Source organism: Bufo gargarizans, chromosome 2 (genome assembly GCF_014858855.1).
Source record: "Bufo gargarizans isolate SCDJY-AF-19 chromosome 2, ASM1485885v1, whole genome shotgun sequence".
In the NCBI taxonomy this organism is placed as follows: domain Eukaryota; kingdom Metazoa; phylum Chordata; class Amphibia; order Anura; family Bufonidae; genus Bufo; species Bufo gargarizans.
In genome coordinates, this window is record NC_058081.1 from 54503851 (window position 1) to 54627478 (window position 123628).

General features: G+C 47.3%; 3 protein-coding genes and 2 non-coding genes across 7 annotated transcripts; 1 reads left to right on the top strand and 4 right to left on the bottom strand.

Moving 5' to 3' along the window:
* Positions 1 to 18161: 18161 nt before the first annotated feature.
* On the bottom strand, positions 18162 to 48506 carry FBXW9 (F-box and WD repeat domain containing 9). Of its 3 annotated transcripts, none has more exons than XM_044278941.1 (11): positions 48459 to 48506; positions 35944 to 36403; positions 30917 to 31053; positions 30707 to 30835; positions 29902 to 30014; positions 29352 to 29443; positions 28979 to 29127; positions 20086 to 20199; positions 19659 to 19748; positions 19324 to 19389; positions 18162 to 18515 (listed from the first exon to the last, which is right to left on the bottom strand). In XM_044278941.1, exons 2-11 carry the CDS (start codon positions 36362 to 36364, stop codon positions 18441 to 18443), a joined length of 1386 nt encoding a protein of 461 aa, XP_044134876.1. In that variant the 5' UTR covers positions 36365 to 36403; positions 48459 to 48506; the 3' UTR covers positions 18162 to 18440. The 3 variants fall into 3 exon arrangements, with proteins under 3 accessions (XP_044134876.1, XP_044134875.1, XP_044134874.1); XM_044278940.1 differs by lacking the exon at positions 48459 to 48506 and adding an exon at positions 46573 to 46607; XM_044278939.1 differs by lacking the exons at positions 18162 to 18515; positions 19324 to 19389; positions 19659 to 19748; ... (6 more) ...; positions 35944 to 36403; positions 48459 to 48506 and adding exons at positions 38859 to 41886; positions 46573 to 46607.
* A 2828-nt stretch (positions 48507 to 51334) lies between these two features.
* On the bottom strand, positions 51335 to 82753 carry TNPO2 (transportin 2). The gene is made up of 25 exons (XM_044278942.1): positions 82632 to 82753; positions 81005 to 81118; positions 80681 to 80756; positions 77521 to 77670; positions 77223 to 77329; positions 76780 to 76913; positions 76622 to 76703; positions 76418 to 76540; positions 76220 to 76338; positions 75991 to 76051; positions 72681 to 72849; positions 72340 to 72492; positions 72029 to 72254; positions 71422 to 71593; positions 71097 to 71183; positions 70893 to 71000; positions 63581 to 63739; positions 63415 to 63502; positions 63153 to 63251; positions 62972 to 63067; positions 56528 to 56603; positions 56347 to 56446; positions 56198 to 56272; positions 53055 to 53201; positions 51335 to 52972 (listed from the first exon to the last, which is right to left on the bottom strand). Exons 2-24 carry the CDS (start codon positions 81101 to 81103, stop codon positions 53094 to 53096), a joined length of 2667 nt encoding a protein of 888 aa, XP_044134877.1. The 5' UTR covers positions 81104 to 81118; positions 82632 to 82753; the 3' UTR covers positions 51335 to 52972; positions 53055 to 53093.
* LOC122929871 lies at positions 71271 to 71338 on the bottom strand. Its single transcript, XR_006388085.1, has one exon. It is a non-coding gene; the product is annotated as a small nucleolar RNA SNORD41 (small nucleolar RNA).
* Positions 77416 to 77485, bottom strand: LOC122929872. The gene has a single exon (XR_006388086.1). It is a non-coding gene; the product is annotated as a small nucleolar RNA SNORD41 (small nucleolar RNA).
* Positions 82754 to 95085: 12332 nt separating the features above from the next.
* Positions 95086 to 97646, top strand: LOC122929368 (RING finger protein 11-like). Its single transcript, XM_044282912.1, has 3 exons — positions 95086 to 95315; positions 95907 to 96076; positions 97383 to 97646. The coding sequence occupies exons 1-3, from the start codon at positions 95217 to 95219 to the stop codon at positions 97552 to 97554; spliced, it is 441 nt and encodes a 146-aa protein (XP_044138847.1). The 5' UTR covers positions 95086 to 95216; the 3' UTR covers positions 97555 to 97646.
* Positions 97647 to 123628: the final 25982 nt, after the last annotated feature.

Below are 123628 nucleotides of genomic sequence, written 5' to 3' on the forward strand. Positions count from 1 at the left end.
CAGGAGGCGCATGAGGAGGGAGCTGCAGCAGGCGCTGCGCCGTCTTAATGTTATACCTCCGGTACTACAGTAAGTACCGTACAGCGCGTCTACAATTAGATATAGAGATCAAATTGAATGTTTAACAGTTGCGGGGCCCGGTGTATTAGAGTAGAGTCACTGCACCGGGCCCCGCCATAAGTGTCCCCGCCTCCTCCCTTCACACTGATACTTCGCTGGCCGCGCTGTGCAGCATAGCGGCCAGCGAAGTATTCGCTTTATAAGACGCACGGCCATTTTCCCCCCACTTTTGGGGGGGGGAAAGTGCGTCTTATAAAGCGAAAAATACGGTACATATTAGGTATCGCCGCATCCGTGACAACCTGCTCTATAAAAATACCACCTGTCAGATGAATGTTGTAAATAAACAAAAAAACTGTGCCAAAACAGCTATTTCTTGTTACCTTGCCTCACAAAAAGTGTAATATAGAGCAACCAAAAATCATGTGTACCCTAAACTAGTACCAACAAAACTTCCACACTACCCCGTAGTTTCTAAAATGGGGTCACTTTTTGGGGGAGTTTTTACTCTAGGGGTGCATCAGGGGGGCTTCAAATGGGACATGGTGTAAAAAAAAACAGTCCAGCAAAATCTGCCAAAAAACGTATGGCAATCCTTTCCTCCTGCGCCCTGCCGTGTGCCCGTACAGCAGTTTACGACCACATATGGGATGTTTCTGTAAACTACAGAATCAGGGCCATAAATATTGAGTTTTGTTTGGCTGTTAACCCTTGCTTTGTAACAGGAAAAAAAACTATAAAATGGAAAATCTGCCCAAAATGTGAAATTTTTAAATTGTATCTCTATTTTCCATTAATTCTTGTGGAACACCTAAAGGGTTAACGACATTTGTAAAATCAGTTTTGAATACCTTGAGGGGTGTAGTTTCTTAGATGGGGTCACTTTTATGGAGTTTCTACTCTAGGGGTGCATCAGGGGGGCTTCAAATGGGACATGGTGTCCAAAAAAAACTGTCTAGCAAAATCTGCCTTCCAAAAACCGTATGGCATTCCTTTTCTTCTGCGCCCTGCCGTGTGCCCGTACAGCAGTTTATGACCACATATGGGGTGTTTCTGTAAACTACAGAATCAGGGCCATAGATATTGAGTTTTGTTTAGGCTGTTAACCCTTGCTTTGTAACTGGAAAAAAAATATTAAAATGGAAAATCTGCCAAAAAAGTGAAATTTGAAATTGTATCTCTATTTTCCATTAATTCTTGTGGAACACCTAAAGGGTTAACGACATTTGTAAAATCAGTTTTGAATACCTTGAGGGGTGTAGTTTCTAGAATGGGGTCATTTTTGGGTGGTTTGTATTATGTAAGCCTCACAAAGTGACTTCAGACCTGAACTGGTCCTTAAAAAGTTGGTTTTTGAAAATTTCTGAGAAATTTCAAGATTTACTTCTAAACTTCTAAGCCTTGTAACGTCCCCCAAAAATAAAATGTCATTCCCAAAATGATCAAAACATGAAGAAGACATATGGAGAATGTAAAGTAATAACTATTTTTGTAGGTATTGATATGTATTATAGAAGCAGAGAACTTGAAACTTGTAAATTTGCAAATCTTTCAAAAATTTGGGCAAATTTTGTATTTTTTGTATAAATAGAAATGTATTATTTTGACTCCATTTTACCAGTGTCATGAAGTACAATATGTGTCGAAAGAACAATCTCAGAATGTCCTGGATTAGTCAAAGCGTTTTAAAGTTATCACCACATAAAGTGACTGGTCAGATTTGCAAATGTTAAAATTAATAATTCTATAGTGAGGGGTTACAGGAAACAGATAAAGGAGTTCCTTTGTTCCTTAGCTCCTCACTTCTATTTCAGTGTCATGAGTGAGGAGACGTTCAGTAGTGATGAGCGGCATAGGCAATATTTGAATTTGCGATATTTCGCAAATTTTGGGCTGAATATTTGCCATAAATTTGCAAATTTGAGAATTCGTAATTTCCAGTCATTGTTTACTTGATTGGAAAAATTTGCAATGTAATATATTTGCGATAAATTCGCGATTAGAATATTCAACACTATTCACGAATACATAGCACTATATTCTAAATATTTGCGAATTCTCTAAGTGGCAATATTCGCGAATAAAATTAGCGATTCGAATATTTGCGCTCAACACTACCGTTCAGTAGGATATAGAGCCATGGACTCAGACAGAGAGAGGGAGAGGATTTTCATGGCTGAAGAATTGCAAGAACCTCAGAAAATAAGGAAAATTTAAGAACCTTTTATGAATGACAAAATATGGTCAGGGATTGTGATTAGTATTATTAATCGGAATGTACCATTAATTCCATGGCGCTGTACATCAAGAGGGGGTTACACCTACATAAAAAATACAAACCAGGCCCGCAAGAGCTTACAATCTCCTGGGAAGGGGGAAGGACCCAGTAGGTGAGGGTAAAAGCTGCTCCTCTGGCTGTGTGGTGGCAGCATGCTCCTTGCAGGTGGTAGGCTTTCCTGAAGAGGTGGGTTTTCTGGTTACTCCTGAAGGTTTAGATGTTGTGGTAGAGTCTGATGTTCTGGGATAGTGAGTTCCAGAATAGGGGAGAGGCACGTGAGAAATCCTGTAGACGACTGTGTGAAGAACAGAGGAGGAGATCCTGTGAGGAACTGAGATTACGTGTGGGGATGTATTGAGAAAGCAGGTCAGAGATGTAAGGAGAGGACAGGTTGCAGGTGGCCTTATATGTATTTTAAACTGAATTTGGTGGGCAATGGGGAGTCAGGGACTTGGCAGAGGGGAAACCGGGCAGCACAGTTGCGGATGGATTGGAGGGGAGGAGAGTGGTGGAATTGGAGGCCACACAGGAGGATGTTGCAGTAGTCCAGGCGGGAGATGACAAGGGCATGAACTAGCATTTTAGTTGACTCAGGGGTGAGGAAGGAACAAATACAAGAGATGTTTTTGAGTTGAAAGTGGCAGGTAAAGGTGAGGGTTTGGATGAGTCTTGAAGTGAAGAATCAAATGTTATCCCCAGGCAGTGGGCCTGCGAGACTGGAGAAAGTGTTGTGTTATTAACAGTAATGGTCAGGTAGGGGAGATGTGGAGTGACAGGTGATGAATTCTATTTTCTCTATTTTTCAGTTTTAAACAGTGGGTGCAAAAGAATGAAGATGCTGGGGTTCTTGATAGCAGGGAAGGGACATCTGGGCTGGAGAGGTAGATTTGAGTGTCTTTAGCATTGAGGTGGTATTGGAAGCCTTCGGACTCTATGAGCTGTCCCACGCCAAATGTATAAATGGAGAAAAGTAGAGGGCCCAGGACAGAGCTTGAGGGACACCAACATAGAGACGGCGTGATAAGGGTGTATATGTAATAGTTTGTTACTATTGTTACTTGTTTTAACAACTATGCAGGATGTCTGTCCTATTTTTAATCAGATATATATGGGGTTAGTTTAAACCCTAACGCTCCTGGTTATATATGTATGGGGTTAGTTTGGGTTCAGGACTCTGGTGATGAAAATGCTACATTTATTCAGATGACAGGAAGATATTTACAGATGAATTGTCACGAGGGTGTCAAGAGCCACGTCTGACTCCGTTATACCCGGGGTCAGGAAGTCGCAGCGGGTGGCTGCGCGCTCTATGTCTAGAGATCATATTGTTTCTTAGTGATTGTTTTCTGTGTTTGCCTTGCAATCCTTTTTGTCTCACTCAGGGACCCTTGCTTCTATAGCTTCTCCTCCTCAGCTGTTTCTTGTCTGCCACTCCCAACCTCCTTATATTCTCCTCTCACACTTCTCTAGTTGCCAGTTATAGAGCTTCCTGCCTGGACTTCTATACTGACCCACTGGAGCTGTGAATCCTGGTTGTTGTTCCAGAGTGCTACCCTCTGGATCCCTGTTGGGCTTTTTGTTGTCTCCTGTTGTCGCCCACCTGGGATTATATGTTGAGTCTGTATTGTCTGTCCTCCCCTTGGTGTTTTCCTTTAGAGCTAGTGGTGCGGACTAGTGATCCCACCGCCCTGTTCACTATCTAGGGCTCATCCTAGGGAAAGCCAGGGTTTTAGGCACGTGATCGGCGTACGGGTGAGGAACCCGTCTAGGGACGTCAGGGCAGCCAGGTGCCAGCCGCAAGGTGAGTCAGGGGTCACCACCTTCCCTCTCACTTGGGCAGGGCCTTCATCTTCCCTCCCTCTGTGTCACGTATGTGATAGTCACGCCGATCGTGATATTATAACTGGCCCTTATTTTTTTGGGGGAAAAAAATAAAAAAATAAAAAATAAAATAAAAAATTCTCTCTACTTAGAATCCAATATGGATCCTATTGCTGCTTTGGCAAAACAGCTTTAAGGCCTGTCTTTGGAGGTGGCAGGATTGAAGGCGTCTGTCCTCCAACAACAGCAGCAAATGCAGCAGACCGCAAGCCCAGCGGTTGTTATGGGTAACCAGGTTGGTACAGAACCCAAGGTTGTTCTTCCTGACAGATTTTCTGGGGGAAGGGACAAATTTGTGACGTTCCGTGAGGCCTGCAAATTATATTTTAAGCTGCGCCCTTACTCCTCAGGTAATGAAGAACAGCGGGTGGGGATTGTTATTTCCCTGCTTCAGGGGGATCCGCAATCCTGGGCGTTCTCGTTACCCCCTGGTTCCCAGGCTCTCCGGTCAGTGGAGGGATTTTTTGGGGCTTTGGGTCTCATATATGATGACCCTGACCGAGTCGCCCTGGCTGAGTCGAAGTTACGGAGACTCCTACAGGGAGATCGGCCAGCAGAGGAATATTGCTCAGAGTTCCGTAGGTGAGCTACGGATACTCAGTGGAACGACCCGGCTCTCAGGAGTCAGTTCTGCTCTGGGTTATCTGAAAGGGTTAAGGATGCGCTGGCGCTGTATGAGACCCCCCTTTCCCTTGATGCTGTTATGTCCCTCTCTATCAGAATAGATAGACGTCTTAGGGAGAGATCGAAAATTCCTGAGCAATTGGTAACCTCTCCCAAGCAGCAGTTAGTCTGTACTGACTTAGATGAGCCTATGCAGCTAGGAGGAACTTCTCGTCAGGTCCGTCCTCCTGAGGTTCGCCGTAGCTGGGGGGCTTGTTTTTTCTGTGGGGGGAGGGGTCATTTCATTAATGTCTGTCCCTCCTTTCTCAAAAACAAAAGACCGTCGGAAAACTACTAACCCCAGGCTGTGCGGAGGATGTCAGCCGGGGGGTATACGTTTCCTCCATACGAACATCTCAATTTGTGTTGCCAGCGGTTATTGTTTTTGGTGTTAAGACGGAGTCTATTTCTTTTTTTTCTAGACAGTGGAGCAGGGGTAAATTTGATAGATGCCCATTTTGCCCGCACTATGGGTTTGTCTCTCTGTACGCTGCAGAGACCTATTCCCATATTCGCTATTGATTCTGCTCCTCTGTCTCAGAGAAACCTCACTCACATTGTCCATAACTTACACCTTCGGGTAGGGGACCACCATAATGAGTGTCTTTCATGTTATGTTCTGGAGGGGCTTCCCACTCCGGTGGTGCTGGGTCTTCCCTGGTTGGTAGCGCACAATCCAGTGGTGGATTGGCAGGCCAGGGAGATATTGGAGTGGAGTGAGCATTGCAGAGAGAATTGCTTAAATAACAATTGCTTAATCGCCTCCATAGCTTCCCTACCTACATTTATTTCGGACTTTGAGGAAGTTTTTTCTGAAAAGGGTTGTCAGAAGCTACCACCTCATTGTCCTTATGATTGCCCGGTTAACCTGATTCCCGGTGCAAAATTACCCAAGTCCAGGTTGTATAATCTTTCGGGTCCCGAGAGACAAGCCATGAAAGATTATATCTCCGAGAGTCTGGCTAAGGGACACATCAGACCCTCTTCTTCACCCGTGGCTGCAGGGTTTTTCTTTGTTAAAAAGAAAGATGGGGGCCTGCGTCCTTGCCTAGATTTCCGTGAGCTAAACCGGATAACCATCCGAGACCCATACCCTCTTCCTCTCATTCCTGACCTTTTTAACCAGATTGCGGGTGCTAGGTGGTTCTCCAAACTTGATCTTAGGGGGGCCTACAATCTGATTCGTATCAAGGAAGGGGATGAGTGGAAGACAGCTTTTAACACCCCTGAGGGGCATTATGAAAATTTAGTCATGCCTTTCGGTCTGACCAATGCCCCTGCTGTCTTCCAACATTTCGTTAATGATATTTTTAGTCATCTCATTGGCAGGTTTGTAGTCATATACCTAGATGATATCTTAATTTATTCGTCTGATCTGAGAACACATGAGGAGCATGTCAGGACAGGTACTGCAGGTCCTACGGACGAATAAATTATATGCGAAAATTAAAAAATGTGTCTTCGCCGTTCAGGAAATACAGTTCCTGGGATATCTATTATCTGCTTCAGGTTTCCGTATGGATCCTAGGAAGGTCCAGGCAATTTTAGATTGGGATCTTCCTGAGAACCTTAAAGCTCTTCAACGGTTTTTGGGTTTCGCAAATTTCTATAGAAAGTTCATTAAAAATTATTCAGTGATCGTTAAACCCCTTACTGACATGACTAGGAAGGTGACTGATTTTTCTAAATGGTCTGACGCCGCTAAAATTGCATTTTCCTCTCTAAAAGAGAGGTTTACCTCAGCACCTGTACTAGTCCAACCTGATGTCTCCCAGCCTTTTATTGTTGAAGTAGATGCGTCAGAGGTGGGAGTGGGGGCTGTATTGTCTCAGGGTCCGTCTCCTGGCAAATGGCGTCCTTGCGCTTTCTTTTCTAAAAAGTTATCTACAGCAGAAAAGAACTATGATATTGGAAATAGGGAACTGTTGGCGATTAAACTGGTGTTTGAAGAGTGGCGTCACTTCTTAGAGGGGGCAGTCCACCCCGTCACGGTGATTACGGATCACAAAAACCTTCTGTACCTAGAATCGGCTAAGTGTCTCACCCCTAGACAAGCTAGGTGGTCGCTATTCTTTACCAGATTTAACTTTGTAATCACCTATCGTCCTGGGGCAAAAAATACCAAGGCAGACGCATTATCTCGTAGTTTTCCTGGAGGGGGTAATGTTAGTGATCCGGTACCTATTTTACAAAGAGGAGTGGTTGTCTCTGCTGTACACTCTGTTCTAGAGGGAAAGGTGTTAGAGGCCCAGGGGGACGCCCCGGCCTCTTGCCCCTCAGAGAAATTGTTTGTACCGTTAAACCTGCGTCTTGAATTTTTGAAGGAACATCATAATTCGGCACTTGCTGGGCACCCGGGTAGTAAAGCAACCTTGGAGCTATTGTCTCGTCGTTTTTGGTCAGCCAAGGTTGCGTCAGGATGTAATGGATTTCGTGTCTACTTGTTCTACTTGTGCACGCGCGAAAGTCTCTCATACACGTCCAGCAGGGTCTTTATTGCCACTTTTCATCCCCAATAGGCCATGGACACATCTATCAATGGATTTCATCACTGACTTACCGTTGTCTGCGGGTAAAACAGTTATCTTGGTAGTAGTAGACAGGTTTAGCAAAATGGTACACTTCATTGCGTTACCCGCACTACCTAATGCTAAGACTCTTGCTCAGGTGTTTATCAGTGAAATCGTGAAGCTTCACGGGGTCCCTTCCGATGTGGTTTCAGATCGGGGAACCCAGTTTATTTCTAAGTTTTGGAAAGCTTTTTGTTCCCGTTTGGGGGTACACTTGTCCTTTTCCTCAGCTTTCCATCCTCAGTCGAATGGACAGACTGAGCGTACCAACCAAAACCTAGAAACATATTTAAGGTGTTTTGTGTCTGAAAACCAAGAGGTGTGGTCATCATATTTACCGTTAGCCGAGTTTGCCATAAATAATCGCTGAAAACCACAGAAACAAGATAATAATGCACTTATTAAAGCAGATGCAAGCACTATATATGGACTAAGTCCTCATCCTGATATGATGATGTCTGAGACACTTAGTCGATATATTTTGATCAAAACACATCTAAGCCCGCCACCAAGCGTCAAGGTGGTCTCAGGTCAGGCGGGTCCTACGCTAAACCTACCTAAGCCGTTGGGCTTCTATGTTCAGGAGCGCAGACCCCGCACATATGGTGTGCTGCTCCTAGTAACCTCCATGTGCATCAAGCAACCAATGGGAGGAGGAGCAAGCACAGCCATATGTACCACCTAATTAAGGCGCTCATTGGATAGAGGAGGGGGGCAAAAGTGCAGAGGAATGCTACTCCCAAGATACTAGGTGCGCATTCACACTTGAAGGTGCCACTCCCTCAAGCAAACACTACATAAACAAAAAAATCACAGAAAAAACTAAGATAAAAACATCCTGCACGATATGATACAAATTTGCGGATGTCCCTGGCCATATTATTGAAGAAAACCACAGAAACAAGATAATAATGCACTTATTAAAGCAGATGCAAGCACTATATATGGACTAAGTGCATTATTATCTTGTTTCTGTGGTTTTCTTCAATAATATGGCCAGGGACATCCGCAAATTTGTATCATATCGTGCAGGATGTTTTTATCTTAGTTTTTTCTGTGATTTTTTTGCATAAATAATCGCTGTCAGGAATCCACTGGCAAGTCACCATTTCTTGGTGCATACGGTTTTCATCCCCAATTTTGTACTTTCAAAGAGGGGGGGTCTTCTGGGGTTCCCGAAGAGGAACGGTTTTCTTCATCTCTTTCATCGGTATGGCAGAAGGTGCAAGCTAACTTGAAAAATATGAGTGGTAAATATAAATGCATGGCCGATAAGAAACGGTCGCCAGGTCCGGACCTAGGAGTGAATGACTATGTGTGGTTGTCTACTAGGAATATTAAGTTGAAGGTTCCCTCTTGGAAACTGGGCCCTAGGTTCATTGGTCCTTATAAAATAGTAGCCGTCATTAACCCTGTGGCTTTTCGCCTGGAGTTACCTCAGACTTTTAAGATCCATAACGTCTTCCATAAGTCGTTACTCAAGAAGTATGTCCCACCTCTAGAACCATCACCGCTGCCACCTCCTCCTGTTATTGTGGATGGTAATCTGGAGTTTCAAATATCCAGAATTGTTGATTCTCGTTGGGTCCGCCGCTCTCTTCAGTATCTGGTGCATTGGAGAGGTTACGGTCCCGAGGAAAGAATGTGGGTTCCAGCGTCAGAGGTAAACGCCAACAGGTTAATTCAGGCTTTCCATGCCTCTCATCCTAAGAGACCTGGTCCTGAGTGTCCGGAGGCCCCTCGTGAAAGGGGGGGTACTGTCACGAGGGTGTCAAAAGCCACGTCTGACTCCGTTATACCCGGGGTCAGGAAGTCGCAGCGGGTGGCTGCGCGCTCTATGTCTAGAGATCACGTTGTTTTTTAGTGATTGTTTTCTGTGTTTGCCTTGCTATCCTTTTTGTCTCACTCAGGGATCCGTAGCTTCTCCTCCTCAGCTGTTTCTTGTCTGCCACTCCCAACCTCCTTATATTCTCCTCTCACACTTCTCTAGTTGCCAGTTATAGAGCTTCCTGCCTGGACTTCTATACTGACCCACTGGAGCTGTGAATCCTGGTTGTTGTTCCAGAGTGCTACCCTCCGGATCCCTGTTGGGCTTTTTGTTGTCTCCTGTTGTCGCCCACCTGAGATTATATGTTGAGTCTGTATTGTCTGTCCTCCCCTTGGTGTTTTCCTTTAGAGCTAGTGGTGCGGACTAGTGTTCCCACCGCCCTGTTCACTATCTAGGGCTCATCTTAGGGAAAGCCAGGGTTTTAGGCACGTGATCGGCGTACGGGTGAGGAAACCGGCTAGGGACGTCAGGGCAGCCAGGTGCCAGCCGCAAGGTGAGTCAGGGGTCACCACCTTCCCTCTCACTTGGGCAGGGCCTTCCTCTTTCCCTCCCTCTGTGTCACGTATGTGATAGTCACGCCGATCGTGATATGAATGTGGTAAGGAACCATTTATATGTCCCTGTGGTATAGCCAAGTACCTTTCTGATGCAACTTCTCAGCCAATTACAGTGCCTTGAAAAACTATTCATACCACTCGAACTTTTCCACTTGCGTGAAGTGAAAAAAAAAATGATACATGGTTCTCAAAATGTTTAATAAATAAAAATTTGGAAAGTGCGGTGTGCATTTGTATTCAGCCCATGTACTTTGATACCCCTAAACAAAATCCACTGAAACCAATTGCCTTCAGAAGTCACCTAATTAGTAAATAGAGCCCACTGTGTGTAATGTATCCTCAGTATAACTACAGCTGTTCTGTGAAGGCGTCAAAGGTTTGAGAACATTAGTGATCAAACAGCATTATGAAAACCAAGGAACACACCAGACAGGTCAGGGATAAAGTTGTGGAGAAGTATAAAAAAATATAATATCCCAAGCTCTGAATATATCAAAGAGCACTGTTTTATCTATCATCTGAAAATGGAAGTAGTATGGCACAACTGCAAACCCACCAAGACATGGCCGTCCATCTAAACTGACAGCCCAGACAAGGAGAGCACTAATTAGTTAGAGCACTCTGGAGATCCACAGCTCAGGTGGGAGAATCTGTCCACAGGACAACTATTAGTCCTGTACTCCACAAATCTGGTCTTTATAAACTCTTCCTCACAACTCACATGGGATCCTCTCTTCTTTGGAGCGTTGCCAGTAGATCCCGCCTTTTCTTCCTGGTACACCTCCACTGACAAGCAGGAAACTATCACTAAGGAATGGTACTGTCTCGATTACTGTCTGCTCAGTCTGTGCATGTAAATACACCTTTACATTGATAGAACGTAAAATATATTTATGATGAACATTTCTAAACTTTTCTAAATTCCTAGAACAATTATTAATTACATAATATTAATAGACAATTTTTTTAAGCTACTTTTCTAACGACTCGAACTCTACCCAAAACTAGATTCAACTCTACAGCCCTGGGGCTAAGGGCGGCGGTATTTCTGAAACTGGAGTGGATAATCGGCACCAATGTGATTAAGTGACGTGGAAACTGCGCAGCACCACATGTGAATGTGGGCTATGAAGGTGCACAAGAGCGGACTGACACGCTGCAGTGGAGCAGCTCACCGCCAAAATGAACCAGGGGCTACCAGACGTGTGTCTAAGGGTCCATTCACACATCCGCAAATGGGTCCGCATCCGTTCCGAAATATCGGGAACGGGTGCGGACCCATTCATTCTCAATGTGGCAGGAATGGATGCAGAGAACACACTATGTGGTCTCCGCATTTCTGTAGCACGGCCACGACTCCGCAAAAAAATAGAACATGTCCTATTCTTGTCCGCAATTGTGGACAAGAATAGGCAGTTCTATGGGGGGTGCCGGCCGGGTGTATTGCGGATCCGGACGTGTGAATGGACCCTAAAACAACAGTTCAGTGAACCCTACTGCGTACAGGGCTCTGAAGCTCGGGTGGTCAGTGCACCTCTGCTAACAAAGCTGCATCGGCAGAAAAAGCTTCAGTTTTCGTGGCAGTATTGGAATTGGAACTCCACTTATTGGTAAAGGGTTGTCTTCTCTGATAAGTCACATTTTCTGCTTCATGGAACGGGTGGACGTTGGTGTGTCAGGCAAGAAACATCAGAGAACAAACTCCCTGCAGCCACTGCTGGAAGACCACAAGCTGGTGGTGGCAGCGTTATGGTCTGGGGAATGTTTTCGTGGCATTCTCCGGACCACTCATCCATGTGAAAGGCGCTCTCAACCGATTTGGGTATGAATGCATCCTTGCACATCACGTACACCCGACTGTATGTCCACATTTGTATACCTGTAGCCTCACCATTCTTATCCAGCCTGAAAATCTAAGCAAGGATGGGGCCAGCTCAAGGTGTGATGGAAGACTTGCTAAGAACTCGAGATGCTGCATGTTTTTTTAAGGATTGTGAATCAGGTTTCTTTTAAAATAATTTGTTTTAATTGCTGAATATGCCAACATTCGTGAATAAATAGGGGTGACATGGTTTTACTAGTCACCCCTAGATGAAGGCCAGTTGGCAAAATGTGAACGGGTTTCCACAGTGAGATGGGACTACGTGCTGGCCCATGTGGCCAGGCCTGCGTCAACAGCCAAGCGGGGAGGCGCTCCGCTGTTTCTGTAACTCCAATTGTAGTGAACTGAAGGTACACAAATAGTGGAGCAGATAATTTGGGAGTTACAGATGCAGCGTAGCTCGTTCTCCTACTTCAGTAGCTTCAGTTCACTACAATGGAAGTTACAGAAACAGCAGAGCGCCACCCCGCCATTGCTTAGTCTCATCTCACTGTGGAAACGCCAAGATAAGATGAACCCTTTAAGGCTGCTTAGATAAGATGAACCCTTTAAGGCTGCTTAGATAAGATGAACCCTTTAAGGCTGCTTTCGCACTGTCAGTGTTTGATCAGTGATTTCCATCCGTGATTTGTGAGTCAAAACCTGGTGCGGGTCTAAGCACAGGGGGCAGATCTTCCCATTAGACTTCATCTCTGTGGAGGCGCCACCACTGCTGTTGGCTCACAATCACTGATGGAAACTACTGACCAAATCACCGACTGTGTGAAAGTAGCCTTGGGCCTCGTTCAGTTTGGCGATAGAGCACGTCAGTGAAAAATGGAAATGCGAACGAGGAATTAGACAGATTGTAACCTTTACAACGTTGTGAGTAGGAATAAATCTCTGCAGCAAACCTTGGGGGGCATATATCATCTCGTGTTTGTGACTTTTTAAACACCACTTGGGACACAGTTTGTGGTAAGCGGCATTTCTGTGCCGCCCTCACCACTTTATGACTAGGGAGGCCGGGCTGCCGTCGATTTCATTATCGCGTACAGAAAGCCGCAGGATGCGCCTTGTCACAAATTAGTTGCATTCTCCGGCAGTGGTGTAAAAAAGCCGGTCTTTGATAAAACTCCCCGTTGGCGTCTGACGGTATTTCACTATTTGGGGCTGTGTGCCCCTTTCCCTTAGAGACTCCAGGAGGCTATGCTGACACTGGCGTGTATTTCCCTTCAGCTGGATTGACTAGCGCTGCACATTGTGGTTCCACACTGCAAGTTCTCTCATCTATTGCCTTTGCCTTTAGCACAGAAAGCTGTGCAGATCCCTTTCAGATATTGGTGGAAATCGACTAAACTGCTGAGGATCTGGACGAACACAGATAAATATTTGAATTATTTTTTACAATCGGTTGAGTTGAACACCTGTTACCTGCACCTCAAATCCCCAGAGTGCCAACTTTTCCTACAGATCCAACTCGTCGGAGGCTCAAGCTGCGACCTCTTCCTTTGTCATACTTTATCCTAAAGCTCTGCTAGGTCAGACATGCACACAAATGTATTTTCTTTCCGTGTAACGTATACGGAAGAATTCATTTTAATGGATCCGCAAAAAAAATGGAAGTTACTCCGTGTGCAGTCCGTTTCCGTATGTCTGTTCCGCAAAAAAATAGAACATGTCCTATTATTGTCGGCATTACAGACAAGGATAGGACTGTTCTATTAGGGGCCGGCTGTCCTGTTACGCTGCCCGTTACCCCTGAGGAAGCCAGAGATACTGGCGAAACATGGCGGGGGGCAGATTTAGGTTTTAACTAGCAGCCATGTTTCCCACTGTTAGGCCCCTTTCACACGGGCGAGTTTTCCGTGCGGGTGCGATGCGTGCGGTGAACGTATTGCACCCGCACTGAATCCTGACCCATTCATTTCTATGGGGCTGTGCACATGAGCGGTGATTTTCACGCATCACTTGTGCGTTGAGTGAAAATCGCAGCATGCTCTATATTGTCTGATTTTCACGCGACGCAGGCCCCATAGAAGTGAATGGGAAGCGTGAAAATCGCAAGCATCCGCAAGCAAGTACGGAAGCGGTGCGATTTTCACGCACGGTTGCTAGGAGACGATCGGGATGGAGACCCGATCATTATTATTTTCCCTTATAACATGGTTATAAGGGAAAATAATAGCATTCTGAATACAGAATGCATAGTAAAACAGCGCTAGAGGGGTTAAAAAATAATTTTTAACTCACCTTAGTCCACTTGATCGCGAAGCCGGCATCTCCTTGTGTCTCCTCTGCGCTGAACAGGACCTGGGGTGAGCTGCTGCATTAAATACTGGTTAAGGACCTTTGATGACGTCACTCCGGTCATCACATGGTCTTTTACCATGGTGAATCACCATGGTAAAAGATCATGTGACGTATCATGTGATGACCGGAGTGACGTCATCAAAGGTCCTTTACCTGTATTTAATGCTCACCCCAGGTCCTGTTCAGCAGAGGAGACACAAGGAGATGCCGGCTTCGCGATCAAGTGGACTAAGGTGAGTTAAAAAAAAAAAAAAAAAAAAAGAAAATTTATTTTTTAACCCCTCTAGCGCTGTTTTACTATGCATTCTGTATTCAGAATGCTATTATTTTCCCTTATAACCATGTTATAAGGGAAAATAATACAATCTTCAGAACATCAATCCCAAGCCCGAACTTGTTTGGGTACCAAACATGCGCGATTTTTCTCACGCGAGTGCAACGCATGACAATGTTTTGCACTCACGCGGAAAAATCGCGCATTTTCCCTCAACGCTCCCGGCTCTTATCCGGGCAAAAAAACTGACGCCCGTGTGAAAGAGGCCTTAGAGAGAGACAGTAGCCCGGTTGATATACTGTGACCTGTCCACCAGCAGGTCGCTCACTTAGGAGGACAGCAGTGTTACCAGTCCCGCTTGTACCACCCGTACCTGCCTGGCACCACAAGCAGGCTGTACCTTTAGGAGGTTAGCAGTGTTGCCAGCCCTGAATGCACCACCACATTCAGGTGGATAACAGTGCAGCCATCGTCTGTATCCAAGTGCTAGTTGCTAAATAGCATTCCCAGTTGTGTAGAGGGGTGATGCAACAAATCCCCCCCCCCCCCTTTTACAAATAAAAGGCAACAACCTGTAAATCAGTTTTTTGCTGATGACCAGCTTGAGTAGGCACTAGTAGTTACAAACGTGGCAATATACCCTGGTAGTAATAAACAGGGGTTGGGCTGTTTCACTGTTACCTGACTGGTACTATCAATAGTCCACACACTCCAGTCTGCTGCACACTTGGCAAGTGCATGTTGTGTTGGAAATGGAAAACTGTAGGCTGTGAAACTGTTTTTCAATCCATATAGTGGGATGAAGGTATCAGTCTCCCACTTTTGATATTGGATAATAAAATTGACAATTCCAGCTGAAATTAGTTGGAACAACACTTGCGGGACGTGGCAGCACAATTTGCTGTTCTCACGTCTATTGGAGTAAGCGATTAAGCACATTGCCTCCAAACGGTTATATCCGCCATCTCGCACAGTGGGCCGTAGACTGTGTTTTTAACTCCTTAGAAGGTTATTCTGTTTGTTTGTCTGTGTCCCATCACATGTGAATCACACCCACCAGTGACACTTTTTAATAAATAATATAATAAAAGTGAAGTATTATTTTGCACTTGGGCCAAGATAGGTTTCTATTGCCCTTATAGGCATTTGTAAATACAGGCCTTATAAACATAAGCCCATCCCGAGCTCAGCAGGGTGTCAGGCAACAATGGTAAGTTGTACACAGTACCACCAAACAGCCCTTTCCTGTCGAGGCTCTGAAGTCTCCTGTGGCACCTGGGACCAAGACATTTGCAGCAGATCCTGAAAGTTGCTTGTGCGGCCTCCGTGGCTCGGACTTGCTATTCGAGCACATCCCGCAGATGACGATCAGATTGCGATCTGGGGAATTCGGAAACAAGTCATCACCTTGATCTCATTGGGTGCTGCCACATGTTCAGGTTTTTTTATGCAGTTTTTGAAGTCCAAACCAGGAGTGGATTGAAAAAAAGTGGAACAGTATCTGCCAGCAGTACTGTCCTGTTATGATCCAGACCTGATTTTGGCTTTAAAAACTGCATGAAAAAACCTGTGGCAGCACCCTCAGCCACGTTCCTCCTTTCTAAGCAATGGTTGGCGTGTGGTCAGGAGCATTGTCCTGCTGAAAGAGACCACTGCCATTAGGGAATCCATTAGCACTTGTCTGGTACATGATGTCAGGACCTAAGGTTTCCCAACAGAAAATTACCCAGAGCAATACACTGCCTCCGCCGGCTTGTCTTCATCCATAGTGCATCCTGGTGCCGTCCATATGATGCCTTCTTCCATTGCTCCATGGTCCACTTCTGATGCTCACGTATAGGGGTCAGCACAGGCACTGCGACCGCTCTGTCACTACACAGCCCCATATCCTCTGAACAGGTCATCAGTATCTGATCTGTGGGGGGGTGACAACCAAACCCCCCACCGATCAGCTGTTTTAGAAGGCTCCTGTGAGCACTGCGGACTTCTCTCTGCTTTCACTAGGCCATGTGACGACACGTTCATCGGTGGTCACGTGGTCTAGGAGCAGCTCAGCCCCATTCAGGTGACTGGGGCCGAGCTGCGATACCGAGCACAACCACTATACAATGGTAAGCACTGCTACCCTCTTAAAACAGATGATCGGTGGGGGTCCCAGGTGTCAGACCCTTACTGATCAGATACTGATGACCTATCCTCTTGGAAAACCCTTTTAAGTAAAGCAAGGTGGGTTTTAAAGGGGTATTCCGTTTTCATTTTATTTATAATAGAAAATTACTAATTTTTTAAAAACATATATTGAAATTATCCTTAAATGGGTTGTCGAGGTTCAGCGTTCTGAACCTGGACATACTCTTATTTTCACCCCGGCAGCCCCCCTGATGTTGGCATCGGAGCATCTCATGCTCCGATGCGCTCCCTTACACTGCGCTAAATCGCGCAGGGCACGGGCTCTTTTGTTTTCAATAACACACTGCCGGGCGGAAACTTCAGCCCGGCAGTGTGTTCGGTGATGTCACCAGCTCTGATAGGCGGGCTTTAGGGCTGCCCCTGTCGTTTTACTGCACCGGAGTTCCTGGCAGCCCCATGGAGAGCCCCAGTACGTCACCGGATCTCCAAAAAATGCCTTTGCCCTGCGCGATTTAGTGCAGGGCAAAGGAGAGCATCGGAGCATGAACTGCTCCGATGCTCATGTCAGGGGGCTGCCGGGGTTAAAAACCCCTTTAACTACCTATCTTATATCAGGTTGGTGACCCCTATCTGCACAGTAGAATGGTTGAGCCCATGAATCAGTCAGTCCTGTGCAATGCATCCCCAGCCTAAACGAAACACGGCATCAGTCATTAGACACCCGCTCACTTTCAGTAAGCAACAGTGTTAGGCCTTATGCACATGGCCGTTGACAGTAGTGCTTCGGTGGGGTTTCTGTCCGTGCCTCCGCACCACAAAAAGGTAGTGCATGCACAGTTTTTTTGCGGTGTGGACGAATCACGGACCCATTCAAGTTGAATAGGGTGGATCTGTCTGCGGAATCCGCACAGATGTTGCCCATGCATTGGGGACCGCAAATTGTGGTCTCCAATGTATGGAACGGCCCGATCAACGGCCGTGTGCATGAAGCCTTACGTGACATATATGTGCTGGGTCAACACACAGAACAATTTCATGGGAAAACTACATAGGAGCAATGGAGGAAACATGACTGCCTGTTTCCAGGTGATTTACACAATGGCTGCCAGTCTCTAGGTGATGTTGTCACATCCAGGGGAGACAGTGAAAACAATGTCAGATGTGCCTCTGTACAGACACACATGATGAAGTGCTGCAGGCACTAATACGTTATATACTGTATAGTCACCTGTTAGATATCTGGACTGAATGACAGGACTGAGGGTCACATGACCAACGCCTATCCAGATCTCCTACAGATGCATTTTTCAGGACTAAAATGTGCGGTACCATTTATTTTCTCTTTAGTGAGAGGCTATTGTGCAGATATAACAAAGGTTTGTGGGCAAAATGTTAAATACATGTCTATTAGAACATTGTATAACTGCCTATTCTCTAAACGAATAAATGTAATCATTTAACCCTTTAACTGCCGGGTTTTCTTTCGACCAATGAAGCTCTCTTCATCGTTATAGAGTAGTAAGTCTCAGTATAAGTTACAGGGTCAGGAGACCCAAGTAATTCTATGTTTAAGGCCTCCAGCACTCCCTTATCGGGATAGGAGCTATTGTAGAATATAACGCTAGAGCTACAGTGTAGACTGACACACAAGTAGAATAGTAGGAGAAAGGGGGCAGCAGAGGAATGTAACTGCATGCCAATACAGACATCTATAAGAAACACCCCAGAAGATGTTGCCCCCAAGGACACTTTCTATGTTTTTTATTTTTATTTTGAAGCATTTAAAATGGTGACTAAAAAACGGAGTATGGAGCCCAATATACAGACAAGACCAGTGCTGCTGATGGCCACGCATCATGTGTTCGTACACGTGGCCACCGACATATGACATCATGGAGACCCAAGTGAGCAAAAAAAAAAAAAAGACGCCAGCCCCGGTACAATTTAACGGTTTCCACGCCGGTCACCTCATGTGATTCCATATTTCTCTTTTGTGTTTGCATGGTAGTCCAGAGACGTCCACCACTAGTCTGGAAATCTCCAGATCTCCACCGTCTGGCCACCAGAGGCTGCAGCCACCGTGCGCCCAGCCGCACTGACCTGGGAAAAGATGACTTCACTGGTAAAAGGATCACCACCGGCCAATCTAGATATAATATAATGTGGACGAGACGTGCACATACATCATCTAACCAAGGAAAGTCAGGATCCAAGAGCCGGGGCCCCCACCCATCCTCAGAATGAAGAAGTGGGGCTCTTCCTGCACACCGGCACTTCTTGCCACCTGACGTGTAAGCTAATACAGCACAGGCCGAATGGAGCGCCGACGTGCACGGAAAAAGCTGGAGACCTTAGTCCTTTCACATTATAATACCCCTTTTTAAAGGGGTTGTTCATCCCCGGGGACCTCTTCAGCAGCCGCCCCAGCATAGTCAGACCCGAGCTGGTAATCATACATGCCTGATCCCTGCTGTTGGGTTCCAGCTCTAAAGGTCCCGGGTCTTGCATCACGTGACTTCCGTTTTTCACGCGGACATGGGTGACCTCTCAACGCTGCATCATTGGCTGCAGTGGTCTTGTGACCTGCATCAAACCGGATATTATGCAGGGAGACCCAGGACCGACAGAGCCAGTGGGGCAGCAATGGGGCCAGAACTCAGCAGCGCACGTATGATTAGCACCGCGGCTCCGGCCACACTGGTGGGCCTGTTGAAAAAATGCCAGGCCTTAGCTCACCTGGCAGCACTATTGGCCTTAGGCATGACTTCATTGTCTCCTGGAGGAGAAACTCGATAACTTCAAGAACATTCCCCATAGAGACAGGTGAGACAACACATGAGCTGTGGTGATGTACTGTGATCCCCCGGCCATTTTTACCCCTCCCGTCCTCATCGCGTGACATTCTTACCCCATTGACTACGCTGCTCTGCGTCTGTGTGTTGAGCATCTTGGGCGGATCAGTAGGAATGTGAACCTGGAAACAGAAAGGATCTATTAAACTGGAGCAAAAAAACGAAATATCAAAGCCGGTTTTCTGACTTTGAGCAAACATTTTGCTAAAAAGAAGTGCAACTTTTTTCATTTTTTGCCCCGGACTGCCAGAAGATGCACCTCTTTGGCGCACCTCATTTCAGCACGTTTTTTTTTTTCTTTTATGAATACTGAAGTACGCAAGGCCGGTCTTAATAAATTGCGCCCCCCCACCCCCCCCATTATGTAATATAGAACACACCTCACACCTACCTTCATAGTCTTATCAGTGGACGTCGTGTACAGCGCACCTGCCGAATGCCATATACCAGTGACCTGGGATGCATGTCCTACATCATAGCACTGCGTGGACGGTGGGGATCACACAGAGGACGGAGGGGGGGGGAAAATGTGACAGCAAAAACAAAAGGCATCAGAACTCAGCATCCCCCCTGCAGGAGAATCCTATATACACACACACAAGCAATGGAATACATGCAATACATACCACCCCACCTGTCATATACAGATATTAGGGTATTAGCTGTATATAGACCAGTTTATCAGGTACGTCTGCCCGGCCCCAAATATTACACTGAACTGATCCACCAGCAGGTACAATCTGACCACTGGTAGGTATTACCTGGATATGCAGATCTGCAATCAAAATGTACCGATAGCAAACTGGAATTTCCAGTACCTGCAGCTGCTTGAATGTCCCTCCGTGGCTCCCATACACGTGGATCAGGCCTTGGTTGTCTCCAGCCCATAGCTGTGGAGCTTCATAGGACATGCAGAAGAGGTAGTTATCCAGCTGAGGGCGATAAACCAGAAATAAGGACGATATAACACTGAGAAGAACACCTCAAAAAATTATTACAATTAGGAACTGATTTTCTCCTGCAGTTTCCCTTTAAACAGCCCTGATCCCATCGCTGCCGGCCCTGGGTCTCCCTCTGTCAATACCCGTTTGATGTGGGTCACGTGACTGCTGCAGCAGTGAAGCGTCACCCATGCATCATGTGACCGCTGCAGCCAGTTAATGGCTGCAGTGGTCACATGAGCTACGTCAAATAGGATAGAGACCAGGGACCTACACAGCTGGTGAGGCCACGAAGGAGCTGGGATCAGGTAAGTATGACTACCACCGTGGGTCCGGCCACTAGTTCATTCTGTTCCAGCTCGTCTCCAAGACGAAATGATCAGAAAGGCTTTACTATCTTCTGGATGAATGATAGCTTTATTATGTTTGATGCAATGGCGGATACAATGCAGAGGACAATATCTGTAACTCTTACCACTACGGTTATACGTCACTGCCATATCATATTGTAGAATAGAGGAAAACCTGGGACACAGAAGACCCTGGAGGGTGATACCAGCAGTGTGAATAGGAACAAGCAGCTGATACTGGGTGGAGTGAACAGGTCCCCACTAGACCCTATGGCCTGCCCGGCAGGATGACTGGGAATGGATCCGATGACCTGTCAACTACTGAACTAATCTGCTCCGAGAGAATCCTGACCGAGCGGTTCAATGAGACTGAGCGCAGCAGCGCCACCTACAGCAGTTCAGAGGTACTGACTCATGGCGACTATGACAGCGGGTATAGTAAGCACAGGGTAGGGGTACACGCAGGCGGCAAGACTGGAGCTCTGGATTAACAAAAACAGGTAAGATGCATGAAGCTACACACAGACACACATCAGGGGTCATTTACTATGTGCCCCACGTCACTTTTTGGTGTATAAAAAGTTGCAAGGCGCCGTTTTGCGACTTTTTAGACGCACCTGTGATTATATTTTGTCGCACGTGCATATTTGTGCCATGCTTGCCACTTGGGAGTGGCCGAGGCTGGGACTATGGCCCCAAAAAATTTACCACCGGGAGTAAAAAAGGAGCACTACTAGTGGCCTGACCCACGGTGGTAGTCACACTTACCCGATCCCCGCTCCATCGTGGCCTCCCCTGCTCTGTGGGTCCCGGGTTTCCCCGCGTTAACATCCGGTTTGACATAGGTCATGTGACCACTGCGGCCAATGACTGTTTGCAGCGGTCACATGATGAGTGGAGTAGTTCTCACGAGATGCACGCCTCATCGTAAAGTGGCCAAATCCTCTGGCATCGCCAAAAATCCCTTTAAGGAGAAACATTGTGCACAGCAGCCATTGTTTTTAAGTGGTAGATTTTCTATTCATGTTTGTAGTAAATATAGTTGGCGCACAACTCGGGGTGAAAAGGATTTTTTTTTTTTTTACCGTTTTATTGAAAAAAAAAAAAAACATCAAAGTAACAAAGCAGAACATGTCGTCCACTAAAATGTCTTCTAGATGCAGCTCTATAAGACAGTGCTAATAGGGAAATAACGGATGAACTGGAAGACATATAACGGTTAAAGGGGTTTTCTGAAATATTTAAACTGATGACCTATTTTCTGGATAAGTCATTAGTATCTGATTGGTGGTGGTCTGACCCCCGGGACCCCTGCTGATCAGCTCTTTGAGAAGGCAGCGGCGCTCCCAGTAGTGCAGTGGCTTTCTCCAGCTTTTCCTAGGTCAGTCACATGATCTAGGCGTAGCTCAGCCCCACTGAAGTGAATGGGGATGAGTGCGATACCAAGCACAGCCACTATACAATGTATGGCGCTGTGCTTTGCAAGCACAGAGAAGGACCTGCAATCCTTCTATCTTCATTCAGCAGGACCTGTGCTGACGTCACAGCGCTCACCACGATTACGTCATCAAAGGTCCTTTTTGCAGGTCCTTTTTGTAATTTTTTTTATTTTTAACCCCTCAATCCACATTTTACTTAGCATTCTGTATTCAGAATGCTATTATTTTCCCTTAAAACCATGTTATAAGGGAAAATAATAAAATGAATGGAACACCTAACCCAAACCCGAACTTCAGTGAAGAAGTCCAGGTTCGGGTCTGGGTACCCCATTCAGTTTTTTCTCACGTGCGTGCAAAACGCATTGCACTCGCGCGGAAAAAACTGAACATCAGAACGCAATCACAGACAAAACTGACTGCGATTGCGTGCCTACCCGCGCGGTTTTCCTGCAATGCACACGCGACGTATCCAGAACGCCCGTGTGAAAGAGGCCTTACTTGGTCCGTCCCCTCTGAATGTACAGATTCATGATCTAATATGGAGACTCCTGTACAGTTCGGCCTCTTTCAGACGAGCGCGTCCAGTGCAGATAACATTCTCCATGTGGGGGCGTAATTTCCCGTTATGGACAGCATGATATTATAATGATTTATAATGCTGTGCGTCTCACTGACCTTCCTTCTACGTAATTACACTGACAGGAATGCCCAGGAAAGGGAAAAGGGGGGGTCCTGGCTCAAGCAAAAACTCCTTGGGGAGAAATCTAGAGGAAGACCCTGAGGAATAGCCACCAAAGCTTAAAAGACTCCATGGCGCATGGATGGAAAGGAACCTTACTGGGAAGACGACCAGTCAAGGAAAAATCCATGAATTGTCCTAGACTAAGGCCCCTTGCAGACAAGCGTGTCCGGACGCGCTGCGGATGCGCTCAGTGAAAACTGCGCGATTTCGTAAACCAGTAGAGTGCAATGCAATCTACTGCGTTTTGCACGCACGTGATAAAAAACTGAATGTTTACAAACAACATCTCTTAGCAATCATCTGTGAAAATCGCATCGCACCCGCACTTTCTCGCGGATGCAATGCGATTTTTACGCAGCCCCATTCAATTCTATGGGGCCATCGTTGCGTGAAAATCGCAGAATATAGAACATGCTGTGATTTTCACGCAACGCAAAAGTGATGCGTGATAACCACCGCTCATGTACTCAGACCCATTTACATGAATGGGTCTGGATTCCGTGCGGGCGCATCACGCATTGCACCCGCGCGGAATTCTCGCTCGTGTGAAAGGGGCCTTAAGGACATACCCTGCCTGGGGCAAACACCATGTGAAGGCCCAGTAGTAGATGCCAGGGTAAGGGGAATCAAGGAAGCACTGGTGGGCTGGACGTATTGAGATATGGAGTAGAGAGGTGTCACCATGGGAAGGGAGCAGGACTCCCGCCTCTGCAAACCAGGTGGAAAAAGGCAAGGAGAAGGAAGAACCCCATCCTGCTGGGAATGCAGCCAACCTCTGGGTGCGAAATGGGCTTTGGCGATGGCTAGGAGGAGAGAACAAAAATACCGTGCATCCCATAAAAGGGGATAAGAATGAGCCCCAGGAAACTGGAATATGATATCACAGTTAATGTAAGGTAAGATAAAATCATTGGCAACTGGAAGTCTCAGGAAAAATGTCAGGCCCTGGAAATAAGAGAGGAGAAATGCTTGTCTGCGAGCCTCCGATCAAACTGAGGACCTGAAAATATCAGAGAGAAGGTTCTGGAGAGCCTAAGGAGAAGAAGGAAAGGGAAGAAAGAAAAGAGAGAAGAAAAAAACCCGGTATATATACTACAGAGGACAGTATACTGCCACAGAAGGATCTAGATAGACTGGAGGCTTGGGCAGAGAAGTGGCAGATGAGGTTTAACACTGACAAATGTAAGGTTATGCACATGGGAAGGAATAATGCAAGTCACCCGTACATACTAAATGGTAGAACACTGACATGGAATCTTAGTGAACAGCAAACAAAGCTGTATAAACCAGTGTCAGGCAGCTGCTGCCAAGGCCAATAAGATAATGGGTTGCATCAAAAGGGGCATAGATGCCCGTGATGAGAACATAGTCCTAACACTTTACACATCACTGGTCAGACCACACATGGAGGACTGTGTACAGTTCTGGGCTCCTGTGAACAAGGCAGACATAGCAGAGCTGGAGAGGGTCCAGAGGAGGGCAACTAAAGTAATAACTGGAATGGGTGGACTATAGGACCCAGAAAGATAATCAAAATTAGGGTTATTCACTGAGGGGAGATCTAATTACTATGTCTAAATATATCAGGGGTCAGTACAGAGATCTCTCCAATCATCTATTTATCCCCAGGACTGTGACTGTGACGAGGGGACATCCTCTGCGTCTGGAGGAAAGAAGGTTTGTACACAAACCTAGAAGAGGATTCTTTACGGTAAGAGCAGTGAGACTATGGAGCTCTCTGCCTGAGGAGGTGGTGATGGTGAGTACAATACAGGAATTCAGGAGGGGCCTGGATGTATTTCTGGAGTGTAATAATATTACAGGCTATAGCTACTAGAGAGGGGTCGCTGATCCAGGGAGTTATTCTGATGCCTGACTGGAGTCGGGAAGGAATTTTTTTCCCCTAAAGTCAGGAAAATTGGCTTCTACCTCTCAGTTTTTTCTTGCCTTCCTCTGGATCAACTTGCAGGATGACAGGCCGAACTGGATGGACGGACAACTTTTTTCAGCCTTATAGACTATGTTACTAGCCCCTGGATCAGAATATTTTTGTAATTGCATGCAATCAGAGGCATAACCAGAAGTCACTGGGCCCCACATCAAATTTTTGAACGGCCTCTACCCACCCTCCCTATTCCCAGCAACTCCCTCCTCCTGTACAACCCTCAGTCCTGCAGTTAGCCAAGATCGCTCTCTCAGACCAGGCCCGCCAGGCGATCTGTCCATTTCCTATACATACATACTGTACATAATGTCATTGTATAACACTGTTGAAGGGGCCCTGACAATAAAATCTTTTAGTCCTCCTTTTGGCCGGGCCCCTTCTTAGTTTGGGACCCATAGCAGCTGCTTCCACTATAGCTACACCCCTGCATTTGCTTGAAAAATTAGTATAGCCAGTGAGCAATTTAATAAATTGTATCTGTATAGCGTCACCTGCTGTTTGTTCTTTTCCTTATTTTTTATCCGTCTCACTGAGGTGGTCGCACATGCTCCGTTTAAATCTTCAACTGCAGCAGAAAGGACACGGCCCCTGAGCTGCCAGGTTAAAGATAATCTACTGTAGAAGAGCAATTGGAGCAGATAATGGGGAGATCTCTGGATCAATATGTGCTACAGCTCTGGATGTAGCTTTGTTAGAAAGAGAGTACTGTATGATTTTTATTTTTTACATCAATCATGGCAGAACCGCTTCAAGGACCAGTAACATTTATCACGTGTTCCAGGACTCCTAACTTTTTAGATTTTTTTTCTTTAATTTAGTTACTTGAGACCTTGAATGCTGCCGGACAAATTGCAGAGTTTTTTTTAGGAAACATTTTGGGTTACATACAGTGTATTAAATAACTTTTATTATTCAATTTTTAGGGGAAAAATAAAAAAAAAACTGCAATTTTAACATTATTTGGGGGGACTTTTTTTTTTACAACATACACTGTGTCGTGTAACTAACATGATAACGTCATTCTGTGAGTCATAAAATTATGATGTTGCCAAATTTCAATTTTTTTTTCTTTTCTCTTTTTTCGCAACCTTATTGAAGTAAAAATAGGCAACCATCTAATTTTCATACAAAATTACAATTTAACATTATTATTTTTTACCTTAATCATAACCACCCATCACACAACCCTCCCTACCCAAAATTTCAATTTTTTAGAGAAATAGTTTCTCTCTCCAATACTGCAGGTTGTCAGCTCCCCCACTGCCCTCCACCCAGGGCCGGCGCCACCCATAAGCAAGGTACGCCACCGCTTAGAGTGCACTTACTGGAGGCACCGCTCCCTGGCCCCCTCTCAGCGCCGCCTCCTAGCTAATTTATTCACTTCACTTGCCTCATTGTAATCTCGCACAGGCGCACTGGCATCGTCGAGCAAAGTGCACATGCACCGTCTTCCAGCGCACCTCGCTCGACGATGCCTCTGCCTGTGCGAGATTAAGGCGCCTCTACGCAATTACACAGAGGCAAGTGAATTGAATAAATTAGTGTCACCGCCAGTTTTGTGAGAAGATCTGGCAGACGTTCTTCTCTACCTCTTGTATGATGTTCTTTTTTTTTGGTTTCACTTTCCCATCTCCATTCCTTCTGCCAGGTGTCACTTATTTCGACTAATCGTCTTCCTTTATAATCCCTCCCATACTGCCTCACTTTGCGGTTTATACTACTTCCTGGATGAGGTGTTCACTGCTGGAGGCTGCTTCTGCTGTTTGTTCAGATAAGTCTTTTACTTTATTGTGTTTCCTTACTGGCTTGATTCTAGGTGACCCTGACTCCATCCGTATTAAGTTCAGGAAGCCGGTGGTCGTGTCCCCTCACTATTCAGGTGTCACACAGGATTAGGTACGCGGGCATGCAATAGTCTACCATACAGACCCTTGCATGTGCATAGCAGTCAAGGAGAGCTCTTAGGGTTTTTTAGGGCTCACCTATAAGCTCCTTAGTTTGGGATCAAGCCAGTTGCTTGTTTATTTATATGTTCTAGTTATCTGCTAACTTCATCCGTGACAATTAGCTAGGAGGCGGCGCTGGGCGGGGATCTGTGGAGGACGACACTTATGGGGTATCTGTGGAGGACGACACTTATGGGGTATCTGTGGAGGACGACACTTATGGGGTATCTGTGGAGGACGACACTTATGGGGTATCTGTGGAGGACGACACTTATGGGGTATCTGTGGAGGACGACACTTATGGGGTATCTGTGGAGGACGACACTTATGGGGTATCTGTGGAGGACGACACTTATGGGGTATCTGTGGAGGACGACACTTATGGGGTATCTGTGGAGGACGACACTAATGGGGTATCTGTGGAGGACGACACTAATGGGGTATCTGTGGAGGACGACACTAATGGGGTATCTGTGGAGGACGACACTAATGGGGTATCTGTGGAGGACGACACTAATGGGGTATCTGTGGAGGACGACACTAATGGGGATCTGTGGATGACACTGATGGGGATCTGTGGATGACACTGATGGGGATCTGTGGATCACCTGGTATGTAGCTGGAGGGAGAGAACGTGACCTTACCACAATGAAGGGTACAGTCTGTATAGGTGGCCGACAAAAAAGAGCGGGTCAAAGGGCGTGGTCAATAGGCGGAGTCAAGGGGGTGGCAAAATTAGCTTTTGACTACGGTGGCAAAAATCCTTGCACCAGTCCTGCCTCCACCCCCAACCTCCTTCAGGCTGGCTGAGATCACAGCCTGCTGAAGGGGGGAGGGCTGCTTTATCACTTCATATCTCAGGCTTGGCAGCAGCCAGAGATATGGGCCTAACATGCTGTGATTATGGTCTTGTTTTAGAGCTTAGACTGTCAGCTTTCATACAAGACCACAGCTCTAGCTTCTATCCAACCTGAGGTATGAGGAGTTTAAGCAGATCTCTGCACAACCCCTACCCTGCTGCCAGGGCTCTCGGGCAGAACTGTATTTTCTCAAAGCCCAAGCAGAGCTCGGGAAAAACTGTTAAGTGGTTAATCTCCATGAAAAGCTGTGCTGAAATGGAGGCAACTCATCCATTTATTATACCTGTTTTATTACAGGGCAAGGTGCAGTTTCTACAGGTATGAGTTGTGCATATTCATGGCAGTATAATGTGGCTTTGCACAGAAACAGTCATGTCACTAGTATAAGACCACATCGTTACACGGCACCGCAATCAGGCTCCATCACAGCCCTGAAAGGGTTAACTGCCAGGGCTGGAGTTTTCTCTGAGTCTGGCAATTGCGATGGGAGTACGGCTGTATATTACCTCCCACCAGTGATAGCATGAGAGAAGAAGCAGTACCTGCAGAATCATCTTGATGTAGTTGTAAATCATAGGCCACTAATTAATTGACGTACTGAAGGACCGGTAACATTCTCCTCCTCTGTGTTCCAGCAGTCATAACTTTCACATTTTTTCCTTCAAAAAATGTTCTTGATTTTCAGAGAGGAGTTGTTCTTTTAGGGACCATTTTGTTGTACATACAGTATATTCACTTTTATTTTATTTATAAGGGGAAAGATAAAAAACTGCAATTTTAAAATTATTTTGTGTGCAATTTTTTTTACGGCATCCACTGTGTGCTATAAGTAACACGATAACTTTATTCTGTGGGTCTTTCCTCCTCCAGACTGCAGAGGGGAGGCTGCTTTAGCTGCCTATATCATGGGATTGGTAGTAGCTAGAGATATCGGCCTGGTCTTCCCAGCTTTCAAACAAGACCAGAATCACAGTCTTATCTCCACTACATCGGGAGATATACCTTATAGAAATCCAGTTGGCAGCGAATACAGCTGAAAGTGAAATTAAAAGCAGGTTTCACTGTTTTCACTCCCGATCCGATTTCTAACAGCTATATCTCCCGAAGAAGTGGAGATAATACTGTGATTCTGGTCTTGTTTGAAAGCTTGGGAGACCATGCCCATACCTCTAGATACTACAAATCCTGAGATATGGGCAGATTAAGCAGACCCCCCCACCGGCCCCCCGGGGTCTGAGGCTGAACTGTTAAGTCCTTTTCTCAAAAGACAGAGCAGAGCTCTGGCAAAACTGTTAAGTGGTTAAGGAATGAAGCATTGTCACAGCAGTAACCGATCATCCAGCACCATCGACACTTCTAGACTTTCAGGTGCCAGATGACTGGAATTACTTTCTACCAAGCAGAGAGGGCACATAAATATATAAATATGTCGAGAGGACAAAACATGAAGGAGGATCTGCCTGTAGTTTGTACAACTATAATCCCCACCTGTATTCTCTGTAAGACGGCATTAACCCTGCGGTCAAACACAACCAAGGTTCTGTCCTCGCTTCCAGACACAATGTGACGGTCGTCGGCTACAAGAGATAACACTGGACTGGAATGTATCTTGCGGGACTTTATCAATGGTGAAGAAGCTGAAAATAGGATTAGTAAAATAGTCATTGTACCATAAATTAGTAAAATCGCTGTATGATGCAAGGACTTCAATGAGGGACACTAAACGGGTAACGCTCTTGTATTAGTGCCTATGGAAAGTAATAGCAAACGATAGTGGTGGAAAGTGGCACCGCAGGCAATAGACAACAAGGTACCACACTGTGTGCATGGTCCCGGCTGATTCCCCAGTGCTGTATCTCACCTCTTGGGTCATACACACTCACTCTCTTGTCGTAGGATCCTGCCACCAGGATGTCTGGCAGGTAGGACAGGCAAAGGATCGCAGCTCGCCCCCTGCATAGAGATTAAGGGGAGATTATGATTCTGTCATTGGGGGTGGCATATTATCTCTAGGGGTGCTAAATGGAAAGCTATAGGTTGCCTCAATTGGTTGCACAGCCATATGCAGCTTACTGTTCCTGGTGATCAGCAATTTTAGGCTGGGGTGATAAGTCCTCAATGGAAATGACCTGCAAAGAGTCTCGGGTAGGACATTACAAGCCACCTACAGCCGCGAGGTGCTCCCTTTAATGCTGGGATGTGACCGACAGGTGCTGCTCCTCTAACTTCCATTCTCAATATAGAAAGTATATGACCCCTTAAGGGCGGTCCCACAGTTAATTATGATATGTAGCTTCAATAGATAGGAGCGGGGGGAGACGGTTCGTGACATCTGCTAAAAATGTAGCTCCAATAAAAATCATGATTCAAAAAATAAAGGAGAGTGAACGTCCTATGGGCAGTCATCTTACTTCATGTCCTGAACCAGCTGTCCTTCAGCTCCAATGTCCCAGATCTTCATGGTGCTGTCCCAGGACCCGGAGCACACCCGATTCCCACAGGCAGCCAGTGACCAGGCCCAGCCCTGTGGGGAAAGGGAGACGTTCCTAGCAACAAATGCAGCTTTATGTGTGTGTGGAGTCGTAACCAGTAACCATGGGCCCCAAATGGCCCAGTTCAGGACACGCAATGTTATCATACATCTTTTAAGCTTCATGCACATGACCGTATGTGTTTTACGGTCCACAAACCGTGGACTCTGGCTGTGATTGGCGATAACATGTACATGCCGCCATTATTTTCATTTTTTTTTTTTTTTTTTTTAATGCTGTAGAAATTTCCTATCCTTGTCCGCAAACTAGACAGGAATAGGACAAGTTCTAATTTTCTGCAGGTCGTGGAGAGGATTTACAGATGCGGACGGCACGCGGTGTGCTGTCTGCATTCTTTGCAGTCCTGTTAAAATGAATGGGTCCGCATCTGATCCGCAAAAAAACGCGGATCGGTTTTGGACCAAAAATACGGTTGTGTGCGCGGAGCCTTTCGTTGCAGTGGCTCCATAGTGGCTGCTATGCCTGCTAAGGATCAAAAACCTCCAGCTGTGGTGAAACCATGACTCCCAGCAGGCACACTTGACTCCCACAGAAGTGAATGGAGCATGCTGGGAGTTGCAGTTTGACAACAGCTGGAGTGCTGAAGGTTACTGACCCCTGACTCCATCAACTTACATGTATTGTTGGCGCTGATGCAGCGCCCTCTAGCGTACAGCGTCAATACCTTATGGGTTCCAGTTTTGTTCGTCCCCAAGGGCTTCACTATGACTTTCTCTTGGTCTTTTCCCAGGTTTTGTAGGTTCCAGAGGCAGACATTTCTGTCCCGTGACCCAGACACACACAAAGATCCGCCCTGGGGAGAGATATGTAACGATCATATGATCCCATTCCGTGTACTCAGCACTGGATGGAAGGATAGACATATATAACACACCTGTAACAGGAGGACGGCGTCTACAGGGGCGTAATGCCCATCAGCCAATGAGAAATGTTCTATCTTCCCATGATCCGACCAATGAGAGAGCTGCTCTTCCAATTCTATACAGGCAGACAGCCAATCAAAGTTTTCCTCTGTAAAGAGAATGAAAGAAGGGCGGGATCAAACATGTCCTGATGTCTGTGTATTAGGAGGAGGAGAGGTCTGTGTGTCCTGATGTCTGTGTATTAGGAGGAGGAGAGGTCTGTGTGTCCTGATGTCTGTGTATTAGGAGGAGGAGAGGTCTGTGTGTCCTGATGTCTGTGTATTAGGAGGAGGAGAGGTCTGTGTGTCCTGATGTCTGTGTATTAGGAGGAGGAGAGGTCTGTGTGTCCTGATGTCTGTGTATTAGGAGGAGGAGAGGTCTGTGTGTCCTGATGTCTGTGTATTAGGAGGAGGAGAGGTCTGTGTATCCTGATGTCTGTGTATTAGGAGGAGGAGAGGTCTGTGTGTCCTGATGTCTGTGTATTAGGAGGAGGAGAGGTCTGTGTGTCCTGATGTCTGTGTATTAGGATGAGGAGAGGTCTGTGTGTCCTGATGTCTGTGTATTAGGAGGAGGGGAGGTCTGTGTGTCCTGATGTCTGTGTATTAGGAGGAGGAGAGGTCTGTGTGTCCTGATGTCTGTGTATTAGGAGGAGGAGAGGTCTGTGTGTCCTGATGTCTGTGTATTAGGAGGAGGAGAGGTCTGTGTGTCCTGATGTCTGTGTATTAGGAGGAGGAGAGGTCTGTGTGTCCTGATGTCTGTGTATTAGGAGGAGGAGAGGTCTGTGTATCCTGATGTCTGTGTATTAGGAGGAGGAGAGGTCTGTGTGTCCTGATGTCTGTGTATTAGGAGGAGGAGAGGTCTGTGTGTACTGATGTCTGTGTATTAGGAGGAGGAGAGGTCTGTGTGTACTGATGTCTGTGTATTAGGAGGAGGAGAGGTCTGTGTGTACTGATGTCTGTGTATTAGGAGGAGGAGAGGTCTGTGTGTCCTGATGTCTGTGTATTAGGAGGAGGAGAGGTCTGTGTATCCTGATGTCTGTGTATTAGGAGGAGGAGAGGTCTGTGTGTCCTGATGTCTGTGTATTAGGAGGAGGAGAGGTCTGTTTGTCCTGATGTCTGTGTATTAGGAGGAGGAGAGGTCTGTGTGTCCTGATGTCTGTGTATTAGGAGGAGGAGAGGTCTGTGTGTACTGATGTCTGTGTATTAGGAGGAGGAGAGGTCTGTGTGTCCTGATGTCTGTGTATTAGGAGGAGGAGAGGTCTGTGTGTCCTGATGTCTGTGTATTAGGAGGAGGAGAGGTCTGTGTGTCCTCATGTCTGTGTATTAGGAGGAGGAGAGGTCTGTGTGTACTGATGTCTGTGTATACTGATGTCTAGGGACTGGGGGGGAGGGTAATTACATTATAGGACGGGAAGATAGAGACCGGGGGCAAGGTAGTGGGACTGGGGGAGGAATGGAAGGAGGGACTAGAATAGCTCAGAAGGATGGGTGTAGGGTAAAAAATATACATAAACCTCTTAATTGTATGTATACTAATGCCAGAAGCCTGACTAATAAAACTGGTGAACTGGAATTAGTGATGTGTGAGGAGAACTATGACATAGTGGGAATAACTGAGACACGGCTGGATGATAGCTATGACTGTGGGAATAACTGAGACACAGCTGGATGATAGCTATGACTGTGGGAATAACTGAGACATGGCTGGATGATAGCTATGACTGGGCAGTTAATGTACAGGGTTACAGTCTGTTTAGAAAGGATCGCCAAAACCGGAGAGGGGGAGGGGGAGGGGTCTGCCTTTATGTAAAGTCCGGTCTAAAGCCCACAGTCCGAGAAGATATAAGTGAGGGACATGAACATGTGGAGTCACTGTGGGTAGAGATACATGGAGCTAAAAACAATAATAAATTACTAATAGGAGTTTACTATAAACCACCTAATATACCAGAGTCCACAGAAAATCTACTACTAAACGAGATAGACGAGGCGGCAAATCATAATGAGGTGGTTATTATGGGGGACTTCAACTACCCAGATATAGACTGGGAAACTGAGACTTGTACATCTCATAAAGGAAACAGGTTCTTGGCAATAACCAAAGACAATTACCTCTCCCAACTGGTTCAGGACCCGACTAGAGGGACGGCCATACTGGACTTAGTATTAACCAATAGGCCTGACAGAACAACAGACGTGCAGGTTGGGGGACACCTGGGAAATAGTGACCACAAAGTAATAACCTTCCAATTATCATTTAAAAGAGCGTTTCTACAGGGAGGAACAAAAATACCAAACTTCAAAAAAGCTAAATTTAGCCAACTAAGAGAGGCCATAGGCCTAACTAAATGGGATAAAGTCCTCACAAATAAAAATACAGCCACAAAATGGGATATCTTTAAAAACATCCTAAAATCTCATTGTGAGAGGTACATACCGTATGGGAATAAAAGGTTAAGGAACAAAAAGAAACCAATGTGGATAAACAGAACTGTAAAGAAAGCAATAAATGACAAAAAGAAAGCATATCATTCACTGAAACAGGAGGGGAGCACGGAAGCACTGAAAAACTATAAGGAAAAAAATAGAACATGTAAAAAACAAATAAAAGCGGCCAAACTAGAGACCGAGAGATTAATTGCCAAAGAGAGTAAAACTAACCCTAAAATGTTCTTCAATTATATAAATGTTAAAAAGTATAAATCTGAAGGTGTCGGCCCTTTAAAGAGTAATGAGGGGGGAGTCGCAGAGAGCGATGAGGAGAAAGCAAAGCTGTTAAATATTTTTTTCTCCAATGTATTCACTGAGGAAAATAAACTGTCAGATGACATGCCGAATGTAAAAGTAAATTCCCCATTAAAAGTGTCCTGTCTGACCCAGAAAGAAGTACATCAGCGACTTAAAAAGAATAAAATAGACAAATCGCCAGGACCGGATGGCATACACCCCCGTATCCTAAAGGAATTAAGTAATGTCATAGCCAGACCCTTATTTCTGATATTTGAGGACTCTATATTGACAGGGAATGTCCCACAGGATTGGCGCATGGCAAATGTGGTGCCAATATTCAAAAAGGGGCCAAAAACAGAGCCTGGAAACTATAGGCCGGTAAGTTTAACATCTGTTGTGGGTAAACTGTTTGAAGGTTTTCTGAGAGATGCTATATTAGAGCATCTCAACGGAAATAAGCAAATAACGCCATATCAGCATGGCTTCGTGAGGGATCGGTCATGTCAGACTAATTTAATCAGTTTCTATGAGGAGGTAAGTTCTAGACTTGACAGCGGCGAATCAATGGATGTCCTATATCTGGACTTCTCCAAAGCATTTGACACTGCACCACATAAAAGGTTAGTATATAAAATGAGAATGCTCGGACTGGGAGAAAATGTCTGTATGTGGGTAAGTAACTGTCTCAGTGATAGAAAACAGAGGGTGGTTATTAACGGTACACACTCAGATTGGGTCACTGTCACTAGTGGAGTACCTCAGGGGTCAGTATTGTGCCCTATTCTCTTCAATATATTTATTAATGATCTTGTAGAAGGCTTGCATAGTAAAAATATCAATTTTCGCAGATGACACTAAACTGTGTAAAGTAATTAACACTGATGAGGACAGTATACTACTACAGAGGGATCTGGATAGATTGGAGGCTTGGGCAGATGAGGTTTAACACTGATAAATGTAAAGTTATGCACATGGGAAGGAAAAATGCAAGTCACCTGTACATACTAAATGGTAAAACACTCGGTAACACTGACATGGAAAAGGATCTAGGAATTTTAATAAACAGCAAACTAAGCAGTAAAAACCAGTGTCAGGCAGCTGCTGCCAAGGCCAATAAGATAATGGGTTGCATCAGAAGGGGCATAGATGCCCGTGATGGGAACATAGTCCTACCACTTTACAAATCATTAGTCAGACCACACATGGAGGACTGTGTACAGTTCTGGGCTCCTGTAAACAAGGCAGACATAGCAGAGCTGGAGAGGGTCCAGAGGAGGGCAACTAAAGTAATAACTGGAATGGGGCAACTACAATACCCTGAAAGATTATCAAAATTAGGGTTATTCACTTTAGAAAAAAGACGACTGAGGGGAGATCTAATTAATATGTATAAATATATCAGGGGTCAGTACAGAGATCTATCCCATCAGCTATTTATCCCCAGGACGGTGACTGTGACGAGGGGACATCCTCTGCGTCTGGAGGAAAGAAGGTTTGTACACAAACATAGAAGAGGATTCTTTACGGTAAGAGCAGTGAGACTATGGAGCTCTCTGTCTGAGGAGGTGGTGATGGTGAGTACAATACAGGAATTCAGGAGGGGCCTGGATGTATTTCTGGAGCGTAATAATATTACAGGCTATAGCTACTAGAGAGGGGTCGCTGATCCAGGGAGTTATTCTGATGCCTGATTGGAGTCGGGAAGGAATTCTTTATTCCCCTAAAGTGGAGAAAATTGGCTTCTACCTCACAGGGTTTTTTCTTTTTTTTTGCCTTCCTCTGGATCAACTTGCAGGATAACAGGCCGAACTGGATGGACAGATGTCTTTTTTCGGCCTTATATACTATGTTACTATGTTATTAGGAGGAGGAGGAGAGGTCTGTGTGTCCTGATGTCTGTGTATTAGGAGGAGGAGAGGTCTGTGTGTCCTGATGTCTGTGTATTAGGAGGAGGAGAGGTCTGTGTGTCCTGATGTCTGTGTATTAGGAGGAGGAGAGGTCTGTGTGTCCTGATGTCTGTGTATTAGGAGGAGGAGAGGTCTGTGTGTCCTGATGTCTGTGTATTAGGAGGAGGAGGAGAGGTCTGTGTGTCCTGATGTCTGTGTATTAGGAGGAGGAGGAGAGGTCTGTGTGTCCTGATGTCTGTGTATTAGGAGGAGGAGAGGTCTGTGTGTCCTGATGTCTGTGTATTAGGAGGAGGAGAGGTCTGTGTGTCCTGGTGTCTATTAAGAGGAGAGGTGAATGCATTGCTGTATTTTTATACGACTTACGTTCTACCACTGGGAAGTTGGAGCGGACCCTCTTCTGAACCCTCACCCTCCAGGTCATCTTCTCTGACACAATGTCTCTGAGGGTGCGGCACACCAATGGCAGCACACCATGGATAAAACGTGCGTCCAGATATGATAGTATGTGCAAGATAAGTTCAAGGGGAAGAAGTAAGAGTAGCGATGTCACCTCTCCATCCTCCCCTGATACTGGAGACTTCTTCAGATCCAAGCCGCCATGCTGGATCCCCTCCTTAGCTTCCACAGGCAGAGTGTGGGGGGCCTGGATAACTCGGTCCTGCAGGGTCACGGTGTGAAGAACTCTTAACACATAATCCATTGCTTGTCTTTCTGGGTCTTCTGAGGTTTCCCCATCAGAGTCGTTACCAGACTCTGCCTCCCGAGTGCTTGCCATGTTGATCATGGGAGAGGGCAAAGAAACCTTCAGCAACTATCTCTACATCTACACCAAAGGAACAAACACAGTGAAGACAGGGGCTGGACAACCACTGTAACCCATAATGCAATGTTCTCCTAAGGTCCCCAGGTAGGTCATCAATATCAGATTGGTGGGGGCACCCCCACTAATTAGCTGTTTACAGCACCCACTGGCAGCAGAAGCGCATCAATGGACGGAGCTGGAAGCAGAAGGCTCCAGGTGGGGGGGGTCACAAACAGCTGATCATGAGGATGCCAAGTGTTGGACCCTCACCGATCTGATGCCCTTTCCATAGCTGAAATGTGGAAAAAAAGGAGATTTTTTGTGTAACTCACCTGTAAAATCTTTTTCTAGTCTTTTCCATTGGGGGACACAGACCATGGGTATAGCTTAGGCTACCACTAGGAGGAGACACTATGCAAATAAGAAAAACAGCTCCTCCTCCATGGGCTATACCCCCATGCTCCAACAGGAGGACCTCAGTGCGTGCAAAAGCAGTAGGAGAAGGAGACCAAAACCAAAAATTATTAAAGAAAACAGAACCAAGGAACACCGCCATCAGATAGAACCAACCCCTCCTGTAACAGACAAGAATGGGTGGGAGCTGTGTCCCCCAATGGAAAAGACGAGATAAGATTTTACAGGCGAGTTTCACAAAAAATCTCCTTTTCTCGCCCATTCCATTGGGGGACACAGACCATGGGACGTCCTAGAGCAGTCCATGGGGTGGGAGACCAACACCTCCAGAGGGAAACGTCCAACGGTTAAACAGGAACCACAGCCTGCAATACCTTGCGCCCTAGGGCAGCATCAGCCGACGCCAGAGAGTGGCAGAGCTTGGTAAAGGTATGTAAGGACGACCAGGTGGCCGCCTTACAAAGTTGTGATGTAGAGGCTCGATTGCGCTTAGCCCAGGAAGCCCCCACCGCCCTGGTGGAGTGCGGGGGAACCCTACCCTGGGACCGATAGGCCATGGCAATAGTCGACCGAATCCACTGAGCCACAGTGACCTTGGAGGCCGCAAGACCCTTAAGAGGCCCCTCGGGAATCACAAAAAGGGAGTCCGAGCGGCGAAATGGGGCAGTAACCAACAGGTACACCGGCAAAGCCCGGACAACATGGAGAGCGCGCTCCTTGGGGTTCACTGGAGCGGGGCAAAAAGAGGGCAGAATTATGTATTAAGGTGGAAGGCGGAGACCACCTTGGGAAAAAAAGAAGGGACTGGGCGCAGTACCACCTTATCCTTGTGGAAAACCAAAAAGGGTTCCTTGGAGGAAAGGGCGGGCAGCTCTGATACCCTCCTGATAGAGGTGATGGCCACCAAAAAGACCACCTTCCAGGTGAGAAGACTCAGGGAAATGTCCCTCAGGGGCTCAGAAGGAGCCGTCTGGAGAGAAGACAGAACCAGGTTCAGATCCAGATCCCAGGGGGGCAGGGGAGGGACCGAATGCGCCACCCCCTGTAGGAAGGTCCTCACCGGACCGAGCAGAGCTAGAGACCGCTGAAAGAAAATGGCCAGAGCAGAGACCTGACCCTTCAGAGAGCTCAGGGACATTCCCATCTCAAGACCCGACTGGAGAAAGGAGAGCACCACCGGAACGGAGAAGCGAAGGGGGAAAAACACCTAACTTCTCGCAAAAGGCAAGAAAGGCCTTCTAGGTACGATAGTATATCGGGAGGAAGCTGGTTTCCTGGCTCTTATCATGGTCCTCACGACAGAGTCTGAGAAGCCCCTCATCTTCAAGATGGAGGTCTCAACAGCCACACCGTTAAATGAAGCGGCTGTAAATTCTGGTGGAAGAGCGGTCCTTGAGACAGCAGGTCCTCCCTGAGAGGAAGAGGCCACGGAACGTCTGCCAGCATCCGAGTGACCTCCGAGAACCAGGCGGGGCGAGGCCAATGGGGGGCGATGAGTATGGTCGGGATCCCTTCCGCCGCGACCCTGCGAAGAACCTTTGGGAGTAGAGGCAGTGGTGGGAAGACATAGAGGAGCGCGAAGTCTTGCCACGGAGACACCAGAGCGTCCACCCCGTACGCCTCCGTATCCCGAGCTCGGGCCAGGAACGTGGGAACCTTGTTGTTGAGCCTGGACGCCATCAGGTCCACGTCCGGGCGGCCCCAACGGCGACAGACGTCCTCGAAGACGTCCGGATGCAGAGACCACTCTCCCGGATCCACCCTGTTGCGGCTGAGAAAGTCTGCCGTCCAGTTTCCGACCCCTGGGATGTACACTGCGGACAATATTGGAACATGAGTTTCCGCCCACTGGAGGATCCTTTTCACCTCTTGCATCACTGTCCGGCTGCGGGTTCAGCCCTGATGATTGATGTAGGCCACAGCTGTGGCATTGTCCGACTGGACCCTTACCGGGAGACCCGCTAGGAGGGGGGTCCAATGAGACAGAGAGAGGAAAATTGCTCTAAGATCCAGTATGTTGATGCCACCCCAACCCAGGAGACTGGCATCGGTGGTGACGACTGTCCATTAAATTGGGAGGAAGGATCTCCCTGAAGCCAGATTCTGAGGGGACAGCCACCACTGGAGTTCCATGCGAACCCGAGGAGGTAGGCGGATCTGAGAGTCCAGACCCCTCGATGTCATGTCCCAGAAGGGCAGGATCGCCTGTTGCAGAGGCCGAGTGTGAAACTGGGCAAAGAGGACAGCCTCGAAGGAGGCCACCATAAGCCCCAGAACCTGCATGCACTCCCTGATGGAGATACACAGGGAATGCAGAAGGCGAGACACTGACTCCTGTATCCGTGAGAACTTGCAATCCGGAAGGAATACCCGGGCTGCAGTGGTGTCCAGAATGATCCCCAGGAAGGTCACCCTCTGGGAAGGTTGGAGAGAGGACTTCGGGAAGTTGATCAGCCAGCCGAACTGTTGCAGAGACTGAACAGTGATCCTGACGCTGTCTTCGGCCTGGTGACAAGAGGGAGCCTTTATCAGTATGTCATCCGAGTAGAGCAACAGAGATATGCCCCTGGTGCGAAGAAGCGCCATGAGCGGCGCCAAGATTTTTGTGAATACCCGCGGGGCTGTCGCCAGCCCAAAGGGAAGGGCGACGAACTGATAATGACGGCCGCCAATGACTAAGCGCAGGAATCTGTGGTGAGATTCTGTGATAGGGACATGTAGATAGGCGCCCCGGATGTCCACTGACGCAAGGAACTCCCCTGGAAGAAGAGAAGCAATAACTGAGCGGAGGGATGCCACCCGGAACCTCCGCACCCGCAGGGACTTGTTTAAGAGCTTCAGGTCTAGGACCGGATGCACTGATCCCTCCTTCTTTGGCACTACAAAGAGATTTGAGTATGACCCTGTACCCTGTTCCTCCAGAGGAACTGGGGCAACTACTCCCCAGACCAGAAGGGAAGAGACCACTTGTAAAAGGGCCGAGGCTTGGGACGGATCCCCCGGAACCCGAGAAGGGAAGAAACGTTCCGGAGGTCTGGATTGTGCCTGCGAGCGCCAGGAAGGTTGAGGCTTAAAGGAAGGCTTCTTGCGGGAGTCCTGAGAGCCGCCGGAGGAGGGGGCTGTCGCAGACCTGGAGCAGGAGCGCCGAAAGGACTGGTTTCTAGAGCCAAAGGGGCGAGCTCTGAAGGCGTGCTTGGATCTAGATTGGGGCAGGTGTGTGCTCTTGCCCCCTGTAGCGTCAGAGATAATCTCGTCCAGCTTAGCATCGAAGATCCTGGAGCCCGCAAAGGGGAGGTTAGTGAGGGAGCACTTGGAGGAAGCGTCAGCGTCCCAGACCTTTAACCAGACCTCCTTGCGCTGAGTGACCGAGAGGGCTGAAACCCGCGCAAAAAGAGTGCCGACGTCCAATGAGGCCTCACAGAGGAATGTTGCCGCTTGGGACATCTGGAGGACGAAGTTCAGGGTGTCCGCAGAGGCACCCTGCTCCGCGAGGTCCTGATGATGGCGCTGCAACCACACCGAAAGCGGCCTGGCTACCCAGGCCGAGGCGATTGCGGGCTGCAGACCTGTGCCCGCCAGAGTAATGATGGCTTTGGAAAGAGAGTCCAAACGCCTGTCAACGGAGTTCTGTAGGGAGGACCCGTCCAGGACTGGTATTGCCGTATTCTTAGCCAATCTGGCCACCGGCGGGTCGACCTTAGGAGGAGAAGACCACTGCTGCACATTATCTGCCGGGAAAGGATACAGAGTATCCATGCGCCTTGTGGCAGAAAAACGGTGATTAGGGCGCTCCCAAGCCTTTGAAAGGACCTTGGCGAACGCGCCATGAATGGGGAATGTGACTGCCTCTGGTGCGCCACCCCTTCTGGAGTGGAAAAGAGGGAATTCCTGGCTACTAGCAGAAGGAGGTTCCCCCTGGATGTCAAAGGTATCTCGGACCACCGTGACCAAGTCTGCCACCATGGTGGAGAGCTTAGGCGAGGGTTCCGGTTCCGTGTCCTCATCCGAGCCGGACCTTACCCCTTCAGACCTGTAGTCCCTGCGAGGGGCAGAGGCTGAACACGCCTCCAGGCGAGGGGGAGAAGCAGAGTCATCCGAGGAGGGATGCTGCTGCGTACGCTGCCTCTTAACGGTTGAGTGTCCTCTGTGGGGGGCACCGGGAGGTGGAGCGGTGCTAACCACAGGCACCGCAAGCGGCGGATCCGAGGCCGCCATGCGCTCCATAAAGGCTGTGGCCACGCGCGAGACTTGGGCCAAGTCCGCGGCCGCCCTAGCTATGGCAGAGGCCCAGGAGGGTTCCGCTGGCTCCAAAGGGGCGGAGGAGGGACTGGGCTGGTTTGGTGGAGGGGGAGGAGGAGGTGGATGATCCTGTCCCGAAGCAAGGCAAGAGTCACAGGAGCCTGTAACCGATAATGGCAAGCAGCAAACCATACAGGATCCCAGTGGGAGGCCCCAGGTCTTGGCATGACGCCGGCAATCCCAGAGTCAGGGTCTCCTACAGTTTTGCGGAACACTATCTGTCCTACCGTGACCTATGAGGAGCTGGAGTAGCAGCCAAGCGTGGAGGAAGCGCTGAGGCAAAGCGGAAGCGCCGGAGCAGACGCGATAGGCTCCGCCCCCCAGTCCTTTTACAGAGCACGCGGGGAAAAAAGCAGACCCCGACTCCGAAAATGGCGCCCGCCGTGCCGGGGGCGCCCCGAATAGCCACTGCCCCAAGAAGGAACCTCCTCCCTCTCACCCAGCAGGCCCACCCAGATCCAAAGGTAAGCCCTAAAGAGCCGTGTCACAGTGTGAGCACAGGGGGAGAAGGAGTTTGCAGGAGAGCCGCTGTACTTATCTTAGTCCTGCAGTCTTCACCCTCTGTTCCGGACCAGCAGGGGGTCACCTCTTCAGTCATCTGGCACAAGGAGTGACAGTGCACTGGAAAGAGGGCAGAACTAGGTGACGGATCTGGTAGGCCACCGGAGCTGCAGGTCGAGCCTGGTTTCACTTATCTTCTGGGGGGAAAGGGAGGTAGCCTGGGACGCTCATTCGACCCCGCCGCTCGCTCCGCTGAGAGACCAGGGATGCACCATGCGACCCTGCGTCCTCTGATTAGAAAAACAACAAACAGGATAAGAAAAAACGACAGGGACAACCCTGCATGAGCAGGAGTGTCACCTCCTTATCCGACACTAAGCTAAAACGGAGGTCCTCGTGGAGGAGGAGCTGTTTTTCTTATTTGCATAGTGTCTCCTCCTAGTGGTAGCCTAAGCTATACCCATGGTCTGTGTCCCCCAATGGAATGGGCGAGAAACCCTACTGCAATTTTCTGTATTTGTGGTTTCGGTTTTCACAGAGCCATAACTTTTTTATTTTTCACATAGCCGTATGAGGGATTGTTTTTTGCAGGACAAGTTGTACTTTCTAATGGCACCATTTAATATTGCATACAATGTAGTGGGGAGCTGGAAAAAAAATCCAAGTAGGGTGGAATTGGAAAAAAAATAAAATGCAATTCCGCCATAGTTTTATGTGTTTTTGTTTTTACGGCATTCAGTATGCGGTAAAACTGACTGTTACTTTTATTCTCCGGGTCACTACGATTACGGTATATATAGTTTTTTTGTGTTTTAATACTGAAAAAAATAAAAACTGAAGAAAAAAAAGTTTTTCATTTCATCTTCATATTCTGTCAGGAGAGCTGTATGGGGGTCATTTTTTTGTGGGACCATCTGTAGTTTTAATTGTATTTTGGGGTGTGTGACTTTTTGATCGCTTTTTATTAAATTTTTTCGGGGGTGAAAAAACAAATGTCGAATCGGCCATTTAGATTTTTTTTGTTAAGCTGTTTGAGTATCGGAATAATATTTTTATATTTTAATAGTGAAGGCATTTACGGACGCGGTGACTCCCATGATGTTTAATTTTTTTATTGTTTATTTTTTTATTTTATATTTTAAAAACTTTTCTTTATAGATGCCTATAAGGAGCACTCTTTAGATTGCCACTTGTATTCTGTAATGAGTTTCCAATGTAGTGCTGCCACCTGCAGGTCAGCATTGGAATATACTTGTAATTGCCCTTGGTCTTGTACGGGCTCAGGCATATTACTAGTACGGATCCCGCCTTCCCCCATCTCAGTCAGAGGAAGGTGGCCTGGCTCGGGAAGTGCATGGCTTCTTGTCACATTTGACCACGGTTATCTGAGGGGTTAAATGTCCGCGATCGGCAGTATTACTGATCGCAGTCATTAAGCCCAGAACTTTGCTGTTTAAAACTGCAGAATCTCAGCGGTTATGGTGCTTGCAAGTGGGTGCCATCTTTAAAGACCAGGTCTGTCGGTCTTTAAAGATGGCATCCACTTGTAAGCACCATAACCGCTGAGATTCTGCTGGGTTTTTTTTTCCATAAAAGAAACCCCAAAATACCTCAAGCTTAGAGGGGCTGTGCAGATGTGTTGTGGAATTTACACGTTGCTGCTACAGTACAATGCTGTGCGTAGCAATCTGTCGGATCTGTGACCCACGTGGCTGTCCCCTAAAAGGGGTTGTCTTGTTTTTTAAAAGCCATTTTCAAATATGCATTTAAACTAAAGAGGTGATCCAGTCGTGAGATAGGTCCACCGCTGGGTCCCCGTACAGATCACAAGAATGGGGGTCCTGTATCCCCCTGTACGGATGCGATTAGCGGCTCATCTCCGGCAGTGTATACAAGCTTGACTGCTGCTCCATTCAAACAGGGGATATGGAACTAACCCCCTCCTCCCCAGCAGGTGGACCCCCAGTGATCTAATGTGGACAGCCGATAACCGAGCAGAGGGTGACAACAGAGTCTCACTCTCACAGGAGGACCTGCCATTTCTGTGATTTACATGGAAAACCCATCAACTTCAATGAGAACTGGGTAATGCAAGCCAGTGAATATCCCTGCAGCGCCCCCACAGGGGACATGAAGCATTACAGTGTAATGCATGTGTGCACCGAGGCGTTCTTTGTAAACGCTTTCCAGTCTAGACATCCTACGCTGGGCCCAGACATGTGACAGCACTGAGACCCGAGTTGTCACCCACCAGCCTGATCCGCTGAAAGTCCTAAGCAACAGCCCCAACATACGGAGCCGATGCTTAGCAACCAAGATATTGTTTTTTCAGAATAATTACAGCGGCAACATTTTAACGGAGCTCCCCCTTAAGACAGATTTCCGCGCTTTAACCCCTGAATGACCAGCCCTGAAAAGGCCTTAGGGTACTTTCACACTTGCGTTGTTTGATTCCGGCAGGCAGTTCCGTTGCCTGAACTGACTGCCTGATCAGGCAAATTGTATGCAAACGGATGTCATTTTTTCTGACTGATCAGGCATTTTTCTGACTGATCAGGATCCTGATCAGTCAGAAAAATGCCTGATCAGTCAGAAAAATGCATTGCAATACCGGATCCGTTTTTCCGGTGTCATCAGGCAAAACGGATCCATTTTTTATTTTATTTTTTTCATTTTTAAAGGTCTGCGCATGCGCAGACCGGAAGGACGGATCCGGCATTCCGGTATTTTGAATGCCGGATCCGGCACTAATACATTCCTATGGAAAAAAATGCCGGATCCGGCATTCAGGCAAGTCTTCAGTTTTTTTCGCCGGAGATAAAACCGTAGCATGCTACGGTTTTCTCTTTTGCCTGATCAGTCAAAACGACTGAACTGAAGACGTCTTACTCTCCATTCAGAATGCATGAGGATATGCCTGATCAGTTATTTTCCGGTATAGAGCCCCTGTGACGGAACTCTATGCCGGAAAAGAAAAACGCAAGTGTGAAAGTACCCTTAGACTAGGGCTAAACAGCAACTATTTGTTGCAATAATGTTGCGTGACATTTTTTTTTAAATGATAGTCTATAGCACTCCAGCAGTTGTGAAACTACAACTCCCAGCATCCATACTTCCTCATCTCAGAACCCTCAAAGAAATGAATGGAGCATGCTGGGAATTGTAGTTTCACAACAGCTGGAGTGCCCAAGGTTGCTGAGCAACGACCGTGTGCCCGCTATCTGCGGACGCGGACCCATTCACTTGAATGGGGTCTGCAATCCGCATCCGACAGTCCGCAGGGCAGAGGCACGGACAGAAAACCCATGGAAGCGCTCCGTAGTGCTTCCGTAGGCTTCTGATCCGTGCCTCCGTTCTGCACCGCACCGTACCTTCCGGATTGCGGACTCAAGTGAATGGATCCGCATCTGCTGTTTCCATTCCGCAATACGGCATGGACTTCCTACGGTCGTGCATGAGGCCTTAATGACCAGGAAAAGGTTTTCGCTATTGCCCCTTTCAGCAGCCGCAGCCATCTGTCATTGACCTGAGGCCTTGCTTCATGTGGGAGAAATATTATGGCTTTTTTTGTGTCACTTGTTTGGGGTACCTATAAAATAAATGGTGCAATATTTCATTTTATTTTTTGCTGCAGAACTAAGAGATTTTAGGAGTGTTTTGTTTATTTTTTACTCCATTCATGTTTCATGTGAAATAACCTCATAATTAAATTCTTCAGGTCATGACGGTCAAGCGGATACCTCACACGTGCACTTATTTAAAGGGGTTATCCCATATTAGACAATGGGCGCATATCTCTAGGATATGCCCCCATTGTCTGATAGGTGCGGGTGCCTACACCGGAAACGGAGCAGGAAAGGTGGTGGCTGGAGGACTCCGGTCCGGCCACCACCAAGCGCTCTCCCCATAGAAGGTAATGGGAGCGCACCGCCACTGCTCCCATTCATTTCTATGGGGCCGACAGAAATACCCCTTTTAGGCCTATTGCACACGACCGTCGGCGTCTCATGCTGCGGATCTGCACAGGCACCGTTCCGTCGGCATTCCACAACACAGAGGCGGACCTATTTACTTCAATGGGTCCGCAAATCCGGAGATGCAGAATGGAAGCACGGAACGGAACACTACGAAGTGCTTCCATGGGGTTTCGTCCCATACTTCCGTTCCGCTAAAAGATGGAACATGTCCTATCTTTTTGCGGAACGGCCGGATCACGGACCCATGATCCACTGTGGCTGCCCACGCCAAAAGCTGGAGGAAAAATACTTGTAAAATGACCCCCTGTGGCTGAGGTTAGGGGCAATACTAGTGTGCCCAGAGAGACCGCCTTGGGGTCCTTCGTAGGTCCTCACAGCCGACTGCAATGTCTCTCCCAGTCTCCGATCTGGTCGCCGATTGCAGGTGGGGGGGGGATACTGCGGTATGATCAAAGGGTTAACAGCTGGGATCAGAGCTTCCTGGTGCCGCTCTAAAACCCCTCAACTGCAGCAACGCCAAAATACCTAGGACCTGCACCACAAGAAAGGGACATAACCATGGCAATCACGGTCACGGTTGCTCATCGGCGGACAGATACCATTTTCGACAGACCTGGTGACACATACCAAGAGGTACCAGCTAAATGAATACAAAGCTGTCCAATCTATCCCCATTATATGAGGCTTAAAGGGCTTGTCCAGCCTTAGAAAAACATGGCCGCTTTCTTCCAGGAACAGCGCCACCCCTGTCCACAGGTTGTAGGTGGTATTGCTGCTCAGCTCTATTCACTTCAATGGAGCTTTAATACCATTACACAACCCATGTTCTTCTAGGCCAGGACATCCCCTTCACTGATACATATATACTACACTGGCAGACTGAGGGGGTCCCCACAGAATAGGGGCCGCTATGCCCAGTAATACAGGCACAGAGCGCCCGCTAATCACCACCATTTATCCATTTTCTGACGTCCCTCTCAATCTACCGATTCTACACACCTGTCTCCTAGGACACCGCCCATACTTCCGGCCCCTGTCAATGACGTCACCGCGACACAAATAAGCCGGTCCGGTAGCGACAGTGTAACCGTGGAAACAGTAAAAGGAGCCAATAAAGAAGCGAGAGGCGTGGCTAAGGCGGCCGTGCTTTTACTTCTTGTGAGGTGAGTGCGCACCCTGCTGGTGAAGAGGTTGGTACAGCACTCTAAGGAAAATGAAGTTTGTGGAAATTATTTATATATATTTTTATTTTGTGTGTAATTCACACAAGGCTGGTATATGTACCTTATACAGTGTTTAGGACCCAAACAGTGCCACACAGTATATATATATATATATATATATATATTGTGTATAAATAGTAAAAAAAAAAAAAACAGTCTGAAGGGTGCGCTACTCACCCAAATGTCGCTCATTTCTCACGCAGTGTAAATGAACTACCAATAATTGCACTTCACTTCCCGATGCTGTCCCTGTAAATCTATACAAACAGACCCACAGTACAGGGTATATATTGGGGGGGGGGGGGGGGGGACCCCCTAAAATCCAGGACTGCTCTGCTTTATAGGTTGTGCTCTTTTTTATGCTTTCTTTACTCCCTTCTGATTTCCCCCCATTACCACATGATCTGACTACATAGAGGCCATGTTTGTAGTCTGTTGTCATAGAGACGCTCAAGCCTGCAGAGGCGCTACATACACAGAGCAGGGATCAGCATCCTCCGCCACTCCAGCTGCGGTGAAACTACAACTCCCAGTATGTATACACTTTACTCGGCTGTTATTGTACCTCTCATAGAAGTGTACAGAGGATTCTGGGAGTTGTAGTTTCAAACCAGCTGGAGCGCCGGAGGTTGCTTATTCCTGCAGTAGAGGATTATTTTTTTCACTGCAAGCTCTCGCCCATCGGGCTCATGCACACGGACGTTGTTTGGGTCCGTATCCGAGCCGCATTTTTTATTTTTTTTGCAGCTCGGATGCGGACCCATTCACTTCTATGGGGCCACCACTCTGTGTGCTGTCCGCATCCGTTGCCCTGCAAAGAATAAAAAATGTCCTAGTCTTGCGGACAAAAATAGCCATTTCTATAATGGGCAAATTGCAGAACACACATGAACGGCATCCGTAATTTGCAGACCGCAAAACATGACGGGGTCGTGTGCATGAGACCCTAAGGGTACGGCAACACTGGTCCCGGCCAGGGTCGCAGCGATCCTATGGAAATGTATAGGATTGCAGTTTGAGTGACAAAAAAAACCCCAGCCGTGTTGGATTCATTTCTATAAGATCACCGCCACTCTGCGATCCTGGCCACGACCAGTGTTGCCGTACCCTTAAAGTCTATGTGGAGCAATCGTGGCGGCATTGTGTCTGGATACATGTTACGGACATGGATTCTGAGAGAGGCCATTAACACACCGAGGTGGAGCAATCACTTCAGACGTGGGAGGTCTGTGTTTCGCATGTAGTAAAGACAAATTCGTATTTTAGAATCCGTATTACAGCGGCTACACCCAGCCAGACCCCAGCTTTAAATCATCATATATATGCGTATCATGCCGTCAGGTCAGGAATTGTGGCCGTAAGATGGAGGATAAATATGGCTCAGTGGGTTGTCATTTCCTAGGGCAGTGGTCGGGAAGCGTGCCCCATTAAAACAGACCTGTCTGCACGCCGACCGCTACAGCTGGGGCCAATCACATCACCGCTAGAGACGTACCGGCTCATCTGACCTGAACTCGTAGAACACCGTGATGCCGGGCGTTTGGGTCACATAACCCATGGTCGCAACAGGAAATGTGTCCGTCGGACGGACCGCATTTCACAGACCAGACAGCACATTTTTGAAAGGGCCTTACCCCCCCAGACTGGGCTAAATATACTGACCTCTGTTCTCCTGCAGGCGCCTCCGCTGTTTGTGCAGCACTGTGTCCGGGCGCATCAGGTCATAGTGCACTCCCACGCACGCTACGTACCGCCCTGAAGTGGTGCGCTGCCAGGACTGAGTGCAGTGCAGGCACCTGGAGAAGAAGACCAGTGCTAGGACTAGGAGCACCACACTCGCCGCTGAAAATAAATCCTTTTGTCCTCTTCCTGGGCCCGTTCCTGAGTTCGGGCCCCGCAGCAGCAGCTCCCCCTGCATGCACAGCCATACAGAGCTGTCAACAAAGTACCTCACTAGACACAATGAAGCAGGATTAGGGAGGAGCGGCGGCTTGGCCGCACAATACAAGGTCTAGGAATTTTAAAAGGCAGAGTAAGGTCTCTTTCACACAAACGCGTGCGCTCCATGGCCGTATTGCTGATGCGGAAAATACGGGCGCCGTGCCGTGGGCATTCCGCATCACGGATGCGGACCCATTCACTTGAATGGGTCCGGAGATGTGGAATGGAACCCTACGCAAGCACTATGGAGTACTTCCGTTCCGCAAAAAGATAGAACGTGTTCTATCTTTTTGCGGAACAGGCGGATCGCAGACCAATTAAAGTGAATGGGTCCGCAATCCGCTGCCCCACGGTTGGTGCTCATGCATTGCTGCCCGCAGCACGGCCACAGGGCACACACATTCGTGTGCAAGAGGCCTAAGGCTGCGTTCACATCACGTTTTTTTTTCTCTTCAGAAGAACGGAAAATGAAACTGATCCTGTATTGTAAGCATCCGTTGTGCACATTTTGCTTCCGTTTTCGCCATTTCTATCCGAGATGCGTTCCCCCCCGTTTAATAAAAACGGATCTCAGGTGAAAAATGGCTAAAACGGATGCAAAATGTGAACAACGGATGCTCAGGATCCATTTTTTTTTCTGTTCTTCTGACAGATCAGAAAATAAAACGCTGATGTGAACTTAGCCTTAGGCCTCATGCACACAGCCGTTGTGCGGCGGCCGGGACAGATTGAGACCCATTCAACTTGCATGGGTCCACGATCCATCCACACCGCAAAAAAAATAGAACACATTCTATTTTTTGGGGGTGCGGAGGCACGGCCAGAAACACCACAGAAGCGCTCTGTAGTGCTTCCGTTCCGCATCTCCGTGATTATGGACCCACGGGCACACAACGGCCGTGTGCATGAGGCCTTGAAGGGATTGTCCAGGGATAGAAAAACATGGCTGTTTCCAAAAGCACCTCAGAAATTCTGAGTTAGGGCTCATGCATCCATATTTTTTGCGGATCCATTGTAACAATGCCTGTTCTTGACCACAAAAGGGGCAACAATAGGACATGTTCTATTTTTTTTCACGGACATACAGATACTGAATGCACAGGTTTTTTCCAAGCTCTATTGAAATGAATGGTTCCGTATACGGACCTGTAAAAAAAAAAAAAAAAAAAAAAGGGGGATTGTGCATGAGTCCAGGCATAGAAAAACATTGCCGCTTCCAAAATCGCCTCACTTGTTGATGGGTTGTATCTACTATTGCAACTCAGTTGTGTGGAAGAAAATGGGCCAGTACCACACACAACCTGGAGAAAGGTGCGGTGCCATTTTCAAAAGAAGGTAGCCATGACTTTGTAACCCAGGAAGCCACTGTTCAGGATCCTCATCATCTACCCAGAGTGGAGGACCATGGCCAGTTCTTTGACTTTTAAATCTGCAATGCCTCATTTCTTCAGTGGAGGCGCTGCAGGAGAACTCGGCACTTACCGCCCTCTCCACTACAAACAGGACAGTAGACGAGTCGAGTCACAAAAAAAAACTGCATTTTAGTTAACAAAAAAAAATAAAAAATATACATAAAATGAGAATATAATTCTCATCTGAGCAAAGGTGCAAGCAGACGGCTTTACACTAAATACACTGCAGTTTTACCATAGGAAACATTACATCACAAATACCAATATACAGTCCCAGAATTCACCTGGAGCCTAGTGGTGTGCCCTACTATGCAAAACAGGAAGGGAGGATGCTAAGGAAACCTCGGCCCAGGAGCTCACACTTCACCACACCTACCCGTACGCCGTCTAACCCTACGCTACCCATTAAAACTGCCAAACCTGCCCACCAGGGAGGGACGTGGCCGGCTTAACCCTTTCCTATACAACACTGAGCCTAAAGCCACGTCACACGCCCATCTCCCTTTTCACAGTGTCAGTGAAGTCTCAGACCCTTCTACTACTTTCTGGCTACAAATCTTCATTAGGAAAAAAATAAATAAAAAAATACATGTTTTCTATCAGGTAAGTACTGGAATGTTGGTCACGGGCCCCCGGACTCGTCACATCGCAACCAGACTCCGAGCTCCTTTGATCCTGCATCGGGTGGGCACGTTGTACTCTGGTTGCAATGGGCGAGCTCCCCCACTTTTTGTCCCCCCCGTCTGCCTTGTGGACAAGATGTAGAGCTGCCTATACTCTCTCATCTGGAATGTCTTCTAGACTGCTCATGGCCGTAATTGCCCAACTACATCATGGACACCTTGAAGAATTCATTGCCATTTTTCAAAGGGCATCTGTCAGCAGTTTTGTACCTGTTACATGTGCGCTCGGTAGCTGAAGGCAACTGTGTTGCTCCCATGTGCCGGCATTGCTGAGAAAAATGACGTTTTAATATATGCAAATGAGCCTCTAGGAGCAATTGGGCGTTGCCATTACACCTAGAGGCTCAGCTTCCCCTCCCTCGGCACTTTGACTGACAGGGCCAGGCAGTGAAAACATCATTACAACTGACCCCGTCAATCAAAGTGCCAGAGAGAGCAGAGCCTCTAGGTGTAATGGTAACGCCCCCGTTGCTCCTAGAGGCTCATTTGCATATATAAAAACATCATTATTCTCAGCAGTGCTGGCACATATGACCATGGGACCAACACAGATGCCTTCAGCTGCCAAGCGCACATGTAACAGGCACAAATCTGCTGACAGGTGCCCTTTAAACAACCCCTGGCGGAGGATTGCACGTGCCCTGTGTGCACTTTACATGTCCCCTTACAAATTCATTAATTCATATTTTTTTTTGCAAAAGGCCAGCAAATTGGTTATTTTATTTAGATTTTGAAGGGTACAGATGGTGCACAGTGGCAGCATCCACCTCCGTGCCAATGATACCTATGGACTGCTCTGTACTAGAGGCCCAATGCCTGGCCTATGGATAAAAGTTTTTTTTTATAAAAGTAGGGGTAAAAGTGTCAAACTACTACGCTTTGCAGTATAAGGTGCCCAAGTGCCATTATTTGGGGAGGGAGGGGGGGGGGGGGGGGGGGGTAGGGTGGCACGATGGCTGCAGTGGGTGCCTACAGCTCTCTATGGATCCGTTCCATTGATATCACACAGCAGCCTATAGGGGTGGTGAAGATGAGTGCAAACACTGCCATGCAGGCACGTCAGCACAAAGGGTTAAAGGGAGAGCAACAGCTACAGTTCCATTATAGAATCCCTTTAACCCTTATGTATCCTCCCGCGTGGCAACCTGAGGCAGACTGCAGGTACCAGCGGGCAGAGCCACGAGTCCTTTCTCTGTGTCCGAGCGTCTGGGTTATAAAAAGAGATCTCCACTGAAATAATTTATTTATTATCCATTGACTTTGCATTGTGAGCTCGAATCCCTGCATGAACTCTTCCTTTTCTTTTACCCACTAGGGGGCGCCCCCCTGGTCTGATCTCAGCAGTAAAGTCTTTTCCCCCCCCCCACCCGGAACCGATTCTACAAGTGTAGATACTAACATTTAAAATTAAAAAAAAATTTAAGAAATCTGATCCTGTCCAAGACTCTACCTGTCGTCGCCATGACTGAGACAACTCGTAGTGAACCATTTACCTCTTGTGCAAATTAGCAAAGGGAGCAAAAGTAGTAAAGACGCAAAAATAAAATAAAAATCCACAATCACTCTCCTCCTACAGACGTATCTCCTGACTTTACAACCTCTTCCTCCGGCTGAACCTGGGCCTTTTTAAAGATGGCCGACCTTCTGTTCTGTTCTGTGCTTGCATCCCTATCCTGCTGCAATTTCATTGTTTGTTTTCTTACTTATGTTTGACCCTATCCTGCTCCAAACTGTAGGGGAACAGTCAATCTATAGCTGTAAATTCCCCTCCTCCCTCCCGCTCTATATTCTAACCCTCCAACCCTGCCCGGTAACAGTTCCTGACGTGGGACCGGCTCCTCCAGTACAAGCCCTACCCCCCACCCTACAAGGGTTAACATCTCAATCCTAAGACAACTTCCCCCCTCATGCTCAGTTACTATAAAAATTTAACAAAAAAAAAAAAAGTCTCAGAGGGCGGGAAGGTGGCGTTTCAATCCTCCTGTTCTCCGCTGAGGCGTCTCGGGAGTCGGGTGGAAGGAGTCTGGAATGGAGGGATATCGCTGACCCAGGACACTGTTCCCTGAAACCCCGCTAAAGACTGGATGTGTGGGGTGTAGGACACCAATCTCCCCAATGACCTCATGGACCTAACAGGAACCTGTAGAAGAAGGAGAGAAGACAATGTATCAGCTTATTCCAGCTATGACCCCCCCCCCCCCGTCAAGGAGACCCCCTCTCACCTCCCACGCTGGGTATGTGTAGATTTGCCCACATTCACATTACACCCCGTAGAAAGCAGCCAGACGCTCCTTCAGCAGCGGAGGAAACTGCTCGGAAAACTGGTTCCAATTGTCCTCGCCAACCTGCTCCTTAAAACCGTGCAAAATCTATAAAAAAAAAAAAAAAAAAAAAAAAGGAGGTGGTTAGATACTCCAAAACATGTCAACGGGGTTTGCAGAAGTCCATGCACATCACACACGTGCCATTGTTGCATGCCCTGCTTCAAGGCGCATGCGCTGCAGGAAAGCTCGGTCTCAGCCCTCTGTTCTCCCAAAACACACAATACTTACTAGAGACGAGCTCTCCTGCTGCATGGCGCACGCAAGCCTTGGAGTGAGGTGCCGTACACCAAAAGTGACTGGGAATAGCGCCTGTGCAAGAGCGGCAGACACAAGGGGCGTGACCTTCCTTAAGACAGGGATGTAGGGTTCAGACAGGGAGCGCTTGACTTTAAGTCAAAGGCCGGCACTTTCCTCCTTTTAAAGGGGTACTCCAGGCTCTCCTATATTGATGACCTATCCTCAGGATAGGTCATCAATACCAGATCGGCAGGGGTCCAACACCCGGCACCACCCCTGCCAGGGATTGCCAACCTGCGACTCTCCAGCTGTTGCAGAACTACAACTCCCAGTATGCCTACAGCCATCAGTCTACTGCCAGCGCATGGTGGGAGCTGTAGTTTTACAACAGCTGGAGAGCCGCAGGTTGGCCATCCCTGGTCTATGGCAAAGCAGCAGCGAGCAGGAAGAGAGACGGGACGTGCACACGGTGCGCGCCGTCTCCTCATACAGCCGATTGGCGGAGGTGCCGGGTGTGTCATCAATAGATCATCAATATAGGGGAGCCTAGAGAACACCTTTAAGAAGGCCAACTGGCGTATGGCGCGAGCCTAAATTAAAGTTGATTTTCAGCACATTTACAAGCTGGGAAAAAGGGGACAAGAAGCACCTCGGGAGCAACAGGAGTAGATTGGTGGGCAGTCCATCACAAAAACGAGCCGACACGTTCCCCTTAATTCATTTTAACCCCAGGAGGGGGCAGCAAAAGAAGGTGCACTGTATCTACCAACTTACAAGAAATCTGTCCTGTCTACAAGATGTGCACCCATAAGCTGTAACCCCCCACCCCACAATCAAGGTAATCTGATGCTTAAGCCACACGGAAGCCTCATCTGCCTACATACACCCAGTTACATATTTTTACTTGTGTGGACTTAAAGAGGTTGTGTCCACAAGGATATTGGTGGCATGGGGCCTGTACAGGGAGTGCAGAATTATTAGGCAAATGAGTATTTTGACCACATCATCCTCTTTATGCATGTTGTCTTACTCCAAGCTGTATAGGCTCGAAAGCCTACTACCAATTAAGCATATTAGGTGATGTGCATCTCTGTAATGAGAAGGGGTGTGGTCTAATGACATCAACACCCTATATCAGGTGTGCATAATTATTAGGCAACTTCCTTTCCTTTGGCAAAATGGGTCAAAAGAAGGACTTGACAGGCTCAGAAAAGTCAAAAATAGTGAGATATCTTGCAGAGGGATGCAGCACTCTTAAAATTGCAAAGCTTCTGAAGCGTGATCATCGAACAATCAAGCGTTTCATTCAAAATAGTCAACAGGGTCGCAAGAAGCGTGTGGAAAAACCAAGGCGCAAAATAACTGCCCATGAACTGAGAAAAGTCAAGCGTGCAGCTGCCAAGATGCCACTTGCCACCAGTTTGGCCATATTTCAGAGCTGCAACATCACTGGAGTGCCCAAAAGCACAAGGTGTGCAATACTCAGAGACATGGCCAAGGTAAGAAAGGCTGAAAGACGACCACCACTGAACAAGACACATAAGCTGAAACGTCAAGACTGGGCCAAGAAATATCTCAAGACTGATTTTTCTAAGGTTTTATGGACTGATAAAATGAGAGTGAGTCTTGATGGGCCAGATGGATGGGCCCGTGGCTGGATTGGTAAAGGGCAGAGAGCTCCAGTCCGACTCAGACGCCAGCAAGGTGGAGGTGGAGTACTGGTTTGGGCTGGTATCATCAAAGATGAGCTTGTGGGGCCTTTTTGGGTTGAGGATGGAGTCAAGCTCAACTCCCAGTCCTACTGCCAGTTTCTGGAAGACACCTTCTTCAAGCAGTGGTACAGGAAGAAGTCTGCATCCTTCAAGAAAAACATGATTTTCATGCAGGACAATGCTCCATCAGACGCGTCCAAGTACTCCACAGCGTGGCTGGCAAGAAAGGGTATAAAAGAAGAAAATCTAATGACATGGCCTCCTTGTTCACCTGATCTGAACCCCATTGAGAACCTGTGGTCCATCATCAAATGTGAGATTTACAAGGAGGGAAAACAGTACACCTCTCTGAACAGTGTCTGGGAGGCTGTGGTTGCTGCTGCACGCAATGTTGATGGTGAACAGATCAAAACACTGACAGAATCCATGGATGGCAGGCTTTTGAGTGTCCTTGCAAAGAAAAGTGGCTATATTGGTCACTGATTTGTTTTTGTTTTTGAATGTCAGAAATGTATATTTGTGAATGTTGAGATGTTATATTGGTTTCACTGGTAAAAATAAATAATTGAAATGGGTATATATTTGTTTTTTGTTAAGTTGCCTAATAATTATGCGCAGTAATAGTCACACAGATATCCCCCTAAAATAGCTAAAACTAAAAACAAACTAAAAACTACTTCCAAAAATATTCAGCTTTGATATTAATGAGTTTTTTGGATTCATTGAGAACATGGTTGTTCAATAATAAAATTAATCCTCAAAAATACAACTTGCCTAATAATTCTGCACTCCCTGTAGATGCTACCCTCATCTGAACACCACAAACCTTCTAGGAAGCCACCAGGCCGCTGTCTCCTGTCCGTTCTGCTTTCTTCAGAGGCCACAAGGTCAACCCTTGAGTGAAATTGAAGCAATACAAGTGGTTGTCCTTTTGGTACCAATCCAACCTCTGTAGCACGTAGAACAAGAGGGACGCCAGATGCACCTTCTCGGGCACGCTTGCACCGTTCAAATAAATCAATGGAAGTTTTGGAAATGACCAAATACTGACCGTCTGTCATAGAAAGACTGATGGGACACAGCCAGACTGACCTTATAGAACATGTCCCTCAGATCATCTTTGGGGCTCACCCAGGAGGCCACCGCGTCGCAGAAGAAGATGAAATCCTGAAAGGTAAATGAGATGTGGACACAGAAGACCCACAATGTAAAGAGACCCGATCCTCTTCTGCTCCAGTTACCTGTACTACTCCTCCGGGATTCACCCCGATCATTATGCAGATCCCTCGGAAGGCCGAGTCCTTCTCCTCATTGTCGCGGATATTACGTAAAGACGTGCACCTGTCGTAGGAGGAAACTATGAGGAACGCCCCAAATAAACTAGAAATACATCAGGACGGGATACAAGTGTCAGCCACTCACCAGGGCCTGATAAACTGCTGCAGCATGGGGGCGACTTCTTGGGGGCATACACAGCCGAGGCGCCCAATAGTGATAGCTAGGAAAGGAAAGTGGCAAAAAGTGAGTCGCATTCAAAAGTGCCATTATAATCACACCATATCATTATCAACCCGGCAGATCTCATTTATAATTTAAGGGGCCGGTGCAGAATAGGTAGGACGTGTCTCAACCAGGTTGGCCAATCACTTCTCCAAATAAGCCAGAGCCCCTTCCCAACCAGGTCCCTACTTTTTAGGCCCCATACACGCGACCATATTTTGGATCCATATCCGACTGGCATTTTTTGATCGGATAATGACTCATGGGGCCAAGAAGAAGAAAATAGAATAGGTCTTATTCTTCTCCATTTTGCAGACAAGAATAGGCATTTTTAACATAGGGAGGGACGTGAGAAACAGGGATGCACATGGCTAGTGTCAGTGTTTCGCAGATCTGCAATTTGAGGGTAAAAACCTAGTTTTTGAAGGAAAAGACCTGAGCCATTTCGTTACTAATAAAACAAAGACGTTCTTTGAATTGTTTGGGATCCACGACGTGACAGAATACTGCAGTGATTCTCTAAGAAGCCATGTGAACGCTCTTATGGTGGTCAACGATACCGTAGGAAGAGGAATCGCTCTGATAAAAGTTTAACGAATCGGTCAGGGACGAACAACAAAAACAATCCGGAGGGTCGTCGAGCGTCACAGAAAAGTCGTCACCAAGCTAACAAAAGAAGGGATTGCATCGTTCAAAGTTGATTAATATAAAAACACGTTTTGGCTATCCTACTACCTATTTATCTTAGTGTCTAGTTTTAATATTAAGTTTGTGATTTCTAGTTTTCCCAATAAAAATAATTAACATTGAAAAATCAAATTTTTTGCCTACTTTTACAAAACTGATCAAAGTGTGCAACCTCTTATTATCCAATCTTCTTGAAATTTGGCATATATATATATTTTACATCACTGAGAATCGGGGCGTAAGCAAAGTCTGCAAACATAAAAATAAAAATTCCATTACAAAATGTAGCACCCTAGGGCACGGCCATATTAACGCCAATTGAAGCATTCCTGCTTGCCATCAGAGGACAATGAAAGAAAGAATGGTCTTGGCCAAGTGCTGCCCACACAGCTGAAGGCTTGTTACAATGAGCCAACAGAGCATTGCCCAGACAGACACATTGGCTGGGCTAGAGTGATGTTTAAAAGGGGTTGTCTGGGGTTAGCCTGGTAAGCAACTTTTAATAAGTACCAATGAAAACCGTAATTAGACTTACCGGTAATGCTGCTTCCTTGAATCCACCATGACGGCTACACATGAGACTGACCCCTTGACCGCTATAGGGGCAGGAACACAGAGTTTAAAAGGCCACCACCCACTCTCACCCTCAGTGTTTACAAATTACCAAAGTGGGTGCAAAAAAAAAAAAAAATATATATATATATATATATATATATATATATATATATATATATATATATATATATATTTATTTTTTTTTCTTCTTCATACTCAATATCTTATCAACTAAGGGAGGGAATATTAGAGCCGTCAGGGTGGATTCAAGGAAACAGAATTACCAGTAAGTCTAATTACGGTTTTTCCATTTCATCCACCATGCCGCCTACACATGAGAACTACCAGATTACTTGGTAGGTAACGGCTTGCAGAACTTTCTGGCCAAAGGTCAGATCTGTAGAAGCAGAGACATCTATACGATAATGCTTTATGAATGTAGTTATACTTGACCAGGTACAGTGCCTTGCAAGAAAGAGTATTCACCCCCTTGATTTTTTTCGTATTTTGTTACATTACAGCCTTAAGTTCAATGTTTTGTTAATCTGGATTTTATGTGATGGATCAGAACACAATAGTCTAAGTTGGTGAAGTGAAATAAGAAAAATGTATAAATAAAACTATTGTTTAGAAAAAGAAAACATAAAATTGGCATGTGCGTATGTATTCACCCACTTTGTTAGGAAGCCCATAAAAAGCTCTGGAGGAACCAATTCCCTTCAGAAATCACATAATATGTCCACCTGTGTGCAATCTAAGTGTCACATGATCTGTCATTACATATACACATCTTTATTGAAAGGCCCCAGAGGCTGCAACAACTAATTAGGAGGCATCACTAACTAAACACTGCCATGAAGACCAAGGAACTCTCCAAACAAGTAAGGGACAATGTTGTTGAGAAGTACAAGTCAGGGATAGGTTTTAAAAAAAATATCCAAATCTTTGATAATCTCCATCAAATCTATCATAACCAAATGGAAAGAACATGGCACAACAGCAAACCTGCCAAGAGACGTCCGCCCACCAAAACTGACGGGCCGGGCAAGGAGGGCATTAATCAGAGAGGCAGCACAAAGACCTAAAAGGTAACCCTGGAGGAGCTGCAGAGTTCCACAACAGAGACTGGAGTATCTGTACATAGGACGACAATAAGCCGTACGCTCCATAGAGTTGGGCTTTATGGCAGAGTGGCCAGAAGAAAGCCATTACTTTCAGCAAAAAACAAAAAGACATGTTGTGAGTTTGAGAAAAGGCATGTGGGAGACTCCGAAAATGTATGGAGGAAGGTGCTCTGGTCTGATGAGACTAAAATTTTACTTTTCCACCATCAAAGAAAATGATATGTCTGGAGCAAACCCAACACATCACCCAAAGAACACCATCCCCATAGTGAGACGTGGTGGTGGCAGCTGGGGATGATGGGAAACTGGTCAGAGTGGAGGGAAAGATGGATGGTGCTAAATACAGGGATATTCTTGAGCAGAACCTGCACCACTCTGTGCGTGATTTGAGGCTAGGACGGAGGTTCACCTTCCAGCAGGACAATGACCCCAAACACACGGCTAAAGCAACACTTGAGTGGTTTAAGGGGAAACATGTAAATGTGTTGGAATGGTCGAGTCACAGCCCAGATCTCAATCCAAAAGGAAATCTGTGGTCAGACGTAAAGATTGCTGTTCACAAGCGCAACCATCCAACTTGAAGGAGCTGGAGCAGTTTTGCAAGGAGGAATGGGCAAAAAATCCCAGTGGTAATGTGTGGCGACTGCTCCTAGAGACTTATCCAAAGCGACTTGGAGCTGTGATTGCTGCAAAAGGGGGCTCTACAAAGTATTGACTATAGGGGGTGAATAGTTATGCACATTTAATTTTTCTGTTATTTTGTCCCATTTGTTGTTTGCGTCACAATAAAAAAACTAATATCTTCAAAGTTGTGGGCATGTTCTGTAAATAAATTATGCAAATCCTCGAACAATCCACGTTAATTCCAGGTTGTGAGGCACCAAAATATGAAAAAAAGTTAAGCGGGGTGAATACTTTTGCAAGGCACTATAGCAGCTCTACAAATCCTGTCAAGGGAAACGCTAGCTTTTTCCGCCCAAGAAGACGCCATTGCCCTAGTGGAATGGGCTCTAACGTTAGCGGGACTAGAAAGACCCGCCATTGAGTAACAGCATTTATCGTGGTTTTAATCCAATGACCAATGGAGGCCGTGGAAGCTTTTTTCCCCTTATTTTGACCTGGGAACTGAATAAGGAGATTGTTGGTCTTCCTAAATTCTTTAGTAGCAGTCAGGCACTGGATAATCCTCTTACATCCAGGAACTGGAATTGTACTTCAGTTGAATTTTGTGGGTCTGTAGAAAAGGTAGGATGAATGCCTGATTTCTATGGAAATTTGAGACCACTTTTGGAAGAAAACCCGGATCTAATCTCAGTATTATTCTGTCCGGAAAAATTGAAAAGGTAGGGTTCTCAGCAGGAGAGGGCCTGAATTTCCCCCAGGCATCTAGCTGATGCTATAGCAATAAAAAAATGCTGCTTAATTGAAATGTCAGATAAAGGAGTAAACAGAGAGTCATCTCAAGACCAAGTTTAAATCCCACTGGGGAACCCCTTGGGGTTAGAGATGGTCTTAGTCTGGAGGCAGCTCTTAAAAATCTTTTTATCCATCTATGGTTGGCCAAGTCCATATCATAGAAGGCCCCCAAGGCGGAGATCTGGACCTTTAGCATACTAGGGCTAAGGCCCATATCCAACCCCCTCTGGAGAAAAATTTAAAATTTTCTGGATACATGGGGGTGACCTATTCGGGGAGACTTCCCCTAGCCAACTACAGTATCTTTTCCAGATTTTGAGATATATAGCCTAGGTGACTTTTTCCCTGCTGGATTTCAAAGTATTAATGACTTTTTCCGAAAGCCCTTTACTTTTTAAGATTTCTCTTTCAGGATCCAGACCGATGGCTTGAACAGGCTGGGGTCCTGGTGAAGGATGGGGCCCTGCGATAGAATGTCCTTCTGAAATGCTATTTTCCACGGTTTTTCCACAGCCATCTCCTTTAGGATGGAGAACCAGCTTCTCTTGGGCCAGTAGGGGACCACTAGTATCACCGTTACTTGGTCTGTTAATATCTTCTGCAAGACCCGAGGGATTAGGGCCCAGGGAGGAAAGGCGTAAGCGAGGTTCCAAGTCCACCTGACTGAGAAAGCGTCGACACCCCATGGTTCTTCTCTGGGATTTAAGGAACCAAAACGCCTTACTTTTGGCTTTCAAAACGAATGCGATAGGTCTATTTGAGGTACATTGCCATCTTTTGGAAATCTTTTGAAAAATGTCTTAACCTAGAGGCCACTACCCTGGGTCTAATGTTTTTCTGCTGAGATAATCGGCTTGTATGTTTTCTGAACCTTTGAGATGGATTGCTGTAATTGAAAGGACATTCTTTTCTGAAGAATATTTTTTCTGCCAGTCCCCTCAAGCTTGGAGATCCTGTGCCTCCCTGGTGTTTTAGATAGGCCACAGTTGTTGTATTGTCGGAGAATATTTTCAGATGCTTTTTGAATAACATGTCTTGAGATACTGTTCGGGTTTGCCAGACCACTCGCAGTTCTCTGTAGTTTGATGATTTGCTCTTTACTTCGTCTGACCACTTGCCCTGCCAGCTTGAGGCGGCCACTTTTGCCCCCATCCGATGCCACCTGCGTCTAATTTGAATTTCTGGAACTGTTAGCCAGGCTACACCTTTTGACAGATTTTCCCTTTCCTTTCACCAGTTCAAATCTGACTTTACGTGGTAAGGGACGTTTATCTGTCCCATTTCCCTAGAATCCAGGTTTGTGTTATCCTGGTGTGAGCCTGACACCATGCTACGGCTCATGGCCCCTCCGATAGAGCACTGTTTTTGAAGCTGGAAGTTACTTATTCTCTCCCTGAAAGATTCCAACTTTTCCTGTGGGAGAGATGAAGTCTGGGTAATTGAATCTAGCATTACCCCTAAGAACTTCATTTTTGTCACTGGTACTAGGCAGGATTTTTTCACATTTATCAACCAGCCCAATTCTGAGATTTTTTTGTATCACGTAATTGGTCTGTCCGGACGTTTCCAGCTCTGAATTTCCTAGTATGAGGAAGTCGTCTAAATAGGGAACAAAAATGTTAAGCCCTCCAGTCCGAGAGGGGAAATCATTTCTATTACCCGCTTTGTGAACACGCTTGGGGCGGATGATATACCGAATGGTAGGGCAGTGAACAGGAAATGATTGACTATGCCCTCGTCGTCTTTCAACGCGAATCGGAGGTATCTTTGTGACTTTTGATGGATGGGAACATGGTAGTAGGCATCTTTTAGATCGATAGATGTCATGTATGCTCCTTTTTTGGACAAGAGGAATTATTTATGAAATTGACTCAATTTAGAATTTTCTGTAGGTTATAGGTTTGCTTAGCCCTTTTAGGTTTATAATGGTAACGGAAGATCCGTCGGGTTTTTGGACTAAAAATAACTTTGATAACACGTTTTGACTGTGGGGTGCCATTTAAAAAAAATTTGGGAGGGGGTGGAGGAAAATTCTATCCCGTAGCCATTTTTTGACGACCCAGGGATTTTGGGTTACGTCTTCTAACAGAGATAGAAAATTTCTCAACCTTCCTCAGTTTGTTTGTTCTGAGGATTAAGCAGGAACCCCCTGCCTTTCCCCCCTTTCTGATAGCTCCATCGTCCCGAATTTTCACTTTCCCCTGTAGGATCTTGATTGTGAGCTAAATGGACGAAAAGGTTTCTTCTTGCCCTCTTCTGGGAACTTTTTTTTTTTTTTTTTTTTTTTGTCCGCAGCCTTCTCTAGGATTGCATCTAGTACTGGCCCAAAAATGTATTCGCCAGAAAACACAATAGAGCACAGTTTAGCTTTGGAGGGTGAGAGTGTTCCTGCCCCTATAGAGGTCAATCTCATGTGTAGCCGTCATGGTGGATGAAATGGAAAAAGTTGTTACTAAGGGGAGAACATAAAGTAATATAAAAAAAAAAAAAAAAAAAAAAAACACACAACAACAACCACCAAACAAAAACACACACACACACACACACACACACACACACACACACACAGCAAGATGGAGCTAACCTGTGTTTTCAAGGAGCGTCTTGGGCGTATTTGGCCGGTTGATGATTTCTACCAGGTTGTTCAAGACCATAGGAACGTATGGCTGCATCTCGGCCCCTGACGGAGAGAAGCGGCATTGGTTAGACAATGTAGGGTGTCTAGACTGCAGCCCCCCGGGGGTCAGCGCTGTATACACACTTACCCATTTGCATGCAGATCTCCCCGATGGCCCAGGTGGCATTGTTACAGACAGAGATGAACTCTGGATTTAAGTTGGTGCCGAGAATAGGCATAAATTCAGCTGTAAAGACAAGAACAGAAACCACTGACTAAGCCTAGTCTTAACTTTATAGATGGCAATAAAACAGCGTTTTTAGTTTAGAATGACATGCAGATTTTAGAATGACTTGTACAGCGCCTTCAAATTACACCACAAATATCTATGGCAAAGAGGCATCACTCACAGATACAAGGCTTCACGTGCAGGAAACAAGCCTTCGTCAGGTCACCCAGGAGAGCGAAGGAGCTCTGCCGAACCTCCGGCATAATGTCCTGAAAGTAAAAGGAGTTGCCTCAGAACAAAAATCAAAAGTGCTTGTGATTTACCAGGACCATAAACACAACCCTCACCTGCATGCACTGGAACAAGAGGGTCATGATGTTACTTCTGGCCACTAACTGCTCGACATTGCCTCCAAGCCCCTCCGCCAGCCCGCTGAGAAGATCCAAGGCCACGATCATGAAGTCTTTATCGGGCGCTTCATACTGGTCTGGATGCTGACTGTACATCTGCCAGAGATGGACACACAGGCATTGAATAGAGCTAAATCACAAGCAGACACCACGCTGAGAAAGGACATGAAGTGCAGCACAGCCTCCCACTGACGACAACGGGAGGCAGACTGAGCGCAGCTGCCAGCAGCTTTTTCGCACAGGACCAATGCCAAATACCGTCAGCAAAAAACGCTGTGTGCATGGGGGACTTAAAGGGGTTGTCCAAGATTTTACAATTAATGGCCTCACTTTGTAAAACCACGGACTGCCCATAAAAAAATATATATATATATATATATAAAAAATAAAATAAACAACTATATATTTGGCACTGCTGTAAATTGCACTGACCCAAAAGAATAAAGATATCTTGCTATTTACATAGAAACATAGAAACATAGAATGTGTCGGCAGATAAGAACCATTTGGCCCATCTAGTCTGCCCAATATATCTGAATCCTATGGATAGCCCCTGGCCCTATCTTATATGAAGGATAGCCCTATGCCTATCCCATGCATGCTTAAACTCCTTCACTGTATTTGCCGCTACCACTTTTGCAGGAAGGCTATTCCATGCATCCACTACCCTCTCAGTAAAGTAATACTTCCTGATATTACTTTTAAACCTTTGCCCCTCTAATTTAAAACTGTGTCCTCTTGTGGTAGTTTTTCTTCTTTTAAATATTCTCTCCTCCTTTACCGAGTTGATTCCCTTTATGTATTTAGAAGTTTCTATCATATCCCCTCTGTCTCTTCTTTCTTCCAAGCTATACATGTTAAGGTCCTTTAATCTTTCCTGGTAAGTTTTATCCTGCAATCCATGTACCAGTTTAGTAGCTCTTCTCTGAACTCTCTCTAGAGTATCTATATCCTTCTGGAGATATGGCCTCCAGTACTGCGCACAATACTCCAAGTGAGGTCTCACCAGTGATCTGTAGAGCGACATAAGCACTTCACTCTTTCTACTGCTTATACCTCTCCCTATACATCCAAGCATTCTGCTGGCATTTCGTGCTGCTTTACACCAAACTTTTTTATAGTTGGGTCTATGGAGCTGTCTAAAGGCTCATTTTTTGTGAAGCAATCTGGAGTTTTTATTGATGCCATTTTGGAGAGTGAGACTTCTTGATCCGTTTTTATTCTTTTTTTTTTTTTTTGGGGGGGGGGGGAGGAAGGGGTGGGGTGAAGCGAGGAAAAAATAAATAAATGGCGAACTGGCCATATATTTTTCCATTACAGCGTTGACCGTACTTGAATTTGTATATTTTTAAAAACGTTTTACCCACTTTGTCATCCTAGGTCAGGGATGGCCAACCTGAGGCTCTCCAGCTGTTGCAAAACTACAACTCCCATTATGCCCAGACTGCCAACAGCTATCAGCAGAGCATTGTGGGAGTTGTAGTTTTACAACAGCTGGAGGGCCGCAGGTTGGCCATGCCTGCCCTAGGTCACTAAAACGAGATTTTTGTATAACTTACCAGTAAAATCTCTTTCTCGCCCTTTCCTTGGGGGACACAGAAGACCTTGGGTATAGCTCATCTCCATAGGAGGCGTGACACTAAGTGAAAACTGTTAAGCCCCTCCTCCCCAGCTATACCCTCAGCCTGGAGAGAGAGACTGCCAGTTGCGTGTCCAAGCAGTGAGAAAAGGCAAAGACCAACAAGGAACCAAAAAGCCAACTACCCAACGGGTAACAAAAACTCGGAAAACGCACAGAGAAAAAACAATGAATGGGTGGGTGCTGTGTCCCCCAAGGAAAGAGCGAGAAAGAGATTTTACTGGTAAGTTATACAAAAATCTCGTTTTCTCGCCCAGTTTCCTTGGGGGACACAGAAGACCTTGGGACGTTCAAAAGCAGTCCAAAAGGGGGAGGGACCACAGCACCAAGGTGAAGCACCCGAAAGGCATCAATGAACCGCCGCCTGTAAACCCAGGCGGGGTAAGGCAGCATCCGCCAAAGTCAGAGTAAGCACCCTGTAGAAACTCAGTAAGGCGTGCAAGGCAGACCTGTGGCCGCCGTGCCCAAATGCACAGCCGAAGCCCAATGCCTCCGGCCCAGGAGGCACCGACCGCTCTGGTGAAAGGAACGGTGACACCAAAGACAGAATCCTGCCCTAGGTGCGGTAACCTCAGCAATAGCCAATCTGATCAAGCGGAGGAAAACCACCCTGGAGTCTGTCAACCCTATGCACAGACCTCCTGGAAACCCAAGAGGCTGAACGTCTGCAAGAGTCGGAGATCTCCAAGTAAAAACGGCAAGGCCCAAACAACGTCCAATAGGTGAGGTGTTGAAGCGAAAGGCAAACACTACCTTCAGAAGGAAGGAAGGAAGGAAGGAAGGAAGGAAGAAACGGGATGCAGAACAGCCCTGTCCTGGAAAAGACAGAAAGCTCGTAACAAAAAAAGGGGCCATTCCGGCACCCGTCAGAGACACGACTGATACGGAACACAACCGTACAGGACAGAAGGGATAGAGAGAACTCCTGTAACGGCTCCAAGGACAAGATTGGAGCGCCGAGAGCTCAGAATACAGTCCCCAGGGCGGTACCGAAGGACAGTACAGAGGAACCAAAGAGCCACTCCGAGGAAGAAGGTCTTGGCAGGCCAGAGGGCCGGGAACGCTGGAAGAGGAAGAACAGCGCCGACACTTGACACCTCAAGGAAAAGACAGAACCATGGGGAAAGAACTTCAGAGTGGGGAATGCACAGCTTCCCACAGAACCCCAGACAAAAAACCCTAAGTCTTACGACAGATCCTGGACGAAACACAGCCAGGAGTGGACAGTCGCCTGGCAAGCAGGCGAAAACCCAATGTGATCAGGCGCAGACCAGTAACACGGGCAGAAGGGTCGACAAAACTAGCCCCGTCGGCCCTCGAACAACGTTGTCCCGTATCCACCCGAGTGGAGGAGCAGAGGACAGAGGGAAAGAACCCAAAGGATCCGCCAGACGCCAGGGGAAGGCAGGCTAAGGTCCATGCTGATGCAACCACGTTGTACAGTCCCGGTGAGGGAGATCAAAGGACAATCTGGACCGAGGTAGTCCCCCCAAGTTATCGAGAAAAGCAAGTCTACATCAGGACCATCGTCTTAGAACGGGCCACGCAATCAGCACTCAGTGGGGGGACAGAACGCGGTAGACTCGGTAAATAGGCACACAGCTAATACAGCCAGCGTGAACAAGGGAGACGGTACGAGGCCAAAAGGAACACCGGAACCATCCACATGAACAATCATGCTCTCCCCAGAGGGGAGGACAGTGAAAATACAGCCTCCGAAGGCTGGCGAGAAGCCACATCGGAGTGATTTGTATAGAGCGGGAGCCGAACAAAGCCGGCGAGATAAGGCCGTCGAGACAGAGGCCGACAAAACACCCTCCAACCGAAAGGAGGAGGAGTGGGCAACAGGGAAGCCATAGGACTCAAAAGCAGAACCCGCTACACTGTGAGACGCCCGGTCCACCGTCTCGCAGAAGGCGAATACCTTGAAGAACCCAAGGCGGAGGTCCCCGGACCTGGGTAATCCAGCACCCAAGAGAAGTCGGGTGACCTTCCCGAGAAGAGCAGCCCGAACCCGGTAGCAGATCAGACAGAAGCGTAGAGGCGCCAAGAGGACGGACTCATACCACACTGCATCCGAAGAGGAGGAAATTGCAGCAGGCAAGGGAACCGCAGTCCTGCCAGAGCCAACGAAGAATTCGAGAGGCGCTGCAGACAACAGCACTCTCGACCATGTGACCACTAGCGCAGGAAAGTAATGCCGCAGAAGGACGCATGGGCATGCATCTAGGACCCACGAACACTCCCTGTCAGCTCGGTGCAGCAGAGAGCAAAAGAGCCTGTCCGGTCAGGAGGACAGAATGAACTCCCTAGGGACGAGTGCAAGGCTGGCGGCAAGCATCGTCTCCCAAGAAACAAAGGTATGCCGCAGGAAGCAGGTGAGGCATACGTACGAGCAGCCCCGTAAGCAGCGAGAAGGCCAACCCACCTAGAAAAAAGGGGGGGGCTCGTCCCAGAGTGCCACAGCATGTACGGAATTGCAAAGCGCAACCTGAAAGGGAGTTATGCACAAACCTAGCATAGCATGCGAAGGAACGCAATCAGTCCACCCTGAAAGGGGGGAAATCGTACCTGGCCAACAGCAGTCGTCAAGAGTGCAAAGACCCGTCCCAAAAGGGAGTGATGCCTAAGGCCGTACCTACTTCAGAGAAGCAGGACATTACCCTATAAACCAGCAGGAACGCAGGAGGTCCACCTAGCGAAAGGGGAACATGCACAGGGATATCCTAGCATTAAATGAGTGTGCAATAATACACCCAACACTGAACTCAGCGAGAGTGCAACTACTCTGCCAATGAAGGGGGACATGTACAAGTCCAGCACAGCCATATAAGGACAGCCGTGAATCTCATGAGCGTGCCAAATTCTGCCCTTGAAGTGAGAGGTGGTCACGCACAAGGCCAGCACCGTAACCAATGGAAGTGCAAGCGTTCCACCCATGTTAGAGGGCCATTCTCATGGCCAGCAATGTATCCGGTGAGAGTGTAGCACAACGCCCAGAAAAAGGGAGGGTAAAGCACATGGCCAGCATCTGATCCAGGGAGAGTGCGAGCACACCGCCATGCATGGGAGTCATACACATGGCCAGCAATGTACTGGCAAGAGACAAACAGTCACTAAGGATGCGTGCATGTCGCCTGAGGAAGGAAGGCATGCCCCGGGCTGGCAGAGAATCCAGCAAGAGTGCGTACACCGCCTACGGAAGAGGGGCCATGCATATGGCCGACAGCGGATCCAGCGAGAGTGCAAGCACCCTGCCATGTATGGGGTACATGCACGTGGCCAGCAACGTACCTGCGAGGAAACAACCAACGACAGAGGGATGTATGTATGCTGCCTGAGGGAAGGAGGCATACCTAAGGCCGGCAGGGAATCCAACAAGGGTGCAGCATACCGCCTAAGAAATGGCCGGCAGCGAAACCAGTGAGAGTGCAGCACAATAACATAGTACATAAGTACATCATAGCACATCAGCGAGAGTGCAGCATTCCGCCAATGGAAGGGGGACGTGCACATAGCCAGTACTGTATCCGGTGAGAGTGCAGTATTCCGCCTAAACAAGGGGGTCATGCACATGATCGGCAACAGATCCAGTGAGAGTGCTGCGTTCCGCCCAGGAAGGGGGTCACGCACATGGCCGGCAGCGAATCCAGTGAGTGCTGCGTTCCGCCCAGGAAGGGGGTCCCGCACATGGCCGGCAGCAAATCCAGAGAGTGCAGCGTTCCGCTTATGGAAGGGGGTCGTGCACATGGCCAGCACCGTATCCGGTGAAGGTGCAGTATTCCGCCTAAGAAGGGGGTCATGCACATGGCCAGCCAGGGAGAGTGCAGTAGCCCGCCTAGGAGGGGGGGGAATGCACATGGCAGGCACCATAACTGGAGAGACGATGAATGCTGCCTACAGAAGGTCCGAATGCACTTGGCCAGCGCCGTATCCTGGAAGAGGCAAGAAAAAACCGCCTAAAGGGGAAATGCCCTAGCAGCGACGCAGGCTGGGAGCGCAACACCATGCCGCCTGTGGAAAGAGGTCATGCAGACATGCAGCATTACTGATGAGGCTGCAGCGTCCTGCGCAGCCCAATAGAAATCATGATCTATTATTATTTATTTTATCATTATAAAAAAAAATTTTATTTTTATTTTATTTAATTTAAACCCAGCCTCTGAGGCTAAAGGGGAGCCACTATATAGGGGCCCTGAGAGACCAGGAGAAAAAAAGGGGGGCCAACTCTACAGACCCATTTGTGGGAGCCGGCCTGCAGTTTTGCCGGCCGCGGGAGCCCACCCCGCCGCCAGAAGAGACAGGAGGGCCGGAATGGCGGCTCGCTGGCCGCGGGAGCCCACCCCGCCGGCCGGAAGAGTAAGGGGTCCTCCTTACTCCACTGCAGCGTCCTGCCCCTCCGGTAAGCCCAATGTGATTAGGCGAGATGGGGGGAAGCGCCAGATGCCAGGGGGGGGACCCAGAGACGGAGAGCTCAGGATATAGTCCCCTCACTAGCAGCATGTCCTATGAGGCCAGGAGAAAAGGGGAGCAGATTGCCGCACAGCGGCACCCCAGGGGCCAGCCTATGTCCAGCAGGGGAAGGGTCCAGAGGCCCAGTATGGGGGTCAGGCACGCAGGAGACCATTGGGTGGGGGACGTAGGGCTGGAGAAGCCACTCTCTTACCACAGCCGTCTTCACCCTCGGTCCATTCCAGCAGGGTCGCCCCTTCAGCTACTGGCACCGTAGTGGCAGGACGCTGGAAGAGGGGCTTGGCGTGCGGGCGACCCTTGCGCTGGCGGGATGTAAGGGAGCTAGGCTGCCCTGATCCACCTTGCCTTCTGTGGGGGAGGCAGCAGTGCGGTGACTGGCACTGGCGCAGCTCAACCCCGGGAGAAACAGAGAGGTCTATTGCGTCTCTGTTGTCCCTGATGATCTGGAACAAAAAAGAAAGAAAAAAGTAAAAATCTAAAATTTAAACAAGGAGAAAACAGCCCTGCAGAGCAGGGAGTGTCTTGCCTCCTTGGACACTAAGCTAAAAACTGGCAGTCTCTCTCTCCAGGCTGAGGGTATAGCTGGGGAGGAGGGGCTTAACAGTTTTCACTTAGTGTCACGCCTCCTATGGAGATGAGCTATACCCAAGGTCTTCTGTGTCCCCCAAGGAAACTGGGCGAGAAATAGCAGTTATTAGACTGTGTGTCCCGATTCACCATGTTTTTATGGAGCCCCACCACCCCAGGGCTCCTTAGGAACTACAACAGCTTATAGCTGTGATGGCTAACCTCCGGCACTCCAGCTACAACTTGCTTGGCTGTTCTCAGAACTCCATAGAAATGAATAGAGCATGCTGAGAGTCATTGTTTGGAGGTTAGCCATCACTGGCTTATAGCATGGGTTTCTTCAGAGAGACACAATAAACGGCTCCCCCGATTGGCCGTGAAGTAAAGCCACCTCAGATGCCATTGTCACAACTGACCACGGCATCTGAGGGGTTAAATGACTATTGGCGAACACAGACATTAGCCCCGGGTTTATGCCATTTAAAACAGCGGAAACAGAGTGGCTATGGCATTCACGAATATGCATGGTGGCTGTCGGGAAGGGGTTAGATGTTTAAGGTGCCTACTCACCATGGCTTGAGCAAGGGTCTTCTGCACCAACGTGACACAGCGCTGATACACCGGCTCACAGTACGGGAGGAATCCGCTCTGCAGGGCGGTTGCGATGGAGGACAAGCACTACAAGAAGAGGTCTGGTTACACAGATGGAGGAGCAGAACCAGCAAGTGCATTCACGTCGCACCCCTAGATATAGATCTGTAGAACAATCCTCACCTCCAAGAGTGGGAAAAGGTCCTTATCTTCATCCTTCAGCTCATTCCACTTCTGGATGAGAGGGGGCATCAGTTTTTGGATGTACTCCTAAGAACACATCAGACATAATTTATTAGTATGACGACAGGGGGAGGGGATGACATCATACATACAGTGTAGGGTGAGGGGTGATCTCCGGATCAGACAGTATGAATAGAGACATCACATGTGTATCATGTAACAAGTATCTGCATCACCTCCGGAGGCGCAGCCCCTCAAAACTGAATGAATCAATGCCCAATCCTTCCAGTGCCAACATGTCTACATCAGATTCCTCACCACTCACCGGCTGATTTAAATGGTGCCCCACAGAGTCCGCTAAGGTTCCTATGGCATCGTAGAGTATGAGGAGATTCTTGTGCTGGTATTTTCCAAAGGCAAAAACCAAGGTGTCCAGGATAAAACTTAGATACGGTACAAGCTCCGTGCAGGCTTCTTCCTCCAGGGTCGCAAACGCACTGTGGAACAGACGGGACATCAGTATCACTCAGCAATCTATTGTTCTCTGGGAACAAATGCGCGCTCATTCCCAATAAACGGTGCGTGTAAAAGGTGACGCCGATCACACGTAAACCGCTAATGTTTGCTAGGTGATCGCATCTTTCATGTGACACCCAAAACTCACCATTTATCTGGAGCACATCGCTCTGTATATACAGGATCTACTGTTGACAATGTGCAAACTGTATGGGGAACAAATGATCGCAATAACGATCACCTGACCCCCATTCATTTTGCACCACAACATGTGACAGGCCCCTAAAACGAGCATCGATTGGTACTGGTTATTGCCCCCCGCCGATGTTAGTTCATGTTTGAGGGCAAGTTCAGCAGTAGATGGGACTTTCTCAGATTTTGTAAAGAATGAGCCCCCCTTACAGCCACGTTCATACCTGCATGCTGCCTCCTGCACTCGCTTGTTGCTGTCCAGAATCCGTTTCAGTAACTCCGTCATAAGGGGCTTCAGATAAAGGTCGGGGGGTTGGCTGACCACCCAGTGGGCGTACCGGCTCAAAGTCCAGCAGGCGATGGAGCGGACTAGAGCCTTTTTATCAGACAGGCACTGGATGAGATGAGGAATCAGCTCAGGCAGGTAGGGCACCATGCCCTGCATACAGCCTGCACGTGACAAGAACAGGAAGTCAGGGTTTTAAGGGTTAACCGGGACCTTGCGGCCAGCATACTGGAGGCATAGGTATACTACCTTCAGCGATGGCTCCGAGGACCAGGATACCGGACTCCTTTATGACCCATTCCGGGTGGAACAGTAGACCCTTGAGGAGCGGGAGGAGGTGAGGAAGCAGCTCCTCCCGGAACACATTAGCGAGGACGTCCAGGGCGGCCGCTGAACATTTCCCTGCGAGAGAACACAACGTCCTTGTTACTCCACAAGCTTATCTAGAAGTAGCAGAATCCTGAACTCCCAGAGCGCCGATCAGACAGTATGAATACAAGAGACCCTCAGCGTAAGTCAGGGGGAAAGCATCTGCATCCCTTCTGGAGCTCCCTAATGTGAACAATGTCTACTGAGGGAGCCGCACGTACTCAGATTCCAGTCAGACAAGGTGTCGTCGTCATCATCTTCGTCATCTCCATCGTCCTCTCCTTCCACTCGCTCTTCTTCGTGTTGCAGGGTCACAGTGCGAGACTTGTGGAACCGGGGCTTAATGTCCTGCTCACTGTCCGGGACAGTCTCATCCTCCTCCACGTCTCCCTGAAGAGCAAGGGAAACACTTATTACAGGCAGCCTCCCCGCGAGACCATGCGCCCCCTTCACTCAGAGAATTACGGGTGTCCCGGCCGTCTGATCAGGAAGGGATGTCCCTAGCAAAAAGCAGACAATTTCTACACTAGAGCCCCCCCCCCTTAAGGCCTCATTCACAAAACTGTATTTTTAGTCCACGTCTGAGCCGCATTTATTGAGGAAATTGCCGCAAAACTAAACATTTCTATGGGGCCACAAATCAATGCGGACAGCACAGCGACGTCATCTGTGCGCCTGTTCCGCACATTATAGAACATATTCTTATCCGTTTTGCAGGATGCACTCGGGCGGAATCTGTATTTTGCAGATCGCAAAGTGGATACGGTCCGCATAAACACCCCCCCTAAATGAATACTACACCTCAAACCTGATATTTCTCAGTAAAATCTACATACAGCGTTGAGTCACATTGTAGGTCCTCCATTAAGGCCTAGGCAACAGACTCCTGCTGGTCTCCTGATCCCGGGCAGAGCAGTGCATTGTGGGAGCTCCGTTAACAGTAGAAAGCAGACAATGAGGGACCTATGTTCTCCTATCGTTAAATCAGTACTCTCAAAGATGAACTTCCAAACACTTCTTTTGCTTCTATCTTTATTTGTCCAAACGGTTTACACGTGGAAGACATCCCTATAAAAGCCTGTTCGTTCCGAGATCCGAAAGTGTGCACATGCCACTGAGGACAGGAGGAACGTACAGACACGCAGTCCTCTAGGTAATCTCTGGGCTCTCCGTGTAGGGGCATGCATCAATAAGAGAACTTTTGGGGGTGGTTTGGGCAGGCCATCACTCGTTAAAAGCTGGACAACACATTTAAAGGGGTGGTTTACCTTTTAGGGTGCCCTTTGGGCAGATCGGGGAAGAATTACATACCTACTCCCAGCTTCTTCGTCACCTGCTGCCTTGTTCAGGTCCCCTACTGCCAATATCCGCTTTGACGCAGCAGCAGGCGATGAATGGCCGCTGTGACCAGTTATTTGTCAAAGTGGATGTTGACAGCCGACCTGAACGAGGCAGCAGCCAGGACTGAGCAGGTTAGTATGCTTCTCTTTTTGCAGGTCTGGCCAGGAAGCCCCCCCAAAAGATGAACAACCCCTTTAAAGGTGTTGTCCAGCTTTTAACTACTGTTTTGTTGGAGAACAGAGTCAGAGCGCAAGCTGACCGATTCCCTTTAGGCCTCACGCACACGAACGTATGCCGGCCGGGTCCTTAATGCACGTACACCGACTGTAGGGCTGCAGCATGTGGACGCGGGTCCACAATCGACACCGCTAAAAAGTAGTGCAAAGGCACGGACAGAAACTCTGTGGTGCTTCCGTTGTGCGCCGACCTATTCAAGTGAATTCAAGTGGCTGTTCGCATGAGGCCTTAAACTAACTTTTTGACATAATCAATGACAATCTTCCAGTTAAAGGGTTTCTACCACCAGAAATACCGTTATGTAGCTGACTGATATAGCGATGCGCTAATGTCAGCACTACATAACAGTGTGTTTCTTACAGTAGTTCCTGCAGCCGTTTTTGTTAAAAACGTACTTTTATAGATATGCTAATGAGCCTCTAGGTGTTATGTGGGCGTCACTAGCACCTAGAGGGCTCTGTCCACTAACCATTTCAGCCGCCCATCGCATCCCTCCACTCTCCTGTTGATTGACGTGAAACCCGCGCCTGCGCCGTGCGCTTCTGTATTCGGCACAGGCGCAGTGAGTGAATGCCGCGCTCCTGGTGCCGGCTTCCTCATTGTAACGTAGTTGGCGCAGGCGCAGTGAGGAAGCCGGCGCCGGGAGAATACAGAAGCGTACGGCGCAGGCGCGGGAATTGGTACTTGATACTGAGAAGTTTCACGTCAATCAACAGGAGCGGGGCGGGCTGGAGGGACGCGATGGGCGGCTGAAATGGTTAGTGGACGGAGCCCTCTAGGTGCTAATGACGCCCACATAGCACCTAGAGGCTCATTAGCATATCTATAAAATTACGTTTTTAACAAAAACAGCTGCAGGAACTACTGTTAGAAACACACTGTTATGTAGTGCTGACATGGGCGAATCGCTAATGTCAGTCAGCTACATAACGGTATTTCTGGTGGTAGAAACCCTTTAATCTGAGCTCTATTTCCAGCATCTTCAGGCTCCTGTCCATAGAGGACTGTGCTCGATCACACTACCAGCGTGTGCACGCTTTCGGATTAATTAGCAAGGACTACTGGAGGTACGCACTTGGGTCATAGCTTTACTGCGCATGAAAAAAAAATCTAATCTTTTGGAAAAATATAATGAAGAAAAAAGCAAAAAAAAGACATATCTGGAGATAAAGATTTTACAATATGTTGTTAAAGAGGTTTTCCGGTTATATGAAAGGTGTATTCCCATCACAGACGATGGGAGCATATCGCTAGGCTATTCCCCCATTGTCTGATAGGTGTGGGACCCACACCTACAACGAGAACGGAGCGGGGAGAGCTGTGGCTGGAGGACCCCGGATTTCCCAGGGTCCGTCGTTCACCACCAAGCGCTGCTCCCATAGAAGTGAATGGAAGCACATCACGCACATGCGGCCCCTGCTCCCATTCATTTCTATGGGGCAGACGGAAATAGCTGAGCCAGCGCTCGGCTATTTTCGGAGGCCCCATAGAAATGAATGGAGGGGAGCTCCGTTCCCATTGTAGGTGCGGGTCCCAGAGGTGGGACCCGCACCTATAAGACAAAGGGGGCATATCCTAGCGATATGCCCCCATTGTCTGTGATGGGAATACCCCTTTAAGTTATACCCTGTCCACAGGATAGAGGATTACTATTACATCGGTGGGGGTCTGACCGCTGGGTCCCCATGATCACATCCTCATAGAACAGACTGAGCATGTGCACTGCCACGCCATTCATAGAGTAGAGCGTTTAGCTGTTTTGGTCAGTGCCACAGACTAACCAGTGCTCGGGCCTACGGCTGCGGAGAACGGGGTCCCCTGTGCTGGCATTGGGGGGGGGGGGGGGGTGTAGTAGATTTGTAATAAATGCTTTAGAATGAAACACCCCTTTAAGTAACAGCTGAGAATTCACATGGGTAGGAACAGGAACTCTGGAGGAATAGATGCACTCACCTTTAAGAGGATGATGTCGATCTCATTGTACTTCATACCGTTCACCAGGATGGGAATCAACCTGCAAGACAGACGGCAGATTTCTAGGTGCGCTGCCTGCGTAATGGTTCTGAGATAACGCTATGTAAAGACTGGGAGCATCAGTAATGCGGGTCATTATACGGGGACTACTTTATGGGTGCAGGCACTTAGCGATCCGAAGGGTGCCGTGCCAGGTCTGGGTACTCACTGCAGCAGGTGATTGGACAGAGCGTCTTTACAAATAGGTTGATCAGCCAGCGTCAACCAGAACTCGCAGGCTTCCAGCGCCACGTTTTCATCGCTGTCCTGCGTCCTCTGCAGCATGTACTGGAGGAGGGAGAGAGACACCTGAGCGTCGCGGCTCTAACCCGACATGACCGATGAGAAGACAAGACCCACTACAGACCTGGATAATGCTGTGCATGTGAGGAAGCAGTCGGTCTATCCGCACCTCCAGCAGCATCACCAGCGCCCGGCACACGTTCTTGCGGACCTCGGGGTCTTCATCCACCGCAAGTGCAAATAGGTGCTGACGGGAAGGAAGGGGTTCATTACCCTCACATCAAACAAAGCAATGGCAGATCTGCCCGCAGCTTCCTGCTTTACTAACCTCGATGAAAGTGTCGATGTTATCCATGAGAGCCTGGGCCCGGTCCGTTATAAACTGGTTTACGCAGGCGATGGCGTGAGACCTGCGGGCGGGAGGAGACGGCGTGTCAGACGTGGGCAGAGCTGATGGGTCTATGTATGGGGATTGACAAGACAAACCTGATTTTAGGGCTGCAGTGCTTGAAGAACTGGAGAAATTTGGGGATCATGATGTTCAGCGGTCTGTTCAGAGCGTCGCTGTCCAGGAGCTCGGAGGAATCTTCACAGATTTTTTGAAGAGCGCCAAATGCTCCCTAGAAAAGCAGCAGATACAAGAAGAACTATTAGATCCATTGAGTCTGACCAGAAGAAGCCCTAGGACAAGAGTCAGCAACATTTGGCGCTCCAATTGCCGTGAAACTGCAAACATGTTCTTCTAACTCCTATAGAAGAGAATAGAGCGTTCTGGGAGCTGCAGGCTTAATGGTTTGTGCCCAGTCCATCCCTGTGACAGCAGATCCTAGCTAATGCAACCGCCACACTGTCAGCCATGACCCAGCAGAATTAGCCTGGATTGTTTATATGGGGGGGGGGGGGGTCACTACTACTCATCTGACGGATACCTCACAGGTGTTGTAGTCCTCCGAGTTCAGCAGGTTGCAGAGCTGAGGTAGCAGTTCTGGCCAGGTCTGCAGCTCTCCCTTTGATGCTATGGTAGTGATGAGAATCCCTGGAGAGAAAACATAGAAACCACAAAACTAAATCCAGGTCTATAGGGACGTTCCAGCCTCTTACACAGCGCCCCTAGTGGCTGCGCAGGATCAGACAGTATGAATACCAGAGCCCTCACTGCATATCAGGCATACATCATCTGCATCATCTCCAGCGAGCGGCGCCTACAGGAGCAGAAGCTGGACTCACCGATGGTGGCTCTGATGAGCGAGGACGCGTCTCCGATGCTGTTCAGACATTCCTGCTTTATGAATTCAGACACGGGCTGGGGGAAGTTCTGGTAATGGGCTTTCACATTGTTCTTCAGGATCAGACCACTCAGAGAGCGCGTGGGTTCATCTTCAATACAGATACAGGTTGTTATACTGGTGGCCTCAGGTGACCACGCAGCGGGGCATGGAAAGGAATACAATGGCAATAAGCAATACTACGTAACCATAGCAATTACACCCAGCGCGCCCACAGATTACACCCAGCGCTGCACCCAGATTACACCCAGCGCTGCACCCAGATTACACCCAGCGCTGCACCCAGATTACACCCAGCGCTGCACCCAGATTACACCCAGCGCTGCACCCAGATTACACCCAGCGCTGCACCCAGATTACACCCAGCGCTGCACCCAGATTACACCCAGCGCTGCACCCAGATTACACCCAGCGCTGCACCCAGCGCGCCCACAGATTACACCCAGCGCTGCACCCAGATTACACCCAGCGCTGCACCCAGCGCGCCCACAGATTACACCCAGCGCTGCACCCAGATTACACCCAGCGCTGCACCCACAGATTACACCCAGCGCTGCACCCAGCGCGCCCACAGATTACACCCAGCGCTGCACCCAGCGCGCCCACAGATTACACCCAGCGCTGCACCCAGATTACACCCAGCGCTGCACCCACAGATTACACCCAGCGCTGCACCCAGCGCGCCCACAGATTACACCAAGCGCTGCACCCAGCGCGCCCACAGATTACACCAAGCGCTGCACCCAGCGCGCCCACAGATTACACCCAGCGCTGCACCCAGCGCGCCCACAGATTACACCCAGCGCTGCACCCAGCGCGCCCACAGATTACACCCAGCGCTGCACCCAGCGCGCCCACAGATTACACCCAGCGCTGCACCCAGCGCGCCCACAGATTACACCCAGCGCGCCCACAGATTACACCCAGCGCTGCACCCACAGATTACACCCAGCGCTGCACCCACAGATTACACCCAGCGCTGCACCCACAGATTACACCCAGCGCTGCACCCACAGATTACACCCAGCGCTGCACCCACAGATTACACCCAGCGCTGCACCCACAGATTACACCCAGCGCTGCACCCACAGATTACACCCAGCGCTGCACCCACAGATTACACCCAGCGCTGCACCCACAGATTACACCCAGCGCTGCACCCACAGATTACACCCAGCGCTGCACCCACAGATTACACCCAGCGCTGCACCCACAGATTACACCCAGCGCTGCACCCACAGATTACACCCAGCGCTGCACCCAGCGCGCCCACAGATTACACCAAGCGCTGCACCCAGCGCGCCCACAGATTACACCAAGCGCTGCACCCAGCGCGCCCACAGATTACACCAAGCGCTGCACCCAGCGCGCCCACAGATTACACCAAGCGCTGCACCCAGCGCGCCCACAGATTACACCAAGCGCTGCACCCAGCGCGCCCACAGATTGGGCGCGCTGGGTGCAGCGCTGGGTGTAATCTGTGGGCGCGCTTGGTGTAATCTGTGGGCGCGCTTGGTGTAATCTGTGGGCGCGCTTGGTGTAATCTGTGGGCGCGCTTGGTGTAATCTGTGGGCGCGCTGGGTGCAGCGCTTGGTGTAATCTGTGGGCGCGCTGGGTGCAGCGCTTGGTGTAATCTGTGGGCGCGCTGGGTGCAGCGCTTGGTGTAATCTGTGGGCGCGCTGGGTGCAGCGCTTGGTGTAATCTGTGGGCGCGCTGGGTGCAGCGCTTGGTGTAATCTGTGGGCGCGCTGGGTGCAGCGCTTGGTGTAATCTGTGGGCGCGCTGGGTGCAGCGCTTGGTGTAATCTGTGGGCGCGCTGGGTGCAGCGCTTGGTGTAATCTGTGGGCGCGCTGGGTGCAGCGCTTGGTGTAATCTGTGGGCGCGCTGGGTGCAGCGCTTGGTGTAATCTGTGGGCGCGCTGGGTGCAGCGCTTGGTGTAATCTGTGGGCGCGCTGGGTGCAGCGCTTGGTGTAATCTGTGGGCGCGCTGGGTGCAGCGCTTGGTGTAATCTGTGGGCGCGCTGCGTGCAGCACTAGGTGTAATCTGTGGGCACACTGGGTAAAGCACTGGGTGTAATCTGGGTGCAGCGCTTGGTGTAATCTGTGGGCGCGCTGGGTGCAGCGCTGGGTGTACAGATTACACCAAGCGCTGCACCCACAGATTACACCAAGCGCTGCACCCAGCGTGCCCACAGATTACACCAAGCACTGCACCCAGCGCGCCCACAGATTACACCTAGTGCTGCACGCAGCGCGCCCACAGATTACACCCAGTGCTGCACGCAGCGCGCCCACAGATTACACCCAGTGCTGCACGCAGCGCGCCCACAGATTACACCCAGTGCTGCACGCAGCGCGCCCACAGATTACACCCAGTGCTGCACGCAGCGCGCCCACAGATTACACCCAGTGCTGCACGCAGCGCGCCCACAGATTACACCCAGTGCTGCACGCAGCGCGCCCACAGATTACACCCAGTGCTGCACGCAGCGCGCCCACAGATTACACCCAGTGCTGCACGCAGCGCGCCCACAGATTACACCCAGTGCTGCACGCAGCGTGCCCACAGATTACACCCAGTGCAGCACGCAGCGCGCCCACAGATTACACCCAGTGCAGCACGCAGCGCGCCAACAGATTACACCCAGTGCTGTAGGCCACATATTATACTCAGTGCTGTATACACCCACAGATTATAGTGTTGTACGCCACATATCATACCCCGAGGTGGTACGCCATGTGCCCACAGATTTTATCTAGTGCAGTACGCTCACAGATTATACCCAGGGCTGTATACCATGCCTTCACAGAATATACCAGGTGCTGAACCCATACATTACACCAAGCGCTGTACTCCACGTTATATATAGTGCTGTACGTCGTGTGCTCATAGACTATGTCTATACTCTCCAATTATGAATTATAACCACCATGTCATATCATGTGGCCAGCGTTTACACCCAATACACCGTGTGACCCTGTGGATTATACCCCCAGATGTGACCCCACTGATTATGTAAAGTACGGCACCCCCTGTGTCCACGCGTGTTCGACCCCTTACACCGGCAGTCCACCACGTGTCCTATACAATAACCAGGCATACCTTCAGACTTGAGCCGCGTCAGAACAAAGATCAGATAATTGTTGAAGTCGGGATACTGGTTGAGCTGCTTCAGTTTCTGAGAGACCGTTCAGGACAAGACTGGTAGAGAAGAGAGCGGTCACCTGTGACAGACACCGGGGCTCCAGAGCGCTGCAGTGCAGTCACCCCTCACACTATACTGACACCACCTGCCTGTTCTATACGATCACACCTAAACCTGGTAATATGAGCCCAGCCGGTACATAATAATCAACCAGATCCTGCCTGGACGACAGGGGGCGGGGGAGTAATATACGCTTCATCACCGCGGCGTGTAAAGGATACATCCTGGACAACTCTCTGAGTGGCCGTGTCCGGGGACTGAGAGTCCTTTAAGAGCTGCAGGACTTGCTGTAATCCTTCCTCATCCGGACGCCAGTCCATCTTCACGACCACTAGCTGCAGAGAGATACATGATCAACAATGGCGCAGTACCTCTTTTCCGCCTGCCGGGGTCACTGTTGTTCTATGGACTTCCTGGACGCACTGAGCGGCTTTATATCAGTATTACAAGCCTATGAGCACATTACTCTGCTGAAACACTCTGTGCTGCTGGGGGACCCTGTTTATCCTTACGCATTCAAGTTCTCACCAACAGAACCCTCCCCGTGTGATCAACGTTTGCCTCTCCTGAAATAATAGGACATTGCTTACTGTGTGTCACATGTGCAGTGATGGGAGACCCCAGATCAGACAGTATGAATAGAGACCCTCAGGGTATTCAGGATGTATGACTGCATCATCTCCAGGGTCTCAGGAGCACTGACAGCCCCTAATATGGATCCCAGATCCTTCACCCTCTACAGTCCCTTTAAATACCAGTAGATCACAGAACCGGTGTGAACATCCCCCCCCCCCCCATACCATGTAGATGCGTACGCTCCCCCATCTTACACCGTGATCATCTTCTGTCTTAGATCCCCATCAGATCCAATTAACACACCAGGCATCAAACTGTAAACATCCTAGATCCCTAAACTAACCTAGGAAGCTCCTGGGCGCTGCCCTCTCCCGCACCGATCCCCGATCTACCTCGGAAGGACCCAGAAATCCATTTCCCTCCATCATTTCACCCCATTGAACTAGAAAGATCCAAAATCCTGTCTCTAACAAGAGATCCCTTCGCCTACCACCCACGATCTGTCCCAGAAGATCCCACTCTTCGATCGGTCTGGTTAGTTCATGGATCTGAGGGCCACCCGAGAAGATCCCACTCTTCGATCGGTCTGGTTAGTTCATGGATCTGAGGGCCACCCGAGAAGATCCCACTCCTCTATTGATCTGGTAAGTTCATGGATCTGAGGGCCACCCGAGAAGTTCCCACTCCTCTATTGGTCTGTTAAGTTCATGGATCTGAGGGCCACCCGACAAGATCCCACTCCTCTATCAGTCTGGTAAGTTCATAGATATAAGGGGCCACCCGAGAAGATCCCACTCCTCTATCAGTCTAGTAAGTTTAGGGATCTGGGGGCCACCCAAGAAGATCCCACTCCTCTATCGGTCTGGTAAGTTCATGGATCTGAGGGCCACCCGAGAAGATCCCACTCCTCTATCAGTCTGGTAAGTTTATGGATCTGAGGGCCACCCGAGAAGATCCCACTCCTCTATTGGTCAGGTAAGTTCATGGATCTGAGGGCCACCTGAGAGGATTCCAGATGGTGTCCTGACCGGGGTAGGATCGCCCCCAGCGATGTAGCAGATCCTGGATCCCCCTCCATAGCCTCCTATAGGATCCCCACCTGCCCCCGCCTCCTGTAAGGCACTGCGCCCCCCGCATGCGGCATACCCGGCCGGCTCCCACCTGTAGCTGGCGCCTGCACCCCCCTTCCTCCCGGCCCAGCTCCCGCCCCTTTCTCCATCACCAGATCCCCGCCGCGGCCCCGTCCGTTCCCTCCCCTCCGGTACCGCTCACCTCGCAGGGATGGAGGAGACTCGCAGGCGGCGGAGACACAGAAAGAGAGAGAGCGCGCGGGCTGATGACGTCATTCGCACCCCTCCAACCAACCAATAAGGCGACTTTCTGCTAGGAGGAGTCAGTTTCGGCAATGACCCCTCCCGACCGCCGTCTTTAGCCTGGGATTTTCAAATTTCGCCGTTGTCGTTGCGCCACACCACGTGACCACTCGCGAGTAGCAGTAGCCGACCGCGGGCGTCATCTTTGTTTCGGGCAAATCCAGCTGCTGGATTCTACAAAAGGGAAGTTTTCTCAGCAACCAATGGGACGTCGCTTTCATTTTTCTGCTGGATTTAGATTAATGAAAGCTGGAAGCTGATTGGTTGCTATGGGCAACTAGAATACCTTACCTATATATATATATATATATATATATATATATATATAAATGTGGAGCCTTGGTCAGTGCTTGGAACATGCTGGTATAAAAAATCTATATAATAAAAAAAAAAAAGTCACATGTCGGACATTTCTTTTGTATCACATTTATTATAATGGCAAAATGTAAATAAAAAAATTTGAAAAATGGTTGCGTCTAGATGCAATAGCTCAACGGTCGTGTCGTCATCTAGGGGGTCACTCACCATTTTTATAGTAGAACCAGATATGGCGGCCGGCGGAAACACGGACACTACATGACTGAAAACCATATGACTACCAACAACAGACAAGAGATTTAACATCAATTTATAGTGAATACATAGAAAATGGCTGCAGCTCGCATGGCCTTGCGGTTTTGAGCCACGTCATTGCCGCGATTCCCTAACTTTCCTTCACGTCTCTTTATGGTGTGAATATGACTGGACGTTCATTGCAATATCCATTAAGGCCTCTATCACACGTCCGTGTCCATGAAGACATCCGTAACAAGAGGGTCAGTGGTTCATCTGTGAAGATGTCAGTGAAGAATCCGTGTTTGGTTCGTGTGTCCGTTTTTTGCCATTTGTCTGTTTGTGTCATCCCTATTCTACGGACACTGCTAGACTGAAAATTAATTTCCAGAGCTTCTCCAAAACCATGGACCAAACACACATGTGGTGTCTGTGGTTTTCATGGACCCATAATGTGGGTAAGGGATCCGTAATCGCAAACAAAATAGGGTGTGCTCCCATGGTGTCACCACCGACACGCAGTCAGTGGAGAACCAATGATGCGTGGATACACATTAAAGTCAACAGAGACATTAGCTGTCGATGGAGACCACGGACAGCGCACGTCTGCAAATCACTGACGTATGAAATATTCATCACATGTAGAGACGTGCCACAGTCTTCCTTCAAGATCAGGCGCTATGGTTGAACAGGCGGTATATGACTGAAGCGCATGCGTTAGGGGCGTGTGTACAGCCATTGTGACGTCACTTCATCCTCATAGAAAGACTGGATTGCAGCAATGGATTTTGGCCTCCCAATAGGAATGTTTATGGGGCCCTCTCGATTAGTTTCTAAATTATGATGGGACAAAGGACCCGGAGCGTTGAATTTCCATATCTGATCCTATTGTTTCCAGTTCAGTCAAACCGCGCCTGTATGTTTTTGAAGGGCCTGGAAGAACAGCTGTCAGCCGAAACATATACGGCCCCGTTTACCATACCTCCCAAATTTAAAAAAGTTTAAGGAGGGACAACATTACATTGCAAGTCACACCTCTAACTCCCCCCAATGCCTATCCTTACACGCCCAATCCTGCCCAGTCCCCTTTGTGCCTCCACAGTAGTTATGTCCTCTTAGTACCCCATAGTAGTTATGCCTCCTCAGTGCCTCCACACAGAAATTATGCCCCCTTAGTGCCCCTAAACGGTAGTTATGCCCCCTTAGTTCCGCCAAACAGTAGTTATGTGTCCTTAGTGCCCCCACACAGTAGATATGCCCCCTTAGTGCTCCCAAACAGTAGTTGTGCCCCCACAGAGTAGTTGGTTATGCCTGCTTAATGCCCCCCACAGTAGTTATGCCTCCTTAGTGCCCCCACACACAGTAGTTATGCCTCCTTAGTGCCCCTGCACAATAGTTGCCAATGCCAGTGTACCCCAGTCTATGGGACGCTCCTTTCCTATGAGCCTGAGCAATAAGGTCCATTTGGTTTTACGCAAAGGTGTTTGTTGCTATATCTTCTCTAACTGACCCGTCTCGTATATTTGACCACGTCTACCCGCCTGATGCCTGTCCTGACCTCTGCCTTTACCCGTGTATCACACGCTTATTTTCACATAAATTCTGCGTGGATTTTGCAGAAATTGCGTTCCGTGTAGACGTCCCCCTACCCTAAGTTCACACCTGAGCGTTTTACAGCGCGTTCAAACGCGCTGTAAAACGCTCAACACATGAAAACCAATGCTTCCCTATGGGAATGGTTCACACCTGGGCGTTTTACAGCGCGTACGATCGTGCTGTAAAACGCCCGACGCATAATCAAGTACTTGAGCTTCTTTGGGGCGTTTTGACGCGCGTTTGTGGCCATAGGACACTGCAGTCAAACGCGCATTTACTATTACAAAAAACGTGCATAAAAACACGCGTTTGAGAAACGCTCAGGTGTGAAAGCAGGGTTAGAGCTGTGTCTTGTGACAAGATATGCATCTGTGTGTCCATGACCTGACCAAGACTGAAGGTTACCTATTGCAGGAAAGCAAGCAGAGATCTATAAAATTGAGAGTAATTGACACACACGATGCAAAGAATTTCATTTATTTGCTGAAACTGCATTGTGCCTGGCTGTGAATATTGTGTCTCAATCCCCCAAATCCTACAGCTGGGTAACATGGCGGTGGATGGCATCTCTTAATCTTTTACAAATCTGTGGTGGAGCAGGATGCGATCGTCCCCCTGCGCCATCTGCTTCCCTTTCATCCTAATGCAGTGTGACAGATCTGACAGATGGACACGAGGGGTTACAGGCGTCTTTGCCTAATGATGAGACATTTCTCTAATTAAAAGCGGTTCAGGCGTAGCAGAAACATCCCCCAAATGTACGCAGAAGAGGCTGTGTGACATGACACGATGTGCCGCCTGGGACTGACAGCCACAAGTGGGGCACCGCCATAATGTACTTACTGTATATATGAGTTAATGGTGAATCAATGCAGGGTATACTAATCCAGTCAGTATTATTATGGTGCACCCCAACAGATAATCAGCACCTGGAGGAGTCTGGGAGAAGTAGTCCTGACTGGGCTGCCTCCAGGTGGACCCTCTGCTCCCCTGATCTACCCACTTAGGGTACTTTTTTAACATCCTAATCCCTGTAGTGCCCTCACAGTATACAGGTCCTTCTAAAAAAAATTAGCATATTGTGATAAAGTTCATTATTTTCTGTAATGTACTGATAAACATCAGACTTTCATATATTTTAGATTCATTACACACAACTGAAGTAGTTCAAGCCTTTTATTGTTTTATTGTTGATGATTTTGGCATACAGCTCATGAAAACCCCACATTTCCTATCTAAAAAAATTAGCATATTTCATCCGACCAATAAAAGAAATTTTAATACAAAAAAAGTCAACCTTCTAATAATTATGTTCAGTTCTGCACTCAATACTTGGTCGGGAATCCTTTTGCAGAAATGACTGCTTCAATGCCGCGTGGCATGGAGGCAATCAGCCTGTGGCACTGCTGAGGTGTTATGGAGGCCCAGGATGCTGCGATAGCGGCCTTAAGCTCATCCAGAGTGTTGGGTCTTGCGTCTCTCAACTTTCTCTTCCCAATATCCCACAGATTCTCTATGGGGTTCAGGTCAGGAGAGTTGGCAGGCCAATTGAGCCCAGTAATACCATGGTCAGTAAACCATTTACCAGTGGTTGTGGCGCTGTGAGCAGGTGCCAGGTCGTGCTGAAAAATGACATCTTCATCTCCATAAAGCTTTTCAGCAGATGGAAGTATGAAGTGCTCCAAAATCTCCTGATAGCGGCTGCATTGACCCTGCCCTTGATAAAACACAGCGGACCAACACCAGCAGCTGACATGCACCCCAGACCATCACTGACTGTGGGTACTTGACACTGGACTTCAGGCATTTTGGCTTTTCCCTCTCCCCAGTCTTCCTCCAGACTCTGGCACCTTGATTTCTGAATGACATGCAACAGTCCAGTGCTGCTTCTCTGTAGCCCAGGTCAGGCGCTTCTGCCGCTGTTTCTGGGGAATGCGGCACCTGTAGCCCATTTCCTGCACATGCCTGTACACGGTGGCTCTGGATGTTTCTACTCCAGACTCAGTCCACTGCTTCCGCAGGTCCCCCAAGGTCTGGAATCGGTCCTTCTCCACAATCTTCCTCAGGGTCCAGTCACCTCTTCTCGTTGTGCAGCGTTTTCTGCCACACTTTTTCCTTCCCACAGACTTCCCACTGAGGTGCCTTGATACAGCACTCTGGGAACAGCCTATTCGTTCAGAAATTTATTTCTGTGTTTTACCCTCTTGCTTGAGGGGGTCAATGATGGCCTTCTGGACAGCAGTCAGGTCGGCAGTCTTACCCATGATTGCGGTTTGGAGTAATGAACCAGGCTGGGAGTTTTTAAAAGCCCCAGGAATCTTTTGCAGGTGTTTGGAGTTAATTAGTTGATTCAGATGATTAGGTTAATAGCTCGTTTAGAGAACCTTTTCATGATATGCTAATTTTTTTAGATAGGAAATTTGGGTTTTCATGAGCTGTATGCCAAAATCATCAATATTAAAACAATAAAAGGCTTGAACTACTTCAGTTGTGTGTAATGAATCTAAAATATATGAAAGTCTAATGTTTATCAGTACATTACAGAAAATAATGAACTTTATCACAATATGCTAATTTTTTTTAGAAGGACCTGTACATAATGCCCTCCATAGTGGTACCTGGACATCAAATGGCCCCCACAGTGTCTCCCAGCATAATAATGATGCCCCTCTTAGTGCTCCCCAATAGGAATAATGCCCCTCTTAGTGCTCCCCAATAGGAATAATGCCCCTCTTAGTGCTCCCCAATAGTGTTGGGCACGAATATTCGAATCGCGACTTTTAATTGCGAATATCGCCACTTCGAGAATTCATGAAGATTTAGAATGAAGTGCTATATATTCATATTCGTGAATATTCTAGATTTTTTTGAGAGTTCTGAGAGAGAGAGAGAGCAGTGACATTGCTGTGCTCTTTGCTTTACTGTTTAATTACAATAGATAGTTAGCTTATATATATAATACAGATAGTGGGAGATAGTCAGTGTAGGTTTTATCCTGATATAGTGGAGCTGATAGGTCCCAGTGCAGGGTGTTAGGTAGTGTGATAGGAATTACTGTTTCTCTGCTGTCCATACATACATGCTACAGACATAGTGCTGTGATGTCACAACTTCACAATAATACTTAGTGCACCAATCAGTAATATCTACTCAGACCTGCTAAAATGTGAAGTTGCATGTATTGCACCAAAATATTCGCATCATTAATTGCCGATTTGCGCAATCGCGAATATATTGGAGCACTCTATCTGCATATAAAGCTATTGTAATGTTCTGCTGTGCTAACTATTTTCTCCATTCTCAGGAAAATTCTAGCAACTTGAAAAATGTAGCAACAGTGACCCACGCCGGTATTGCGTGCACAATACGCACATATTACATTGCCGATTTTCGCAATTTCTCTAAATATATGATGAATATTCGCCCAAATATTAGCGAAATATTGCAAATTCGAATTTTGCCCCTGCCACTACTCACTATTCCCCAATAGGAATTAAGCCCCTCTTAGTGATCCCCAATAGGAATAATGCCCCTCTTAGTGCTCCCCAATAGGAATAATGCCCCTCTTAGTGCTCCCCAATAGGAATAATGTCCCTCTTAGTGATCCCTAATCGGAATAATGTCCCTCTTAGTGATCCCCAATAGGAATAATGTCCTTCTTAGTGATCCCCAATAGGAATAATGCCCCTCTTAGTGATCCCCAATAGGAATAATGCCCCTCTTAATGCCCAATAGGAATAATGCCCCCCAATAGGAATAATGCCCCTCTTAATGCCCCCCAATAGGAATAATGCCCCTCTTTGTGCACTCCAATAGGAATAATGCCCCTCTTCGTGATCCCTAATCGGAATAATGTCCCTCTTAGCGATCCCCAATAGGAATAATGTCCTTCTTAGTGATCCCCAATAGGAATAATGCCCCTCTTAATGCCCCCCAATAGGAATAATGCCCCCTCTTAATGCCCCCCAATAGGAATAATGCCCCTCTTAATGCCCCCCAATAGGAATAATGCCCCTCTTAATGCCCCCCAATAGGAATAATGCCCCTCTTAATGCCCCCCAATAGGAATAATGCCCCTCTTAGTGCACTCCAATAGGAATAATGCCCCTCTTAGTGCACTCCAATAGGAATAATGCCCCTCTCAGTGCACTCCAATAGGAATAATGCCCCTCTTAGTGCACTCCAATAGGAATAATGCCCCTCTTCGTGATCCCTAATCGGAATAATGTCCCTCTTAGCGATCCCCAATAGGAATAATGTCCTTCTTAGTGATCCCCAATAGGAATAATGCCCCTCTTAATGCCCCCCAATAGGAATAATGCCCCCTCTTAATGCCCCCCAATAGGAATAATGCCCCTCTTAATGCCCCCCAATAGGAATAATGCCCCTCTTAATGCCCCCCAATAGGAATAATGCCCCTCTTAATGCCCCCCAATAGGAATAATGCCCCTCTTAGTCCACTCCAATAGGAATAATGCCCCTCTTAGTGCACTCCAATAGGAATAATGCCCCTCTTAGAAAAAAAAAGGACTAAAGGAGTGGTTGACATACCACCTGTGCAACTGATTCAGCTCGCAGGGTAGAAGGAGAAGAGGCCTCTTCATGCTTTTTAAGTACTAGTAGATCCACCCCTGCGGGTGTCAGACATTACCCAACATTTTTGGCCACTTGTGGTGTGTTGGTGTCTCCCTGGTCCACAATGTATGACTGCTCAACCAATATACCACTACAAATGTGTATCACACAGAAATGGAGTTCAGGAGATATAATAATATAAGGTCATGAGAGAGCACATCCACCTTAAAGAAGAGCTATGCTCCGCTAAAGTAATGAATGGCGCTACTGCTCCGAAATGACTACATTAAAAGGGTTTTTCTGAGATATTTTACTGATGACCTATCCCTATTAGTATCTGATTGGTGGGGTTTCCAACACCTGGGACCCCCGCCGATCATTTTTTTTAGAAGGCACCGGCGCTTTCTCTCAGCTCACCAAGCACAGCACCGTACATTGTATAGCGGCTGTTCTTGGTATCATAGCTTGTGGTCAACCAATTAGAAAGTCATGGCAGACAGAGTTCATGCAAAAATTCAAGCAGAAGATCAAAGGCAATGGTAATCCGAATCAATCCCAGTAATACAGAAACTAACAAATCGGACACAGAACATAGGGGCAGGGGTCCTTAAATAGCCATAGAGTTCAGTACTGCAAGGTCAAGAAGGGAGATTTATTAAAACAAGTGTCAAGGAAAACTGGCTTAGTTACCCATAGCAACCAATCAGATTCCACCTTTCCTTTTTTCAAAAGTCCTCTGTAAAATTAAAGGTGAAATCTGATTGGTTGTTATGTGCAAGTAAGCCAGTTTACCTTTACACCGGTTTGATAAATCTCCCCCAGGGAGCAAAGCTAGCAGAGCTGAATTTTGAAAAAAAAAAATAATACAATAGAACAGAACTCTGCAAACTAAATAAAGTACAATAATGCCATAGTTATAGAAGATATTCTGGTGCTAATGCTACACCTATTTTGTAAATTTGAGATTCTTGGCAAATACATTTTGTACAAAATTATTTGTGCCCGTCTGCCGACGTCATGGCAATCTCTGTTAGATGGGAACCTAACACTAAATACTATCTGTTATATGCCATACTAGCCCCCATAAAATTCAGGGAGTGCAGGTTCCACATGCATGCTGAGTCCACTCTGCCTTTTACAATTTTTTTTTTTACCCATAGGCTGATTTTAATTAGTGTAAGTATAAAGCTATAGCCTGCACTCACTGGAAGCCTTTTGGCACCAGGAGAGGTATAGAGTGGATTCTCATTGCATTCATTGGGAGCCATCTGGCACCAGGAGAGGTATGGAGTGGGCTCGGCATGCATGTTGGTACTTGCATTCCCTGGATTTAATGGAGGTCAGTATGGCACCAAAAATGGTAAAAGGCAGAGTGGGCCCAGCATGCATGTGGAACCTGCACTCTTTGAATTTTATGGTGGCCCGTCTTACAGAGATCGCCATGACGCCGGCAGACGGGCACAAATAATTTTGTACAAAATGTATTTGCCAAGAATCTCAAATTTACTAAATAAGCGTAGCATTAGCACCAGAATATCTTCCATAACTATGGCATTATTGTACTTTATTTGGTTTGCAGAGTGCTGCTGCATTGTATTTTTTTCTTTATTTCTTCGTCTTTCTAGCCATGGCAGCGTGCACCTGCGCATTGGGATGTGCTGACTGACCCCCTTTTTCTTTGCAGAGCTGAATTTGATGTATGGCACTAGCAGCCAGGGGTGTGCGCCAAAAAGAGACAGAGGGCCACGGACTAGCAGATACTGACGAAACAGGTCCAAACAGACCAGCCCTAGAGCAAACCCCTAGTGAGGTGACCTGAAAAGGCTGAGAACATCAGCAACAACTCAACAGTATGGGAGGAAAGAGAGTCTCCATCTCCGCAGGATACTTTGTTCTGCAGGAGACAACTCCAGAGGAGACAGCCTTGAGGATGAATGGTAAGGTCAGGCAGCACTGCGCGTTAGTCGGCGGGTGCTCGGTCTTGCGGATGTAATCCTGAAGTCTGCACAACGAAGAAAAACCGTCACTCCAATTTTCTTTGCTCAAAAGGATTTATTGGTCACTCATATGACGCGCGTTTCGAAACTCACAGGTGTCTTTTTCAAACAGAAAGTGAGCAGCAGTATACTGCTGGTTTTTCTTCGTTGTGCAGCCTTGAGGATGAGACTGGTTGGGCTTAGGGCTAAATCTAAGGCCTCTTTCACACGAGCGTGATGGATTAGGTCCGGATGCGTTCAGTGAAACTCGCACTATTTTGCAAGCAAGTTCAGTCAGTTTTGTCTGCGATTGCGTTCAGTTGTTCAGTTTTTTCCGCGCGGGTGCAATGCGTTTTGATGCGTTTTTCACGCGCGTGATAAAAAACGGAATGTTTACAAACAACATCTCCTAGCAACCATCAGTGAAAAACGCATCGCACCCGCACTTGCTTGCAGATGCAATGCGTTTTTCACGCAGCCCCAATCACTTCTATGGGGCCAGGGCTGCGTGAAAAATGCAGAATATAGAACATGCTGCGATTTTCACGCAACGCAGAACTGATGCATGAAAAACAACGCTCATGTACACAGACTCATTGAAATGAATGGGTCAAGATTCAGTGCGGGTGCCATGCGTTCATGTCACGCATTGCACCCGCGCGGAAAACTCGCTCGTGTGAAAGGGACCTAAGGGTGTTATCCTGGCAGTCCCCCGGTATCTACCTTTTAACCCCTATACAGGGACCTGGACTTCACTGCGGTGGAGCCACCAGGCCTCTACTTAAGAGGGGCTCAGAGACACCGGTGTGAAGCAGCGAGGGATCAGGCAATATGTGTGGTCTGGAGATTAGATCAGGGCAGGCAGCGTACAATTGTATCCGTGAGTCCGAGGTCAGACGGCAGTAGAGCAATTCAAAGTGAGAGTCCAAAGTAAATCAGGCTGGGCCACGCTACACGGGTAGTCAGACAGAGAATACAACATCTTTGCTGGTTACTACCGTAGAGACTAGAAAACCTAAAGCCCAGGCACTCTTCCACTGGGGAGGGCGCCTTACATACATAGGTACGAGCAGCCATTGGCTGAAGGCAACTAGGGTGTGTGCGCTGGCCCTTTAAGAGCTGGGGAGCATGTGGCATAAAGACAGGCCTGGAGTTCTTCTTAACACTGAAGATACTGCTGGTGAGCGGGTCCCAGTAGCCAGCTTAAGAGAAGAAGGGTGAGTACCCGAGAGAGTGGGACATCACCGGGCACGGGCCAACAGTTTAAGAAAAGTGAGCAAAATGCCAGGTGAGAGCTGGGCTTCCTGAGAGAAGAAATAGCAGGCTAATGGTGCAGAGATGCCAACTTCCTAGTCCGTGTTTAAGCCCCTCTTGATTGGTGGACCAAGTATGGCCACCCCACCGCCAGCACCTGGAAGACAGAGTATGAGGGCAGCAAGCGAGTGGAGATCCTGAGTTTGGCACCTGAAGGCCTGACATGGCCCTTGTAGTAGGGTGGTCCCCCTTAGGCCTACAAAATGGACTGTAAACAGTTAAAAGGACTACTCCTCTCCTCTGATCCTCTAATATGCCATAAATGTCTAGATGGCAATACCCATCTGAAAAAGTGAAAGCACCTCACTAAGATACGCAATCACTTATTAAAAGGGGGAGTGTCAACCACACAAACGAGCGCCAGTATGTGAACGACATGACGGAAAAAAAAATGTATGTCCTCAGTGACAAGATAGTTGGCGGATAATTCGTGAAGAACCTGTGTTTGGTCCCTGTGTCATCCGTAGTCCTCGGACATTGCTAGGCTGAAAATCAATTTCAAGAGCATCTCCTAGAAACGATCCGTGAAACACCAATGCCATCCGTGTTGTGCCCGCGTTTTTTGCACTGACCCTATGACTATAATGAGCGTGACAGAGCCGCAAACACAGACAGAAATAGGGGCGCGCTTCCGTGATGTAACCCGGTTCTCCGAATCCGTGGTAAACCATGGATGTGTGAACACACACAGTAAAAGGCCACGGGTACATGTGCTGTCTGTGGAGAACACGTACAGCAGACAGGACACGTCCCAGATATTAACCCCTTAAATGATAACCTGTTTAATAAGGGGCCTTATTCTGGGCCACCACCTTTTACGGGTCTCCCGGGCAGTGAAGAGCAGACTATCAGCTCTCATATGGCAGCCGGGTTTCTATACTAATGTGAGAAGTGCCAATCCTGGCCATTTAACTCCTTAGATGCTGTGGTCAATAGCAACCGTGGCATCTAAGTGGGTGCCTTCTGTCTACCCAAATGAGATCATGGGATACTGATGTCTTCACAATCACAGAGCAGCTAAGAGTCCAATGAAGGCTCCCAGGGCTGCCCTCTGTGCACATCCTAATAGACCGCCTGTCAGTGTCCTACTGACAACGTAATACACTGTACTGCATAAGTGGGACAGTGTACTATGTGAGCGCTCAAAGGATCACATCACGGCAGTCACCTTGTGGAAGTAACAAGGCCTGCAATAAAAACGTAAAAAATAAACAAAAGTAAGAACAAGGACTAAAGAGGATTAGGCCATGATAAGCTGATCCTCCTTCCCCATCCCCCATAGGGGATATCCATAGGGCATAGCTATAGACGCTAAGGGGATGGCTCAGGAAGGCTCCTCTCATCATGACCTGATCCTCTTTGGTCTTTTAGTCCTTTTTTTTTTTTTTTTTATACCTTTTTATTATTATAATTTTTTTAAACAGGGCTTGTCTGCCTGTTTCTTTGTGCGCCTAACCTAGTGAAGATCGGTGGGTCTCAGACCTTGGGGAATCGAATTGCGCACTGCCCGTGTCCTCGCCCACCCTCACCACCACACCGCCTTGCCCACAGTTAGGGCTCATCAACACGGCTGTAGTTTGGGTCGCGTCCGATCTGTGTTTTTCGCGGATCGTATGTGGACCCGTTCATCTCAATGAGGCTGCAAAAGATTTGGACGCGCACACAGTGTACTGCCCGCATCTGCACATCCGCTCCGAGGCCCTGAAAAAAAAGATGGAATGTGTCCGATTTGCAGACAAAAATAAGACATTTCTACAGGACTAAACCGCCCAACTAGTAACACACATCTGGACCTTAATAGCAATTCATTTATAACTTCTAGTAGGAATAATAGAGGAAGTGCACAACATACAGCAGAGATGACCATGCCTTCTACCTGCCCCCAAGAGAAGACAGGTGAGTCATTGAGAAGCTAGTCCAGAGATGGCTAACCTCCAGCCGTTGTGAAACTACGACTCCCAGCATGCGCTATTCAGTTCTGTGGAGTTCTGAGCAAGTGTGCATCTTGGGAGTTGTAGTTTTACCACAGACCTAGTCTGAGGCTTCCCGTCCTATTTGTACAGTCATACCCCCTCCCCTGTGCCTATTTTTCCTACGGTTCTCTCAGCTGTCGGAGGAACTACAAGTCCCAGCATCCTGGGTGGCCATGCTGGGGGTTGCAGTACACGCCAGCTGTCCCGCCGTCTCAGGCTAAAGAACGAACAGCACGTGAAATAAGGGCTTTTAAATGTCATGTGACCATGTGACGTCACACCCCCAAGTTTAGACCCAACCCTTCAGGACTGCGCACCACGTGACTGCCCGACCGAATCACGTGCCCAGAGCGACGCTGACGTCACTAGAACGCGTAGCCAAGGAGGGGGAATGCTGGGAAATGTAGTTTACCAAAACATAGACTTCCCGGACGCGAGGAGGAGTGTGGACAGCCCGGAGCTGGAGTCCCGGGGCAACCGGAGCCCCAGGATTGGGGGATGGGGAACTGCCTGTCATCGCAGACTGCAGATGATCTGTCCCTGCTCAACGACTCAGACGGCGCTAGCCTGCCCGGGGAGCCCCCACCTCCATACCAGGTGACCGTCCTTCCTTCATCATCTTTATAACCTAGTCACTATGTAGATGCCACGTGGTATATGCACTTGTACAATGTCTCGCACTGTGTATCTTAGTAGATTGCAATGACTACCATGGAGCCACACAGTGGTCACCCGCCATCATCTCTTGTTACTAAGCAACCGCCATTACCGCTACTGCAAGCCTGCAGCAATGGTGCCATTTACCCATCAGGACTGCAGGAAAGCTGGGTGACAAATCCCTGTGGGGGGAGGGGGGTTACAATAGCTAAGGTAAAGGGGTCCTCCCACCTTTACCATTGCACTTGGACCATACAAGAACCACCCTTGGTGCTGGATCTCAAGGATGGCACCGAGCCTGAGTTCCCAACCAAATAGTCTCAACTCCCAGACTGCCATCAGCGGTCAGATCTAATCGCCAGTCCAGACAAAAGGATACACTGTCACGCAGCGCCCCCTACATCCTGCCCCAGGTCTCACACAGAGTATCCATTTTGCCTGCAGCATTTCTGTGAGACACCTCCCTCGTGTTTTTGTTGTGTGTGAATTAAGCCCTATGTGCACATTTACATATATATTTGTATCTTTCAGGAGCGGCAGAATGTTCCCGTCTACCACCCGACACCTAGCCAGACCCGCCTTGCAACGCAGCTGACGGAAGAGGAGCAGGTGTGGATTGCCCAGAGGATTGGCCTCATACAGCACTTACCTAAAGGCAGATATGACCCGGGGTCCGAACCTTCCGAGAAGAAGCCAAAAGAGTGAGTGACATTACGCTGCAATCTGTCAGCAGGTTTGTACCTATGACACTGGCTGCCCTGTTACATGTGCGCTCGGCAGCTGAAGGCATCTGTGTTGCTCCCATGTACATATGTGTCCGCATTGCTGAGTAAAATAAGGTTTTAATGTATGCAAATGAGATCCTAGGAGCAACAGGGGCGTTACCATTACACCTAGAGGCTCTGCTCTCTCTGCAACTGCTGCGTCCTCTGCACTTTGACAGGACCAAGTTTGATAATTTTTATACTGCCTGCCCCCGTCAATCAAAGTGCAGAGGGAAAAGTCTCGAGGTGTAATGACAACGCCCCCATTGCTCCTGGAGGCTCATTTGCATATATATTAAAACATTATTTTTCTCAGCAATGCGGGCACATGGGACCAACACAGATGCCTTCAGCTGACAAGCGCACATGTAACAGGTCAGCCAGTGTCATAGGTACAAAACTGCTGACAGATGCACTTTAATAACTTGTTCATGAGGTGTGAAGCCAAGTGACCCACTATAATGTACCTCACGTCAATTATATTAGTAGTTATCTACTATGATACTGCCTCCTATGTACAAGAATATAACTACTATAATACTACTCCTATGTACAACAATATAAATACTATAATACTGCCTGCTATGTACAAGAATATTACTACTATAATACTGCTCCTATGTACAAGAATATAACTACTATAATACTGCCTCCTATGTACAAGAATATAACTACTATAATACTGCCTCCTATGTACAAGAATATAACTACTATAATACTGCTCCTATGTACAACAATATAAATACTATAATACTGCCTGCTATGTACAAGAATATAACTACTATAATACTGCCTGCTATGTACAAGAATATAACTACTATAATACTGCCTCCTATGTACAAGAATATAACTACTATAATACTGCCTCCTATGTACAAGAATATAACTACTATAATACTGCCTCCTATGTACAAGAATATACTACTATAATACTGCCTCCTATGTACAAGAATATAACTACTATAATACTGCCTCCTATGTACAAGAATATAACTATATACTGCCTCCTATGTACAAGATACTACTATATACTGCCTCCTATGTACAAGAATATAACTACTATAATACTGCCTCCTATGTACAAGAATATAACTACTATAATACTACCTCCTATGTACAAGAATATAACTACTATAATACTGCCTCCTATGTATATAAGTACTATACTAGGTGCCATCTTTGGCCAGGTGGTGATGTGCACAGCATAGCGATAATCCAGATGGGTGCGGTTGTGTCTCCGCAGGTGTGTGATCTGTATGCTGGATTTCGTCAGTGGGGCTCCTGTCCGCTTCCTGCCTTGTATGCACGTCTACCACATGGAGTGTATAGATAAGTGGCTGATGCGGTCGTTCACGTGTCCGTCCTGCATGGAGCCGGTGGACGCCGCACTCCTCTCTTCCTACGAGACCAGCTGAATGGACGGCATCCTCCAGATGTGTGGTAACATGGCGGCCTGCTTTGAAGTATTGCTTTGTGCTTTGGCCAAAATAAAGTCGATGTGGTGTGACCTTGTCCTTTCATGAGACGTGAGGTGATCTGCCAGACAGGATGATGGAAGTCGGAGCTTCCCACACTTGTGTTATGGACTATATGGATGATGACTGGAACGTGGGGAGACTGCGCAGAGGACACAACCCTTGGATATAGATACCTTTCTATATAGACACGAGGTCATAGATAGAACTCCCATCATCAGGGGATGCATCATGGGAGTTGACACCGCTGCCTCTTCAGTGACTACATCTACATGATGACGCCGGTGTGTGAGTGTGTGCTGCAGAGTCAGTACCAGCTGAGGAGACATTTAAAGGGCATCTCCCCCTGTGGAAGACCCCTTTAAAAAGCACTTTACTGCAAGTATTTCACAGTAGAGATGTCCTTGTGTCCTCCTGTTCTGTCAGGTTTTGCCCCCATGTGTTATCACCCAGCTTTCCCAGAGCTCTGAATTGTTACTCTGCCTTGTTTTATCGAAATGCAGAGCAAGGAACTGGGCCAGGGCTGGACAGATCCCAGGAGGCAGCAAATCATCCAAACCATTTCCAGACTTCTGAACTGGATATAGATGAATAGATACTCCAGAGCTGCACTCGCTATTCTGCTGGTGGAGTTACTGTGTATATACATTACTTATCCTGTACTAATCCCGAGTTACATCCTGTATTATACTCCAGAGCTGCACTCGCTATTCTGCTGGTGGAGTTACTGTGTATATACATTACTTATCCTGTACTAATCCCGAGTTACATCCTGTATTATATTCCAGAGCTGCACTCACTATTCTGCTGGTGGAGTCACTGTGTACATATATTAATTATTCTGTACTGATCCTGAACAGAATAGTGAGTGCAGCTCTGGAGTATAATACAGGATGTAACTCGGGATCAGTACAGGATAAGTAATGTATGTACACAGTGACTGCACCAGCAGAATAGTGAGTGCAGCTCTGGAGTATAATACAGGATGTAACTCAGGATCAGTCCAGGATAAGTAATGTAATGTATGTACACAGTGACACCACCAGCAGAATAGTGAGTGCAGCTCTGGAGTATAATACAGGATGTAACTCAGGATCAGTCCAGGATAAGTAATGTAATGTATGTACACAGTGACACCACCAGCAGAATAGTGAGTGCAGCTCTGGAGTATAATACAGGATGTAACTCAGGATCAGTACAGGATAAGTAATGTATGTACACAGTTACTCCACAAGCAGAACTGTGATTGCAGCTCTGGAGGATAAGACAATAGGTAACTTTGTGTCTGTCAGATATAAGCGTCAGTATAACGGTTTTGCAGCCATTCGTCATCGTAAATGTGCACAGTGAGCTCGCACTTAGTAGTTCTTGATTATTGGGACATCCTAAAGGTGGGATGGATTCTTAGAGGCCGGTGTCTCTGAGGTTGATGAGACCACTCCTGTATGTAAGGTGACTATTCACAGGAAATACAAATGGCATCTCTTGGGGTATGGGTCATGCACCCTCATCATGGCAGAGCAGGAGGACCATATAGAAGTCTACAGGCGTTGCTGAAGAGGTACTATGGCCTCCTAACATGGACCTGGTCCATATCCTTCTCACAACAGGACACAAGTGAAAGGTTCACACATGGCAGGCTACTGCAGCAAATATGCCACATAGGAATAGTCTCCTACCCTGTGTGGACGTGACTGTAAATAAAGTTTATTGAAAAGTAATATATGGAAACAGTGACTGTTTTTTTCACTAAACTTTATTGGTAAAGTTGAAGAACGTCCTTCCCTTTCCAGCTATGGAGTACTGACATGTATTCGCTGCCGCCCGCTCCGCCTTGTGTCTATAACCGTCAGTGGAGACGCGTGTACCCGCAGCACATACAATAAAGCGTGCTTGTATGGATTTCAGTATCCCGTGTCATTCTTGTCGTATTAATTCTTTGATTTTGGTACCGCACAGATTAGATAAGCGGACAGCTCTCTCCTGCCCCCCATGTACACCACCGCCGGGGAGCACTGGCCGCTCGTTTCTCAGAGAATGAAAGATTTGGGCATGTTGAAATCCAACAGCCTAATCTAGGGATGGCCAACTCCCAGCATGCCCAGACTGCCTACAGCAGGGGATGGTGGGAATTGTAGTTTTACAACAGCTGGAGAGCCGCAGGTTGGCGATCCCCGGAATCCATCTTTCATGTGGCCTTAAAGGGGTCTTCCCACCTCAGACATTAGGGGCATATTGCTAGGATGTGCCCTCAGTGTCAGGTGGGTGCGGGTCCCACCTCTGGGACCTGCTTCTATGTACAGAATGGGGTCCAGCATGTGCAGTCACCCTCCATTGACCGCCATGGCAGCAGAGTGCTGGGTGGGCGGTCTCATAGAGGGGAATGGGGAGGTGGGCGTACATGTGCAGTGCGCTCTCCACTATGGGATGTTTAAAGGGTTTCTGTCACCAAAATGAACCCTATTAAACTGGCTGACATTAGCGATGTGTCAGCAGACCCTAACTCTCCTAATCTTATGCTTATTGATGCCCCCGTTACTGCACAATTTTAACTTTGATGATATGCAAATTAGCCTCGGGGGGGGGGGGGGGGGTTGCTCCTAGAGGCTCCGTTCTCCCACCTCATGTCAGGCCTGCCGTGCTTGATTGACAGGGCCAGCGTTCATTTTCTCCGGGCCGGCCTAATACACAGGGGGCCGGCCGGAGAAGACGAATGCTGGCCTTGTCAATCAAGCACGGCTGGGCTGACACATGAGGTGGGAGAACGGAGCCTCTAGGACAGGCATGCTCAACCTGCGGCCCTCCAGCTGTTGCAAAACTACAACTCCCAGCATGCCCGAACAGCCTACAGCTATCAGCCTAGAGCAGGGCATTGTGGGAGTTGTAGTTTTACAACAGCTGGAGGGCTGCAGGTTGAGCATGCCTGCTCTAGGAGCAACGCCCCAACGCCCCCCCGCTCCTAGAGGCTAATTTGCATATCATAAAAGTTACAATTGTGCAGTAACGGGGGCATCAATAAGCATAAAAATAGCAGAGTTAGGGTCTGCTGACACATCGCTAAGCCAGTTTAATAGGGTTAATTCTGGTGACAGAAACCCTTTTAAGAATTCCCATAGTGATGAATTGAGAACACGTTGTGCATGCGCAGTAGCTTCAGGGGCTCCGTTCTCCAGATAGGTGCAGGTCTTACGTCTGAGAGCTGCTAATATCTGACCGATGGCATATTCTAGGAATACGCAATCAATTTCTCAGATGGCCAATCCCTTTAATATTAAAGGGGTTGTGAAGCGACCTAATATTGATGACCCAATTTCGAGAAGAAAAAAAAATAAACTTTTATTCTTGAGAACTTAAAGAGGACCTTTCACTACTCTACAAACGAAAAACTAACTATACCTGTGGGCAGAGCAGCGCCCAGGGGTCCCCCTGCACTTACTAGCAAGTCTGGGCGCCGCTCCGTTCGCCCGGTATAGGCTCCGGTGTCTGCGCTCCCTCTGACTGTTTTCTTGTAGGAGGCGTGTCCCTTGCTGCACTGCTGGCCAATCGCAGCGCACAGCTCATACGGACGTCTGAATGGAGCCTTACAGGGGGGTGATCAGGGAGTCTATATGGGGTGATCACCCCCCCTGTCATTGATCACCCCCCCTGTAAGGCTCCATTCAGACATTTTTTGGGGCCCAAGTTAGCGGAAATTTTTTGTTTGTTTTTGTTTTTTCTTACTAAGTCTCATATTCCACTAACTTGTGTCAAAAAATAAAATCTCACATGAACTCACCATACCCCTCACGGAATCCAAATGCGTAAAATTTTTTAGACATTTATATTCCAGACTTCTTCTCACGCTTTAGGGCCCTAAAATGCCAGGGCAGTATAAATACCCCACATGTGACCCTATTTCGGAAAGAAGACACCCCAAGGTATTCCGTGAGGGGCATATTGAGTCCATGAAAGATTTAAATTTTTGTCCCAAGTTAGCGGAAAGGGAGACTTTGTGAGAAAATACAAAAAAAAATCAATTTCCGCTAACTTGTGCCAAAAAAAAAAAATTCTATGAACTCGCCATGCCCCTCACGGAATACCTTGGGGTGTCTTCTTTCCGAAATAGGGTCACATGTGGGGTATTTATACTGCCCTGGCATTTTAGGGGCCCGAAAGCGTGAGAAGAAGTCTGGGATCCAAATGTCTAAAAATGCCCTCCTAAAAGGAATTTGGGCCGCTTTGCGCATCTAGGCTGCAAAAAAGTGTGACACATCTGGTATTGCCGTACTCAGGAGAAGTTGGGGAATGTGTTTTGGGGTGTCATTTTACATATACCCATGCTGGGTGAGAGAAATATCTTGGTCAAATGCCGACTTTGTATAAAAAAATGGGAAAAGTTGTCTTTTGCCAAGATATTTCTCTCACCCAGCATGGGTATATGTAAAATGACACCCCAAAACACATTCCCCAACTTCTCCTGAGTACAGCGATACCAGATGTGTGACACTTTTTTGCAGCCAAGGTGGGCAAAGGGGCACACATTCCAAAGAGCACCTTTCGGATTTCACAGGTCATTTTTTACACATTTTGATTGCAAAGTTCTTCTCACACATTTGGGCCCCTAGAATGCCAGGGCAGTATAACTACGCCACAAGTGACCCCATTTTGGAAAGAAGACACCCCAAGGTATTCCGTGAGGGGCATGGCGAGTTCCTAGAATTTTTTATTTTTTGTCGCAAGTTAGTGGAATATGAGACTTTGTAAGGAAAAAAAAAAATGAAAAAAAAAATCATAATTTTCTGCTAACTTGTGACAAAAAATAAAAAGTTCTATGAACTCACTATGCCCATCAGCGAATACCTTAGGGTGTCTACTTTCCGAAATGGGGTAATTTGTGGGGTTTTCTACTGTCTGGGCATTGTAGAACCTCAGGAAACATGACAGGTGCTCAGAAAGTCAGAGCTGCTTCAAAAAGCGGAAATTCACATTTTTGTACCATAGTTTGTAAACGCTATAACTTTTATCCAAACCATTTTTTTTAATCAAAGACAGGTAGAACAATAAATTTAGCGAAAAATTTATATATGGATGTCGTTTTTTTTGCAAAATTTTACAGCTGAAAGTGAAAAATGTCATTTTTTTGCAAAAAAATCATTAATTTTCGATTAATAACAAAAAAAGTAAAAATGTCAGCAGCAATAAAATACCACCAAATGAAAGCTCTATTAGTGAGAAGAAAAGGAGGTAAAATTAATTTGGGTGGTAAGTTGTATGACCGAGCGATAAACGGTGAAATAGTGTAGTGCCGAAGTGTAAAAAGTGGTCTGGTCATTAAGGGGGTTTTAGCTAGCGGGGTTAAAGTGGTTAAAGGGGTTCTCCAGGCTTTTAATATTGATGAGCTATCCTCTGATTGGCGGGGTTCTGACAACCGGCACCCCCGCTGTACGAAGGCAAGGTGTGCGCAGTGCATGCGTGCCGTCACCCTTCCTGCTTGCCCTAGACCAGGTATGGCCAACCTGCGGCTCTCCAGCTGTTGCAAAACTACAACTCCCAGCATGCCCAGACTACCTACAGCTATCAGCCTACAGCAGGGCATGGTGGGAGTTGTAGTTTTACAACAGCTGGAGAGCCGCAGGTTGGCCATGCCTGCCCTAGACATAGCAGCAGTGAGCAGGAAGAGATTAGGGAGACAGAACCTGCACACTGCCCCCACCGTCTCATCATACAGCTGATGGGGGGGGTGTCGGACCCCCGCCGATCTGATATATTAATGACTTATCCTGAGAACAGGTTATTAAAAGCCCGGAGCACCCCTTTGATGGGGTTGATCCTGCTGACAGGTGCTCTTTAAGAAAAAGTTTTGTAGGAAAACAATGAAACCTAAAGAAAATGTTGTTTTGCCGTAACTGTACTCATTTGCAGAATACGGTTAATATATAATAGTAAATGCCATAAAAAGAAAAGCCCCAAAAATATTTTTTCACACCAAAAATATTTTAAAAGTTATCCATTAGATGTAACCTAAGTTGAATTCAAGAGGAGCTAAACTTTTTGATGAAGAAAGGATGTGGTGACAGGACTCTCGCCCCTCTGGCTATTGGAGTGTGCGGCGGAGCGCTTCTGTTCCTTTGACATTAAAAGGTTTAAAAAAAAAAAAAAAACTATAGAAGTCTTCCCACAACAACAACAAGCTATTATGTGTGGACAGTTGTGTCGCTGGAGGTAAAGGTACATAATGAAGCCTGCACAGCCACAGCTACAGCCCTCGCCCAGCCCTCAGTAATCACTCCTGTCGCTACAGGATTCACTGTGCGGTAGGATAAGAGCTGCCTCTGGTCACGGACCGCAGGTCATCACCGTATACAACTGGCTCCAAGAACCCCGATGTTAGTTTCTGCATGGTGTCCTGCGAGAGAGTGACCTGTGCTGGAGACTTCATTGGTGGAGTCCAACAGCAGGACAGATTCTGTATCAGGGATTTCATGTTAATCATTTTCATACCAAAAATCTTAAAAGCCTTTTAAATAGATATTTAAAAGAAATTAGCATATATATTTTTTCTTTGCTTCCTTGTGTCTGCCTTGGTGCAGCTGCTAGGGGTTGAGCTCTAGACAGTATCAGCCTCCTTCCCCCTCTGGCAACTTACAGTCCTGGCTGTGAGGAGAGTGACTGAGCAGCACTCGCCTCCACCTATACATTCATATACACTGAGCACCAGCTGCTGCCATATGATATACATCAACATCATAAATCCTCCCAGGATCCATATCTGGAAAACTGTCTGGCACTGCTGGAAGTGCCCTCTTAGGCTACGTGTCTTTCCGGACAATTATTAGAAACAAGCGAATACTGATAAATGGCCTGTAGCTGATGGCCTCTTTCATTGGCAGCATAAACTAACAGACGTGAATGAGGGATGACTACGGTACGAAACCTACTCTACTACAGCTCCCATGTACCCGGCCATAGCAATGTGAGGGAGAGGATAAGGGCGTCCATTTTGTAATTGTATTCATTTTATATCAATCTAAACATGTACTTAGATATGAGGAGGATTGTGAAAGCCATGTTGTATCCTTGAGAGGAAAGAGTACAAATTCCCCAGTAAGCCTTCTCCTCACCTTCAATAAGGGTCATGGTGCGGTTCATACCCAACCCCCCCAACTGCGCTCCACACCTCACTTTCAATAAGAGTCATGGTGCAGTTCATACCCTCCACCACTAAGGGTCATGGTGCGGCTCATACTCCCCACCCCACCAATTAGGGTTATGGTGCGGCTCATACTCCCCACCCCACCAATTAGGGTTATGGTGCGGCTCATACTCCCCACCCCACCAATTAGGGTTATGGTGCGGCTCATACTCCCCACCCCACCAATTAGGGTTATGGTGTGGCTCATACCCCCCACCCCTTTAATTAGGGTTATGGTGCGGCTCATACCCCCCACCCCTTCAATTAGGGTTATGGTGCGGCTCATACCCCCCACCCCTTCAATTAGGGTTATGGTGCGGCTCATACCCCCCCACCCCTTCAATTAGGGTTATGGTGCGGCTTATACCCCCCACCCCTTCAATTAGGGTTATGGTGCGGCTCATACCCCCACCAATTAGGGTTATGGTGCGGCTCATACCCCCCACCAATTAGGGTTATGGTGCGGCTCATACCCCCCACCCCTTCAATTAGGGTTATGGTGCAGCTTATACCCCCCACCCCACCAATTGGGGTTATGGTGCGGCTCACTAACATACCCCTTACCTTTAGTAACATGTATGTTGCCCCTTTTGACTCCAACACTTCCTCAGCCCTTGGCTGGCTGCCCCACGATACCTTCAGTTCCTCATCATCTTTATGGTCCAAGGCTACCACATGCCCTGGGCTGTATGAAGACAACTTACTACAAGCTTATTACATAGATCGGGAGCTAGAACCGGGTTTACAGAGAGATGCAGCATCTGAGCATATCTCCACTACCATAAATCCACTAAATGTTCTGTACATATCGAGATACATTAGATAACACGGTGTGCATCCCGCTGCAGTTACACATCCAGTAAATATAAATGTTCTTACACAGGTATCGCCGCGTCCATATCGACCGGCTCTATAAAAATATCACATGACCTAACCCCTCAGATAAACACCGTAAAAAATAAAAACTGTGCTAAATAAACCATTTTTTGTCACCTTACATCACAAAAAGTGTAATAGGGACTTCCGGTTCTGGTGCTCGTATGTGAGGCAGCAAGAGACAAGAGCTCCGCTCCAGAGAGCCGACCACATCGCCACAACAGTTGCCAGAGGGTCGCAAACCCCGCTCACCTACCCCACATCTCCTCCGGAGTGGATGGAGAAGTTTCTGACCAGGAGCGGCACGAGTGTTGGGACCTCGGCGCATTGCAGGCAAGCAAGGCGCGACATCGGGGAAGACAAGATGGTGGGTGCGGCGGATCGCATCATGCGCTCTGCTCGATCTTCATCCCAACCTCCCCCCGTACTTTCGACTTTGAACACGGACATCGCCGAACATGAGCCTGAGGTACTACAAGGGCTGGGGGTTGGTTGCAAGGCCTTGGCTGTGGAGGTAGCGAAGCTCCTTGCCCCGGATATTAAATCTGCACTTGAGGCCACTGTGGAAACCACGTTGGCGCAACTACAGGCGGATGTTTCCCACCATTCGTCACAAATTTCAGAGCTGGAGCAAAAGATCAGCTCGCTTGAAAGTGACCTGGGCCATTCCCAGAAGCAGTTGAGGACAGTACTTGAATCTACTGTGTGGGGCTCCGAGACAAAATAGAGGATCTTGAAAACAGATCCCGGTGCAGCAACATACGTATAGTTGGCCTACCAGAGTCGATTCCATCCAATCAACTAGCGTCGATATGTGCCGTGGATATACAGACAGCGCTGGGTATATGCAGCCCATGAACAGTGGAAAGGGCGCATCGAGTGGGACCCCCGCGGATTGACCAAAATGGCGCAGACAACAGATCAAGCCGTGAGACCTCGCCCCACGATAGTCAAGTATCTGAATTATGCTGAAAAGGCTGATATTTTGGGGCATTTTAAGAAAAGGGGTAAACCAGTGGAAGTCAGGGGCTACAAGGTACTTTTGTTTGGGGACTATAGTGCCGAGGTATCGAAAAGGAGGAGGGCATTTTCAGAAATATGCTCAGCCCTAGTGAGGAAGAAACAAAAATTTGCACTACTGTACCCGGCGATTCTAAAAGTCTTTAACCCCTTAGGGACACAGCCTTATTTCACCTTAAGGACCAGGCCATTTTTTGCAAATCTGACCACTGTCACTTTAAGTGCTGATAACTTTAAAACGCTTTGACTTATCCAGGCCGTTCTGAGATTGTTTTTTCGTCACATATTGTACTTCATGACACTGGTAAAATGAAGTCAAAAAAAATATTTTTTTTGCACAAAATAATACCTAATTTATCCATAAATTTGCAAATTTCAAAGTTTCAGTTTCTCTACTTCTGTAATACCCCCCAAAATTGTGATGACTTTACATTCCCCATATGTCTACTTCATGTTTGTAGCATTTTGGGAATGATATTTTATTTTTTGGGGATGTTACAAGGCTTAGAAGTTTAGAAGCAAATTTTGAAAATTTTCTGAAATCTTCAAAATCCCACTTTTTATGGACCAGTTCAGGTTTGAAGTCATATTGTGAGGCTTAGATAATAGAAACCTCCCAAAAATTACCCCATCTAAGAAACTACACCCCTCAAGGTATTCAAAACTGATTTTACATACATTTTTAACCCTTTAGGTGTTGCACAAGATTTAATGGAAAATAGAGATACAATTTCCAAATTTCACTTTTTTGGCAGATTTTCCATTTTAATATTTTTTTTCCAGTTACAAAGAAAGGGTTAACAGCCAAACAAAACTCATTATTTATGGCCCTAATTCTGTAGTTTACAGAAACACCCCATATGTGGTCGTAAACTGCTGTACGGGCACACGGCAGGACGCAGAAGGAAAGGAATGCTATACGTTTTTTGGAAGGCTGGATTTTGCTGGACTGTTTGTTTTTTACACCATGTCCCATTTGAAGCCCCCCTGATGCACCCCTAGAGTAGAAACTCCAAAAAAGTGACCCCATTTTAGAAACTACGGGATAGGGTGGCAGTTTTGTTGGTACTAGTTTAGGGTACATATGATTTTTGGTTGCTCTATATTACACTTTTTGTGCGGCAAGGTAACAAGAAATACCTTTTTTTTTTTGTTATTTACAACATTCATCTGACAGGTTAGATCATGTGGTAATTTTATAGAGCAGGTTGTCACGGACGCGGCGATACATAATATGTATACTTTTTATTTTATTTTTGTAAGTTTTACACAATGATTTCATTTTTAAAACAAAAAAAGTTTTAGTTTCTCCATAGTCTAAGAGCCATAGTTGTTTCAGTTTTTGGGCGATTATCTTAAGTAGGGTCTCATTTTTTGCGGGATGAGATGACGGTTTGATTGGCACTATTTTGGGGTGCATATGATTTTTTGATCGCTTGCTATTACACTTTTTGTGACGTAAGATGATAAAAAATAGCTTTTTTTACACCGTTTTTATTTTTATTTTTTTACGGTGGTCACCTGAGGGGTTAGGTCATGTGATATTTTTATAGAGCCGGTCCATACGGACGCGGCAATACCTAATATGTATACTTTTTTTTAATTTATGTAAGTTTTACACAATGATTTCATTTTTGAAACAAAAAAATGATGTTTTTGTGTTTCCATAGTCTAAGAGCCATAGTTTTTTCAGTTTTTGGGCGATTATCTTAAGTAGGGTCTCATTTTTTGCGGGATGAGATGACGGTTTGATTGTTACAATTTTGGCGTACATGCGACTTTTTTGATCACTTTTATTACCTTTTTTTGGGAAGTAAGGTGGGCAAAATTTCAATTTCATCATAGTTTTAAATTTTTTATTTTTATGGCGTTCACCGTTCGGGTAAAGTAACATGACCGTTTTATAGATCAGGTCGTTACGGACGCGGCGATACCAAACATGTGTAGGGAATTTTTTTTTTTTTCATTTTTGATCAGTGATTAAATGTGTTTTTTGATTTTTACTTTTTTTTCACCCAGACCCACTTGGTTCTTGAAGATCCAGTGGGTCTGATGTCTGTATAATACAGTACTGTACTCTATATAGGGTACTGCACTGTATTTTACTTACACTGAACAGATCTATGCCTTCAGCACAGATCTGTTCAGCACCATGGACAGCAGGACGCCTGAGCAGGCGTCCTGTTGCCATGGGAACCTTCCCCGTCTGCCACAACTTCGCAGACGGGGAAAGGTGAGGACGAGGCTGGCGGGGGGCTGTCTGGGGGCTCTCTCCCATCGGGGGGCTGCAAAGGCACAGCAGCCCCCCGATCGGAGAGGGAGGGAGCTCCCTGAGCTGTTAACCTTTTCCATACAGCGGTCCGTACGGACCGCTGTATGGAAAGGGTTAAACGGCTGACATCGCATCACCGATGTCAGCCGTTTATACCAGGGTGCCATATACCCACTGTACACCAACGATTATTCAAGGGGAGGCGGGCGGGGGATCGCGATCCCACCTGCCGCACCGCCCGCAACCCTCCCCCTGCACCACCCGCCCACATAATATCATTCAGGGGTGCAGGGGGAGGAAGAACATATATATTTTGGGCATTGTAAAGTTTCCGCGGGGATCAGAAACGGCAAAAAGCGCATCAAACCGCAGGTCTGAATTGACCTGCGGTTTGTTGCGATCGCCGACATGGGGGGGGTCACGGGACCCCCCCGCGCATTTAGCCTAGGTGCCTGCTCAATGATTTGAGCAGGCACCTTGTTCCGATCACTGCCAGCCGGGCGGCAGTGATCGGAACAACACATGACGTACCAGTACGTCATGTGTCCTTAAGTACCAGGACATCATGACATACCGGTACGTCATGTGTCCTGAAGAGGTTAAAGAGGATGGCTCATCGGAGGTCTTCGAAACACCGGAGGATGCCGTGAATGCCATGGACATGACAGCACGGGACGGGGTTGATGAGCGATTGTCTGGTTCACTTTCTACAAGCAGGAGGCCACCGTCAGCACAGCGTGATGTACCAGCTTCCCAAAGGTCCCGTTCGCCACGCCGACAACGGAATCGAGCTTTTGATGATCGTCGCTACGAGAGAGACTGACATGTGGGACACTTGCTCTGATCTCATGCAAGTATATGTGTGAAAAGGGTTATGGTTGTAAGTTCTCTCTTCTGCTATACCTAATGTTTATTCATGTTGCCGTTGTTTTCCATGGCTCTCATGGGCCGGTTACCAATGGATTGCTCTGCTGACTGCGACCCGATGACTGACTTGGAATCTTATTGAAATTGTCAGTTTGTGTATTCAGCTGGGGAATGATAAGGTTACAGGGGGGATCCCCTCTGTACACTTGGCATAGGTCTCTCCTGGAAAGCGGGTGAATGTTATTTCTCTGCTGCAAAGTCTGAGCAGGGGAGGATAAGAGATAGCGGAATCTCTGTGCATACGAGAAAAAAGTGAAGTCAGGAATTTATAAGTTTGTAGTTACCCCAGGTGGTTAGGGGGTCTTTCTCCTTGTTGGTTGGGGAAGGAGGGAGTTTTACTTATAGCACTGCAGATAGTCTAAACGAACACTTGAGTGAGGAATCAATATCCGATTTCCGCAATGGTTATAGTCATTTCTTGGAACGTTAAAGGTTTCCGCTCACCTCATAAGAGGTTGATGGGTCTTACGTCATTTGAAAAAATTGCATGCAGACATTGCTCTATTACAGGAAACGCATCTTGAGGCATCAGATTTCGTGAGAATGCAAAAGTTATGGGTAGAAGTGGTAGGGTCCCCGTCTGACGGGAAAAAGGCTGGTGTACTCATACTGTTACATAAAAAGCTGCAATATAAAATACTGAAGGCAGACACAGATGATAGTGGGAGGTTGGTTATCCTGACTATAGAGACCCCTACAGGGAAGCTATCGATTTATAATGTGTATGCTCCTAATGCGCAGGCGGGTCCTTTCTTTGGAAAACTTAAAAGTTTGGTTTTGCAGGATGCCAACCAGTTAGTGCTGGTGGGAGGGGATTTGAATACTGTGCATTTAGTCTCTGAAGACAGAAAACGTACTAGGACTGATAGGCCGGCTAGGTCAGTGGCATCACCCGTGCTCTCTACTATGCTAGAAACCACTAAGTTGACAGATATCTGGCGTTACTATAATTCCATGGAACGGGAATATACGCACTTCTCTCTTTCGCAATGTGCTTGGTCCCGGATAGACTACTTTCTGGGATCCAATCTATTAACCGCCAAGGTGCAAGGGGTAGAGATAGGGGAAATGGTGATCTCTGATCATTCGCCGGTGATATTGCGACTGAGAGAAGATGGTCCAAGGGGCCAGGATTTCATATGGCGCTTGTCAGGGTATTTGGCCACAGATGAGACTTTCTAAATTACTGGGATGGTGGTGGGAATATAAAGACACAAATGGACAACATCAGGATAATCCGTCCCTGTTCTGGGACACAGCTAAGGCCGTACTACAGGGAAATATTATTTCCTATACCGCGACTCAAAAGAAAGAAACGCGTTCCAAATTCCTAGAGGCTACAGACAACTTGAGGACACTTTACACTGCATTCCAACAGAACCCCACAGAGGTCCAGAAAACGAAATGGGTTACAGCTAAGCATAATTATGACCACTATGCAGAGAAATTGGAGAGGATCCATGCTGATCACTCCTCGGCCTATTTCTTTAAATTTGGCAATAAGTTGGGTAGATTACTGGCCAAACTTGCACAGGGGAGGAGGTCCCAAGTACCACCCCCCAGACTTAAGACAGCGAATGGGGAACTGAGCAGCGACCCGAAAGTCACACTGGGGATCTTTAAAGATTACTATGAGCGGTTATATGCTCAGGACCCTTGTGACATCCGTGAGGGGACCGCTTTCTTAGATTCAATCTCTCTGCCGTCCGTTGAGGAGCCTGACCTGTTAACGTTAAATGCTCCCATTACGGAGCAGGAAATCTTGTCGGTCATAAAATCTTTACATTATGGGAAGGCCCCGGGGCCTGATGGATTCCCGGCGGAATTTTATAAATCGCTGGGATCAGCAGTGGTGTCTAGTCTACTACTGTTGTTTAATTCTATCATCCAAACCCAGACCGTGATGCCTTCAGGCAACTTAGCACATATTAAATTGCTTCCTAAACAGGATAAAGACCTCACGCTTCCGGGATCTTATAGGCCAATTTCCTTGATAAACCAAGACCTAAAGATCCTTGCGAAGATAATGGCGAATAGGCTAGCGAATATCATGCCCAGATTGATAGGTCCACATCAAGTGGGATTTGTGAAAGGCCGTTCAGCAAAAATCAATATTCGCGCAGTCTTGGCGGTCCAGGACTGGCTCCTCAGAAGACGGCAGACAGACGAGGCTGGGGGGGGAAGCCCTTTTGGCTTTAGATGCCGAAAAAGCTTTTGACAATATTAATTGGCAATGGTTAGGTCTGGTGTTAGACAGGATGGGGATCCAAGGTTCCTTTAGGGCGTTTGTCCAGGCGATTTATACCGCCCCACAGGCGAGAATATGCCTTCCGGGGTTTTTATCGACCCCATTCCAACTCCAGAAGGGAACAAGACAGGGGTGCCCGCTTTCCCCGCTCTTGTTTGATATAGCGTTGGAACCTCTGGCCTTGCACCTAAGATGCGTCAATTTTGACGTAAATTTGTTTTCCCTTAGTCCTAACAGCAGCACAAGTGGGGTATTTGCCCCTGTGAAGCTGGTCAGGACAGGCGGAATTTTTGTTGAATAAAATTCTGCATCATCAATAATTAATTAGTTAATTAATTCCCCCCCCCCCCTTATATAGACCGTCCTCCACAGGACTAGTTGCTTTTTAAACAAGTAATCATAACAGCATAGAGGGAGGGATATTTGTGTGCTGCTGTTAGGACTAAGGGAAAACAAATTTACGTCAAAATTTACGCTTCCCTTTCGTCCTAACCAGCAGCACAAGTGGGGAAGTAGCAAGGAACCTCACGCAAATTTTGGGAGGGCTAAAGGACTTCCTACTGAGTAGTTGAACTATCCCACAGGAGTTAGAGAGCTGACCTATGGAAGAGCAGCATTTAACACAGACCGTCCAAAGGCTGTTCCCTCTGAACGCCTACTCTCTAGGCGGTAATGGGAAATAAAGGTATTTTGCGTACTCCACGAGGCAGCAGCACAAATTTGCTCTAAAGGGATTAGTTTCCTTTCTGCATATGACGTAGAAACTGCCCTTGTAGAATGGGCAGATAAGAAGGATGGCAGTGGCAAGTCTTGGGACATAAAAGCCAGCTTAATAGCCTCTTTAATCCATCTGCTCAAGGTGGGCTTGGAAACCTTGAGCCCTCTGTTGTTCCCCGAATAAGCAATCAGCAGATTTTCCGATCTCCTGAACTCTTCAGTTCTGTTTAAATATATTCTGAGAACCCTTGAGATGTCCAAGGTAAGTAATCTCTCCTCCTCAGGAGTGTTAGAAGTAGGAGAAAACACAGGTAGTGTTATCGTCTGATTGGTATTTACAAACAAAGGAACCTTTGGTAAAAAGGTAGGCAGAAATCTTAACAGGACCTTGTCCTGCAGAAAACTTAAATATTGTTCCGCTGCCCCCAGAGCCTGGAGCTCCCCAACCCTCTTGGCTGAGGTTATGGCCAAGAGAAAGGTAACTTTGAGAGAAAGGTATTTTAAGTCTACCTGTTCCAAAGGCTCGAAGGGGGGAGAGCACAACCCCCTTAAGACCACTGGCAGCTCCCACTCAGGGATTGGTCTCTGGATGCTGGGCCTAAGCCTCTGAGCACCTTTAAGGAACCTCTTGATTAGGGGGTCCTGAGAAATTGGTTTACCAAGGCATGCTGACAGGGCAGCACCATGAGCTCTCAGTGTAGATGGGCTTAGACCCTTGTCTAGACCATCCTGCAGGAATTGAAGGATATCAGAGAGAGGAGGATCTGAGGAAACTACCTCTCTATTCGTGCACCATCGCATAAATATCTTGAATATGCGGGAATATTTCTGGTTCGTAGAATCTGCCCTGGAGTGAGAGATTGTTCTCAGGACCTGCAGCGAAAGCCCTCTAGCTTCTAGAAGGGACCGGTCAGTCTCCAGGCTGTCAGACTGAGCCTCCTCAGATCTAGACAGGGACCTGTGTTCTGGTACACTAGGTTCTGTATTAGGGGAAGTCTCCAATAATTGACCTGACTCATCTGCATGAGCTGGGTGAACCAAGACCTCTTCGGCCAGAATGGAATGATGGCTATCACTGAGGTCTGGTCTTGCTTGATCTTCATCAATACCCTTGGTATCATGGAAATTGGAGGGAATACATAAGCCAGCCTGAACCTCCATGTTATGGACAGAGCATCTATCGCTACCGGATTGTCCTCTTTGTACAGGGAGCAGAACCTGCTTTGGCGTTCTGGAGAAGATGTTGTCGTTCAGGGACCACTCTCCCGGTACCAGAAGGCCCTGACTTAGACGATCTGCTACTATGTTGAGATCCCCTCTGATGTGAACTGCCACTAGATGAGATAGATTGCTCTCTGCCCAAGATAGAATTAATCCCACCTCCCTCAGGAGGGTCCGGGATCTCGTTCCTCCCTGTCTGTTTAGATAAGCAACCACAGTTGTGTTGTCGGTCCGTACTCTCACAGCCTGATTTTGGATGAGAGGAGAGAAGTGATTGAGGGCTAACCTGACCGCCCTCAACTCCCTCAGAATGGACGAGAGGAGTCTCTCCTGAGAATTCCAGGTATTCTGAACTGTATTGTGTCCCAGATGGGCTCCCTGGCCTAGAAGGGAGGCGTCCGTGGTCAAAATCACCCAAGTAGGTTGGGATAAAGGCTTTCCATCCACTAGGTTCTTCCACCACCTGAGGGAGGAACGGACTTCTACAGACAGGGAGTGATTCTGATCTAGGTCCCTGGGTTTGCGACTCCAAAGCGCTAAGACCTCCTCTTGCAGTGGGCGAAGATGCCACAAGGCCCAAGGTACTGCCTCTGCAGACGCTGACATGTGGCCTAACATCCTCATAAGAACCCGAATAGACACCCGTCTGGGGGATAGGAGGAACTCTGCAACTTTTATTACTTTGTCTCTCCTCTGTGGAGACAGATATAGGGTCATTAGTTGTGAATCTATCACAAACCCCAGAAACCGCCTTGTGGTAGAGGGACCAACTCTGATTTGTCCCAATTTACGAGCCATCCCAGGTTCTGCAGAGTGTGGAGAGCTTGTTGAAGCTGGATTTGTAAGATGTCTGCGGACGCGGCTTTTAAAAGCCAATCGTCGAAAAAGGTACGACTTCTAAGCCTAGAAGTCTTAAGTGGGCGACTACAGGAACCACAACCTTTGTGGGTGTGTGTTGTGCAGAGGAGATGCCGAAGGGCAACATAGCAAACTGGTAGTGCTTAACTACCTCTTTTATGAAGACAGCAACTCTGAGATATTTCCTGTGGGCCGGATAGATAGGAACATGAAGGTAAGCATCCTTCAGATCTATCATTACCATCACGTCTGCCGAGTTCAGGATGTTTAGGACTGAGCGAATGGTTTTCATCCGGAAACGCTTCTTTCTGATAAACCGATTTAGGTAACGCAGATCGATAACCATGCGCCAATCTCCTGACGGCTTTGGAACAATAAATACTCCCTGACCGAGCTTGCGAGGGGGGAACCTCCTCTAAGGCCCCCTTGACTATGTACTGGAGTACAGAGTCCTCCAGGATCAGCTGTCTGCTGGGTGTTAAACGCCTTGTAAGGACGAACCTCTCCTGAGGTTGGGAAATAAAATCGATCCTGTATCCGGCTGTGATGACCTGCAGCACCCAAGGATCTGGAATTGTTTGCTTCCAAAAAATTTTGAACTAAAATAAACGACCTCCTACTGGAGGATTCAAACAGGGAGATTCGTGCAGAAGTGTGGGGATGGGGAGGTGGTGGGCTGCCGAGAGTCATTGATCAGCCCTGCGGTTCCCGCGACCGCTACCCCTCTTGTAACCTTCAGAACGTCTCTGGTTCCTCTCTCTTCCCTGGAATCTTCCTCCTCTGCCTCTTCCACGTCCTCGAAAGGATTGCTGAGGAAGTGACTTCCCCTTCTTGTCAGCTAGATTTTCCATTAAGCGATCAAGTTCGGAGCCAAACAACCTGCCAGGCTCATAAGGAAGAGTGCACAGATTGAATTTGGAGATATTGTCCACTACCCAGGGCTTCAGCCATAGAGGACGTCTGCTAGCAGCAGTCAAAGCCATTGATTTAGCAGCTAGCTTTAGTTGTTGCTGAGACGCATCCGCCATGAAATCTATGCCCAACAGTAGAGTCTTGAACTGGTTGAGAATATCATCTCTGGCGACTCCCGAATCTATATCTGACTGGATCTTGAGCGTGCGGGCGCAAATGAAGTCAGACACTTCGGTACAGGCTATGGCCACGGAGGCAGATGCCGCAGAATAATTGCGCTTAAGCGAACATTCTGCGCGTCTGTCAAGGGGATCCTTCAGATTACTCCCGTCATCAGAAGGCACCAAGGTTCTCCTGGAAAGCTTGGCTATTGCTATATCTACCTTAGGTGGTGGGACCCAATCCAGGGAGTCCCCGTCCTGTAGGGGAAACATAAGTTTAAACCTTTTGGTTAAAACCGGACCTTTCTCCGGATGTTTCCATTCTGTCGCTATTCATTTTTTAAGCGACTCATCCACTTTGAAGGCCCTTAGCCCCCTAGCGGTGGAGTGTGGAGCTTCCCCATGCAGCGGGACGGAGGCGAAAGGTACAGAGGGTGGGGAGGGGACGGGACAGCAGCGGAGGACATAAGGAGAAGGGAGCGCCGCACAAATCTGGTCACGTGCGCACCCCTGTTCCGATTTACAGGCTAGTACATAGCCAGGACGCTCCTCATTTTCACGCTGCCCCGGATGACAGGCAGGAGACAGAGCCAGTCCCCTGCCCGAACCTGTTGAAAGAAAATCGCAGAATTAACAACAAACAGAAAGAATTAATAATTTCTCCCCCAAAACACAGGGGGAGAGACTCTTGGGGTAGAGTCATGCCTGTCTGACCGAACCCACAGGACAGAAAAAAAAAGCAACTAGTCCTGTGGAGGACGGTCTATATAAGGGGGGGAATTAATTAACTAATTAATTATTGATGATGCAGAATTTTATTCAACAAAAATTGCGCCTGTCCTGACCAGCTTCACAGGGGCAAATACCCCACTTTTGCTGCTGGTTAGGACGAAAGGGAACAGGGGTGTACGATGGAATAAAGGTGGGGAGTCGGGAGGTTAAACTGACATGCTTCGCGGATGATATGTTGCTTTTTCTGAAGGACCCTGCCAAGGACTTGACAAAAGTTTTAGATTCCCTGAACAGAGTGCGGACATTCATGGGTTATAGGATCAAAGTGGCCAAATGCCAGCTGTTGCACATAGGAGCTGGATCGGGAATGAGACACGTCTGTGATGCGATTACGGTGGTGAGGGATTACATAAAATACTTGGGAATTAAAATCGGTAAGCGCCCGGTTATGATGTATAGGCTAAATTATGACCCATTGATAACCAAAATTATTCAGGAATTGCAGAGATGGCAGGAACTCCTGTTGACACTATTACGCTGGGTTCAGACCTGAGCGTTCTGAAACGAGCGCTCTGTATGCGCGATTGTACGGGCGTTTACAATCGCGCATACAGAGACTGGCGTTCACACATTGTCGCGCGTTCCCGAATTTCTATGTGCGGGAATGCGCGACAAACGCCCAAAAAAAAGCTCAAGCACTTGTTTGAGCGTCGGGCTTTTTACAGCGCGATCGTACGCGCTGTAAAACGCCCAGGTGAGAACCATTCCCCTAGGGAATCATTGGTTCTTGCCTGTTGTGCGTTTTACAGCGCGTAGGAACGCGCTGTAAAACGCTCAGGTGTGAACCTAGCGTAAGGGAGGGCGAACCTCATAAAGGTGACTAGTTTTGCTAGGCTCTTATACCCTCTACAGACGGTACTGCTTCTATTGAAGCATACGGACATCCGTAAGTTACAGGCAGCGTTTGTGGCTTTTTTTTTGTGGAAAAAAAAGAGGCCCCGTATCGCGTATAAAAACTCTGCCGTCTGAAGTCGGAGGAAGGCCTACAATTACCCGATATCTGGGGCTACAATTTGGCAGCGCACTCTAGATATATTCGAGACTGGGTGTGGGGCACGTCTAATTACACTGATAGGGGACTGGAACAAGAACTAGTAGCACCCCTTGATCTACACGCTCTATTGCACACGAAGAGTCCACTACTTTCAGAGATAGCTAAGCATGCCTCCATACTCAGGGATACAATAGCGACGTGGAAGCATGTCAGGAAATTTAACTGACTCCCAATTTACATTTCGGCCTATATGCCGCTATGGTCCCTACCGTCTTTCCCTCAGGGGAGAACTAACAAATTATTCCGGGAATGGGGTCTGAGTGGTGTAGTGACTTTGGGAAACCTATTGGACACTGCCGGATTGAAACTACTATCTTGGGAAGAAGTGCGGACTAAATACTCTATACCCTCACACCAATTCCTGCAGTATTTACAGGTGAAGACATTCTGCGCAGCTCAATCGACATCACTGGGTAACGAGGCGGCCATAACTAGATTTGCGGGTCTGATGGGCCAGGCAAACAGTATGGACTCTATTTCTGTCTTATACAGAAGACTGATGAATGCCAAGTTGGAGGGTGTCGCGCAAACGGTCTTCAAGGAATGGGAGAGGCAGTTAGCTGATGATAAGCTTACCTTTAAAATACGGGAAGGGATGGATAGAATAAGGACTGCCATCAGTAGTGAACATTGGAGAGAGACCCAATTTAGAATAATCCATAGGGCAATGTAGGCCTATAATTTATCTATTGACAACGCGCCGGCGCATTATTTGAGACATTGCCCCAAGTGTGACATGCATAAAGCTGATCTCTTACATGGGGATGTGTTAACTTGAGACCAATTTGGGAGCAAGTTTGCACACACGTCAAGGATATCTGGGAGGTTGAAGTCAGGGATGTTCCCCAGCAATGTGTGTTTCAATTCATCCCCAAGAATCAGGAGGAGGTTGACTCAACCATGGTGGGTACCAAAGGGCCACATGTCCTGCTGCTTGCGGCGAAGAAATGCATATTGAGAAAATGGCTAAAACCTCAGGTGCCCACACAGGATGAGGTCATTGGCACTATGAAAGTACTTATGTATATGGATAGGCTAGATGCAGAGCGTAGCAAGGAGAAAGCCACACAGACCTTTGTTCATAAGTGGAGACCATTTATTGAGCACTCACCACTTATGAGATACAAGAGGTTATGAAACCATTTGTGGATACTACCTGGTACATGAAAGCACACTTGGCAGGCAGGCTGGGTAATTTGTAATAGCAAGCGATCAAAAAGTCATATGCACCCCAAAATAGTCCCAATCAAACCGTCATCTCATCCCGCAAAAAATGAGATCCTACCTAAGATAATCGCCCAAAAAATGAAAAAAACTATGGCTCTGAGTATGGAGACACTAAAACATGATTTTTTTTTTTTGTTTAAAAAATTATATTATTGTGTAAAACTTACATAAATAAAAAAAAAGTATACATATTAGGTATCGCCGCATCCGTATCGACCGGCTCTATAAAAATATCACATTACGTAACCCCTCAGATGAACACCGTAAAAAAAAAAAAAACTGTGCTACATAAACCATTTTTTGTCACCTTACATCACAAAAAGTGTAATAGCAAGCGATCAAAAAGTCATATGCACCCCAAAATAGTGCCAAAAAAACCAGTCATCTCATCCCGCAAAAATCATACCCTACCCAAAGTAATCGCCCAAAAACTGAAAAAATTATGGCTCTCAGACTATGGAAACACTAAAACATGATTTTTTTTGCTTCAAAAATTAAATCAGTGTAAAATTTACATTAAAAAAAAAATAGTATACATATTAGGTATCGCGGCGTCCGTAATAACTTGCTCTATAAAAATAACACATGACCTAACCTTTTAGGTGAATACCGTAAAAAAACAAAAATCGGTGTAAAAAAACAAACAAACATTTTTTGTCACCTTACATAGAACGTGTCGGCAGATAAGAACCATTTGGCCCATCTAGTCTGCCCAATGTAAAAGCATCACAAAACATCACAAAAAGTGTAAAAGCAAGCGATCAATAAGCCACACGCACCCCAAAATAGTGCCAACAAAACAGTCATCTCATCCCGCAAAAATCCTACCCTACCCAAAGTAATCGCCCAAAAACTTGAAAAATTATGGCTCTTAGACTATGGAAACACTAAAACATGATTTTTTTGTTTAAAAAAAGAAATCATTGTGTAAAACTTACCTAAATAAAAAAGTATACATATTAGGTATCGCCGCATCCGTGACAACCTGGTCTATAAAAATATCACATGATCTAACCTGTCAGATGAATGTTGTAAATAACAAAAAATAAAAACGGTGCCAAAACAGCTATTTCTTGTTACCTCGCCTCACAAAAAGTGTAATATAGAGCAACCAAAAATCATATGTACCCTAAACTAGTACCAGCAATACTGCCACCCTATCCCGTAGTTTCTAAAATGGGGTCACTTTTTTGGAGTTTCTACTCTAGGGGTGCATCAGGGTGGCTTCAAATGGGACATGGTGTAAAAAAAAAAAAAAAAGTCCAGCAAAATCTGCCTTCCAAAAACCGTATGGCATTCCTTTTTTTCTGCGCCCTGCCATGTGCCCGTACAGCGGTTTACAACCACATATGGGGTGTTTCTGTAAACTACAGAATCAGGGCCATTAATATTGAGTTTGGTTTGGCTGTTAACCCTTGCTTTGTAAGTGGAAAAAAATTATTAAAATGGGAAATCTGCCAAAAAAGGGAAATTTTGAAATTGTATCTCCATATTTTCCATTAATTCCTGTGGAACACCTAAAGGGTTAACAAAGTTTGTAAAATCAGTTTTGAATACCTTGAAGGGTGTAGTTTCTAGAATGGGGTCATTTTTGGGTGGTTTCTATTATGTAAGCCTTGCAAAGTGATTTGCTTCTAAACTTCTAAGCCTTGTAACATCCCCCAAAAACGTAATATTCCCAAAATGATCCAAACATGACGTAGACATATAGGGAATGTAAAGTAATAACTATTTTTGGAGGTATTACTATGTATTATAAAAAGTAGAGAAATTGAAACTGGGAAATTTGCTATTTTTAACCAATTTTTGGTAAATTTTTTATTTTTTTACAAATAAAAATGAATTTTTTTGACTTCTTTATACCAGTGTCACGAAGTACAATATCTGACGAAAAAACTCTCAGAACAGCCTGGATAAGTCAAAGCGTTTTAAAGTTATCAGCTCTTAGGCCTAGTTCACACGACCTTATGGCTTTTATTGTTTTTTTGCGGTCTGTTTTTCACGGATTCGTTGTTCCGTTTTTGAGTCCCGTTGTGTTTCTGTATGCCATGTACAGTATACAGAAATTACATAGAAAAAATTGGGCTGGCCATAACAAAAAACGGAAGACATACAGATGCATTTCCATATGTGTTCCGTTTTTTTTTGCAGACCCATTGACTTGATTTACGGCCAAATATAGGACAAGCTCTATCTTTCAACGGAACAGGAATGCATACGGAACACATTCAGTTTTTTTTGCGGAACCATTGAAATGAATGGTTCCGTACACGGAACACAAAAAAACTGCCCGTACACACACAAAAAAAAAAAAAAAAAAAAGTTTGTGTGAACTAGGCCTTAAAGTGACACTGGTCAGATTTGCAAAAAATGGCCAAGTCCTTAAGATGAAATAGGGCTGAGTCCTTAAGGGGTTAAAAGGGGCTGTCAGATTTATTTTTTACGTTAGCAGGGACAGTGTTATAATATTAAATATACTCACGGTCCCAAACCCTCTCTCTGTACTGTTGTAATATTGCGGCTGCAGCAGTGAACGTAGCGCTACACAGCACAAGGCTGGCTGCAGTTGTCACGTGTTATATAGGCATAAAACAAAAATGTAGAAGCAGCACCACTTGGTCCCTGTTAATGTATCCTGATAGATGCAACAGCCTCACCAATGGCCCTGGATCCAACGGCCGTAATATATGGATAAATGCAGACGGTATCAGCAGCATCTCACATCATCGACTTTTATTAGGACTTCAAAGCAAGGTTTCGGCTGATATACAGCCTTTGTCAAGCCTATTCACATCGTGTTACATCCATATATTTATAGTAAAAACAAGTGCCCCCATCCACATTATCCAATTGCAGGCAATTATATAAACTGACCAATAAGAATGCATATTTACTCAACCCCTCTTTAGCCTAATTTACCTATGTCTCACCTGAGTGACCACCGATCACCCAATAGGTCAACCCCATCATCACATGAGGTCTGTAATTGCTATGCAACAAATGTGGAGCCAAACATCAACTGCCATGTCCGGCGTTCCTCAACGCTCTGTGTGCATGTCTACACAGCTGTCTAATCACTCACGTCATCATCTGTGATCCCTGCAATGCGTCCGTCCCTCAGTGTCACGTCACTCTGTCCTCCACTGCCGACGTCATCGGGTCACGACAAGCGCTCCCAATTAAAACATCCTGGCATCAACGTGCAACTACTTGACCTCATAGAGGGCGTCCCAATGTTACCACGGCAACCCACAGCGCCACCGAAGGTATCCAGGAATCTACAGAAGCCCCACAAATATAGACTGTGATCCACCACCTTCTACAGCAGTGGTCCCCAACTTTTTTTGCACCAAGCACCAGTGTCATGCAAGACAATTTTCCCAGGGACCGGGGGCTGGGCTGACTGGTTCACACACAACAAAACACAAGGTGCATATTAAAACATATAACACTATATAAACTGACTATGGTCTCTGCTGCACTGTACCGTATTTTTTGCCCTATAAGATGCAGCTAGTTTTAGAGGAGAAGAAAAAAATATTTTTCATTACACCTTAGGTCAGACCAGCAATCAGACCCCCAATGGCTCAGATCAACCCCCAAACCTTTAGCCATCTATCAGCCCCCAATGCCAGCCATAAGCCTCCCCCCCACCCCCCAGTGCAAATAAAATTTTAAAAAAACACTTACCTCTCCTGCGCCTGGTCACCATCGCGCTCCTCTTCATTCTGCTGTCGGCTGGCTGTGTATAGCGGCGCACAGTGTGAGGTCACAGCGACCTCATGCTGTGCGCAGCCCTGCACAGCTGATAGAGCCGTGGACCAGGAAGAGGCGAGTACAGATCCTTCTCCGCTTCCTGTTCTACAGGGGCAGCCCCCAGTCATCACAATCCACACTATAAAATATAGATTATAGGATAGTGACCCCAGACTGTCCAAGCAATTGATCCACAAGTTCCAGTAATGTCAGACTCGCAAATGCAATCAGGGCACACTAAATATATTCCAATATCTAGAGGCATTGTCTATGTCCTAATGTCACTATATACACTCCTCACCATCTATCTTGACCAATCACTTAATTCTGTCCCACCAAAAACACATGTGGGCATCATCATCTTCTGCTCCGCCATTATCCCTCAGACAATAGCAGATGGGGAAAAAGGCCACTGTATTTAAAAACAATGACAGAATTGTACACCCACAAAGATATGTACAGATGATGTGAGTGATTAGACAGCGGTGTAGACATGCACATAGAGCGTTGAGGAACGCCGAACATGGCAATTGAGGACAGAGTGACATGACACTGAGGGACGGACCCACGGACGCATTGCAGGGATCACAGATGATGACGTGAGTGATTAGACAGCTGTGTAGACATGCACACAGAGCGTTGAGGAACGCCGGACATGGCAGTTGATGTTTGACTCCACATTTGTTGCATAACAATTACAGACATCATGCGATGATGGGGTTGACTTATAGGGTGATCGGTGGTCACTCAGGTGAGACATAGGTAAATTAGGCTAAAGAGGGGTTGAGTAAATATGCATTCT

What these genes read in the sequence shown, in the direction of transcription:
- LOC122929368 (XM_044282912.1), top strand. Translation starts at nt 95,217, where the DNA reads ATGGGGAACTGCCTGTCATCGCAGACTGCAGATGATCTGTCCCTGCTC. An exon ending in AGCCCCCACCTCCATACCAG is followed by an intron (nt 95,316 to 95,906) that starts GTGACCGTCCTT and finishes TGTATCTTTCAG; the next exon opens with GAGCGGCAGAATGTTCCCGT. An exon ending in TCCGAGAAGAAGCCAAAAGA is followed by an intron (nt 96,077 to 97,382) that starts GTGAGTGACATT and finishes GTGTCTCCGCAG; the next exon opens with GTGTGTGATCTGTATGCTGG.
- FBXW9 (XM_044278939.1), bottom strand. Translation starts at nt 41,227, where the DNA reads ATGGTTTGCTGCTTGCCATTATCGGTTACAGGCTCCTGTGACTCTTGC.
- TNPO2 (XM_044278942.1), bottom strand. Translation starts at nt 81,103, where the DNA reads ATGGACTGGCGTCCGGATGAGGAAGGATTACAGCAAGTCCTGCAGCTC. An exon ending in CTGTCCAATCACCTGCTGCA is followed by an intron (nt 76,052 to 76,219) that starts GTGAGTACCCAG and finishes TCTGTCTTGCAG; the next exon opens with GTTGATTCCCATCCTGGTGA. An exon ending in TCGACATCATCCTCTTAAAG is followed by an intron (nt 72,850 to 75,990) that starts GTGAGTGCATCT and finishes CTTGCTCTTCAG; the next exon opens with GGAGACGTGGAGGAGGATGA.